Source organism: Schistocerca serialis, chromosome 2 (genome assembly GCF_023864345.2).
Source record: "Schistocerca serialis cubense isolate TAMUIC-IGC-003099 chromosome 2, iqSchSeri2.2, whole genome shotgun sequence".
Classification (NCBI taxonomy): domain Eukaryota; kingdom Metazoa; phylum Arthropoda; class Insecta; order Orthoptera; family Acrididae; genus Schistocerca; species Schistocerca serialis.
The window spans coordinates 501,654,566-501,798,744 of NC_064639.1; the positions used below are offsets into that span (position 1 = coordinate 501,654,566).

The following is a 144,179-nucleotide window of genomic DNA, read 5'->3' on the forward strand; positions in this document are numbered from 1 at the left end:
AGAGATTGGGCAGTAGTTGTTGACATCAGACGTATCCCCTTTTTTATGCAGTGGTTTAACAATGGCATACTTCAGTCTATCTGGGAAAATACTCTGCTTCAGAGAGCTATAACATATCTGGCTAAGAATCCCACTTATTTCTTGGGAACAAGCTTTTATTATTCTGCTGGAAATGCCATCAATTCTATGTGAGCTTTTATTCTTGAGAGAGTTTATTATCTTCCTAATTTCAGAAGGAGAGGTGGGTGGAATTTCAGTTGTATCAAATGGCATGGGTAAGGCCTCTTCCATTAACTGTCTTGCTTCTTCTAATGAACATTTAGATCCTATTTTCTCTACAACATTTAAAAAATGATTATTCAGAATGTTTTCGACTTCCGACCTGTTGTTTATCAAGTTTCCATTTGCTTTGATGGTGATGCCGTCATCCTGTACTCTTGGTTGCCCTGTCTCCCTTGTAATAATATTCCAAATTGTTTTGATTTTGTTATCAGAGGTATTAATCTCAGACATGATGCACATGCTTCTGGACTTTTTAATAACCTTTCTTAATGTAGCACAGTAGTTTTCATAATATTTGGCTGTTTCAGGGTCATTACTCTTTCTTGTTGTTAGATACAGTTCCCTTTTGTGGTTACAAGATATTTTTATTCCTTTAGTAAGCATGGTTTCTTATAATTACGTTTAACTACTTTCTTGGGGAAACAGTTTCCAAATTCTCTTACAAGTGTATCATGAAATAAGTTATATTTTAAATTAGCATCGGGTTCCTTGTACACCTCATCCCAGTCTAACTGCTGAAGATTTTCTCTGAAATTTCTAATTGTTGAGTCATTAATTGAATGCACAACTTTGGAGGGTAGTTTTGAATTACTGAATGGAGCTATGTAATATACTGTAACTAGCTGAGCATCATGATCAGAAAGCCCATTCTCAACAGGACAAGAATATATGTTTTTAAACCTATCTTGGTCTATAAAAGTGCTGCTGTCCTTTACTACCCGAGTAGGAAAGTTAATGACAGATTTCAAATTGAAAGAACCGAGCAAGCCTTCCAGGTCATTCTTCCTATTACACTCTTTCAGTGAATCAACATTGAAGTCCCCACAAATAATAATTTGCTTTCCCCTATCTGACAGATAGCACAACAAGGCATCCAAGTTTTCCAGGAATAAATGAAAGTTTCCTGAAGGGGACCTATATACTGTTACAATTATAAAAGAGCCCTCCTTCAGTTTATTTTGACATATATGGCAACTCCTCCTCCCACCTTATTCTCTCTATTCATATGTGCAGCTAGTTTATAACCACTGATATATATCTTTTCCATATCAGACACAATGTGATACTCAGACAGGCATAGTATATCTATTACATTATCAGATTCAATGTCATCTAAGCAAACCAGGAGCTCATCTACTTTATTCTTCAATCCCGGAATATTTTGGTGAAAAATGGTAACATTATTTTTTACTTTACTTTTGTGAGAATCTACTTTTTTTCTTTAATCCACCAATATTTTGGTTAAATATGATAACATTATTATTTACTTTCCTGTTGTGAGAATTTCGTGAGTTTTGGACCTCTTTAGCACCTGCCTGCCTGAACTTTTCATTGGACACTGATATTAGTCTAAAAAAGAGATACATCCATGAGTACTAGTGTCCCCCCTTATGGATTTCGTTAACAACCCTGCCAGTTTACCCTTCCCTTTCCTATTGAGATGTAGGCCATGCCTTGTGAAATCCCCCCATCAATAGCCCCGACAGGAACCAATCCAATGTCTGACAGAGTGGCCGCCCTACGCAACTGATCCAACTCCATATTTACCCTCCTGACAGAGCGGTTCAACTGGGGCTGATCATGCCGCACAAAAGCAGGCACCAGCCCAACATTCGTATGGGTCATTGCTGAGGCTATTTTCACCAGGTCACTCTCAATACTGTAGCCCTGATCCCTATCAATACTGTTTCCCACTCCACCCACTATTATCACATGATGCTGCTTTGTGAATCCCTTGCACAAGGAACCTATATCCTCCACCACCTGGCTAAGACTTGCACTTGGCTTGAAAAAAATTGTGACCTGGTACCTGTCACTTAATTTTTTGTGCAAAAACTGGCCCACACCTCTTCCATGGCTGCTACCTAGCAACAGAACTTTCCTCTTACTTTCTACTTTTTTTGAAACAGTTGGTTTCCTAGTGATATTCTGTTGCACCTGCTTCAGTAGTAGTATTCTTCAAATTGCAAGTGTCACTTACTAACATGCTGTTAACCATCTTACGGATTCCCTTAGCAGCTGTATCTTGATAAAAAAGGACTGCCTCCAGTAGCTTCTTGAACATAGCTAGTAGTAATTTCACACCTACTGGTGACATTTGTGTAGTGTTGGAACCCCACCACATCAGCAACACTTCCGCTCGATCAGCAGGTAGTTGGCCTTCTCGCCCAGCTGTAATTTTGGGCAGTCACGAGCACCTTCCTTAATTATAAAAAAAAAAAAAAAAATCATCCAATTACAGCAGAAACTACCATGCATTTCTCAAAGATGCATAATTCTGCTAGTATGAGGAAAACAAGGTGCACCATACTGTTAGTATATTCCATAATTAAAACTGAGAAATAACATATAAGAGAAGAAAAACTGGTCAATGGTCCTTAACATTTTTACCACACTTCAAATCCAAAATTAACCATTAATTCAGAGCAAAGAGCTAGATAATATTCTACATGCATTTAAAAACCAACCAACAGAATTTTATATACACATATTTGCACCAGTTCACCTGACGTCTTCAATTTATCTCTTCAGTAAGGTCATTTAGAAAGAGAATTAACACCAGTCTTAATAGAAAAGTTACATGGTCTAGTCACATTAATGTAAACACTGCCTATGTAAGATGTCAATGTGCAGTAACCACTAACAGATGATGGGTGGCAGCACAAGCAGTGGAGGGTATATAAAGCACATTGGGGGATGCAGAAAACAGTGCAGTCATTGTCATAATGTGGAAATGGAGTAATTTATCCAACGTCCAAAAAAGCATGATCATTGGCTTTCAAGCCAAGGATGAAGTTTCTCCGAAATGGCAAAGTTTGTAAACTGTTCACGTGCCGTGGTGGTTAACGTATACCAGTATGGAAAAATGGCATTATCCAAAGTTGCTGCTGAGGCAACTGTGGTGTACCATGAGCCACAGATGACAGGGGTGAACAATGGCTGCAGAGCTGTGTACGGGCAAATATATATGCAACTATAATTGTGTAGGCTTCTGCGGCCATAGTCAGTTGACATAAAAGTTTACTGGGTATGGTACTGTATCATAATGTCTAAAACTACTGCTACTGGGCCCAGAAGGAAGTCCTTCAACTGTGGCTAAAATGTTGGTTTTTCTCGATTAGCAGTAGTTTTAGACATTATGACGTGGTACCATACCCAAAAAACTTTTATGCCAATATGTGCAGCTGTTGAGCAACCAACTGCGCAGATGAACCAAGGAGCTACCAGCAGTGTCTCAATGACCATTCAGTTAACATCGCTGTGTATGGGCCTCTGCAGCAGGTGCCTGTTTCATGGATCCATGCTGACTGCTGTTCGTGGGCAACAAAGGCTGGAATTTGCACACCAGTAATGAAGCTATATGTCCACTGAGTGGTGACAGGTGGCGTTTTCAGATGAATCATGTCTTATGCTCCATAAGATACATGGCCATTGGTGTGTACGGCATGAAATGCCTGAAAGCAAACACCCTGCATGTTATTGTCTGGGGAATGATTTTAAGGGATCCCCTGTGTAATCTCATCATTCTGGAATGCACAGTGAATCAACTCAAGTATGTATCTGCCCTTGGGGTCCATGTCCACTCCTACATGCAGTTTATTTTTCCTCAACACAACGGTATCTACCAGCAGGACAAAGCAATGTGTCACACAGCTCTTAGTGTATGTACATGGTTTGAAGAGCACTAGGATAAGTTTATCATCCTCGTCTGGCCAACAAACTCCCCAACTTTAACCCCAATTGTGAATCTGTGGGACCACCTTGATCAGACTGTGCACACCCTGGGTCCTCAACTGAGAAACATAGTGCAGTTGTCCACAGCACTAGACTCAGAATGATTTCACATACCTGTTGGGACCTTCCAGAACCTCAGTGACTCTCTTCGTGTATGTCTTGTGGTGGTCGCACTGCACAAGGCAGTTATTCAGGATTCTGACAGGTGGACACAGTAAAGTGGCTGGACAGTATACAGTCTTTCACAAACTTACGTAAGCTATTAGGGCTAAGCACAAATTGTGGTTAACCCACTCCACAAAAGAGGGCTTGAGATAATATGATGTCATAATAGTATGTGCAATACCTCTTGAAAATATAAATCCCAGAATAATTTAGACAAAAATGCTGTGACATCATTGCAGACCATATTCTGAAAGTGCCAAAACATGCCAAACAACAATTGCAGCCAATGAATGATCCCTTGTGTGGTAGCACTGTGGTAGCACCGACAAAAATAAACAAAGAAATCTGCACACACAAGTATGAACTGATTCCCATCTTGCGACCTCGGGAGGGGGCCTACATAATCTATGTACAATCTCTCAATGGATGTTGTAACAACTTCTGAAGCTTATAATCCCTGCTGAATATTGCTTGACCTCCTTATCCATTTCATGCCAAATAAAATTCTCCCAAATCTTCATCCAGGTTTTGAATACTACTAGTGACTCATGGCAATACTCAGATATAAACGGTACTAATTTTGAGGGCAAATCTATATTACTACATAATATGCAGACTTTCACAGCTGGTATTTGGATTATAGCTGATATTTGATTTGTGGAAATAAGGCTGATATGCAAGGCATAATTCTGTGCCTAACATTAAGTCTTTCACTGCTGAAAACATTATCAAAGGCTTAAGTGACTCAAAAGCTATTACATATTCAAACAAGGACAGCAAGCTGAACTATTTATATGTAATCATGGAGCAATCAGTTTGTGACATTGTCAGATTGCTGCCTAAGATGCAGAATTGCACTGATATGCACTACAGAGTTTGTAGTGGGGAAGAATTGGCACTATTTGTTTTATTTAGAACTAAGGCCCATAGTTTGTTCAATTTCAATCCTTCTTCTTTTCTGTTGAAATTGTTTTTGTGTTTTTGAATTCCCATAGTTTCTCTATATATCCTAGTGTAGTAATTATTAGATATTTCTAAAACCACAATGTCAGATAAACAACTTTGGTGATTTCCCTGTTCTAGTGCATGACCTGCTACTGCTGATTTATCTGTCTTGTCCTGCTGACAATTGGTCCTGTGCTCCTTAAGGTGGGGATGTTAATGCTTTTCATTTTGTAGTTCCTGTGTACACTCAGCTGCAAGCGCATGAGATTTTATATACTCCTGCTGTGCCAAGCGGCAGCTGCAGGTCCTTTGCAGTGTTCAAATATTCACACAAGTTTCTTGTTTGTTTAAACACTGTACCACCACTGTGTTTTCTGAGTTCTTCACTGATGCAATCTGTGATGATTTTTAAAATTAAAGAAAAACAGGCCCTTTAGTTGGTACTTTTATGTTGGAAGCTCTAGATCTTTTAGGATTTAGTGCCTATTTATCTCTAAAGCCTACAGAAAGCCCACTCATTTATATAGATATCTTCACAAAAATTCCTGTCACCATCCCAAGCAGAAAAGAGGAGTGATCAGCACATTAATGAACCAGGTTAACAGTATCAGTGAACCACAGTACTTGGAGAACAAGGTCAATCATTTCAGAAAAGCTTTCAGAAGAAACAGCTACTCTGACTGTATCTGTTTGAACTATGAATTTCCTTCATAAGGGAAGAGTCATAGATGCAGTTGCTAAAGCTGTCTTAAGGTCCCCATGTCATTCAATAGACTTGCAATTAGGGCAAGGTTAGGTATGAACTTCCGAAAAAATTATTCCAGACAACTTCCTATGGCCTTGTGATTCTTCGGTGGTGGGCAGACATAAATAGCCAGGTGTATTTATGATCATTACAAACACCCTGTAAAGAAACAATCTGTCCTGGAACTGACATTTGCAACTGAGCAAGTTTTACCTTCCAAGGCTAATCATGTCTTTCAACTAGAGCCAGCCCTCCTCAAAGTGCCACATATCCCATAAACAAGTTTACCTAAGATAACCAAGTCACTTAGATAGCAATAAATTAACTTAAAATTTGATATCTGCAAAAATACTAACATACAAGGCAAGACACTGATCTGATCCAGAACCCAACAGAACCCAGTTAAATTTGTACAGATTTCAATCAATAGTGAATGCTATAATGGTTTGGAATCTTCAGACAAAGGAAACTGAGAGCAGGCCTGGTTGAGATCCAGAGTGGTGAAAGATTTAGCCTAACAAAGCAAAGAAAAATAAGGATGTAAATTAGCTAGTGGGAATGAACTGTAAAATTATCTTTTCATTCAATGCACAACAGTCTACAACTAGCCAAAGTCCTCCATACCCTTTTGGAACCAAATATATGGGTAAAGAATATAGACAATGGGAAGGTATAATCAATCCTGAATCAAACAATGGAAAATCCAGTATGGAATAATGCAGTATTATGAGTCGCACCAGCTCCCAAAGTCCCACTGTCCATCCACAGAAAAGCATTCCCCTTGTGACTCGGTACTAACCAGGACTGGAGCAACTGAATCACATTTTGTGCCAGTGTTTCGACTATCTCTCATCATGCCCTGAAATGAGGAATGTCCTACCCACTATCCTTCCCACCCCTCCCACAGTGGTATTCTGCTGCTCCCAAACCAACACAATATCCATCCCTACACAAACCCTGATCCCAACACCTAGCCTCATGGCTCACACAGCTTATATCCTTAGGTGTAAGACCTGTCCCACACACCCTTCCACCATCACCTAATCCAGTCAGGTCATAAGCATCACTGTCCGCCCCCGGTAGCTGAGTGGTCAGCGTGACAGACTGTCAATCCTAAGGGCCCGGGTTCATTCCCGCCTGGATCAGAGATTTTCTCCTCTCAGGGACTGGGTGTTGTGTTGTCCTAATCATCATCATTTCATCCCCATCAATGCACAAGTCGCCGAAGTGGCTTCAAATCGAAAGACTTGCACCAGGCGAGCGGTCTACCCGACGAGAGGCCCTCGTCACACGCCATTATTATTAGAAGCATCACCTATCCCATCAAAGGCAGGGCTACCTGTGAAACCTGTCATGTGATCTACAAGCTAAGCGGCAGCCACTGTGCTGTGTTCTATATGAGTGTGACAACCAACAAGCTGTCTATCCACATGAATGACCCCTGAAAAACTGTGGCCAAGGAACAGGTGGACCACTCAGTTGCTGAGCACGCTGCCTAATACGATGTCCTTCATTTCAATGACTGCTTCACAGCCTGTGCCATCTGGATCATTCCTGTCAACACTATCTTTCCTGAATTTTGCAGGTGGGAACTCTCCCTGCATTATACCCTATGTTCCAGTAGTCCTCCTGGCCTCAGTCCCGCGCGCATGCTGTCCAATTTTGATAGAAGCCTTTTTGGCTGAAAGCTTACTTGTTTGACAGTCTTTTTGTTGTTCCTATCTGCAACTCAGCATCTCTGCTGTATGGTGAGTAGTAATCCATCCTTTTCATAATTCCTTCCTGAAGCAGTTTGTTAAAGACTAACTGGTGTTTCATCCACAGAGGCAAAGCAGTATGATGGTTCACTGACTGGATTATTATCAATGAATGGAATCTTGTACTTGCCTAATTTAGCAGACCCCAGTTCACTGGTAAACATGTCTGGATATGAATTACATACATGACACAGCTGTGTGGCCTGCTCAGAAATTAGATGCCTAAAACAAATTATCAGTCTCTGGTTAACTCATTCTCCACCATGAACCTGCATGGGCAGCTTATGAGGATGATTACAAAATCTGTAAGTTCACCTCACACAAATTCAGAATGAAAATTGTTGTTACCTCCCATTATGAATAAGGCCCCATTATGAATAAGAATCACAGAGGCAGTTAAGCAATTAACTACCTTAACTTTTAACTTCCAGATGGATCTCTTGATCCACCACTTAACAAATTCAGTTTACTAGAGTAGCCCACCCAGCAGCTCCTGAGTTTGGTCCACAATGGGGGAAATCGATAAAGTGACTGATATGGTTGGTACCTGTGGTACCAACATTTGCTAATGAATTATGAACTCCCTATGTCATATAGAGCACAAACCAGTTCCTTATTTACACTAAGACAAATAAATGGCACATGAACAATAGAAGAAGCAAACTATCTAATTACACCTTATGGCTCTAAACACTCCAATCTTTTCCCTATTCCTCATTCCTTGTCAATCAGAATTCTCCCTGTTCCTTGGCTGGAAGTGTGGGAAGTTTCATTTAAAATCAGCAGGGCTCCCACATCTAAAATACCTAAATGTCAATCTGTTGTTCTTATAATAGCCTTTCCTGCCCACCATTGGCACCCTTATTTTTGTTTCGTTTTGCTTTAGGACGCAAAAAAAAAAAAAAAAAAAAAAACTGGAGTTATATGCACCCAAGTCAAAACTATAGAACACAAACACAGAGAGGAGTTAAATGACTATACATCAGTCCCAACTGACAGAATAAAGACAGCTAGAAACAGGCACATGGAAAAAGGAATAAAAAAGACACCATACAGAAATGGAGGCCCAAAATGAAAAATTAAATGGCTTTTGCCGTATTGCTTCAGTGGATAAAAAGTAAAATGCAGTTGACAGCCCGCGCTCATTTGCTAAAATGGTTGATAAATCAGATGGCAAAGCTGGAACGTAAATGGTTAAAAAAAGGGCATTCCAGCAGGAAGTGGCAGACAGTTAAAATTTGGGTGTAATGTGTACAAAGTGGTGGGGAGGGGCCACTTAGCAAATGATGATAGCTAAAAAGGCAGTGTCCAATACACAGCCGAGTTAAAATAATCTCATGGTGGGAGGGCCAAGAGGAGGTCATCCAAGGCATTGGGAGAGGTTTAATAAGCCGAAGCTTATTCCCGTGAAGGGAGGACCATTGGTAATGACAAATCGACACCACCTCCTGACAGACGGCAGTGAAGAGATCATCAGAGAGAATATAGGTACTCGCAGGTTGAGGTACAAGGACTGCAGCCTTGGTAGCAGTGTCAGCAGTCTCATTTCCCAACAGACCAACATGACCAGGAACCCACTGGCTCCACCAAGAGTGAGCAAGTGACAGTCTTCCTGAACCCGCTGTACTAAGTGTTGGGCAGTGTACAGCACACATAGACTTTGAAGGGCACTGAACTGAGTCTGAACAGAGGACATAATTAAAAACGCTGTGTCACCAGATGTACTCTCTGGCCTGATACAAGGCAAAGAGCTTGGCTGTAAATGAGCTTGGCTGTAAATACTGAGGAGTGTGCCAATATCGAAAGACTCGAGTGCCAATGGTGAAGGCACACCTGACCCCATGGTCAGTCAGAGAGCCATCAGTGTATACAAAGGTACTATCACAAAGCTCCATGCGAAGGTCATGAAGCTGAAGGCGATAGACAGAAGCTGGAGTAGTGTCCTTAGGAAGCAAATGAAGGCCAAGGTTAACATGGGCCGCTTCATGAAGCCAAGGTGGTGAAGGGTTCACAGCCACTGGGAAAGTTGCAGGTAGTGTGAAGTTATGCCGCCGTAGCAAGTGCCGAAAGCGGACTCCAGGAGGTAACAGAGAAGAGGGATGAGCCCCATACTGGCGATCAAAGGAATCATCAAAGAAGGAGGCATAGGAGGGGTGGCTATGCATGGCAGACAAACAGCATCCATACCTGCTGAGGAGAAAGTCATGGTGGTAGGACGGTGGTAGTTCAGCAGCTTCAGCATACAGACTTTCAACTGGGCTGGTGTAAAAGGTGCCCTTGGCCAAACAGATGCAACAATGGTGGATAGTGTTGAGACAGTGTAAGAGGGATGGGCATGCAGACACATGAACAAAGCACCCATAGTCAAGTTTCGAATGGACAAAGGACCGGTGCAAATGGAGGAGGGTGGTTCGATCAGCACCCCAAGAAGTACCATTGAGGACATGTAGGACATTGAGGGACCACGTACAGCAGGCTGACAGGTAAGATACATAGGAAGACCAAGTGAGTTTCCTATCAAGCATGAGCCCCAGGAATTTTGTAGGTTCAATGAATGGAAGGGCAACAGTCCTAAGATGTAGAGAAGGTGGGAGAAACCACTTGCGCTGCCAGAAATTCATACAGACAGTTTTGGTTTTGTCAGTGGAAAAGTGAAAGCCATTGTCGAAGCTCCAGGAGTAGAGACGATCAAGACAGCACTGAAGATGCCGCTCAATGAGACAGGTCCATGGAAAATGGCAATAGATGGTAAAATCATCAACAAAAAGGGAGCAGGAGATGCCCGGCTGTAGACAAGCCATTATAGGGTTAATGGCGATAGCAAAGAGGATGACACTCAGGACGGAACCCTGAGGCACACCATTTTCCTGGATAAAGGTGTCCGACAAGGCAGAACCCACACACACCTTGAAAATTCGGACTTGCAAAAATGCCTGAAGAAAACAGGGCAGGCACCCACGGAAGTCCCATGTGTAAAGATTACGAAGGATACCAGTTCTCCAGCAGGTGTCATAGGCCTTCTCCAAATCGAAAAACACAGCCACAGTCTGGGATTTTCACAGAAAACCATTCATGATGTGGGTGGACAAAATAACAAGATGGTCAACCGCAGAACGACGTACTTGAAATCCACACTGTGCAAATGGTGAGATTCGAGCCACCACACCAGCTGTGCACGAATCATATGTTCCATCACCTTGCAAACACAGCTGGTAAGAGAGATGGGGCGGTAGCTAAAAAGAAGGTTTTTGTTCTTACCGGGCTTAGTTATGGGTATGATGGTGGCTTCACACCAGCATCCAGGAAATGTGCCCTCAGCCCAGATGCGGTTGTACATGTTAAGCAGAAAGTGCTTGCCTGCAAGAGAAAGGTGCTACAACATCTGAATGTGGATGGCGTCTGGCCCTGGGGTGGAGGATCAGGATGAACTGAGAGCATAATCAAGCTCCATCATAGTGAAGGCAGCATTGTAGCACTCACAATTCAGAGAATAGAAGGGTATTGCCTGAGCCTCCTCCACTCGTTTACAATGGAGGAAGGCGGGGCGATAGTGGAAAGAGCTCGAAACTTCTGCAAAATGGCGGCCCAAGGCATTGGAGATAGCAATAGGTTCCACAATGACATCATCAGCTACTGTCAGGCCGGAAATTGGGGAATGGATTTTGTTTCCAGAGAGCCATCAGTGGTTGGCCCATACAACAGAGGAAGGTGTAAAACTGTTAAAAGAACTAGTGAATGAAAAGCTCTTTTGCTATTCCAAAGAATGTGACAACACTTTGCATGCATCTGTTTATAATTATTGCAGTTTGCCAGCATAGCATGGCAGTTAAAAATGCGGAGAGCATGTCTCCATGCACGAATTGTATCGCAGCATGCCTCAGTCCACCAAGGGACTGTGATACGATGTGGTAAAGAGGAAGTGCAAGGAATGGAATATTCTGCAGCAGTAAAGATAACATTTGTGAGATATTCCACCTAGTCATCACAACTGGGGAAATCTTTCTCCTTGAAGGTCACCAGGAAGGAGTAAAGCTGCCAGTCAGCCTTAGGAAGCTGCCATTTGGGTGTGCACGCAGATGGGGTAGGAGTCAGCAAACAGATAGCACACAGGAAATGGTCACTCGAGTAGGTGTCAGAAAGAACAGACCACTCAAGCTGAGGGGCAAGATGGGCAGTGAAAAAGGATAGGTCCAAATGGGAAGAGGTGTGCTAGGAGTCGGAAAAGAAAGTGGGTGTTCCAGTGTTAAGGCAGAAGAGGTTAAGTTGGTTAAAAAGGTTAGCCAAGTGGGCACCTCTCTGACAGGCTTTGAGAGAACCCCAAATGGGATGATGCGCATTAAAGTCACCAAGTAGCAAAAATGGGGGAGGTAGCTGCCCAATAAGTAGAAGGAAGTCTGCCCTGGTGACAGCGAATGATGGAGGGACATGAATGGTACAGAGGGAAAAAGTCGGGTGGGGAAGGAAAAGGCAAACTCCAACAGCTTGAAGATTGGTAGTCAGGGAGATGGGTTGACTATGAATGTCATGAGTTGGAATGCCAACCTCAGGGGGAAGGTGAACATGAATCAGTAAGAAATGTGGAAGCTCAAAGCAGTTGTGAGGGCACAATTTCATTTCCTGAAGGCAGAGTACAAGGGGGTGCTGTGATGCAAAAAGCAGTTGTAAATCCTCTTTGTGGGACCGAACATCACAAACATTCCATTGGAGGAGAGTCATGATGAGGAAGAGAAGTAGGGTTGTCACCACAGTGGCTGCCAAGTGACAGCTGGGGAAGAGGTGCTACTACAAGGCACAGAAGCAGGAGGATCCTGCTCCATGGGATACACTGAAGCATCAGCTTGCTTGTTTTGTCTGTCTGTGGAGTCCAATGCCGCAAAACCATTGTTGGTGCACAACGGTGACACGGAGGCTGGCTGGGCTAAGGTATCACATGGTGACACCATCGAATAGGATCTTTGAGGTGGCAAAGGAGAAGACCATTTGCCTGTGGTGGACTTCCTCGAGCCTTTCTGGTTAGGTGAACAATCGGGTGTTGTTTGGCTGGAGGGACAGAGAAAGTCTTCATGGGAGTACTCCTTCTGTCCTTTCCAGCCAACCGGTTGTGTAGGTGGCAGCTTCGCCCCTGGACGTGAGAGTTTGATGGCTTGCTGCACAGCTGGAGGGGCGAATGGCGATGCTACCTTGACACTGGGTGATTTCACAACCTCAGAGATTAATTGGAGGTTGCATGTTGGCGTGGCCATGTCTTTCATGGAGTGAAGGGTAAAAAGGACAGAACTATAGGTATCAAATGAGAGAACACAGGGTTTGTGACTAGCCAGTAACTTGCAAGCAACTGGATAAGGCACCTTTTCCTTTACTGTGATCTCTTGAACAGCCCACTCATCAAGATACACTGGACAATCCTGAGAGGAGGTGGCATGGCCACCATTGCAGTTGATAGAGTGGGGAGAAAGAGGTGGACAGTCACCCTCTTGCACATCCCTACCACACGTGACACATTTGGCTGGGTGTCAACAAGACGTTCCAATGTGACTGAAACAATGACACTGGTAGCAACGCATCGGATTCAGAATGTACAGCCAGGCAGTGATAATTTCACATCCTGCTTTGAACTTGGACAGAAGCAACACTCTGTCAAAGGTGAGGAAGAGAGTGCTGGTGGGCACTGAAGAGGAATCTACCTTTTTCATTACACGATGGATGGCAATGACACGCTGATCAAAGAGGTAATATTGGATTTTGGCCTTGGTTAGACAATTGAGCAGCCTGGTGTTAATTACACCATGGGCAGAATTCAAAGTTCTATGGGCCTCGACACAAACAGGGTAATCGTGGAGAAGTGAGGCAGCAAGCAGTTGTTGTGCTTGAGAATCAGAAGTGGTCTTCATAAGCAAAGTGCCATTCTGCAAACAAGAGCAGGATTTCACAGTCCCGGCAATTGCATCTACACCTTTCTGAATAGTAAACGGATTTACCATGGTGGAGGACTGACCGTCTTCAGTACGTGAGACCACGAGGAACCGTGGTGCAGCAGGAAGGGTCTTTGAATCATTAGCCTCATTATGTTTACGTTTTGTAGACATTGAGTGGGAAGATGATTGACTCATCATGAGGAAATTCCCCATGATTGCCAGTGTCTCCAATGGCGTGCTTCTTCCAACTGTGGGCTCCCTTCACAAGGGGGTGCACCCACCATATGAGATTGTTCACACCTCAGGTCACACCTCCCAAACACCTGACAGATGGACCAATCGGCAATTTGTGAAGGTTACAGCTCAGGCAGTCACCCCACCTGACCTGTACCAGGGGGTTCGTGGGAACCCTTCCTGTTGGCCCGGGGAAGGGAATTATGCATTACTCAGTCACCTGTTATGTGTCAGAAACATGGGCCAGCCTTCAGGAGTGCACAGGGAGGAAGAAGAAAAAAGAGGATCGTCAAATGCTGAAGTGCAGGAATGAGAGGAGAAGGGAAACGAAGAAAGGAAGAGGGAGCAAAAAACAAAGGTGAGACTGTTCACATGTCAGTGATGGAATGCAGAACATTACCAATAACATCCCAGACATGTTCCTCAAGGGAGGGGAAAAAGAATAGCAAGAGGATAGACATGCAGCCCGGAAGGGAAAAAATGCTGCAAAGGCTGGGGCCCTGTGGTAGCTAAGCATGAACCCGCCAATGAGTGGCGAGCCCACTGGGGGCATTGGCATCTTTGAGTCACATATCCTGGTTTCTGATTTTCACTTTACATCCTCATAATGGATGATTCAAGCTACCATAGCATAACTTGTAAGTCCCTGAATGATTGTAGGCTCTTCAGAGACAACAACTGGGCCAGTCCCATTGAAAACATTATTTATAATCTCTGCTTCACCATAGAGTAAGAGAAACTCCTTCAACATGCACCTTGTAATAAATGAAGCCCCACTGAAATTTGTCCCCCCTCCCCCACCCCCTAACAGAAATATGACACCACCTGATTTTTGACCATATTTGAAATTGTTTTCATTTGTGAAGTATTTAATTCGTGATTATGGATGTTTATAAAGTTTTCTAATATGTAACTATGGCAAAACTTTGCCACATACATATTTTTCTGTTAATATATCAATAGTTTCTTATGCTATGATATACTGTGAAAATTCGTTTTCCAATAAATGTCAGTAAAAGTGTATAAAACAGAATATTATCACTTATTCATATTTTGCTGTGTCATTTTAAAGTCATTGCAGACAATTGTATGTATTTATAATGTTACTGATTGACAAATGATATCTGATTAAGATATCAACCTAACATAACACAACTTTCGAAATATTCACTCTAATTTTAAAATACTATTATTATCTGTTGATTTCATGATTTCTGAAAGAATTTACATTTGGGAAACATAAACTTTAAACTGTAAATATTATAAAACTTAAAAATAGAAGCTATCTAGATAGTATTTTGATCTATAGAACTTTCTGGAAGCTTCCAGAACAATCTGCACAGTATGTATTATTCTTGCTTGGTGCCAGTTGCATCAGACTCATTCCATATTGAAGACAGTGAACATGATGTGAAGATCTTTGACTTTTTTTTGTTTGAAAGACAATGGGTCTCTTCCTAACTTCCATGTGTATTCCAAGTTTATATTTGCCATTGATTTTGGGTAGTGTTTATGACTGTGTCTTGATTAATGTTAAATGGATATAAAACATCATAATCTGAAAACAAGAAATTAAGCTCCTCCTGCCATGTCATTTCAGCAACCCAGGACCTAGTGAGTAGTGTTAAGACTATGCTGTTACCACTATCCCTGGACACTGACTTTGCAAGTTAAGTAAATAATTAATAATATGTGTGTGAATATTCTTCTCTTGAATTTTATCTATAGACATTGTGTATGAAGAGGTTTACACTTACAAGCAATTTTATTTAAAATTAACCTTTGTAATATTGAAAATTAAGGGACAATCTTTATGCCGTGACATTCTGCACATAATCCACCAGTGGATATCCAGTTTCTCATACTCTCCAATGATGTTTTTCACTAACACTTGTGCAGTATGTGGGGATACGTAAGGTATAGCTCACTTGATTCAGCTTGTAAGTCATTTTACTGATGTGTGTTTCCCTTTTTAAGTTGTCCTGGATCCACAGGCCTAAAAATCTTGTCTCTGATGTGGAGAATATTACAGAATTATGTAGTTCTGTAACAGGCATAAATTTTGTGGTTCTCTGGTGGAAGTTTAAGAAGGTGGTTTTCTTTGTATTAACAATCAGATTACTTCTGTCAAACCAATCAGCCAGCTCACCTGCACTTTTTGTTGTAGTCTCTTGCAGCTCATCATTTTTTTCTGCTGGTAAGGAGGATACTGGTGTCATCTGCAAAGATGGTACTGGCAGTGGCACTGATGTTCAACGGTAAGTCATTGATGTAAAGAGGGAACAGAGTTGGTCCAAGTATTGGAGCTTGGGGCACACTGTGTACAATATTGCCATAGAGTAGTAAGTTTCAATATGTCCATGATCGTTGTGTGTTACTGCTACTTTTTTGTTCCTGTTTGAGATACATGATCTGAACCAGTTCAGAGAGACATCCCTGATGCCACACGACTGCAGTATGCCAAGTAGAAAAGTGTGGTCTACGACATCAAATGTCTTTGATAAATGTGGGACCAGGAATTGTTTCATCATTCATTTTGCAACAATAAAGAAACAAATTGACAGTACAATACAACAGTAACTATGTAATGAGCACAACACTGCTGCAGGTCCTACACAGCATTGTCATTCCTATTATTACTGTTGGCAGTGGTGGTGGTGGTGGTGGTGGTGGTGGTAGTAGTAGTAGTAGTAGTAGTAGTAGTAGTAATAGCAGCACAAAGAAGTGGCAGCCTGAAGTCTTCCTCCCAATTTTTGTCATTTCAGAAGTAAGGAGACCTGTAATCAAGCAATTTACAAACAGTAAGTATAGTGCACAAATTTAAACTTGGTTGGTTTTAAATGGGGGTGCTGGGTGTTGTTGAAGAAACTGTCACCAAGGAGAGGTGTGTTGTGGAGAAAGCTTGTTTTGTAACAACTGTCTACCTTCAATGTGGATAGTTAGCTTAGTTTTCTGAGAAGGAGTTGAATGTAGCACTTGTGATGCACTAAGAACTGATTCAGTGTCCTAAAAAATGTTGTTAAAAATAAGTGGTACCAGTTGTCTCATTGACTCTTTACTTTGTGGTTTGTCCAAAGAAAATTCTCTTTCAATTTGAAGTTCAGTTAAGTCCTAATAAAAGGGATGTTCAATAAATAATGCAACACTTTTTTTCCCTCACTCAGTTATGGTTGAAAAAGTGCAGAATTTTTTGTGGGACAAGGCAGAATATCAGAATATACCTGCTGCAGCCTCTATAGTTTCATGAAGTTCTAATTGGTGGCAGTACTATATGCAGCCTTCCAAATGATGTCTCTAACAGAGCTGAGTTCCAAGCAGACAGCTGACATTAGTTTCTTCTGGTGGAAAACCAGAGCATCACAGATATTCATAGGCACTCACAAAATGTCTGCAGAGACCTGGCAGTGAACAAAAGAATGGTGAGTCATTCGGCAAGACGTCGGCCATCGTCAGAACAGGGTCATGCAAACCCGTCCGATCTCCCACGTGCCAGCTGGCTGCACACAACTGTCACTCCCACAATGTTTGAACGTGTGGGCACTTTCATTTGAGGTGATTGACAGGTCACAATCAAACACTTCATTGCTCAAATGGATGTCTCTGTTGGTAGTGTTCACACACTCGCCCACCAGTTGGGATACTCAAAGGTGTGTGCCTTCTGTGTTTCTCAAGACGATAAAGAGCAGAGAATGGCCATCTCTCTGGAATTGCTTGTGCTTTATGACACTGATCATGACAATTTTTTGTTGAACATTGTCACAGGTGATGGAACATTGATTCAGTGATTCAGCACTTCGAACTGAAAACAAAGTGGCAATCCATGGAATGGGGTTACACCACCTCTCATCCAAAGAGAAAGTTCAAAGCTGTATCCTCAGCTGGTAAAGTCATGGTGGCGGTCTTCTGGTACTGCGAAGAGGTTATTCTGTTTGATGTCCTCCCTCATGGAGCAACAATCACCTTGGAAGTGTTTTGTGCTACCCTCAGGAAACTGAAGAAACTACTTCAGTATGTTCATCACCACAAAGATGCAAACACACTTCTCCTTCTCTGTGGAAACACAAGGCCTCACACAAGTGAGCAGGACTGTTCTTCCTTATCCACCCTACAGACTGGATTTTGCACCTTCTAACTTCCATCTGTTTGGTCCAGTGAAGGATGGACTCCACGGAAAGCAGTATGTGGATGATGGGGAGGTTATTGATGCAACAAGATGTTGGCTCCAACATCAGAAGAGTGGCATCATGTGAGCATACACACCCACACAGGAAGATGGCACATGGCCATCATGTTGAATGGAGGTAATGTTAAAAAATAGGGTTTTTTAGCCGAAAGAGTGGGGAATAATATGGCTTATTGGAAACCTGAATAAAACCACCCACCTTTCAGAAAAAATGTGTTGCATTACTTACTGAGCACCCCTCATATTAATAGTGCAGGGAGGGGGAGAGGGAAGGGACCAGGGGGAAAGAAAGCTACTAGCTAATCTTTGATTGCACTCAGGGGTTATGGTCTCAGTGAGGTTGGGAACTGCTAGAGTATACAGTGCCCTCCTTGCTGCACTAACATAGTGCATTAACTGATCTGTAAATTTTGGGTATAGCAGATAAGACAACTGTTGCCTCTCATATCACAGTTTTTGCCTTGCTTCTGTAAATCAACTATGTACCACAGCAGATAATGTATTTGTGCTAAGGTGTATGTGTATGGCTTTCTAGTACCCTGTCTACAGCAAAGGAAAAATGGTTTCAAACAATAGAGAATCTGGGATGGAATAGAGACAACACAATACTGTCCAGGACTGGTGCAATTCAACTTTGTTCTCCATCAGTTTTTTGATAACCTCTCATGAGAAATATTGTCTCAACCATCCTCCCCACCCCTCCTATAGTGGTATTCTACCACCCAACTCATCTCCACAATATCATTGTCCATTCATATTCCAATCCTGCTATCAGCACCTTGCCCTGTAGCTCATATCCCCATAATAGACCTAGATGTAAGACCTGTCCCATACATCCTTCCACTCTCACCTACCCCAGTTCGGTCACATGTGATCTACCAACATAGCTGCAACCACTATGTTACATTCTACACAAGAATAACCACAATAAAGTTATCTTTCTGTGTGAATGGCTACTGCCACACTGTGGCCAAGAGACAGCTGCACTACCCAGTTGCTGAGAGTTCCATCCAACATGATATGCTTCACTGGATATCGACTGTGACATGCATCAGTGGTGAGCGAGGAGATGAACATCTATGAGTGAGTCAAAAACCTCAGTGCATTCTGAGGATATACTATTGTGTAGTGCTTCATGACTAAAATATATTTGCAGTTAACATCATTGACTCTGTTATGGGATATTCCCTGTCACCCAGTACAGAATACTTCTATAGTGGTGACCCCATGGCAGCCACGAAATGAGTTGAGCAAGTTTTCATAGGTCCCAGCTTCTCAGTAACTATTTTAAAAACATTACAAATTCAAGAGCAAACATCAAAAAAGAATTGAACAAAAATTACAAACCTATTTTCATCCATGGTGGGACAAATTACATCCAAGGATACAGCGAAGAGGAAATTATTAACAAATCAAAAAATATAATCTGATCAGCCAGAAAAATTTACCCTGCTTCCAGGATAGTGATCAGCGGAATCATAAACAAGAGGTCGGTGAGTGACAGTTATATCCATCAAATCAATTGCAGACTTAATGAGTGTTGTGACAGACTAGGTGCTATATTTATAAGCTCAAATAAGTTTTTTGGCAAGGAATGTCTAGCCAAGCATGAACTGCACATAAACAGACTACGATCGATGACCTTCAGAAAAATGTTTATGGATGTTTGTAAAGTCATTAGAACTAAGGGAAATTAATATTTACTGGAGGGGATGTAAAAGAAAATGCCTGTTAGCTGAAACGAAAACTGATAAAGAGTGTACAAAAATATATGCTTAATACCATTAAAACAAGCAAAAATTCTTATTTGTAACAATATTAGAGAAGTAAAGTTGCTACTTACCATATAGCGGAGCTGCTGAGTCGCAATAGGCAAAAGAAAAAGATTCAAACAATTCTACCTTTCGGCCATTAAGGCCTTTGTCAGCAATAGACACACATACACACATGCATACACACACACATACACACACTCACCCAGAGAAAACTTGCACACGTGTTTACAGTCTCAGACAACTGAAACCACATTGCGAGTAGCAGCACCAGTTGGGAGTGGCAACTGTGTGGGGGTAAAGAGGAGGCTGGGGTGGAGAGGGGGAGGGATAGCATGGTGCAGATGGTGGACAGCGAAGTGCTGCAGTTTACACGGAAGGCAGGAGAGAAGGTGGGAGGGGCGGTGGGGGGGTGGGTGGATGGGGGGGGGGGCGATAAGTAGCAGAAAAGAGAGAATAAAAAAGAAATTAAAAGACTGGATGTGGCAGTGAAATGACAGCTGTGTAGTGCTGGAATGGGAACAGGAAGGGGGCTGGATGAGTGAGGACAGTGACTAACGAAGGATGAGGCCAGGACAGTTATGTGAACATAGGATGTATTGCAGGGAAAGTTCCCACCTGTGCAGTTCAGAAAAGCTGCTGATGGTGGGAAGGATCCATATGGCACAGTCTGTGAAGCAGTCACTGATATGAGGAATATCATGTTTGGCAGTGTGTTCAGCAACAGGATAGCCCACTTGTTTTTTGGCCACAGTTTGTCGGTGGCCATTCATGTGGACAGACAGTTTGTTGGTTGTCATGCCTACATAGAATGCAGCACAGTGGTTGCAGCTTAGCTTGTAAATCACATGACTGGTTTCACAGGTAGCCCTGCCTTTGATGGGATAGCTGATGTTAGTGACCAGACTGGAGTAGGCGGTGCTAAGAGGATGTACAGGACAAGTCTTGCATCTAGGTCTATTACAGAGGTATGAGCCATGAGGTAAGGGATTGGGAGCAGGGGCTGAGTAAGGATGGACGGGTAGATATGTAGGTTCGCTGATGGTGGAATACCACTGGAGGAGGGGTGGGAAGCATATTGGGTAGGAAAATTCTCATTTCAGGGCTTGATTGAGAGGTAATCGAAACCCCTTGCGGAGAATGTAATTCAGTTGCTCCAGTTCCATATGGTACTGAGTTACGAGGGGAATGCTCCTCTGTGGCCGGGCTGTGGGGCTTTGGGAGGTGGTGGGAGATTAATCTTCGGGCAAGGAATGTCTAGCCAAGGATGGACTGCATCTAAACAGACTAGGATCAATGACCTTCAGCAAAATGTTTATGGATGTTTGAAAAGTCATTAGAACTAAGGGAAACTAATATTTACTGGAGGGGATGTAAAAGAAATATGACTGTTAGCTAAAAAGAAAACTGATAAAGAGTGTACAAAAATATATGCTTAATTCCATTAAAACAAGCAAAAATTCTTATTTGTAACAATATTAGAGAAGTAAAGTTGCTACTCACCACATAGCGGAGCTTCTGAGTTGCAATAGGCATAACAAAAAGATTCACACAATTATAGCTTTCAGCCATTAAGACCTTTATCAGCAATAGACACACATACACACATGCACTCACACACACACACACACTGACACAAATGAAACTTGCACACACATCTACAGTCTCAGACAACTGAAACCACACTGCAAGCAGCAGCACCAGTGCATGATGGGTGTGGCGACTGGGTGGGCATAAGGAGGAGGCTGGGGCAAGGAGGAGGAGGGATAGTATGGTGGGGTTGGTGGACCACCTCCCAAAGTCTCATAGTCCAGCCACAGAGGAGCATTCCCCTCGTAACTCAGTACCATACGGGACTGAAGCAACTGAGTTACATTCCCTGTAAGGGGTTTTGATTACTTCTCATCATGCTCTGAAATGAGAATTGTCCTGCCCACTATCCTTCCCTTCCCTCCTACAGCGGTATTCCGCCGTCCACCAAATCTACATAATATACTTGTCCATCCTTACTCAAACCCTGCTCCCAATCCCTTACCTCATGGCTCATACCCCTGTAATAGACCTAGATGCAAGACCTGTCCCATACATCTTCCTACCACCACATACTCCCTTCCTGGCTACTAACATCACCTATCCCATCAAAGGCAGATTTACCTGTGAAACCAGTCATGTGATTGACAAGCTAAGCTGCAACCACTGTGCTGCATTCTATGTAGGCATGACAGCCAACAAGCTATCTGACCACATGAATGGCCACCGACAAAATGTGGCCAAAAAACAAGTGGACCACCCTGTTGCTGAACACGTTGCCACACATGATATTCCTCATCTCAATGACTGCTTCACAGCCTGTGCCATATGGATCCTTCCCACCAACACCAGCTTTTCTGAACTGCACAGGTGGGAACTTTCCCTGCAATACATCCTATGTTCCCATAACCCCTCTGGCCTCAACCTTCATTAGTCACTGTCCTCACCCATCCAGCCCCCTCCCTGTTCCCATTCCAGCACTACACAGCCATCATTTCACCACCACACCCAGTCTTTTAATTTCTTTTTATTTCTCTCTTTTCCACTACTTACCCACTCACCCACTCACCCACTCACCTTCTCTCCTGCCCTCCGTCTAAACTGCAGCACTTCACTGTCTGCCACCCCCACCATACTATCCCTCCCCCTCCTCACCCCAGCCTCCTCCTTACCCTCACACAGTCACCACTCTCTTCATGCACTGGCGCTGCTGCTCACAGTGTGGTTTCAGTTGTCTGAAACTGTAGATGTATTTGCAAGTTTCGTTTGGGTGTGTGTGTGTGTGTGTGTGTGTGTGTGCATGCCCCTGTGTGTATGTGTGTCTATTGCTGACAAAGGCCTTAATGGCCAAAAGGTAGAATTGTGTGAATCCTTTTGTTATGCCTATCGTGACTCAGCAGCTGCTCTATATGGTGAGTAGCAACTTTCCTTCTCTAATTTTGTTACATTCCATCCTGGAATATACATCTTCCAGCAGCCTAAGCTACAAACTCGATGAGTTACAAATTCTTCTCACAGAATGTAAAAACATAAAAAAGTATTTGTTTAAATAGATGATGGCTTAAATCTAATACTACAAATATTTTAAATAAAATTGAAAATTTCAATGTTGCAAGCAGCTATTGCTAGGAGAAAAAATCTCACAGAGGTTGCTGCATACTTCTGGACTGTTCTATAAGCTATGAAGTGAAAACAGATTTTAATTGTTTAAATGAAGATTGCATATTCGAAAGTTTTTGCATAGAGCTTAAAGACCTTAATATGTTAATCCTTTCAATTTATAGAATTACTGAAAGGGCTTTAGTCACACCATTCCTCTCTAAATTCCAGTGCTTGCTAGATAAACTAAAGAAAGAAAAGAAGAAAAAAATTGTAATAGCAGCAGATTTTAATATAAACACTGCAAATAACAGTAAAGAATCAACAAAATTTATTGATTCAATTAAAAAGTCTGGTTTTAAACTAAATTTTTCGGAGTTCACCAGAGAAAATATCCACTCAGCAACATGCATCGACAACATTGTAAGAAATGACTACTTTGATAATGTACATAAATTCTGTCTACACTTAGGACTTTCTGATCACTCAGTCTTGTTTGTCTCACTGCCAAAAACTGATAAACATAATATAAGAAAAACTTATATCAAAGAAGTTTCAATAAAACAAATACTGAAATATTCTATGAGGAACTAAATAAAGTTAAGTGTTGTTTCAGAGATGGTGATTCAACAAAAGAAAACTTTAGTACATTCTTAAACAGTTTTCTTGAAGTTTTCAATGAAACTCTCCCACCAAGATCGTATTGCAACGAAATATCAAGTAAGATAAGATGGATCACACCAGGAATAAAAATATCCAGTGAGAGGAAAAGGAAGCTACACAATTAGCTGAAGTCCAACAAATATCCTGATTTTGTAAAATATGTTAGAAACTATAAAACTATTTTTTAAAAAGTTGTGAAAGTTTCGAAATAAATGGCAAATAACAAATAGGGCAGAAAAATAAAACAAGGGCAGTATGGTCTGTAGTTAAGTCTGAATTAGGTTTCCGAAATCACAAAGAAGACATTTCAAAAATCAAACTTAAGGAAAAGTACTTCATAAATGTAGCAAAATCTGATTTAGACATAGCAAATTATTTGCAGAAAGTAAATAGTTTTGGGTTAAAAGGCAATACCAGTGAATGTCTTAAAAAAATTCAACACAGTCTCAACAAAATTTGTTGAAAATGTCATACTCTCCTTAAAAGACAGAAACTCTGCTGGCTCAGATGGGATACCCACCAAAATAATTAAAACAGTTTACAACATAATAGCTCATCCTCTCTCTATAAATGAATCCTTTGAAGAAGGTTACTTCCCTGATCTGTTGAAATATGCAAAAGTAAAAGCATTGTTTAAAAAAGATTCAAAAGATGATATGGGCCAATATCATCCCATCTCTATACTCCCTGTCATATCAAAAATAAGAGAAAAAATTGCTGCTTTACAAAGCTTCATCACACAGAATGATATCATTTCTCTTAACTAGTTTGGCTTCCAACAAGGCAAAAACACAGTAGATGCGATAAATGAGTTTATTGAAAAAATTACTTCATCTCTAGCTAGGAAAACTGAGGTTGCAGGAATATTCTGTGATCTTACAAAAGCATTCAACTCTGTAAACCATGTCCTGATGCTTTTCAAACTCAACAGGTATGGAATAAGGGATATTGCCTTGAAATGGTTTGCATCATATCTGTTGGAGAGGAAACAAAGGGTAGTAATCACATCAAATGGAGCAGATTACTTCTCAGAGTGGAAAACTGTCACACACGGTGTTCTTCAAGGCTCAATCCTTGGACCCATCTTATTTCTCTCTGTGTAAATGACTTGCCTCTCAATATAAATACTCATTTAACTTTGTTTGCAGACAGTACTTCTGCCCTAATTGAAAATGAAAATTCTGACAATATACCACAGTGTGTCATGAATACGTTAAGTAACCTGGAAACATGGTTCAGTCTAAATGGCTTAAGGCCAAAAATTTCAGAAACCCATATGATGAGTTTTAAAACCAAACAGTCAAAAACTGAAGAAATATGTATCATTCACAACAATCAAAAAATGGAAGAACTTGACTCAGTCAGGTTCCTGGGAATAAACTTAGACAGAGCTTTGAGTTGGAATTCTCATATAGAATATCTAGCAAATAAATTAAACAGCCTTGCATTTGCAATGGAAATTTTAGCCTGTACTACTGATTTGGCCACCAGGAAAACAGCATATTATAGCTACTTTGACTCGGTTGTTAGATACGGCATAATTTTTTGGGAATCTCGGGAAACGTTACACGAATTTTAAAGTTGCAAAAAAGAATCATTCACAACATGTGCTCTGCACAGCCAAGGGCATCATGTCAACCATTATTTAAAGACCTAAAAATATTAACTGTTCCCCCTGTATACGTCTTTGAGGTTGTTCCTATGCAGTAGAGCTGATCTATTAAAAAAAATCATTTTGAACACTCATATGAAACAAGACATAAAGAAAATTTTATGCTCACCTCTCATTGCTTAAAACTGCATGCTCAGACTCCTCAGTATATAGCCATGAAAATTCACAACACAATAAAAGGGTGTGACATAATGAATATGATGATAAATATTTTAAAAAGGAAGTTACATGATTTTCTAATTGAACAATGCTACTACTCTGTGGAAGATTTCATGAAGGACAAAGTGATACTTTGAGCTGGATCCCTAAAATGGAATAATTTATGATAGTTATAGTAGATGTAAATAAAGGGTTATTACAAATGATTGAAGCGATTTCACAGCTCTACAATAACTTTATTATTTGAGATATTTTCACAATGCTTTGCACACACATACAAAAACTCAAAAAGTTTTTTTAGGCATTCACAAATGTTTGATGTGTGCTCCTTTAGTGATTCAGCAGACATCAAGCCGATAATCAAGTTCCTCCCACACTCGGCGCAGCATGTCCCCATCAATGAGTTCGAAAGCATCGTTGATGCGAGCTCGCAGTTCTGGCACGTTTCTTGGTAGAGGAGGTTTAAAGACTGAATCTTTCACATAACCCCACAGAAATAAATCTCATGAGGTTAAGTTGGGAGAGCGTGAAGGCCATGACATGAATTGCTGATCATGATCTCCACCACGACCGATCCATCGGTTTTCCAATCTCCTGTTTAAGAAATACCGAACATCATGATGGGTGGAGCACCATCCTGTTGAAAGATGAAGTCGGCGCTGTCGGTCTCCAGTTGTGGCATGAGCCAATTTTCCAGCATGTCCAGATACACGTGTCCTGTAACGTTTTTTTCGCAGAAGAAAAAGGGGCCGTAAACTTTAAACCGTGAGATTGCACAAAACATGTTAACTTTTGGTGAATTGCGAATTTGCTGCACGAATGCGTGAGGATTCTCTACCGCACAGATTCGCACATTGTGTCTGTTCACTTCACTATTAAGAAAAAATGTTGCTTCATCACTGAAAACAAGTTTCGCACTGAATGCATCCTCTTCCATGAGCTGTTGCAACCGCGCCGAAAATTCAAAGCGTTTGACTTTGTCATCGAGTGTCAGGGCTTGTAGCAATTGTAAATGGTAAGGCTTCTGCTTTAGCCTTTCCCGTAAGATTTTCCAAACCGTCGGCTGTGGTACGTTTAGCTCCCTGCTTGCTTTATTCATCGACTTCCGCGGGCTACGCGTGAAACTTGCCCGCACGCGTTCAACCGTTTCTTCGCTCACTGCAGGCCGACCCGTTGATTTCCCCTTACAGAGGCATCCAGAAGCTTTAAACTGCACATACCATCGCCGAATTGAGTTAGCAGTTGGTGGATCTTTGTTGAACTTCGTCCTGAAGTGTCGTTGCACTGTTATGACTGACTGATGTGAGTGCATTTCAAGCACGACATACGCTTTCTCGTCTCCTGTCGCCATTTTGCCTCACTGCGCTCTCGAGCGCTCTGGCGGCAGAAACCTGAAGTGCGGCTTCAGCCGAACAAAACTTTATGAGTTTATCTACATATCTGTAGTGTGTCGTGACCATATGTCAATGAATGGAGCTACAGTGAATTTATGAAATCGCTTCAATCATTTGTAATAGCCCTGTACAGTAAGTTGGACAAATTTTAAGTAAGTAAATTCTCCACAAAGTATTATTGTAAGTGTGACAAAATTTTAAATAAGTAAGCGAATTGTAACCTCAACATGTCTCCTGTACATCAGATGTATGTTTTGAAATTATGTATGTTATGAGATGAATAAACCACATTTCACAACCATATTATTGCAGGGCATCTTTTGTTGTGAATGCAGCTCAACCATCTTCACAGAACAATGTACCTGAAATTAATGTGAGTGAAGCATACCAAAAGAGCAATCATTGTATGTATCATCAACCTGTCATAAAACATAAGTGTACCATGGCTATGAGTGATATGTTACCAACCAACAGAACTTCTACTACACCATGACGAAGGCAGGCAACAGACAACTTGTTGCTGGACTTTGAACAGGAACCCACCACAGTGACCCAGCTTGGGTTACCTCTGACCTAGTCTGAATGTTAACCTCATGCTGAATGCTGCCCTTTGAAAGCTATGGATCATTAAACTTCCACAACTACAGTTGGCAATGATACCACACGAAATTGAAACCCTGGAAAAATAGTTGGTACTTGTGGACAGAATGTTCATATACTACAACAGTGGCACCATATAAATTACAAAGACATAATACCACTGCAGCATGTTACGACTTTGTTGCCTGCCTCTTACTCCAGAATGGCCTGAACAGAGCTAATGATGGCCGCCAGTGACATCACTATCTCAAATCTGGACACCAACTGGCAGGCTGTGCACAGCACCATTACTGCAGTGGCTAACATTACGCCAACTACAGCTGTTGCCTCGGTCACCAACCAGCTGGTACCATGCCCAGTTCAGAGCTTCTGCATGCAACTGCCATTCTCCCTGCCGGTTCCCAAACATCAAACGTGGGCCACTGTAAACATATTGTCTCATGCAGACACATCAGTTCTCCAACAGTTATTACTGATGACTTAAGCACATGCCCCTTGATCGCACTCCTGGGAGGCTGATGTACACCTTTGACCTCGATTCATGGAAGCATATTTTGGTGGCCCGTGGATCTGCCATTAGTGTAATACTGTTGGAGAGCACATTGACATTCAACGAAACATCATCATTACAACTTCAAAAAGCTAATAACTGAAAGATCATGGTGCATGGATCTGTCACATGCACCTTACAACTGTCACCTCATCACAAACACACATGGACTTTCTGCGTCACCAACGTCATGGAACTGGTAAAGGGAGTCGACTTCCATCTCTCTTCAGACATACAACATGCTTCACTCCTGCATTGCTGTACAGGCTTGTGCATCCAAGGGCCATTTTCCCCAACAACCTCATTCCTGCATGACATCACATTGCCCATCTGGCCAGCAGGACAACAATTTTGCATATGTCAATACACTCAGAGTGAGTTACAATGGCAGAAAAACTGCTGCTGGCACATCAAGATTATGACAACTATCGCACAGCTGCCAACACACTCCACACCGAGAACATGGTTCTCGTGCAGTGCAAGAAGAACACACCTGCTGCAGCTCACTTTACCACTTCAAAGTCATCTAACACAATGAGCATGAGCAACTGCGTGCAGCCTTGCCCCCACTGACTGACCTTCATCTCTGCACAACAACCCTAAGTGCATGGTGTAACACAAATGTTGAAACACATAGGTTAGTACACCACACACTGACTCAACATGCAGTAACTCAACACAGGCCTCACGATACTCTCTACTACCCTTGTACGAAGGGGCAAGCTTTTGCGATACATAATGGCATGGCGCATTGTATCTTAACAACCCCCCAGGCCACCAGCATGTCACAAGGCACACTGACTGACCCCAACTAACTTACATGCTATTAAAGTGGTGATTGACGAACTGTTACAGGCAGGAATTGTTCGCTCATTCAACAGCCCATGTGCATCATCAATCAAATTTAACACCAAAAAAAAGATGGAACCTTGACGCTCTGTGGTGACTACAGAGTATTAAACACCTATACAGTTTACGACAGCTACCTGGTACGCAATATACAAGATTTCACACATTTGCTAGCATGTGTCACTGCTGGGGGGCAAAAAAGAAAAAAAAAGGCTTACCTCCAAATCCCCACACACAAAGATGCTATCGCAAAAAATACTATTATCACACCATTTGGTCTCTTTGAGTATCTTTTCATGTCATACAGGTTGAAGAACGCAGGTCAGGTGTGTCAACATTTCAATGCAGGGGTATTTTCTCAGTTCAATTTCTGCTATGCCTGTTTTTATGACATCCACTTTTTGCGGGGGAGGGGAAGGAGGCTACCATGGAAACCACAACTGACAGTTTGAACAAGTTCTCATTGCCCAAAACGATGGAGGTGTGGTGATCAACAAGGACAAATTTCAGTTGTGGAAAGCATAAGTTATCTGCTTGGGCAAATAGTTTGCGCAGAAACTTTGAACTTTTATCACCTGCCACAAGTCATGCCTTTACAAGAACCCCTCACTGATATGCTAGCAGGGTCTAACAAGCAAGTACAAAGGAAGATTGCTTTCAGACTTGCTATGAACTGCTTTGCACACAGAGTCATGCTGGACCACCCAATTCCAGATGTTTAGCTCACAGTTACCACAGGCATCAGTGACATTGTGATTGGCACCAATCTACAACAACTCTGATTGTTATTGTGGAAACTTACATCTCCTCACGTCTCATGGTTATCCTTTGAATAAGAACTCCTTGCTGGCTGCAAAGTGGTGAGATACTTCTGTGAAGATATTGAAGGGCATCACATTACAGCATTTACAGATTGTGAACCTAGACCCAAGACACTACCGACAACTGGACCATATCACATAGCTATGGATATGATACCTACACAGAGTTGATAACATCATCCCTGAATACTTATCATGAGACAATGTCATTTCCTTCCTGTTCAGTTATGAGAAACTAGCCACTGATGAGCGCAATGACACTAGCGTCATGGAGTTAATAAGCAACCAGGATTGAAATGTTAATCCTTAACAGGATTTGGCTGTTAGTGCCGCAATAATGTGCCATATGATTTTTGACCAACTCCACTGCCTCCCTCACCCAAGCAGGACTGCCAGACTTGAGTGCAAGCATGTGTATCGTGCAAATGCAATAAAGTCAGAAGACATGCACAACCACATTTGGGTCAGCTTGAAATTCCAAAAGCCCGCTTTTATCGTGTACACATCGATCTTATCAGCTTTCTACCAGTGTCAGAGAGATTCAAGTATTTACGGTCAATGATAGACACAGCTTCTCTGTGGTTGGAAGCAATCCGCCTCAAGGACATAACAGTGGAGTCCACCACCCATGGCGGAGTCCACTGCCTGCACATTTATAGAAACATGGGCAGTGCTTTTCAGCATGCCAGATATGATAACTAGCAATCAAGGCCGTCAGTTTTCATTGGTGTTCTTCAGTCCCCTGCGTAACCTATGTGGAATCCAACATAACCACATCACAGCGTATCACCCCCTGTGTAACAGGTTAGTTGAACGGTGGCACAGATTCTCAAAGCTGCCCTTATGTGCCATGGGGAATTGTTGACCAACACGTGGTACTACCCATCATTATAACTGCCTTCAAGGAGGACCTACAAGAATCCCTCACCCAAAATGCTATACAGGAAATCATTGATGCTTCCTGCTGATTTTATTCTACTGATTGAAGAACCCAAGCGTATGGATCTCCCTCCACTAGTTCAACTAGTGAAAGGCCATATTAGACATATTCACATGCCACCTCCTGCTCAGCACTCAGTGCCCAAGGTCATCATATATAAAGCACTCCCCAATTGTGAGCACATCATACTATGGGATGATGTGGGCTGATCGACACTATAGCCACTGTACAAAGAATCCTTCAAAGCTCTTAAGAGGGAAAACATGCATTTGATATTCTGTTTAATGACAAACCAGTGACCAACTGCCTGCATGGGTTCTCTAGGAAATCATCACCTCAAATGTCATACACAGCACTGATGATGACAGCCCATCACCCAGCACACACATTGCCAACCTTGACACAGCCTTCCCTGTCATCATCGTACTCAATCTCATTGATTTCAACCATGATGACACCACTTTCAAATTGCTTGATAATAATCTGTACCTCACAGGCCACAAGGCAGATTCTCCAACAGCTAATGTTGCATGCATCCAATGCCTCAAAACACGCATACAGCCACCCACTGACATCAACTACACCTCCATATCATCACACCTTTCAACAGATGGTGTCATCACTGTCATCTGCCCAAGGGTCTTACCATGATTGCTACATACACCCTCGCCTCAGGTAGGGGCAGATACCGCTGCAGAAGCAACCACACTGCTTCTACTTCCTTCCCCCACAGACGCCCACCAGAGTCCCAGTTTGTGAGTGGCAGGTGCCTTCTGCACTACCTGCTCCCCTAGCAGCTATACAGCACCAGCACCACACGAAGCTATCGTACAGTCCTTCATGAATAAAATACACTGGTTGGTATAATAAAACTGGAGGTGTTGTGAGTGCTGCAGTGCAGGCTATATACATTGATGCTGAAACATCATAAGTATGTTCATTAACCAATGCACTCATGGCGCATGGAGAAAAAAATAATAGTTCCATTTTCTGCCACCAGGTGAAGATGTGGCACTGTAAGCAAGCAGAATGTGAAATGTTTCCAATTTTGACATTAGTATGCTCTTTGTCTCTTGGTGGCATATGTTGATTTCTTTTGTGAAGTGGATTTTGGTGTAAAGGGTTCAGAAGGTTAAAGATTTGCGTATGAAATGGAATGCACTGTTGGTAAAGTTGTTTCATCGGAACAGCAGCAATGGCTAAAGAATATGATCAAGAAATTTGCAGCAAGGAGAAGGAGGCAGCCCATCTCCAAGGCAATTGTTGATGAAGTAGCTGTAGCTATAGTTGGACCGCGCAACATGTGCCTCAAATTTTGCAGCCAGTGCTCGACCTGTGTCTCAGAATTTTGTCTCTCCCTTGGTCAAGAGTTTCAAAAGACTTTGTGTTGTATTTTACACTGGTATCCCTACAATATTCAGAATGTGCACCAAATGAGGCCCCAGGATCAGCTACAATGCCATGACATTGCCCTTCATTTTTTGGTACTCATGCAAATGGATGACATGTGGTCAAGGAATATTCTTTGGATGTATGAGGCACATTTCACTCTGCACAGTGTCATGAATGCGCAGATCTGTCGTACATAACAACATATTTCCTTCACCTCTCTTCCGTCCCCTTCAACCCTTCCGCCTGAAGAAGAAGCCACTGGCTCCAAAAGCTTGCCTAATTAAAACTTATGTTATGTGTGTATTCTGCCACCAATTGGTGAACCGTCATATATGCCACATGTTGTGCAGGAACATCCACTGCACTCAACTTTGTGACTGTGTGGTGTGGTTTCACAAGCTCCTTCACTCTCAGTCCATTATTCTTCAAGGAGATTCATGGGCCTGTTAGGTGTACAATGACATACACTATGTGATCAAAAGTATCTGGACACCCCCAAAAACTTATGTTTTTCATATTAGGTGCATTGTACTGCCACCTACTGCCAGGTACCTACACCCTCACCTCAGGTAGGGGCAGATACTGCTGCACAGGCAACCACACTGCTTCTACTATCTACTATCTGCTTCTATTATCACAAACATTAACCTCAGTAGTCATTAGACACCACAAGAGCGCAGAATGGGGTGCTCCGCAGAACTCGTGGACTTCAAACGTGGCCAGGTGACACTCGTGGTCAGGTGATTGGGTGTCACGTCTGCACACGAGATTTCCACACTCCTAAACATCTCTGGGTCCACTGTTTCCAGTGTGATAGTGAAGTGAGAACGTGAAGGGACATACACAGCACAAAAGCGTACAGGCCACATACAGCACAAAAGCGTACAGGCCGACCTCGGCTGTTGACTGACCAAGAATGTTGGCAGTTGAAGAGGGTCATATGTGTAAAAGGCAGACATCTATCCAGACCATCACACAGGAATTCCAAACTACATCAGGATCCATTGCCAGTACTATGACAGTTAGGCAGGAGGTGAGAAACTTGGATTTCACGGTCGAGCAGCTGCTCATAAGCCACACATCACACCAGTAAATGGCAAACAATGCCTTGCTTGGTGTAAGATGCGTGAACATTGGACGATTGAACAGTGGAAAAATGTTGTGTGGAGTAACGAATCATGGTACACAATGTGGCGATCCGATGGCAGGGTGTGGGTATGGTGAATGCCCAGTGAACGTCATCTGCCAGCGTGTATAGTGTCAACAGTAAATTTTGGAGGCGGTGATGTAATGGTGTGATCGAGTTTTTCATTGAGGGGGCTTGCACCCCTTGTTGTTTTGCATGGCACTACCACAGCACAGACCTACATTGATGTTTTAAGCACCTTCTTGCTTCCCACTGTTGAAGATAAATTCTGGGATGGTGCTTGCGTCTTTCAACACAATCGAGCACCTGCTCATAATGCACAGCCTGTGGCAGAGTCATTACATGACAAAAACATACCTGTATGGACTGGCCTACACAGAGTCCTGACCTGAGTCCTGTAGAACACCTTTGGGATGTTTTGGAACACTGACTTCGTGCCAGGCCTCACCGACCAACATCAATATCTCTCCTCAGTGCAGCACTCTGTGAAGAATGGGCTGCCATTCTCCAAGAAACCTTCCAGCACCTGCTTGAATGTATGCCTGCGAGAGTGGAAGCTGTCATCAAGGCTATGGTGGGCCAACACGATACTGAATTCCAACATTACCATTGGAGGGCACCATGAACCTGTAAGTCATTTTCAGCCTGGTGTTCCGATACTTTTGATCACACAGTGTATGCACGTTATAAGGACCTCCTTGTCAACCACGTGATTCCAGCTTTGCAAGAGAATGACTATTTTCATGCAAGCTGGAGTGACACCACTTGCCAGGTGAAAGGTTTGCTTTGAGGAACCTTCAGCAATGAGCACATAATCTCTAGGCAATTTCAAGATGTGTGTGACCTTCCAAGTCCTCTGACCTAAATCCATGTGACTTCTCATTGTGGAGATATCTTATAGATCATATCTATTCACACAATCCACTATTCAGTCCTTCAAATGCCTTATTTGCACATAGGAGGCTTCACTTACTTCAAAAAATGAAACAGATGTTATTTCAGTGGATGTCGATTCTATAGTGGTGATGGCCACAATGTTCTGATGGTATAATATGCACAACTTCCTTCAAATATGCACTTGGTCAGCTGTACTTCCAAGAGAACTGCATTTTAAGCTTGTATTTCAACTTATGCTCTCTCAAGTCATTCACTTCAGGTACCTCTCCGTCAACCCTCCTTAAATAACGGACTTTTGACCAGTATGTGTGTTCTAAAAATTATATAGATTTAATTTGACTGCTGATTAATAATAGTTACATAATGTAAAATAACCATGCTCTGCTACCATTGTTTAATGGAGTGACAGGCAAATGGAAGGAATGGGTTGATTACAAGAGTTATTCCCCAGAATATTTATTAAAAAGCATCTTCAGTAATTACCAGGCATCATGACCAATTTAAAAACACAATGACATCAGGGGATCACCGGCCAGTTTTCTTTATATTCCAAATGACAGCTACATATCACAAACGACAATTAACATGGTTTTCGCCAACTTATACACTTCCTTCATCAACTCTATCCTAATAAGAAAGCTCCCTCCAAAAGTTCCTCACAAGTACCTTGTAGTTATTTCATATCTCCTGCTGACGTAACTATGTAGTGTCAGACCACTCCACATTCAGTCGCAATTCCAACTTGATCAACAGGGAAGTTGGTCCTCTCGCTCCACTGCAATTATGAGCCATCCCAGCCTGTTTATGTCATGTTGCCTCACTCCAGCCCCTGAGACCCCACAACTGCACGGGGCCTGTTGCTTTCTGTCAAGGAGACACAACTCATCTATATGGTTTGGCAGTGCCCTCAATGGAGCCACCAGGAAATTCAAATGCAATGCTGGCACCAATGAAACAGTGCCATATCCATCATGATTTCCTTAAATCAGCTACGGCAAACACTAGGATGGTTTCTTTCAATAGGTTTATTATGTTTCTATTAACCTAATTTTTGAGTGGTATTAAAACGCAAAAGTATCTTCCTTTCTCCAAGGAAGGAAGATTAGGGTTTAATGAATTGCCGAGAACAAGATCATTAGAGATGGGACAAAAGATTGGATTAGGCAAGGATGGGGAAGGAAACTGGTCATGCCCTTTCACAGGAACCATTCTGGCATTTGTCTTAAGCAATTTACAGATACCAAGGAAAACCTAAATCTGGATGGCCAGACAGAGATATGGACCATCATCCAGTGCACAAACCACTGCACCACCTCTCAATTCCTTTCTCCAACCCATTTTCCTAGTCTCTTGAGTGTTATCTGTGGATGGTGAGATGTATCGATGATACCGTAGGTAAAGAAAAATTTAAGAAATCATTTGCCTCTAGTGAGCTGGATTTTCAAGAGTAGAATCATATCTTCTGAACACAAAATTGAAGAGAGTCCAGATGAGGTAGCAGATGATGGTTCACTCTAACCTCTTTCCTTTGTAACTTGTAAGTGCTATACTACAATAGATACATGTATTTGTGGGATTCTTTCCTGGTTGGAAGAATGTAGTCATTATTAGTCCCCACCATAGGATGAACAGAACAATTATTGTGTAATTAATATTTTACCCAGTCCAAGCAGTCGAGGTGTGCCAGACAAAAGTTTAATCTTCTTCTCCCACATAAATTGCAGTTTATTAAAGCTTTTCTTGTGGGTCCTTATTACCCATTTGTTGTTCACACAGTCTAATTGTAAATCTGAGCACTGATGACTTACCACTGACAGCCTGGCATGTAATTATTAAGGCAGCTGATAGGTTCATGAGGCTAGGCAGACAACAAAGTCAAAGAATTCAGGGTTGAATCCAAAATTGGTCCTAAAACTTTCTCTGCCACACATTTATTTTTTCACATATGGCAGTGGTATGCATATGAAAAATTGCCAACTTGCACCGGGGTTTGGAGTCTACATTAAATTGTAAATCTCTTATATGTGGCTGAGTACGTCAGTTCAAAGGCCGGAAGGAAGGCAAGAGCTTACTACTTCCAACAGGACCATACTCAGTTAAGCTTTACAGAGTTCAAAGCAATCTTCAAATTGAGGATTGAGGACAGCTTTAGCTTTACCTGATAGGGTATGTTTTTCAGTTTGTTTATAAAAAGCAAAAAGAAGTTATTTCATTATCACTAAAAACACAGAATTTTCAGAGAACTTTTTTGTGATTCATTTATCATGAAAATGGTATTAATTCCTCCTCTGCAGTTCTTAGAACTCTGCATTTATACTGCTTTCCTTAAGACCATACTCAGTTGCTTGTGCATTGAGTAGCACTGACTCAAATTCACTGTTTTCTGAATACTGACTCTTGTCTCTTTCTCTCTTGTTTTAGATCTGGAAATTAACGTATTTTATGAAGTTTTCTTGTGTGCTTGGCACCTTCATGAAGACCCTTCTTTAAAATAGTCAGCTGCATCAAGAAAGGTAAATCATCTCAATAATAACTCTGATGAAATATTATGAGAAAGATATTTATAGCATTGAGTATGAGGCAATTGAACAAGTTTCTATTTTTGCAGGATAAGAGTATCCAGAATAACCACTACAGATAAGCATTGATGATGTGATGTAAATTGACAGCATTGTTCCAGTGTAATTTACAGCTGTGTTGCAGTAGATGATCTGCAGTAAATTCCAATAAATGTACACAAATCTGAAAAATACCTAAGAGAAAAGAACAGAGAGGAACACTAAGTACAAAGCCAAACATCATCAGTTACAGTTAGTTGTTAATGTAGCGTAGAGAATTAGTTTGTAACAGCTGCATCTGTGTGTAATGTACACAATGTAAATCATTGAAAAGTCCCACTACTGGTGAATTTCATTGCCTCATCATCATCATTCAAGGCAGAGTACAAACTCAGCTAAATAAGTGTGGAAGAGATTCAATGATAAATCTGTTGCAGGAGCTCTGCTAGTAATTGCTTAAAATTTTTTTGGTACAGCCACAAAAAAGCTGGGCAAAAGTGGACAATTGTATACTGTCTTTGTTTGGGTTATGGGTGCTAGGAGACACTCAAAAGAGAGTTTTAAGAGATGTGACATCTAGAAGAGATCATCAAGGAAGTGTCCGGGTGCTATGAGGGCTTGGACGCAAGGTTTTTAGGATAGTGTAGGCCTTATCTAATATGGGTAAACAAAAGCCAGAGTAGGAAGCCAGTAGACTGGACAGCTTTTTAAAATAGTTTATGTACTACTCCCCAAATCACATTTTAATATATACAGTACGCCTTGGGGATCTCCATCTACACTCTCCGAGACCCAAGTTATCAAGTAGTTATATAAAAGCTGTCTTCTAACACACTTCATGCAACAATAGAGTTATTCTCAGGTAATGGCCTCGCAGTTTGCTCCCCTTCCCTTGGCGGTACTGCTCTTTGAGAAGCGCTCTTTGATTTGCATTAAAGTGACAACTTTTCCACTTGAATCCATTTAACAGGTAGAGTGATCCTCGAAAGGAAGCTGCAAGGATGGATGTTCGACAAAATAAATTTGTCATTCTACAGCCAACTGGCTTGTTCTGAACACCACAGCAGCATCTGGGACAGGGTGAATTGCATTACAAGTGTGATCCACCATGTCACTGATATATCCATCCCAATGCCATCAGGATACAAATAGGCACCCAGTCCCATGGTGAAATGACAAACATCAGTCCACTATAAGGGGCAGGTAGGTGTTGCCTCTGTGACAGCTTAAGTGTCAGTTGGCCAACTGCTGAAAACCTCACAGACTTTCGAGTTACAAAGGAAAAATCTCTTCTGAGAAGTGGATTCACAAAAAGCTTGCTAGTTGCAACCAAATACATTATAGCACCTAGGATCAAAACAAAACAAAAATTCTATCAGTATTTTAAAAATAATCTGGATGATTGGGGACTTTCCTAACCAGTAAAGGGAGGCAATCCTGGTCTCCCTCCAGAATCCAGGGAAGGGCTCTACAGTGCCGAGTAGTAATCCTAGTGTTGCTCTAACTGGCTGCATAGGAAAGACCTTTGAGCACAAGGTCAGTCAGTCTCACTTGGATGTTAGTATACAGGTAGCTACTCAGAACCTTCCATTGTAGGTTTAGGAGGTAGCACTTGAGTCTTCACAACTTAACTCTGCTGGAGGTGTCGCATTAAAAGGATTTCCTATGCAGACAGCATCTTGTAGTAATAAAAATTTATTTTTATAAGGCATGCCGAACTATTTGGAGGCAATACATACTAAGGCAGCTTGGACACACCTTCCCATCTCCCTACAGTCCTTTCTGTCAAGATGTTCCTTTTTGGGTACTGAGTACGTGATACTCCAGGCATCAATACAAACAAGAGAATAATACTCCACCCATAGATAACAAACAGGATCCCTCAGGAATCGAGTCATAAGTGTTAAATGCTCATTGAACGTATTGTGCTCAGTACCACGCCATCCATCATTAATTACATTTACTTGCTAGTGTAGTTCATGGAGAACTTTGCTGTTTTCTGTTCCTCTTGCAGCCTTGCAATGACTATTATTAGTTGCAACTAGGGATAATGCATTTACAGGAGCAGGTGGAGAGTGCTGGCATTAAATTCTCCTCATACAAACAGTGTGCATCTGCTTTTACTGTTCACACAAGCCTTTTTCATATGTACACTTCTACTTAAAATGTGTAACACACTTCTCAGTTAAATAACACAGGCCTCACTTCCAATTACAGAAGCTGACTTGGTTGCTACATCTAAGGGATTTAATGAGCAAAGATCCTATGACACTATCTATCCTTTAGTAACCCAATAATAATCTTGGTTAGCAAAAAAGGTGTGTTTGTCCAAAGTAGATTAATTTGTTTGTACACAACTGATGGCAGTTTATGGAGAGCAAGACCAAAACAACTAAAAACCAAAAACATTATCCTTCACGAGACGAGCAGTTTAGCATTGGCAACTCCTCAGTGTGTATTATGTGACGAGGTTCTTGTATGATCCTCTGTCAGCTGCATTCCATCTGACTAAAAAAAAATCTGCATTTTCCAGTTGTCCTCGCATTACAAAGTGACTTAGGAGTCACATGAATAATGCATGATTTGCATCATATAATCAAAGTGTCAGCCCTTACCCAGTGATGGAACAGCCTGCCTCTCTGATTCATTCCGAGACCAAGAATTATTATTATTGCTCTTTATTATTCTTATTTCTCTTTATTATTCTTATTCACCCAAGGATTGTCTAACAATCAATAATATTGTTATTAAATCAAAAGTTCAAAATGTACAACACAGAGACTACATAAAAAGCTTTATCAGGACAAGACAGGTGGTTTATGAGGATAGGGTAGGCAGTTGCCCATGGCCTTGATTGAGGAACCATCATGGCATTTGCCTTAGTGACTTAGGAAAACCAAGAAAAACAGAAATCAGGATGGGCAGACAGAACAACTCCATCCTTCTGAATATGTGGAATACATGGTCAGTGTCTTAAAAGCTGCACTGTCCCATTCCTTGGTACATTTTGTACAACATTCCTCGATTTAAACACATTTTCTTAGGTATCTCTTAATATAAAAACACAGTTCTGTTCTTCATCAAATAACACACACACACACACACACACACACACACACACACACACACACACACGTGCAGATGATGCTGCAGTGTCCCTTGTACCAACTACAGTCTGTTCAGAAAGCAGAGTCCATGTTCGCACACATTCAACTATGATCCTCAGTTCCATAGAAAAACTTAGACAGTATCCCCCTATGATGAGTGAGATGTTTAACACAGGAAAATGACAAAACATTACTACCATACATTTTACATCCTGACATATGGTTTCCTTGTGACAGCAGTAACAGTGATCATGTATGGAAATGTGACAGGGTGTTGTAGTTATCCCCCTTCATTATTAACCACTACTCTGAATCCTGTAAGTAATTTTTATGAAGAATGGTTTTGCTGATTTTTGAACAGTTATATTTCAGTAATCTTTTTCATTTCCCTTGGAAATTTATTATATAATTTTATCCCCCCCCCCAAAAAAAAATCCTGTTTTGTATTTGTTGTTTATTTTTCTGTGGTAAATTTAAGTTCAAACCATCTCTGGTTCCATGATTATGAATAGATCTAGCAGTGGAATAATGTTTTCCCTGGTATGTACCACATATCGGTAGATGTACTCATTTGCTGCAGTAAGGATGCCCAATTTTTTAAAAGCTCTTAACAGTAAACTTTACTACTACTTACAGCTATTGTTCTTACAGGCCTTTTCTGCAGTTTAAAAACTGTGTCCATGTTTTGTGCCTTCAGTCCCCAGAAAATAAACCCACAGCTAAGAACTGAGGGTACACACACATCATAGGTCACCACAACTGGCTGTTACAAACTGATACTGAAACCCTAAGAGCATAACATGGTGATTACATTATTTCTCCCAGTATCTTTGGGAGATCATTTCAGGATATCTGACAATGCTCATTCTAAAAACTTTGTGCTTGCTATACAGTCTATAGATTTATCATCTGATTAATGAGACAGAGTTGTTTCCCCACTTTTTGCAGAAGTGTTTACTGTTTATTTTCTTTGTGTTCAACATTAATTTATTACGTACTGCCAAATCATAAAAATCCTTGATGGTTTCATTTGTTTCACCAGTGACTATGATGCTGCTGTCACCTGCAAAAAGAACTTTTTCTCTCTATGCTTTATACTGTCTGGTAAGTAATTGATATATTAAGTACAGGATTGGACCCAATGCACTACCACGAGGAATATTATTGATTACCTTTTTCTTGTCTGATCATTCTTTTTCTTGTCTGATCATTCTTTTTCTAAAAATTTATCATCAGCAGAGGTCTGAACTATGTCCATCTTTTGCACGCTGTTTTCCAGGTAAGACTGGACTCACTCTTTCACCATTTCTCTCATACCTAGTGCTTCTAGCTAGCTTAGTACTTAATTGTCAACTGTGTCAAAAGCCTTGGCCAAGTCTAAAAAGCTGCGTGTAACGCAGTCATTCTTGTCAAGAGCTTCAAGTAGCACTTTTGTGAACTCTAAGACCAATACTGTATTCATCCCAATTTTGAAACCAAACTGTGGTTCATTAAAAAAGGCTGTATCTATTCATGTAATTCATTAGCCTCTGTTTCAATTATTTTTGAGAATGAAGACAGTGAAAATAGCCTTTAGTTTTCAATGCTTTCAGCATTACCTTCCTCCAGTAGGGCACAACTGGTGCATGGTTTAGGTACCCTAGAAAAATACCTGATCTAAGGATACATTTATTATATCTGTTAATGAGGCTTGTGTACTATATGTGCACACCTTCAGAACAAAGACAGGAACCTCTTCTATGTCTGCTGACTTATTTTTTTTATTTTTGTATTGTTTTCCTGACTGAACTCTGTTGTGGGAAACAACAATGGGCTTGCTAAATTTTCAGTTTACTCGAGCACACAAAACATGGCACTCTAAACATTTTTCAGTTCATCATTTTATAACCGTAACTCATTCATATGCCTGCAGACACTCACCGGTCTAACAAAGTGGCACCCTTAGTTGGACTACATTATAATGGCTCAGGAGACTGTAAGTGTAGTCAGGAGGGCCACCTACCTACCTCACCTAGGTGATCGGCAATAGATTGCATCATCAGAGGGCCCCGAGTGGACTGCAGGCCTCTTTCACAGTGGCGGCATCAAACAGAGTCCAACAATCAAACTCCACATTAGACTCAACCAACACATTTATTGACAGCATTATATCAGAGTTCCACGCAGCCAGCTCTTATAAGCAGCTCTGGCTGAATGGAAAGTTGGTGGCATGGCTGCAGTTGTCTACAGGTTAAGTTCTCTGAGCTGGAGCCAACCCAGTGGGCAATCTAGAGCTATTATCCTCATGTTCCTGGAAGAACAGATTATTTATCAGCTATGTGTTAGCCCCATTTGTGATGTGGTCAGCTTTCCTCAGCAGCACTGGAATGGTAGCTAGGGGTGAAGCCATTTCAGATGACTGATAAGGGTGCAACTTGGCCTAATTTTGCAGTGTGTATTCATAAATAGTATGAGGTGTAAGGTTCTTCCCCACAAAGCCCCCTTTGTTGATTATCTTCTCCTTGTCAGTGACCCATTTTCATCATTAATATTATTTAATGATTGGTGGGTGAAGTTCATTAAGCACAATAGGTTGAGGTATCACTATTCATTTATTATACCCTTTGTCAAAAGTTGTTATTGGATCATAGCATTAAAATCACACCATGAGATTTAAAAAGAAAAAAGTTCAACTTCCATAAATGACTCAATCTTGGATAACATCCCCTGTGTGCAAATTACTGTTCAACATTCTTCAGACATGTCATCAGAAAATCCAATATGCTTCTTGGGTTTCTCTGACAAGGAATTCAGGACTGATCACATCTATACTCCTCATGGGTGCAGGCTTGAAAACTAGCCACTGTAAACCTCAGTCTTTTGCCCAGAGACATTTAACCGTGCATCGTGGCACCTGCCAGAGTGCATATTTGCCATTGTATCAATTGAGATGTAGCAGTTCCCCTTATCCTCAGAGCCATTTACCTAATAAATTAACTGTATATAACAATGAAGTGCATGTGACCTTGGGGTAATTCTACAAAATTCCTCATATGCTCTTATCCCTTTCATACACTGCAAGCCATCCAGTGTTTGTGTCTAACAGAAAAATCAATCCGTTCCATCGAGGACACTTTCCCTCTGCTACAATAGCCAGAAGAGGGGGTAATATTCTGCTCATACTAAGGTACATGGAAATCAGAGGAAACAAATTAGCCAATACAGCAGCCAATATCCGTGGTATCTCAATGTTTCATCCCCCAGTGTGTAATGTCCTTCCCGGTGAAGCACAAAGCCATGTGCCATTGGGAGGAAAAGTGTCTGGAAAGAAGAGAGAACAAAATGAGATCATTGAAAGCTACTTCCAGTCTATGACAAAGTTCCTTGCATCCAAAGTGGTGATGCAAGATGCTCCTAACACATCTCTGGATTGAGCAGAGTCCTTTACGGTATGGATTTCATCTCTGGTGAGGGAATCCACAGACTTGTGTATGCCTCAGTATAGTGCACTCAATTTGCACATGAGAGGGTACTCTACAATCTCATTCCCTATTTTAGGCAACAGCACATAAAATGTCAACAACACTTACCAAAAAGTTTGTTTATCTTTCAATTTTTCACACTATGTATTTTAAAGAAACTTAAAGCTTGATCCTAAAGTTGGTTCATTGAACAAACCATTTTCACTTGTAACATCTTCAGATTTCTTTTCACATTTTTTGTGCACTTCATCATATCATTTTCTTTTTTTTATTTTATAACAGTTCCTGATTACTTTTAGCACACTGACCATACATTACCTATCATTGGAAGCTGATAATCATGCCACTGAGCACCCCTGAAACCAAACAATGCTTTACTGACTTATCTAACAATTTGTGAGATTTTTCTTTTGCTTTGTGATGTGTTACATTCACGATTTTGCTCTGCTCTCTGTGATACAAAGTCTGTTCCGGAGGGAAAAAAAGAATATATTACTGCACTACCCCAACAATCAACTTTCTCTATCCAAATTATGCCCTCACGTGTCAATGTTTCACAAAAGCAGTTCACTCACCAACTAGCAGAAGCACTGAGCCATTAACAGAAAAATACAAAAGAGAACAAAAACTTTACTTGGCTAGCTTTCTCAAGAAAACCCAAAGATTTTCCCAGCCACAGGCACTAATCAACCCCACCTGTGCTGTACAATTAAAATAAAGTCCCTTTAATTCCCTTCCAGTCACACCTCTTGCAACTCCTCATAGATTTTCCTGTTAAGTCACTTCTTTTGCTTGGTTGTCTATTGCTGGTGGATCCACCAGTTCTTGAGAGAATGGGAGCAGTTTGATGACATCTCAGTGATGCGTCTCACATCCGTGTGGTATCTAGGTGCTTTAGCTGTTTCGAGACAATACCACATGATGTGAAGGCAGTGAAATCTAGCCAACACTACCACTGCAACACTTTTTTCCTGTTCTACCTTATCAGCATTGTACCATGGTTTAAACCTATCTTAACAAACCAAGTGATACATGTTAACTATTTTCCTTGGGCATCACATTCCAGGCTTAGCCATAACCCTAAATCCTACATTATGCCCATCTCTAATTACTGATATACATGTTTAGGCTTGCCACAAGTTTCCCCAAGTGAAATTCCCTTATTTCCAGACAAGTTTTAGCACTTTTCCTCCGACAAATTTGGAGATCTCAAGGGTAACTTAAAATCTTAATGTGACAATCATTCTTTGCAGCTATGGTACAAGAAACAATAGTGCAAATAAGGAAATATCTAAAGAAACTCGCAAGCAGATAGAGTTTCCTGATGTGAGCAAAAAATCTTAAGTACTAACACCAACATCTTTTGTAATGAACTGTTCTTCAGATTCAGAAATCAAGCCAGATGGTATGGATGTTTCATTAAGACCACTGATGTTATTTTATTTCAATAAAACAAAACACATTTGGTGACAAAAATATGCATTTCCTTGGAGTTGCAAGACTGATTTGAAATACCTTTACTGATTTCAGAAAAAGCCTCAGAAAGAAAGTAGTCCTCTTGAAAGGAGTGTAAAAGGCAGGGAAGAATTGGGTAAACCAACACTGTAGGTGGCTGCCAATAAAATGTCGGTTCTAGTACGTTTGCTATTGTCGGTTATTACCCATTGTGTTATAGCTATTATTTTACAGGTACTGCATGATTTTTCTTTCGAGAAATATATGCGTATGTAGTGTACAAACTGCCAGCGACTGAAACAATTTACTTCTTCTTATCATCTATACTTTCTAACATATAAACTACTTTTGCAGTACCAAAATGTACCAGAACAAATAAAGTGTCTATAAAACGCCACATTGTACAACATAGTTGCAGTGAGACATTTGCAATTCCTGAACTCTATCGTCCATGGTCTCTGGCCTGTTGAGGAGTACCACAGTCCTATGTCCATGGATAAACCATGAAAATTCGCTCCATCACATCACACACAAACAGACATGGCCTGTGGGCAGATTGGTGAGACTGGATCCAACGGGCAGGGTCTGCACATTGACGGGAACCAAATGGCTTCAGATCAGCAGGCTCCATCCATTACAGATACCCGCAGAAAGGCCTCCGGTTTTGGCCCATCGTGGAAATCCACTTGTGTGGCCAACTATTCACAAGCCACAGACAGCATGTTGACGAAATGAGACCACAGTGATCAATCCATGCAACAGATAACTTGTTCAAATACTCTGAGAATCAATAATAATGAGGATAGATAGAAGCAACTCACCATAAAGATGACTGCTGAGCCACACACAGGCATCTAGAAAAGACAATCACACTCTTCAGCCATAGCTTTTGTCAGAAAACAGGAGCGCACATACATTCACACAAGCTCAAGCACACATGACCGCCATCTCCAGCCGCAGCATCTACAGTCTCTCAGAATCAGATCCAAACAAACCACTCCTCATGCCTCCCTGCCTCTCTTCGGTAGCTAATAGGCTAGTGGCAAGAAGTGGTGGCACTTACTGCAAGCTGAGGGTAATGGTAGGGTTGGGAGAAGCAGTAGGATTGAGGGAGTAGGAAAGTGGCACACATACTCAGCTGCACCCAGCCTGTGACGATGCATGACACCTCAGTAAACAAACCATTTCATCTACTGAGACAAAAATGAGATTTTTCCAATCTTTTTTCAAATTTCCCTGTTGTGTTTGAAATTCCCTAATTTCTGGAACTTGTGGCAACCCTGATATCATCCTTTCTTATCCTGGAACATTTGCTTTATACAATTCCTTAATTACAGCAAAACTCCTTACTCCTCTTCTGACTTATCCTTATGAAATTACTGAACTTGTCGGGGTACCCGAGGTTTTCCATACCTGAGCCAGACACACACTATGCACTGGCTGGTATGTAACAGGATGTGACTCAGTGCATGGGGTGGACTATCCAGGTAAATTACACTTGTTGCATATTACTGTAGTTAACAGCTCAGCCCTCACTTCCTCACCGAACACTACAGCGGTATCTAACCCCGACATGATGGTAAGAAGCTGGGAGGAGGTCAAACCAAAGAATGTACAGAATCCCAGGAGTGAAAGTAAAAATCTTTTGCTGCACCTGTTTACTCACTGTTAGCAATCTTCTGTCATCACCATTTTATGTATCTTCTTGGTCATCATCGAACCACCGCTGTTTCAAACCATCTCGATACTTATACCAAATATAACTGGCGCCTTTGTTGGGTGCCAAAATAGAGCAGACCATGATAGCTGCAGGGAAACTTGAGTGAAATATGATCAGTTCTTGCTTGCCACAAAGGATTCAAGTCTTACTCTGGGCATGGTAAGGTGCACAGATGATTTGGGAGACAGGTGTGGCGTGTGGGAAAGCTGCAGACAAATCAGTGCTGGACATATACATCATTCTTTATCCTGTCATTCAACTTTATTCCTCCATGAACATGAACAAGTCTTTAATTATTCTATCCTGCTACTACATTAATCAAGTGCATTTTCTTCTTTATATAATATTCTGGTACTATAGGGCACCAGCAGTGTAACTGCCAGAAGTGCAAGGATGCAAGCAGCTTGCTTGGAGGAACGTTGACAGAGGGCACTGACTCAGTGGCAATGGCACAGACACCGCACCTGATCCAATTGCAGCACCAAGCATGCAGCAGGTGACATCACCCGGCATAGCAGAAGGTCACAGTGCTGCCCAGAATCTGACTCCAAACCGCTATCGACAGCCAGCAATCCTGGGGAGGCAGCAGATGGAGTGGTGTTGGTTACCTGGGCTAGGCAGATAGGCAGAAGTCCCTCAGTCACAGCAGAGTTATCACAATACGCAGACACACACAGACTATGCACCACTCACTGCCCAGCTGGCCAAAAAATGATTAGCTGGTACATCCATGGTTAAATACTACTTCCATGCACTGAAACTTGCAGAAGTGTGACAATGTGTCACACCAAATCATCTAGAGTGAAGACAATGATCGTCTGTCGTAACTGGCATTGAGTTGAACTGCAGTTCTTCCTGGTTACCGGCCTGGTTTCATCACACGGACAGCAGTGACATCGAAGTCATAGACATCCACTCAGCTCAATGGTTGCTGACCAGTGCCTGCCTGACTCAAGTATGTGGCCTTGTTGCAGTTCTGGGCTCTGACTTCTGTGTCATGTTCACCTGGTACTGGAAGATTGTACAAGATGCACATAGCTCCACATACATTTGGAAATAACTCTGAAATTTTAAGCTCAAGCATCTTATTCAAGAGGTCTAATGGTTCCAAAGTAATGTATTCAAAGATTTAAGTATGAATTTTTTTCAAATATTTAATGTGACATAATTATGCTATTCTATGACAAATAACTTGCATTACTCAGCAACCTGATTATCAGTCATCTTCGATTTTTTCATAAAAACCCAAATGTTTTACTGAAATCTTTCATATCAGGTTTTCAAATTAGACACTAGATTGTCAATGATGATATAAAAACATTTATCTTGAATAAATCATCTCTATTCATATCCATTTACTTATGGTTTCACAATGAAATGATTTCTTCTGAGTGAGCACCTCCAGAAATTTATGATCAATATTAATTGCACTGGCAATAGCTTTGGGTTCAGGGAGAATGGTGCCTCAGTTTTTTCGAAGATATCCAAAGTCATTTAATGAGGTTTCAAAGTGCCTTACCTCAACACCAACAACAGTATTTCAAGCTTATGGTCCTTTGCTTGTTTAGTCAACTGGTACCCATAACTTTTGCCAAATTGATGCCATAATTAAATAATTGAAACATCTTACATAATATGTGTACCACAGAACATGTTTCAACTGACAAATATAACTAACTGAGAAAGTCAACAGCAAAGACAGTCTTATCCAAGTGAGCTGCAACTGGTCTCACACCATCAACTGGCGTGCTCCAACAGCTATCAGACATGGAATACAAAGAACTTCCAAGACACTTTCAGAATTTTCCATCACTGTGGATTGAAATTGAACAGGTTGTAAAGAAGTAGAATTGTTGCAAAAGACCATCAGCTGCATGTACTCTACATAAGGCTATGACAAATACATACAGAAAATTTTGCAAGTGGTTTCTACTGAAGAAAATGTGTATAAGCTCCTTTATAAGATCCTCTCATATTACTCCCATTACCATAACTCAGTCCACAAAATTCATTGATAAGAACTGATTGAATGTTTCATAAGCACTGATTTAATTAAATATACAACTCCTGTTTTCTGATTGCAATCTATGAATTCCAAAAACTGTTCACTTATTTCATATTTATCAATGTCTTTAATGAAATAAAGCTATTGCAGGATGGATGTTGTTTGTTCAACATGAATTGAATCACGAGTTGCACCAGCAATAATTGAATAATACTTTGTATTTTCTATCTTTTCCAAGGTGCACTCCTTACATCATGGGCACAACTAGAAATGAATTCATTGCAAGTATCACTTGACAGATAATGCACTTCTTGTAAACACTTTCTAGCTTCTTGTCTGTCCCTCACCTCACTAATGGGTTTTGCAAGCATGATGACTCAAATGCTCCAATGATCTGAGGCGTTTTCCATTATTTCCATCTCCAATCTGTGAGATGAACCTCTAAAGGCCAAGCTTCTTTCACCAAAAAAGTCACATGAAGTAACATGAGAGCTTCCATTAAGTTGACTGTTCTATGGATGAACAAAATATAACCTCCACTTACAAGCAATCAGCATGGTCTCTGTATCTCTTTCGTGTCATTTCATTTCTCCATTTTTATGATTTTTCCTGGACAACTATGTGCAGAAGTATATTTTATTTTGTGCTTACTCTTGAATGCAAAATATATTTTGTGTAAAATCACCTCGTGATGGACTCAGCAATACCTTATCTTTGAATGTTGTTGGCAGTCCTACCAAATTATACTAACGTTTCACAGCTGTTGCTATCTACATTGTTGTTGTTGTTTTTATATGTAATTAATTACATGAGAGAAAATTTATTTTACAACAGCAGTCCTGATATTTGCCAACTGAGCATCCTTGACCATATGGAATCTTGAGACACTTACATCATCCCCCCCCCCCTCCCCCCACGGGCCTTGGGCCCCAAAGATTTTGCTCCCTCCTGCTCCCCCCACCTCTACCCCTCCAGTATGGGCTACCTGTTCTCACAGTCGCACTGTTCTGGTCGGTAATAAATCAATGCCATTCCAGAGCAAAGTAAATATTTATGCCCCAAGATGGTACGCATACTACCCGAGTTCAATTCTCCTCCTACAGTGCCAGTATTTCGTAAGTCATTTTCTTGTCTTCTTATGGAAACTATTGTAAAGCTAATGCTGTAAAACAGGCTAACTTTCTGAAGCATAACTACTTTTCATCAATTTCCTATTTTATTCACTCCATATGGCCACTTGGCAGGATCCAAACTGCAGGATGAAAAAATGGTTGAATAATTATAGTCAATCGACTATAATTGACAGAGATATGCACGCTTACTGTGCAGCTTTCAAATCACTTCATAGCAACAGTCCAAATAACTATCCACTCATTCATCTATATGTCATGCAGGCTTCCGGTCTTCTTCTTTTAGTGTTCAACCCTGAGGTTGGTTTGCAGCAGAGCGCCATTCCTCTCTTCTGTCTGCCTTCCTCTTCACTTCCACGTATGTGTTAAACGCAACATCACTCATGATCAGTTACATGTATGATGTCCTTGGTTGTCTCCCCCAATTCCTTCCCTCAATAGCTCCTTCTGCTATTGTTCCAATGATGTTGTTGTGTCGTACAATGTGCACCACAAGTTTCTCTCTTCTTGTTTGGATGTACCTCCACAGAGATTTGGTTTCCTGTACTCTTCTAAGCACCTCTTCATTTGTTACTTTGTCTCTCCAGCTGATGATGATCATCATCCTCCTCCTCCTCCTCCTCCTTCTATAACACCACATCTCCAGGGCCTCTAGCCGTCTTCTCTCTTCTCTTCCAATTGTCCAAGTTTCACATCCGTATAGGGCCACACTCGAAACAACCTTTCATGATAAGTTTCCTTATTTGCAGATTGATGTTGTTGCTGGTGAGTAAGTTCCTTCTCCGATTAAATGCAATTTTGGCTTTTTGTATTCCGGTCGCAATTTCTTTCTGGCTTCTACCATCTCTTCTGATTTTGCTTCCCAGGTAAGTAAATTCCTCCATCACTTCCAGCTCCTCTCTTCCAATCAGCAGGCTTCAGGTAGATTTAAAAATTACATTACAAGAATAAAAATAGGAAGGAAAACAGACATATTAGCATTGCGAGTGTTTTTTTAAATTAATCCCCAATTTGCTTGAATTGTCAGATGTTTTATTTAATGCTTATTAATGTTCTTAACTTGTGTATGAGTCTGAGACCAAGCTGTGTTTGCTCTTATACTTAGCAACAAAAGGAAGTACCAGAAGTTTAAGTGTACCAATATCAAATACATATTTAGCCTACTACAAGCAAAAAGCTTTATGTTAGGAAATAGTTTCACATTTCATTCATACACACCAGTTTCTAAAGCATGAGATCGAAAAGCAGTATTACGAAATTTTTATATAAATTTGGAATCTGTCTCATTCTTCCATAATTTGTGTGATGTTCCCATTTCTTCTCCTTCCTTGTTCTAACAAAGAATCTTGTCATCACCAATTCTGTAGCTATTCCTGCCATTGTCAAAATTTGTTCGCCGATTAACTTCACTAACCCTGCCACAATCACCAGTTTAGTTATCCCGTTTCTCTGGTTAGGCGTTGTTACATGTTCGTACAATGCGTTTTCCGCACTACTTAGAGAATAGAACTTAAGCGGCTGCTAGCCGGGGACTGTACAACTGGCCCTTACTAGTGTAGCAATCTGGCCAATAAATTTATGTCAAAATTTCATTTTCTTGGATACACCTAGATTCCCCTGACAGACACATCACATACACTATGCATACATTCAAAAACCAACAAGGATGCATTTCAAAATCATATAAATAATCGATAGACCAATGTGCACTGGATACTATGTGCTTTGTGAATTTTTGTTTTCCTCTCTCTCTCTCTCTCTTTCTCTCTCTCTCTCAAGAATATCTCCCCCCCCCCCCCCCCCCCGCCCCGCCACGCCCCTCCTGAAATACCCAGGTCAGATACCTCAGTTTGTCTCAACAACAAATCCCATAATGGAACAGATGTAAAAGACAGCAGACTTAGAATTTAGAGACACCTGAACAATGGTCTACATGAAGTTCATGAACCGACACCACAAATCTGTTTCACATAAATTCTCAGCAAGCACACAGTTATTGAGTGCTGGCTTCTTTAGCAGGGCACAAGGTACTAACAGCAGTGATTTATGTCTTTCAAAATTAACTTGCGTGTGAGACCAGGTAGAGTATAGCTGGATTCCAGAGTTTCTGGGATGTTGTGTGCGTAACAAATTACCTGTGCAGGTATTATTATTATATGTACTTTACGGTATGATATCACAAGAGATATTTCACAATATGACCTGTCTTAGCAGACGATGCTGTTGCAAAACTTACCAATCATCACTAACTCAAACCACCTAAATGGTATGACAAATGGCATTAAAAAACGAAGAGTCTGGGTGAAACTCATATGCACCACTAGGCAATGCAGTCCTGGGTACACAACCTTCAATAAAAAATGAAAGGATTGAATGCATGTGAGTGTGATTTACAAATCAAGAAAGCTTCTGAAATGTCTAAAGTAGGTACCTGGAATTAACAGCACAAAAAACTTTATTTCTCTAACAATTTGTAATCCAACCTAATTTAACAGTTAAATTTTTTCTCAAAAGTAATATCTTGTAGGATTTGTCATGCTGTGCATTAGACCATATTTTATGATGTACATACTCGTATAAAAAGGCACAATAAAATTTAAGAGCAAATTGTAGATCACAGCATACTACAATCAGCTACAAATGAAGCAACATATTCAAAACATGGTTTTGAGTGGTAATATACCACTCAAATAACATCTTAGACATGAGTTAATTAAACTTGTCCAACTTGTCACTGTTTTGTCCATTGTGGTTAATATCACAGACAATTTGTTACAGTCCAACATTTAATGTCTTCATTCGAAATACATGACTGTCATAGGAACATGGGTGGCATTATTCCAGTAAGAGTATGTCTTCTGGCTGAAACAATTAGGTCATATTATGTTGACGTCTCATTTCTTTCCGAAACGCTTCCAGCTTTGGCTCCAGTAAAACTTCAACATGTCGACGAGAAGACTCAACAACTTTTACTGTTTCAGGTAAACGGGCAGAGTTTGCTGCTTGTTCCAAATCATCTAATTGGCCAGTATCAAAGTTGAGAGCATGGTCCTGCGCAAAGCGCACCAGCTCCTTGACATCTCTCATTAAGTCTCGCCTACGGTAGCCAGCACCCCTCAAACGAGACAGCCACCTAAAACAATATTACACATGTATGTATTAGTATGTGATGCTGCTGTAGGAATTTGTGAAACAATAATTAGTTAGTAGAAAGCATACATTTAGCTGACAGAAGATTTAATTAAGAACACAGAAAACAGGAAATGACGTCTCAGCAAAGAGTGAATGACACTGGAGACAAAAAATGAGAACAAACACTAAATTAGTCAGCTTCCATATTAAGCTAATATCTTCTTTTAAAAAATAGAACAACAATATTAACTGCAAAGTTGTCAAGCAGTATAGCTTCTGAAAATGTAATGTGGGTTAAAGAGAAAGTGTGTCCTGGAGTAGTGATGAACAAGAAACATGATGCATTATAAAAAGGAAAGGAAGGAGACACACACACACACACACACACACACACACACACACACACACACACACCAGCAAGCACATCTCACACGCACTTGACCATAGTCTCTAGCAGCTTGGAACATGCAACACTTTTCTCTCTTCCCCTCTCCCTCCAATCTGTCATTCTATCTGCTGAACACACCCAGGATCTCGTCCCACATTCCTCCAGCTGAAACACTATTCTAGGTTTTGCACCCAGATATGTGTGTGAATGGCACCTCCGCTTTTCCTCCCTCTGTCCCTGGCAGGTCCCAATGCCTTACTACGGATGTAGCCATTATTGCAATTGGTCAGCAGTCCCCTTACTTGATTCTTGATAAATTCTCTAATGACACAGCCCAGAAGTTACATGTCTGTGTCAGAACCTTAGTACAGTCATAATTCATTTAGTATAATTTCACCAGGTAAGTTTCCATGATTGCCAATTTGTTATGCTGCTGCAATCCGGTGTGCTGCTGGTGTTCTCCGCAGCACAATCTTTGACAGCATGCAGTGTCTGACCTATTTGTTTTGCCGCATTAGCAGGGTATCTGACTGACTTTTGATATCTGTAGATCAGGGTAGTCTTCAACATTACCAAGCAACGCCCATGTTTTAGCTGGTGGGTGCAAGATTGTCTTCACTTTGTTTATAGAGAATTCTATTATGAGTTACCTCTAAGGTAATGGTCTACTGACACATGGTCAGCATGGATTCAGAAAATATCATTCTTGTGAAACACATCTAGCTCTTTATTCACAAGAAGTAGTGAGTGCTAGTGACAGGGATCAAACTGATTCCATAATTCTAGATTTTATGAGTTTTGACAATATTCCTCACAAGAGACTTCTAATCATATTATGTATCTATGGGTATTGCTTCAGTTGTGCACTGGATTCACGATGTCCTGTCAGGAAGGTTACAGTATGTAGTAATCGACAGAAAATCATCTAGAGAGAAGAGATGATATCTGGCATTCCCCAAGGAAGTATTACAGGCACTATACTGTATATAATCTTCATGAATGATTTAGGAGACCATCTGAGGTGCCCTCAGATTGTTTGGAGATGATGCTGTCATTTACCATCTACTTAAGTCATCAGAAGAGCAAAAACAATTGCAAACTGATTGAGACAATATCTGTATGGTGTGAAAAGTGGCAACTGTTTCTGAATAAGGAGAAGTATGAGGTCATCGACATGAATACAGAAAGAAGACCATTGAATTTTGGTTACACAATAAACCATGCAAATTTAAATCCTGTCAATTCAACCAAATACCTAGGAATTACAAATACAAAAATTAAATTGGAACAATCACATAGATAATATTGTAGGGAAGGCAAACCAAAGACTTTACTTTACTGGCAGAACACTTAGAAGATGCAGCAACAGGTCTTCTAAAAAGACTGCCTACACTATGCTTGTTTGGCCTCTGGTAGAGTACTGCTGTGAGGTGTGGGGTCCTTACCAGATAGGACCGATGGAGGACATCAAAGGAGGCCAAAGAAGTGTAACTCTTCTTGTGTTGTCGTGAAATAGGGGAGAATGTCACAGATATGGTAAGCAAGTTGTTTTTCATGCAGCAAGATCTTTTCCTGAGGTTTCAATCACCATCTTTCTCCATTGAATGTAAAAATATTTAACTATTGCCAACCTACATGGGGAGAAATGATCGTCGTACTAAAATAAGAGAAATCGGAGCTCGTACAGAAAGATTTAAGTCTTCATTTATCCCATGCGGTGTTCGAGAATGGAATAGCAGAGAGATAGTCTGAAGGTGGCTTGCAGAACCCTCTGCCAAGCGCTTAAGTGTGAATTACAGAGTAGTGTAGACATAGATTTGTCCTATCTTCCCGGATAATGCACCAACAGTTGTACAGGGGGTGTACGATGTAAGTTTCTCCGAATTTGCCATTCCTTGTAGCTGTTTTACAATGTCATTCTAGGTGTTCAAGTCCTCAATTGAGACTTTCATTGTCAGAGAGGACATGAGCCCTATGTAACGAGGTTCTGAGTACACCATTCCTTTGCTCTGAGTGGTGGCAACTGTTTGCATATCAGTATACGAGGTCTGTTCAAAAAACTCCAGAACATTCATAATTTCATTTCAATGGTGTGTTGGAGCGAGTGAAATGCAGTTGGCAATACTGCACATGCCTGTGTTTAATATGTAATTACCGGCAGTTTCATTGTTGTATGTCTGTTAGTTATTGTTCAGTGCTGTACTGAGTAGAATGTTGTATCACACAGCTACTGAAGTTCAAGATGGCAGAGGAGCAATATGTCTGGATTAAATTTCGTGTGAAACTCAAAAAAACCTTTACAGAAACACACCAAATGATGCAAGAAGCCTACAGTGACGAGTGCTTAAGCCTTACTCTGTGTTATGAATGGTTAACCACGTTTAAAAAAGGCCAGATGGAAGTTAAGATAAGATGATCCTTGTTGAGGACATCCTTCCACGTCTACCGACGACACTCATGTCAGAAACATCAATGAAATTTTGCATCCCAGTCCAAGACTGACTGTCAGAGGGACTGTGCAAGAATGTAATATTTCAGCTGGACCATGCCTTGAAATCCTGACACAGCATCTTGGAATGCATATTATCACTGACAAGTTCATCCCACAATTCACAAGTCAAGACCAGAAAGTCCTTCTCGCCTCGAAATCTGTGAAGAGTTTCTGGACTGTGCAAATGAGAATGAGATGTTCCTTAAAAGAATCATAACTGATGATGAGACATGGATTTACGATTATGATGCTGGGACCAAGATTCGATCTTCACAATGGGTTGGGAAGGGTTCTCAAAGACAAAAAAAAGCTTATCAGGTCATGTCAATGTGAAAGCCATGATAGTTTTCTTTGACTTTGAAGGATTAGTTTGTCAGGAATTCATGCCACAGGGGCAAATTGTTAATTGATGGTACTATTAGGATGTGTTGCAAGAAAATGTGAGAAGGAAACAGCATGAAATGTGGGCGAGACACTTCATGGCTGTTGCATCATGATAATGTACTCGCACATTCATCCCTGTTGGTACGTGACTACTGCACAAAAAATGAAATCATTGTGCAGTCTCATCCTCCATACTCTCCAGACCTCACTGCTGAGACTTTTTTTTAATTTCCAAAGTTGAAAACTCCACTGAAAAGAAAAAGACTTGCAACTTTAGATGAGATAAAAGAAAATTCGCAGGTGATGTTTTGTGAAATCTAGCCAGAGGTGTACCAAGACTGCTTTCAGAAGTGTTACTGGCATTGGAGCAGTGTATCAACTTTGGAGGAGAGTATTTCGAAGGAGATCATGTACAATAAGTAAAAGGTAAGCACAGAAAAATTTTGTGGACTAAGTACTGAAACATTCTGAAGAGACCTCGTAGGTAGGCATGTACCTTCTTCCAGTGCACACTGTGACCCAATATGCTGTTCACTCTGCTTTTTACCATGACATCCCGAAAGGGGAGCACTCCACCCAATTTGCTCTTCCATAGTAAAACAGATGTTCTCATGTATGGAATTGAGATTTATGTCATTCAGTTTGCATTATCCACGTGCCCATATGACAAAGGTGCCATCTACATACTGAAATAAATTGGCAATTGAAATAAATGGGCTGCATACTGAGCGTCCTCCTCTAAATGTTCATGTATACAGTATGTTGGTGAAAGTGAACTCCCCAAGGCTGTTCATTATTCCTGCCCAATGTAGTGACGATCGAAAATAAAGTATGTTGATATCTAGATACTCCTTTACCACTTGTTATTGATTATTTGCTGTAATAATGATGAAGACAAGAAATGCAGTTCCCAAAAATATTAAGCAATATCTCGAGGATGACAGCAGTGAAGTAATTGCTGGTTGGTTGATTTGGGAAGGGGACCAAATAGTGAGGTCATCAGTCCCATCAGATTAGGGAAGGATTCGGAAGGAAGTCAGCCATGCCCTTTCAAAGGAGCCAGGAGTAATTTAGGGAACTCACAGAAAATCTATATCAGGATGGCTGCACATGTCTTCCCGAAAGAGTCCAGTGTGTTAACCATGAACCACCTCACTTGGTGCAAAGTAATAATGCCATGAAAAACTCTCCTATACAGTAGGAATGAGTTGTGTAGTTAGCTAGGCTCTCTCTCTCTCTCTCTCTCTCTCTCTCTCTCTCTCTCTCTCTCTCTCTCTGTGTGTGTGTGTGTGTGTGTGTGTGTGTGTGTGTGTGTGTGTGTGTGTGTGTGTGTGTGTGTGTGTGTGTGTGTGTAGCTGTTCCTCTTCCAGTTTCAAAAACACACATTCTCCAAGTGACAAAAATTTCAGTAGGAAAAGAAATGATTCAATCAAAAGTTTCATCATGAACTGTGGCAGAATGATTATTGTCTCATTGTATTGCAGTTCATTCTTGATAACGAACAGATATCTACAGCATTACCTCTCCGTGCTTTTTGGAAAATTCCAAGGTGTATTTTTCCACTTTTTCATGCTAATTTTTTTTCAGATATTATGAAACACCGTCTCTGCTGAGATCATCAAAATTGAGACTAATCACATTTTGTCTAAACCATTTACTGTAGTTCCATAGAGAAATTCTAAGCCATTCTTTAACTTTACTACCACTTAGGGGGCATATTATGGGCCATATAACCAAAAGTTTTTTTTTATTTATTTTTTTATTCCTTGATTAATGTGGATAAATTTGTTGCAGTGAAGTTCAAAGTTGTGTACATGGTACGAAGTACACATTGTAACACCCTAATTTCTTTAAAATTGTCAATGCCAATCTAGGAATCTACCAATAAGAAAGACAGCTCTTTAACAACAGTTTCATAAGAGGTGATTTCTACATTATGCTGTGATTAGTTTCCTGTGCTTTTAATTTTCATAAATTCTTTAGTACAAATGTTGATGGTGTTGGGACAGCAACCAGCCACAAATTTACTTTCAGTTCCTTTATCCAAAGGGTACCGTTACCGGTTTAGAATCTTAGTGATTCATCTTCAGACGGTTTACACGATTTCCTTATGAGACGTGGTGTGTTTTTTTTACAGATTACTTGTCATGAAATGTCGGTTAGGAGTGTTTGTTTTCATAACATTCATCCAACAGATGTGAATACATACCCACTGCATTCTTATTGTTGCACATGTAAATTTTTCTCACTGAACACTTTAGATTTGTCACTGAGAAGATTTCTACCACGCACCACACGTTTTGATGCATACAATGTATCTTCTCAGTGACAAATCTTAAGTGTCCAGTGAGAAAAATTTGTGTGTGCAACAATAAGAATGCAGCGGGAGTGTATTCACATCTGTTGGGCGAATGTTATGAAAACAAACACTCCAAACCGACATTTCACAACAATTAAACTGTAAAAAAAAAAAAAAACCACTTGTCATAAGGAAAGCGTGTAAACCGTGTGAAGATGAATCACAACGATTCGAAACTGGTAATGGTACCCTTTGAATAAAGGCACTGAAAGTAAATTTGTGGCTGGTTGCTGTTCCAACACCATCAACATTTGTCATCAAATGACAGCCACGGTTGCCATCATGTCGTTATATGACAAAATTGCAGAATTCTTTAGTAATTCACTTGCAGCATATCCCGAGGCGTAATATACCCTAATGTCAGTATCGTCAATCATATTTTAGCATGAGGATTATTTGTAATTTTAAAACTAGTAAGATTTCTCAATAAATTTGCATCATAATTGTAACATTTTTGTAACCATTACCTACTCATGACACTGTGTATATGGTTCTTTGTATGCTTCGAAAATTATGAAATATCAAAATTGGTAGGGCAATTGTGGTGTCACCGCCAGACACCACACTTGCTAGGTGGTAGCCTTTAAATCGGCTGCGGTCCATTAGTATACATCGGACCCGCGTGTCGCCACTGTCAGGATTGCAGACCGAGCGCCACCACACGGCAGGTCTAGAGAGACGTACTAGCACTCGCCCCAGTTGTACAGCCGACGTTCATAGCAGTGGTTCACTGACAAATACGCTCTCATTTGCCGAGACGATAGTTAGCATAGCCTTCAGCTACATTTGCTACAACCTAGCAAGGCGCCGTATTCAATTGATAATTAATATTATGAAGCATGTATCATCAAGAGAGATGTTCTACAATTGTGGATTAAAGTTAAGTATTATATCAACTACGTACTTTATTTGCAATTCTCAAGATATTGTCCTGTTCCAGACCACACGCCAGTCAGCGTGTAATTAAACGTGTGCATTTTGGCCTCCTCTAGAAAAACAGTGTTGGCTCTTCTGCCAACACTACAGCAATTTTCATCTAATAAAAAGTGTGGATGAGACAAGTGAAGTTTCAAACTCATTATCCGTCATTTAATTGCTGTGATGTAAGGCATACATAACTTTTAATGCAATTAAAATGCATGTTTTACTGTCCCATAATGGTATAGTAAAAGAAATGTGTCATTTTCTAAAAAAGATGTCATGCGATTTCAATGCAAGTATGTTATGGGAAAAAATTATATGTGCAAATAGTCAGCAACCTAATTATAATCTTCAAATTATTTTTTTGTAACTTGTCCCATTCTCTCAAAAGCTTAACAGACGAATTCAATGACACTCTGGAGAAGTTTAATTATTCCTTACTTTTAATGCATAAAATTACTATTTTAATAAACTTAAAAAAAAGAACTTTCATAAAAGAGAGCAATTCAAATTTTTTATCTTAAATAATGTTGATATTTATTAGATCATGTAATTAATCAATTTTTGAAAATATAATAGGATATATTTAAAAAATCTACTCACCAAATGGCAGCAAAAGGAAATGCAAATAAAACTTATGGAAATATACAAGCTTTTGGAGCCAGTGGCTCCTCCTCCTGGCAGAAGAGTTGAAGGCAAAGGAAGAGCAATGAAGGTAAAAGCCTGGCAACATTTAGGAGATGGGGAGATTTATAGAACAGTCGCTCAGAACCTTTTGTCAGGTGAGACTTTCTGAACAGGATGAGAAGATTTGACTGGGATTTGTACCACATAAGATTTGAAAACCATATGAGATTTGAAAACCAGATAGCTTAAAAGTGGAAGATAGGGTCATAAACAACACACAGATTAATAAATAAATTAATAAATAAATAAAAATAAAAATAAAACCATGCAAGAGTTAATAAGAGCAGAAAGATAAGTGTATTGTATATGTCGCAAAGAAAATACACAGGTCAGAAAACTGAAAATGAGTAAAGAAAAGGAATAGATACTGAAAATGAATGCTGAGACCAAAGAAATTAATGTAAATTTAAGCCATGTGGATAGTGCAGGGTGAACCCAAGCACCTGTTTTAACACCAGTTCCCACTTGTGGTATTCTGGGGAACTGGTGTCAGGAGGCGGAATCCCAATGAAATGAGTGGTGAAACAGGCAATGGAGTCATGACCATCAAATTTTAGAGCATGTTCTGCAACAGAATATTGTGTGTTGCCAGTATACACCCTCAGTCTATGCCCATTTGTCCTAATGGATAACTTGGTGGTAGCCATATCAATGTAGAAGACCAAACAATGCTTACATAACAGCACGGTAAGTTTATTGGAATGCCAGTGCTGATGGAGTTTAACTCAAATGGAAGATATGGCATGTGGTTTTGGATGGAAAAATAATGGAATTTTTTTTTATGACGAGGCCGAAAATAAAGAAAACATATTGTAGTAACATATTGTTAAACAGTTTGCGTTTATGTGTGAGAATTTTTCATAATTATCCATGCAATACCTGACACTGTGTGAAAGCCTTGTACCCTTACACAGTAATTTATAAGAGCATGCTATTGCCAGAAATGCTTTTGAATTTAACTTTGTCTCGGGAATAATTAAAACTATGATTCCTGATTGCACTCCAAATAATGAAGTCAACTTTCTAATGTGTGATGAAAGGGATGATATTCATGTGGGTTGCTTTGTTGTTGCTGCAAACATTTAAATTTAAAGCTGACAATACTGCTTGGGTACCAAAGTGATACTGACCAACAACAAAGATTTTCATCCCCTGGTTTGGAGATCAATGTTGTTTCATAGGCTGATGTATTTTTTGCTAAATCTAAAATTTGTTTATTTGTTCGTGTTAGAAACCTATGTTTCCAAAATAAAACAGATTAAAATTAAACTGACTTCTGTTTTGTACTAGTATTGTTCCATCACTATGAATATTCCATTCCATCATGTGTCACAATTTTAATATTAAAATACCAGGTGGGAGTGAAAAATTATTAATGCACACTGGATGAGCACAAAACATTTCAGATTCTAATTGGATGTAGTTTCTGAAAATTTTCAGACTATGTTACCACACATTTCTTGTATCTTCTCCGAGTCCCATTCCATGATAGATCTATTTTTATTTATTTACAGAACACTAAATAAAATTTCTGTAATTTTATTGTACTGACATTGTAGTTAAGCCTATACCATTTAAGACCACAGAGAAAGAGTTGCTGTTTCAATATAAATTTAATGTTGGAATGTGAAACAAGTTACAATGGTATGCAGATATGTCCCTCAACTAATACATGATATTGTTCACTGTCTTAAAAGGAACAAATGTTATGGATTCATGGCTATATTGTGTTTCTATGTAAATTTTACCATGAGTGAAAGCAAAGGCTCCATAAAAACAAGTGATCATATTTTCAGTTACGTATACTGACCTACTCTAGACTCTCCGTAAACCGGCCCTCAGTAGTCTGGCCTCTCAGTAATCCGGCACACATCCGAAAATACATGCACAATGAATTATCATGCGCAGAATGCTTTGTATACTGTATTTGAAATTTTAGCTTTCTTTCAAGTTCGGAATCATGTCTTCTAAAAGGAAACATGTTAGGCTAGACCTAAAGCAGAAACTCAGAATTTTAGAAAAGTTAAATCAAGGTTCTTCGCAGAAAGCCATTGCTGCTGAGTTCATTGTTGGACAAGCAAATATTTATGACACAAAAAAAAGATGTTATTCAACAGTACTCAACACAAATGGATAGTGAGTTGGGAAAACGGAAGGTTATGCGAAAGAGTGAGAATGTAGAACTGGAGGCAGCAGTTTATAGATGGTTCATACCACAGCGCAGTAAAGCAATTCCAGTCAGTGGCCTGACTAAGGGAAAAAGCAGCTACATTTGACAAACAACACAGTGGTAGTAACTTATTTGCAGCGAGCAAAGGTTGGCTATCAAACTGGAAAAAACAACATGGTGTCCAGCAGCTGACATTCTAATTACATTTTTGCAATGTGTATCTGACATTCCCTCTTTTATGGGTCTATGGAATGAATAATTAATCTAATCTAATCTAACCTAATCTAATGGATTTTTGGTACCTGGTCTCAGTTCCAAGTCTAACATAAGGCAGAAACCTTCAGGTAGACCTGTTATAATCTCTAATTGCAGTTCACAACAAAGAAGTGCCATTGAATCAAAGAGTTTAAGAAGTAACAAACTTTGCTTATTTCATCAATATATATAATGGGTCTACGGAACAAACTGGACCAGTTGTCTGTCTGCATTTATGACAGTGATGCAACAAACAATGCCCATATTTTATGTTTTACTGAACATCATATGAAGGAAAGGATTGAAATGCTGCAACTAGACAAGTACACCTTAGCAACTTTTTATATTAGAAGTAAAATGGACAAAGGAGGAGTGATAATGTAATATAGTGTACAAATCTATAGATTTAAAAAAATATTGTGTTGACCAGCATTTTGAGGCTTGTTGCATTGAAGTCCTTGTCAATGCACTGCCTATTTATGTTATTGCAGTCTACAGAGCTCCCTCAAGAAAGGTCAGTGTATTCCTCAAGCAAGTAGAATCACTTTTAACTTACTTGTATTCAAAAACCAAAGAAATAACAATGGTTTGTGATTTTAATGTATATTTTCTTACCTGTAACAATGATAGAACAGAGTTTGAGAATGTAATGAATGCTTTCAATCTGAGAACAGTTGTTGACTTTCCCACTAGGGTAACAAAGAACTGTACAAGTCTGATTGACAATATTTTTGTAGATAATAATAGAATTGAAAATATATTTGTATCAAAAATCTTAAATGGTCTCTCTGACCACGATGGGCAGCTGTTGGAAATACACTATGCAAGCCCTGCTAACAAGAGCAGTTCTATCAGTAGACCATACAGATTAATCAACAGTGAGAATCTGGAAACCTTCAGTAGGCATTTGGAGCAGTTACGTTGGGAGGCAGTACATGAGGTTAAGAATGTAAATGATAAATTCAACATTTTCCTAAATGAATTTGTTACCCTTTTTGAAGCTGTATTTCCTAAGAGAATTTCAAAAAGCACAAACCGGAATGATTGTAGGAGACAGTGGCTCACTGAGGGAATAAAAACTTCATGTAGAAAAAAGAGAATGCTTTATGTTTCACTAAGAAATTCTGATAAACCTCAGGATAGGGAACACTACAGATTGTAATCTGTAATATTATTAAAAATCCAAGAGTATGTTTATCAAATCTGAAATTAACAGATCCAATAATAAAATAAAAACAATCCGGATGGTGGTAAAAAGGGAGACAGGAAAAGTTTCAGAGAATACAGGCAGTATCCAAGTCTGTCACAATGGAAGCATGGTAGATGAAGGGGAAATAGATGCCACTATCTTCAGCAATCATTTTTGGACAGCAGCAGATCAAACTGGATGATCATTTTCTGACAGCAGCAGATCAAACTGGATGTAAAGGGTCTATGGATGAACCCATGAACCTTCTACAAAAAGAAGCGCAGAGAAAAATTAGCCTGATGTATGTACCCTACATCACAGCAGATGAGATTGAGAAGGTGATATGCCAAATGAAAAACAAAAATTCCACTGGTGTGGACAATATATCTCTCAAAGTACCGAAACAATGCCACAAACATATTCTTAAAGTTCTGTATCACATATTTAATGAAGCTCTAAATCAAGGTACTGTCCCTAACAGACTAAAATTTGCAGTTGTTAAATCACTCATCAAAAAGAGTGATAAAGCAGAGGTTTCTAACTACCGCCCAATTTCATTGTTAACAAGTCTTTCAAAAATCCTTGAGAAACTTATGTACAATAGAATCATGGATCACCTTAACAAATATAACATCCTTAATAAAAATCAGTTTGGATTTCAAAAGGGTGTTTCAATTGAACAAGCCATTTTCTCATTTGTCAACAAACTCCTTGAATCAATAAACAAGAAAATGCCACCAGTTGGAATCTTTTGTGATCTGTCAAAAGCATTTGACTGTGTAGACCACAAGATTCTACTAATAAAGGCTGAGCATTATGGCTTAAAAGATAAAGTAGGGAAGTGACTTGAATCATATCTAGATGACAAAAATCAGAAGGTAGTATTAAATAATTGTGCAAAGGTGCCTGCCAGCTCTGATTGGGGTACATTAAAATGTGGAGTGCCACAGGGCTCGGTGCTTCGTCCCTTACTTTTCTTAATCTTTGTAAATGACCTCCCGTGGTGTGTTACCCAAGAAGCACATATCACCCTATTTGCAGATGACACAACCATTATGATTGACAAGGTACCCAACTGCAGTCTAGAGAACACTGCAACCACTATATTCCATGAAGTTCTAGATTGGTTCACTGCAAATGGCCTGTCCCTCAATGTTAATAAGACTCATTTCATTCAGTTTCAAACAGTAAACAAAAAATTCGAAAATATTGAAATAAAATGTGGAGACAAAGAAATAGTGAAAATTGCATCTTCCAAATTTCTGGGTTTACATATTGATAACAATCTAAACTGGTCTGTCTACATCACTGACCCATGTAAAAGACTGAATTCAGCAGCGTTTGCCATTCACTCAATTGCATCTGTTTGTGACATGGAAACAATCAAAACTGCGTATGTTGGTTATTTCCATTCACTTATGACATATGGCATCATATTCTGGGGAAATAAACCACACGCAAATAGTCTTTGTTGCACAGAAGAGAATTATCAGCATTATGAGTAGAGTGCATCCTAGATCTTCTTGCAGAAATTTATTCAAACGGCTGGGGATCCTCACCATGCCTTGTTCAAATGGCTCTGAGCACTATGGGACTCAACATCTGTCGTCATCAGTCCCCTAGAACTTAGAACTACTTAAACCTAACTAACCTAAGGACATCACACACATTCATGCCCGAGGCAGGATTCGAACCTGCGACCGTAGCGGTCACACAGCTTCAGACTGAAGCGCCTAGAACCACACGGCCACACCGGCCGGCTCACCATGCCTTGTCAATACATCTTGTCACTAATGTGCTTCGTGCACAAAAATTATGCAATTTACAAAATGAATAGTGTGTACCATGATCACAATACAAGAAGAAAACATGATCTTAACATAGATTTAAAAGATCTCAGCATGGTACCGAAAGGAGTTCATTATTCAAGTATAAAAGTGTTCAATAAACTTCCTGTCCATATCAAATCAGTCATTGGGGATCATACTAAATTCAAAACAGAGCTAATACTTTATTTTTGGATAATTCTTTCTATTCTTTACAGGAATTCTTTGATAATGTGTAATACTTCTTGAATGTGTGTTTAATTTCAAGTGTTTGTAATAGAACTGATTATGTAGGTTAGCATATCACTTGTTAGAAGAATATTTTTAGATGAATTACTTTAAATTTGTTTATGTAATCATCTATGTCATTACTGTACTATTATCTGTGTTATCTGAATGTATGTGTGTAATTATTTGACATGCGGATGTCGTTTTTCATGTATCTGCTTATATATGTTAATTGGTTGCCTCATGATCATCTACATGTGGCTGTTTCTGTAATAATCTGACACGTTCTACATCCTAGCGATACATTCACATCAAGGATCCATGGAACTCAAAAAAAAATAAATAAATAAAAACAGTCACCAGGGAAAGTCGCTCAGTTAACAATAAAGATGCCGATGAGTTTGTAAGCAGGATACGAAAGATAATGGAGGTAGAAGATTTAAATGCTGATATCTTGTACAGTGCTGATGAATAAAGACTCTTTTACAAGATGCTTCCTTCAAAAACATTAGCTGCCAACAATGGCAATGACATGCTGTGATGCAAATGGGAGTCATAAACTACCGCTTATAGTGATTAGAAAATCCCAACGTCAGCGTTGTTTTCAACACACTGATGTAAATACTCTATCAACACAGTATTGCACTCGGTAGAAAGCATGGGTGGACAGGCGAATATTCTCTCGGGGTTCCATGAAACGTCTGTACCAGCAGTGAGAAAAGAGCTAAGAAGAAAAAGCTTCCACTGTAAGCTATCCTTGTAATTGACAATGTTCCCAGTCATCCTTCAGATGTTTCTCTAAAGCCCAATGGTATACAAGCACTCATTCTCCCATCCAATGTGACAGCCTTAATTCAGTTCATGGACCAGGGAATTTTGGAATCAATTAAACATCATTAAATCAATTAAACATCATTATTGACATTCACTTATCTCCTTGCAGAATGAAAGTGAAAACAACCCAATCGAGACTATGCTGAAGGCATCGAAAGCTATTAACATACGTGATGATGTTTTCCAAGCAGCCGAAGCATGGGATAAGGTGGAGAGCACTACCATAATGAAGAGCTGGAGAAAATTGTGGGTATCCATTGATGCTGAGTTGGATCCAGTAGTGAGTGACAGCAATAAGCCAGTCAATTCGGAATTGTCAATTACTTTGTACACTGACATGTTCCACAACCTTCCCAGGAGGAGAAGAAATTGATGAAGATGTTACTAAGTGGCTGAATGAGGAAAACTGTAATACGGACCAAACTTTAACAGATGAAGAAATAATCAAAAGCGTGCAAGAAAGTAGTGATGAAGAATAGGACACAGGAGGACACAGCATGAAGATTTCTCACATTGCTGGTGCTGAAGCTGCCGACGTCTTCCTGGAGTACATTCTGCAATAACCAGATACATGCAATACCAATGTAATGCTTGTAAAGCGGTTGCGTGATATAGCATGCCATCATCATTGTGAAAGTTAAAAATTAGGGACATGTTCCATTGTGAGCGATATGACTGGGTAATTATGTGCAGTATATTGTACACCCAAGGACTAAGTTTTCTTTGAAAATTAATGTATTTTTGGATTTAATAAAGTATATCCTCTATATTTTAAAACTGTATCCTTTGTTTAATAAAGTAGAGTACACCATGTCCCCTACATTTTCAAAATAAATAAAAAATAAATGAATAAAATAAATTTCAGATACTCAATAATCCTCCGGCACTTCTGCTAATCCGGCACCCATGTGCCAGGAATGGCCAGATTAGCAAGAGTCTAGTGTAAGTGCATGACGTCCAGCCCAGCCCATCCATCCTATCTTCAGAGAGAATGTTACATATTCTGGATAGTTCTTTCTTTTCTTCCAAAATAAAGTTCAGTCATCAGTTGAACAATTAGGAAATTTATTTTGATTTGCCATTTCGAGAGATTAACCTGTCATCTTCAGAAGCCTACAAAATTTGTGATATTTTAAACCATTATAACTTGGCCATACACTTTTATGTTTTTCAAACTCTTATTTTACTTTCATTTTGTGCACTTCTCAGTATATGCAAAATTTCTATATTAAGGAAAGATGGAGGAAGTGTGCGTTTCTCGATTTTGAAATGTTCTGCAAAAGCTGACATATATACTTTTAAATAGGACAGGCAGAAGAAATATTTAAGACAAGCTTTCAGGAATACTTGCTCAACAAAGAGAGTGAAAATTCATGGAAGTCAACTTTCGCATAATGTCTCAAAATCGAGAAAAACACTTTTCCTTCCCCACTTCTGCCTTATATGGAAATTTTGGATATAGTTGTCAACGGCTACAAAATGAATTCCTTAGAAGAGTTGAAAAGTAGACACTATTTCAATTGTATTGCCCCTCCTACAAAATGGTGACAATGAGATCATTTCTTCTCAATATTAATGTCAGCAATACATTCTGTGGATTATGTGCCATATTTCTGCAATGTATTATACATAATTTCCTTTATCTACACCTTAGTTAAACTCTTTAACAACTTGATATGTACATAAACTCTGAGTTAACAAGACTGTTAGTGGTGTTTAGACTCTAAGGAAAAAGACAGTCATTCAAGGTGCGAATTGATATGTCATGTAAGCTCCAACAGCTTAGGCACAATAACATTGAACAGAAAGGTATAATGTAATAAGACATAAAAAATCTATGCACCAAGTGGGGGTAAGAAAATGTGTGTAAGTGAAGCTTTTGCAACAAGGTGTTGCTCCTTCTGGCAGAAAGGTTTGAAGGGGAAGGAAGATGGATGAAGGAACAGGACTGGCAAGGTTTAGGAAATGTAGATAGTTACAGAAATGCTGCCCAGAACACTGTGTCAGGGAAAACTTACCAGATGGTATGAGAAGGAAAGACTGACTGTTTGGGACACATTGTATGAGATTTGAAAACCTGAGAGCTTAAAGGTGGAAGACTGGATATAAGTAAGACAGAAATTACTGAGATAACACTGGAACGAGTTAATAAGAGTGGAAAGCTAAATGCATTATACATTGTAGACAGATGATGAGGAAGAGCACAGAGAAAAACTGATGGGTCAGAAAATAAAAGGTACAGAAAACAAAAAGGGAGCAAACAAAGGAATATTACTGAAGCAAAATGCTGAGACCAAAGAAATTAAGGCCAGGTTGGGGGAGAAGTGAGGATATGCTCTAACACCAGTGCTGATTCTGAGAAACGGAGGGGGGGGGGGGGGGGGGGAATTTTCCAAACTGGTGAAACAGACAATGAGGTCACATAACAGTCATGTTGAACAGCACACACTGCAACAGGATATTGTGTGTTGCCAGGATACATTCTCTGTCTATGCCCATTCATTCTATTTGATACCTTGGTGATAGTTATATCATCATAGAAGGCCAAACAGTGTTTATGTAACAACTGGTTCTCAGCATGTATCATTTCAAAATTGGGAATGCTGTTTTGTCTTTTACATTGGTAAGACTACCACTAAGTTATCAGTTAGGATGAATGGGTGCAGACAGAGGGTGTATACTGGCAACACACAATATACTGTTGCAGAGCATACTATAAAATATGACAGTTGTTACCTTGTTGCCTGTTTCAACACATGTGCAGTTTCACAGAACTAAGCGGACATGGGGAGGGGGTAATTGGTGTTTGGTGTTACAACCTGTTCTTCGTTCTTGCCACCCACCTGGCATTACTTTACGTTAATTTCTATGGTCTCAACATTTCTTTTCAGCAACTATTCCTTTTTTCGATCCCTTTTTGTTTTCTATATCTTATTTTATGACCATCTATTTCCCCCTTTCCCATCTCCTAACATACCCCACCCAAACTATCATTTACAGTGCACTTAGCTTTCTATTCGTATTAAGACTTGCACAATATTTTCTCAGTAATCCCCATCTTGCATAGTGCTGTATCTTTCACCTTCAAGCTCTCGGGTTTTCAAATCTCTTACAGCGCAGTCCCCAATAATCAGTCGTTCCTTATCCCATTCAGCAAGTACTTAACTTTTACCCACGTTTCCTCCTGCCGCCACTTGGTGAGTAGATTTTCTATCCATTGAATTATATTTTCAAAAATTCAATATTTTTTACTTCAAGACAGTAGGTATTCTGCTTTCAATATGACCTTACACACATTTTCATCTCTATACAAAAGTGTCCACATACTATGTTACCGAGCGAGGTGGCGCAGTGGTTAGACACTGGACTCGCATTCGGGGGGATGACGGTTCAATCCCGCGTCCGGCCATCCTGATTTAGGTTTTCCGTGATTTCCCTAAATCGCTCCAGGCAAATGCCGGGATGGTTCCTCTGAAAGGGCATGGCCGACTTCCTTCCCCATCCTTCCCTAATCCGATGAGACCGATGACCACGCTGTCTGGTCTCCTTCCCCAAACCAACCAACCAACCAACATACTATGTTAATACCTTTAGAACATTAAAAATATGCATGTGATATATTTCTGATAATGTACTTGGAAAGAAACTTACATTGGCCTTGTTTAACACTGATGACAACATATATTGGAAACATGAAATTTTACTGCCACACAGAAAAATTCACGTCAATGGAAAAACAAGCTTTAAAATGATATGCTGTTGTTATTCTTCTTCATGTGTCACCTCACACAGTTTCTATTTTATGTGTATGATTAGCATTCCACCAAAAACTCATATACAGCAGGCTGGTGCATGACCAGCAAATGTATGTTACATGTGTGGCTGCTTATAATGGATTGTGATCAGAATGCTACTATGGACTATCAAATTATTTCAAAGATTTTCCCCACTTTGATTTATAGAGTACACCTTTCAGATTCATTTTATGTACTTTATTTTGAAACTGACCTGCTCACGCCACGTGTGGCATGTAATGGTTGTAGTCTAGGCAGTCGGCACACGTAAGACCCACATATGGCAACTGGATTCTATTTAACCCTTTCACTACCCAAAATGTGTAACTCATCTAGGCCAAACATACTGTTCAGGTTCCTGATGCGTTCACTAGCTTTTGCAAAGCACATTTCATATGATCCTTACATGTTAACACAGCAGAGATTAATTGTTGCTTACTTTTTAGCTGAGGTACCACAATTAATCCACAGTTTTCAGTTGATTGTTATGACATTTCACATTACAAAAGGGTGAGTAAAAAATTATTTACAAAATAAAATGAACAATGAGCAATGCCGACATGCCCTGGAACCCAGCAGAATGCCACCTCTTTCCCCAGTTTTTTTAGTTGGAGGAGGGCGTCCTGGATGGTCTGGACCATTTTATCTGCAGGATACAAACGTTGCAATGAGTGAAGGTCACTTAGTGAGTTGGAACAGACAAGAAAGTTAGGATGGGAAGAACGTCTCATCTGCTTCAGTGCCCGCAAGATCGCAGACAATTCTGCACCAAAGACAGTAAATGCTTGAGTCAGTCTGACCTCGAAGAAACGATCCAGAAAAACAACAGAGCAACCAACAGAATCCGCATTTCGACCCGTCCGTAACAACAGCTACATAGTCATGTTGCTCAGATAAAATGGCAGAAAATGTTGCTTAAAATGACAGTGGCAGAAGTGCAATCTCTTGTACTGCACCAAATCTAAAATCGCTCTGGGCCACTCCAGTAACTGGGGAGGCAGGTGATTAAAACCCTGGATTTGGGGCTGTACGGGCTCCTCACTGAAGGACTCCAAGACACACTGCACACAGATCCCAAACAGCATCGTGGGTCGGGGATGGTGGGAAAAAAGATGGCCCCCAAGGGGGATGAGCAACAATACGGTGAGCGGGTGAGGTTGGAGCTGCAAGAAACTTACAAGTCTGGCACACCAGCAGGAGCAGCCACCGGGTGGTAAGTGGCAGTTCCCCAGCCTCAGCACAGAAGCTGAGTATGAGACTGGTCCGATAAGCACCTGTGGCCAGTCGAATCCCTGCATGGTGGACAGCGTCAAGGATCCACAAATAAGAGGGCCTCACTGACCCATACACCGTGCACCAGTAGTCCAGCCGCGAATGCACAAAAGCCCTGTCTGCTCCCCAAGACCTGTGGCTGAGGCACTTGACGATGTTCAATGCCTTCAGGGTTCTGGCTTTCAAGTCTCATAGATGTGGCAACCAGGACAATCTGGGGTCAAAAATGAGGCCCAGAAACCATACTGTATCGCTAAAATGTAGGATAGTGCCCCCTCTATGCAAGGCACACAGATTAAAAGGACAACGAGAACGATTAAAATGAACACACACACACTTATCGGCAGAAAACTGAAAACCCGTCTTTGCAGCCCACTCCTCTAATGACCGCACTGTAAGTTGCGACTGACAGTTCACCATTGCAACACTGGAGGAGGAATGGAAAACAGCAAAGTCATCCACAAATAAGGAGCACTGTACAGGACTCCTTACTGTAGATGTTATACTGTTGATGGCTATGGCAAAGAGGGTAACACTTAAAACACTGCCCTGGGGGACAACATTCTCCTGCTCAAATCGATACAACATTCTCCTGATCAAATCAATCAGACAATGTGTCACCAACTCAGGTCCAAAAAAAACACTGAGACAAGAAAGACCAAATCAAAATGGGGAGGTGACCACAAAATCCCCATTGATGCAGTTGTGCGAAAATACAGTGTCTCCAAGTAGTATCGTTTGCCTTACTGATATCAAAGAATATGCTGATACACTGATGCTGATGGAGAAAAGCCTGCTGAATAGCCGCCTCTAGGAGGGTCAGGTTGTCAACCGTGGACCAAAATTTTTGGAATCCACACAGAGAGCAGCTACTGAGTTGCCTGGTCTCTAACAGCCATACCACACGACAGTTAACCATCCGTTCCAGGGTCTTTCTGACACAGCTCATCAAGGTGATACTCCGATAACTTCTGGAACATGTGCGGTCCTTTCCTGATTTGCGGAGAGGAATGAGAATTGCCTCCCTCCATGAATTGGGGAAGACGCATGTCTGCCATATTAGATTAAAACATTCGAGGAGGATTTCCTTTGACACCACTGGCAGATGTCTGAGCATGCAGTACCAGATGAGGTCGTGACCAGGTGCTGTGTCAGAAGTCTCATTCAGTGCAGATTCGAGCTCCCACATGGAGAAAGGGGAGTTCTAGGTCTCAGAACTGTTTGACTCTCGATAGTCACACGGTAGTGACGAAACAATGGATCCTGGCTCGCAGTGGCAGTAGTAGGTGCAAAATACTGGGCCATCGTCTGAGCAATGTTTCTAGGTGTTGTTTGAAGGCACCCCTGGTTCAGCACTGCAGCTATCAGTAAACGGCTGTGCTTACTGGAAATCCTCCACATGGTTTCCCATACTTTAGAGCAACAAGTGGAACAACTGATGGAGTTCAGGAACTCATGCCATGACCGCCTTTTTAATGACACGGTGAGATTGTCCGTTGTGAGATTGTCCGTTGTGAGATTGTCCGTTGTGAGATTGTCCGTTGTGAGATTGTCCGCTGTCGGGCGACATTTAAACCATCCAAGAGCCATACGCCTGTCCCGGATAGCCAAACGGCACCCTTCTGTCCACCAAGGGACAGGTCACATCTGAAGACGGCCGAAAGGCTCTTGTACAGTTAGATCAGCAGCGTGATGGATCACATACAGTGTGTTAACTGTGATCCTTGAGTTTCTCCCGGCGTATTTGATAGTCAAAATATCCACGGGTGTGCTGCCGGTCTACAGTGTCCAACGGGCACAATATTTCGGCGATCATACATGTCGCCATCATCAGGTGAACTGACGGACTGAGCTCCTGTGAACGTCCCGGCACGGAGATCCGTACGCTATGGCTGCTCAGAGGGAACTGGGTTCGGTCGCGGCGGCGGCTGATTTAAATACCCTCCGCCCGCGGCGCGCTCCCTCCGCCGTCCGCGCCCCGCGCCACGGTCGCGCGGTGGAACAGATTGCGACGGCGTCTGAGATGACGTCGGAGTGATGGCTCTGTCCGCCGTGGTCGTCACAACTATACGTTTGCTCGATTTACTCTTGATTAACCCGATCGCTGGTTCCCAAGCCTTGCTAAGATTATAGCCACAGTCACGGTTTATGAGGTCGTCATTGGTGCGAATTTCGATGGCCTCTCTAACAACGCTGTCCCAATATCTCGACGTCTGTACCAGAATCCTCGTGCGGTCATATTCCATGGCGTGATTTTCCGACAAACAATGTTCAGCGACCGCCGACTTGCTCGGATACATCAGACGAGTGTGCCTCTGGTGTTCACGGCATCGATCCTCGACGGTACGCATCGTCTGACCAATATACGACTTGCCACATTGACACGGAATCTGGTACACGCCGGCCTTCCTCAAACCGAGGTCATCTTTGGCGCTCCCCACCAGTGCACGAGTTTTATTTGGAGGACAAAACACAGTCCCGACCCGGTGTTTCTTCAGAATGCGAGCGATTTTCCCCGAGAGTGCGCCTGTGTATGGAATAAATGCAGTGCCTACCTCCTCCCTCGTGACTTCATTCATCTCAAGAGGTTGTGCTGCAGTGGTTGGGCGGAGAGCACGTTGAATCTGCCACTCTGAGTACCCATTTTTTCGAAATACAGTTCTCAGATGTTCCAATTTCTTAGCGTCACCCTCCCCAAATTGTTACCCCAAGGTCCGGTACCGCCTAGACTATATGGACTCCCGAAGGTTCACCCCTCATCACATCCGTAATTCCGTCGATTTTGTTAAACGCCTTGACAGCTTCAGGTTGGATGAGTCAGATATCATGGTGAGTTTTGACGTCGTTTCCTTGTTTACGAGGGTACCCCTATGAGAGTCACTAGAATTGATTAGTCAGAAGTTTGACGAGAAGACCACTGAACTTTTTAGGCATGTCTTGACTTCCACGTATTTTCTTTTTAATGGAGAATATTACGAACAAACGGAGGGAGTCGCCATGGGTAGCCCACTTTCACCGGTGGTAGCGAATTTGTACATGGAGAACTTCGAGGAGGAAGCCCTGTCGTCATCCGTATGGAAACCTACTTGCTTTTTCCGTTACGTGGACGACACGTTCGTCATCTGGCCACATGGTATGGATAAACTCCTTGACTTCCTTACACATCTAAACTCCATACACCCCAACATCAAATTCACTATGGAGACTGAAACGGAGGGTAAATTACCTTTCCTTGACGTCTTGGTCAAGAGAAGGGCTGACGGCACCCTAGGTCATGGGGTGTATCGGAAGACTACGCACACTGATCTGTATTTGCACGCAGACAGCTGCCACCACCCTTCACAGAGGAATGGGGTACTTAAAACTCTAGTACATAGGGCGCGCACTATCTCTGACGCAGAGAGTCTACCCCAGGAATTGGAACATCTGAGAACTGTATTTCGAAAAAATGGGTACTCAGAGTGGCAGATTCAACGTGCTCTCCGCCCAACCACTGCAGCACAACCTCTTGAGATGAATGAAGTCACGAGGGAGGAGGTAGGCACTGCATTTATTCCATACACAGGCGCACTCTCGGGGAAAATCGCTCGCATTCTGAAGAAACACCGGGTCGGGACTGTGTTTTGTCCTCCAAATAAAACTCGTGCACTGGTGGGGAGCGCCAAAGATGACCTCGGTTTGAGGAAGGCCGGCGTGTACCAGATTCCGTGTCAATGTGGCAAGTTGTATATTGGTCAGACGATGCGTACCGTCAAGGATCGATGCCGTGAACACCAGAGGCACACTCGTCTGATGTATCCGAGCAAGTCGGCGGTCGCTGAACATTGTTTGTCGGAAAATCACGCCATGGAATATGACCGCACGAGGATTCTGGTACAGACGTCGAGATATTGGGACAGCGTTGTTAGAGAGGCCATCGAAATTCGCACCAATGACGACCTCATAAACTGTGACTGTGGCTATAATCTTAGCAAGGCTTGGGAACCAGCGATCGGGTTAATCAAGAGTAAATCGAGCAAACGTATAGTTGTAACGACCACAGCGGACAGAGCCATCACTCCGACGTCATCTCAGACGCCGTCGCAATCTGTTCCACCGCGCGACCGTGGCGCGGGGCGCGGACGGCGGAGGGAGCGCGCCGCGGGCGGAGGGTATTTAAATCAGCCGCCGCCGCGACCGAACCCAGTTCCCTCTGAGCAGCCATAGCGTACGGATCTCCGTGCCGGCACGTTCACAGGAGCTCAGTCCGTCAGTTCACCTGATGATGGCGACATGTATGATCGCCGAAATATTGTGCCCGTTGGACACTGTAGACCGGCAGCACACCCGTGGATATTTTGAGTGTGTTAACTGTACGACAGCAGAGTTGTGAGGGGAGTGCGGGGAGAGGAGGAAGCAAGCATTGGCTGGCGAAGGGAGAGGAGCCGTTGGAGGGGGGGGGGGGGGGGGGGGGGACAAGGCACGCCTACCAGATGCAGTGCTGGCACTACAAATTGCGCGTCAAGCTTACACGAAAGCAAGCAGACGAAAGGCTTGTAAGTAAAACTCACTTTAAATGTTGTTCGCAAACTAAACTGAAATCATCGTGTACATTAAAATCTATATATATAAAAATGAATGTATGTATGTTTGTCTACTATGCGCTCACAAACCATTCATCCGATTGCAATGAAACTTTGGTGAGTTGGTCTCCGAACGCCCGAAAACAGTAATGGACACTGATTCAACAGTTATGTCACTGTTGTATGCGTAGCGCAATTGATTAGGTAAAGGCTTGTCACGCAGTGGACCCGCATTCGATTTCAATTATTCACAACTGTTTTTTCATTTTCTTTCATTCCCCGCAATGTTAAACTATTAATTATAAAATTTAAATATACTTAAACAGGTCATATTGTACAACATAACTGTTAATCTCTATATATAAAAATGAATGTATGTATGTCTGCCCTCTGTGCATTCCGAAACCATTCATCCGATTGCGATGAAATTTTGGTGATTCCTTCAAAGTGATCGCGAATAAAATATCTGAAATGGAAACTCACCTTTTCTTGCCAGGCCTTTGTGGTGATACGCCAGGATGATTCTTGGAAAACTGTTTGAATCTTCCAATGCTACGCATGCTTTGTCCTGTGTATGTAGCAGCTCTCACTGAAGATTTGTAAATGGGGTGAAGCAATTTTTTTTGCTCCCTTTCCCTTTCGTAGCATTCAATCACACGCAGTATAATTTTGCGATCATCAGTACATAAGACTGGTTTCCTTTTAACCGTAGGCCTACCGGTAGGGGTTGTTGGCGACTCCCGAGATGGGCCAGCAACTGCCTCTTCACTCATTTTGATTATGTTTAGCACAACTGCACAATTAAAACACGCATAACAGTACAGCGCAAAACAATAACGAAGCAGACGACAATGGCTACCATGTACAACACAGTCAGCTACGTAATGTTGGCAGCTGTCGAAACTGCGTGCCTACCGAAGCCTCCCGATGTTTACCGACTTCTGCCGATTCAGGACTAGGGAGAGGTCTGCCATCTAAAAGTTTACACACTGTACATGATGTGACCATCCATTCCTGGACACTGACACATTGTTCAAACACATGTGCACCCTTAATCAAAAAAATGGTTCAAATGGCTCTGAGCACTATGGGACTTAACTTCTGAGGTCATCAGTCCCCTAGAACTTAGAACTACTTAAACCTAACTAACCTAAGGACATCACACACATCCATGCCCGAGGCAGGATTCGAACCTGCGACCGTTGCAGTAGCGGGGTTCCAGATTGTAGCACCTAGAATCTTTCAGCCACTCCGGCCGGCGCGCCCTGAATCCATTCATGTTCCACTGTATAATGGGAGCCATCTATCGGGGGGGGGGGGGGGGGTAGAACTTTCATCTTGACCGTTTGACAGGGGTGGGGAACCCACAATGGGTAGAGGCTCAGTTTTGGAGCAAGATGGTTGCCCCGATCTAACATCAAGATCCATAGCCTCTAAAGGAAAATCGACAGAGACATCAGAGAGGTCAATGTTTATATCATCAGGCTGTTTTCTGCCCAATTCCACCAGTGGTTGACATTTTGCCTTGCATTTTTCCCTGGGTAGACTGGGAAGAATCCTGGAGATACTAAAAGGTATCAGATAGATTATATAATGGTAAGACAGATATTTAGGAACCAGATTTTAAATTGTAAGACATTTCCAGGGGCAGATGTGGACTCTGACCACAATCTATTGGTTATGACCTGTAGATTAAAACTGAAGAAACTGCAAAAAGGTGGGAATTTAAGGAGATGGGACCTGGATAAACTGAAAGAACCAGAGGTTGTACAGAGTTTCAGGGAGAGCATAAGGGAACAATTGACAGGAATGGGGGAAAGAAATACAGTAGAAGAAGAATGGGTAGCTTTGAGGGATGAAGTAGAGAAGGCAGCAGAGGAACAAGTAGGTAAAAAGACGAGGGCTAGTAGAAATCCTTGGGTAACACAAGAAATATTGAATTTAATTGATGGAAGGAGAAAATATAAAAATGCAATAAATGAAGCAGGCAAAAAGGAATGCAAACGTCTCAAAAATGAGATTGACAGGAAGTGCAAAATGGCTAAGCAGGGATGGCTAGAGGACAAATGTAAGGATGTAGAGGCTTATCTCACTAGGGGTAAGATACATACTGCCTACAGGAAAATTAAAGAGACCTTTGGAGACAAGAGAACCACTTGTATGAACATCAAGAGCTCAGATGGAAACCCGGTTCTAAGCAAAGAAGGGAAAGCAGAAAGGTGGAAGGAGTACATAGAGGATCTATACAAGGGTGATGTACTTGAGGACAATATTATGGAAATGGAAGAGGATGTAGATGAAGATGAAATGGGAGATACGATACTGCGTGAAGAGTTTGACAGAGCACTGAAAGACCTGAGTCAAAACAAGGCCCCCGGAGTAGACAACATTCCATTGGAACTACTGACGGCCTTGGGAGAGCCAGTCCTGACAAAACTCTACCATCTGGTGAGCAAGATGTATGAAACAGGCGAAATACCCTCAGACTTCAAGAAGAATATAATAATTCCAATCCCAAAGAAAGCAGGTGTTGACAGATGTGAAAATTACTGAACAATCAGTTTAATAAGCCACAGCTGCAAAATACTAACATGAATTCTTTACAGACGAATGGAAAAACTAGTAGAAGCTGACCTCGGGGAAGATCAGTTTGGATTTCGTAAAAATACTGGAACACGTGAGGCAATACTGACCTTACGACTTATCTTAGAAGAAAGATTAAGGAAAGGCAAACCTACATTTCTAGCATTTGTAGACTTAGAGAAAGCTTTTGACAATGTTGACTGGAATACTCTCTTTCAAATTCTAAAGGTGGCAGGGGTAAAATACAGGGAGCGAAAGGCTATTTACAATTTGTACAGAAACCAGATAGCAGTTATAAGAGTCGAGGGGCATGAAAGGGAAGCAGTGGTTGGGAAGGGAGTAAGACAGGGTTGTAGCCTCTCCCCGATGTTATCCAATCTGTATATTGAGCAAGCAGTAAAGGAAACAAAAGAAAAATTCGGAGTAGGTATTAAAATCCATGGAGAAGAAATAAAAACTTTGAGGTTCGCCGATGACATTGTAATTCTGTCAGAGACAGCAAAGGACTTGGAAGAGCAGTTGAATGGAATGGACAGTGTCTTGAAAGGAGTATATAAGATGAACATCAACAAAAGCAAAACGACGATAATGGAATGTAGTCGAATTAAATCGGGTGATGCTGATGGAAATTAGATTAGAAAATGATACACTTAAAGTAGTAAAGGAGTTTTGCTATTTGGGGAGCAAAATAACTGATGATGGTCGAAGTAGATAGGATATAAAATGTAGACTGGCAATGGTAAGGAAAGCTTTTCTGAAGGAGAGAAATTTCTTAACATCGAGTATTCATTTAAGTGTTAGGAAGTCGTTTCTGAAAGTATTTGTATGGAGTGTAGCCATGTATGGAAGTGAAACATGGACGATAAATAGTTTGGACAAGAAGAGAATAGAAGCTTTCGAAATGTGGTGCTACAGAAGAACGCTGAAGATTAGATGGGTAGATCACATAACTAATGAGGAAGTATTGAATAGGATTGGGGAGAAGAGAAGTTTGTGGCGCAACTTGACCAGAAGAAGGGATCGGTTGGTAGGACATGTTCCGAGGCATCAAGGGATCCCCAATTTAGTATTGGAGGGCAGCGTGGAGGGTAAAAATCGTAGAGGGAGGCCAATAGATGAATACACTAAGCAGATTCAGAAGGATGTAGGTTGCAGTAGGTACTGGGACATGAAGAACCTTGCACAGGATACAGTAGCATGGAGAGCTGCATCAAACCAGTCTCAGGACTGAAGACCACAACAACAACAACAACAACAACAACAACAACAGACTTTGCAGCCACAATTGTGGTTGCGGGTGTGACAACATTGGACAGTGTACCAGACGGAACCTTTGGATGGGCAGGGAGCTCTACAATGTCAGTAACCACAGCTTTCTCTGAAGTTCTCGGGGGAGGGACAGGCGTACAAATGACTGCAGCAGCGCAAGTACATGGACACATGCAGGTATTAGTGCCGACACTAGCAGCCTCCGTTTGTGTAGCAGCGTCAGCTTTCCATGTGGGCTGTTTAACAACTGAAGTGAAGGAGGTAGCAAAACACGGGGGCAGCTTGGCTTTTAGAGCTTTTTTGCCCCTGTATACGGGGTGCACTTAATTGTTTTAAGCTCCTGTGTCTTCCATTCTTCCAGATACACGCTGCAGTTCCGACTCCAGATAGGGTGAGGTCCAGAGCAATTCACAAACTTCAATGGAGACAGACAATGCACACATTTACGGGCAGCCTGACCACACTTGCCACAAGTAGCTTCTCCACGACATCCCAAGAGTAGTATGCCCAAAGTGCTGGCATTTGAAACACTGCATTGGGTTAGGTACACAAGGCTGCACACTTAAGCGAAGGAAACCTGCCTTAGAATGCTCAGGGAGTTTCAAGCTATTAAACATCAGGATAAAGGAGTCAACTTAACAGGAACCCCATCCACCCTCTTCATGATATTTTGCACATCAACTATTCCTGTTGTAGCCCACTCACCTTTCACTTCCTCTTTAAGGATGTCCACCAGATCCCTGCACGTCACAACAAGGTGGTGTGTAGCTCAGTTTACATGGTATATTCCGGAGGGAGTGTGGATTCTGGAGATTCTTAGCTTGTTGGGAACTATCGGTTTCCACCAACAGCATCCCATTATGCAATCACTTAACAGATTTCAAACTGCCAGCAATGCCCTTGAGCCCTTTTTGAATATACAATGGGGAAACTTTCCCGAAGCTGCCCTCTTTCCTTTTAATGATTAAAAACACACCGTCTGTTCTGTTAGTAGTCATGATACTCTCAGATTTCGCTCCTGAGTCAGGAAGGCTGGCTACAGGAGCCCTCTTGTTGGATTGGGTGTTGGAACCTACCAGCGGCCCACCCTTTCTGCTGCGAGGATGCAAACAAGATTTTGGAGGATCCATCTCAGTCCCACAAGCAGCTATGGAACTAGAAGTCACCTAGACAGAGCCCCGCATGCCTAGGTAAGCCTTTTACAACTGAGGTGCGGCAGGTTCCCCAAACGTTGCCTGCTAATGACTGTTCCACCTCAACAGCCATGCATCTCACCAGCACGCAGCACACCTTGAGATAGAGGTTTTTTTTATAGACTTTTATTCCATCCTCGCAATCCGGGCGGTGAAGCCAAGGTCCCCATTTCCTGAGACAACATTCCACCGCTGCGCTGTACATTGGTCGCTGAAGCATGCCCAGAGCTTACAGTGACAGGGGACTGGCCGCGCTTAAAGAGTCCCGCAGTTCAGGAACCCCGGTGTCGCCAAGCCTGTACCCAGCTGAATGTTGAGCCCCTGCAGGTGGTAGCAGAAGTGATTCCACAGAACTACCTTTCATAATCCTTGTCATTCATTTGCTGTACAATCACAGAACATATTCTGAGCTCAAATGAAATGAGGTACTTCACACAGAATAACTTCCTCCATGCCAACCAGATCTGTACAACCCGACTCACTTTTTTCAGATAACATACTGAAAGTCGTGAATCAAGGCAGCCAGGTAGATGCAGTATTGTTTAATTTCTGGAAAGCACTTAATTCACAAGAGGGACATGCAATATATCACACTCTGACATAGTGTAAACTTTGCCTGGTAAAAGAAGGACAAAAATAAAGGGACACTTACTTTGTCTTAAGTGCCAATACTCAATAGTTTCCCAGAAAATGACATTTTTTTATGGTACTTCATCAGCAAATCCATCATTAAACTAAATAAGTCTGTGGTATAGTGGCTAATAGCACAGTTCCAAATTTTTTTGTTCTGTGCTTAAATCCAATCTTAAGCTGTTTTGGTTGCCACTGAAGTATGTGACTTCCAATGACAGCAGTATTTTTTGTGACATCAAGAAATACAATAGAATTAATGAGAAAAGAAATAAGCATTTCATTAAAAACAGATTTTATCATCACAAATCTTAACTTTATATGAAAAACATATAAATTCTAGTATTTCACTTTTTGCTTTTTCTACTTCAAGAGAACCAGTACATTCCTATATGCCATGAAGACATTCAAAGTATAGAAAGTCAGAGCACCACAAGCAATGTGGGGTGGCACGTATGCCACAGTCACATATTTTAGTGTGAATATCATTAGGGAATACAACCTCATAAACATTGCTAAATACCTCATGATCTGATGATAATTTCACAGCAAACCAAGCACATCAAAGCATTTTCTTGACAGCTGCAGCCTGCAATTGATTGCAGATCCAGGCCTGTGTTTTATTAATTGCATCACTCCTACTCGCAATTTCCATTTGCTGCGTGATGAAAATAGTGTACTTCTGTAATGGGCAAATTCATTTCTTCATATGTCAGCAAAAGTACACATCATACGATTGAAACAGCACACACCTTGATGGAATTACTTTTAACACATCAACATTCTGATTTCATCAAAAACCAAGCCATTGGGTAAGGGATAGCTTCACCCATCAAACGAGACAATAATGCACAGAAATGGTTCAATTTTTACATAAGATCACAAAATTACATACAAGGGCTGATAGTAGGTTAGCTTTCCAGATTTTGTGGCTGTTGTGTACTCATTAGGGTCCTGTTCCACTGACTGGTTTAGGCCTTGTTGGACTCTAGGACCAAATTTGCTACAGACTTCTTTAGGACAAACAAAATCTGCTAGTAGCATTTAGTAACAGTGTATATATATAGAGGGAAACATTCCACGTGGGAAAAATATATCTAAAAACAAAATGATGAGACTTACCAAACAAAAGCGCTGGCAGGTCGATAGACACACAAACATACACACAAAATTCTAGCTTTCGCAACCAACGGTTGCTTCGTCAGGAAAGAGGGAAGGAGAGGGAAAGACGAAAGGATGTGGGTTTTAAGGGAGAGGGTAAGGAGTCATTCCAATCCCGGGAGTGGAAAGACTTACCTTAGGGGGAAAAAAGGACAGGTATACACTCGCGCGCGCACACACACACATATCCATCCGCACATACGCAGACACAAGCAGACATTTGTAAAGGCAAAGAGTTTGGGCAGAGATGTCAGTGGAGGCGGAAGTAAAGAGGCAAAGATGTTGTTGAAAGACAGGTGAAGTATGAGCGGCGGAAACTTGAAATTAGCAGAGGTTGAGGCCTGGCGGATAGCGAGAAGAGAGGATATATTGAAGGACAAGTTCCCATCTCCGGAGTTCTGACAGGTTGGTGTTAGTGGGAAGTATCCAGATAACCCGGCTGGTGTAACACTGTGCCAAGATGTGCTGGCCATGCACCAAGGCATGTTTAGCCACAGGGTGATCCTCATTACCAACAAACACTGTCTTCCTGTGTCCATTCATGCGAATGGACAGTTTGTTGCTGGTCATTCCCACATAGAAAGCTTCACAGTGTAGGCACGTTAGTTGGTAAATCACATAGGTGCTTTCACACGTGGCTCTGCTTTTGATCGTGTACACCTTCCGGGTTACAGGACTGGAGTAGGTGGTGGCGGGAGGGTGCATGGGACAGGTTTTGCACCGGAGGGGGGGGGGGGGGGGGGGGGGGCGGTTACAAGGGTAGGAGCCAGAGGGTAGGGAAGGTGGTTTGGGGATTTCATAGGGATGAACTAAGAGGTTACGAAGGTTAGGTGGACAGCGGAAAGACACTCTTGGTGGAGTTGGGTTGTTTTGGGGAAAGAGACCAGACAGCGAGGTCATCGGTCTTATCGGATTAAGGAAGGATAGGGAAAGAAGTCGGCCGTGCCCTTTCTGAGGAACCATCCCGGCATTTGCCTGGAGTGATTTAGGGAAATCACGGAAAACCTAAATCAGGATGACCGGACGCGGGATTGAACCACCGTCCTGCCAAATGCGAGTCCAGTGTCTAACCACTGCGCCACCTCGCTCGGTACACTCTTGGTGGAGTGGGGAGGATTTCATGAAGGATGGATCTCATTTCAGGGCAGGATTTGAGAAAGTCTTATCCCTGCTGGAGAGCCACATTCAGAGTCTGCTCCAGTCCCGGAAAGTATCCTGTCACAAGTGGGGCACTTTTGTGGTTCTTCTGTGGGAGGTTCTGGGTTTGAGGGGATGAGGAAGTGGCTCTGGTTATTTGCTTCTGTACCATGTCGGGAGGGTAGTTGCGGGATGCAAAAGCTGTTTTCAGGTTGTTGATGTAATGGTTCAGGGATTCCGGACTGGAGCAGATTCGTTTGCCACGAAGACCTAGGCTGTAGGGAAGGGACCGTTTGATGTGGAATGGGTGGCAGCTGTCATAATGGAAGTACTGTTGCTTGTTGGTGGGTTTGATGTGGACAGACGTGTGAAGCTGGCCATTGGACAGATGGAGGTCAACGTCAAGGAAAGTGGCATGGGATTTGGAGTAGGACCAGGTGAATCTGATGGAACCAAAGGAGTTGAGGTTGGAGAGGAAATTCTGGAGTTCTTCTTCATTGTGAGTCCAGATCATGAAGATGTCATCAATAAATCTGTACCAAACTTTGGGTTGGCAGGCCTGGGTAACCAAGAAGGCTTCCTCTAAGCGACCCATGAATAGGTTGGCGTACGAGGGGGCCCATCCTGGTACCCATGGCTGTTCCCTTTAATTGTTGGTATGTCTGGCCTTCAAAAGTGAAGAAGTTGTGGGTCAGGATGAAGCTGGCTAAGGTAATGAGGAAAGAGGTTTTAGGTACGGTGGCAGGTGATCAGCGTGAAAGGAAGTGCTCCATCGCAGCGAGACCCTGGACGTGCGGAATATTTGTGTATAAAGAAGTGGCATCAATGGTTACAAGGATGGTTTCCGGGGGTAACAGACTGGGTAAGGATTCCAGGTGTTCGAGAAAGTGGTTGGTGTCTTAGATGAAGGATGGGAGACTGCATGTAATTGGTTGAAAGTGTTGATCTACGTAGGCAGAAATACGTTCTGTGTGGGCTTGGTAACCAGCTACAATGGGACGGCCGGGATGATTGGGTTTGTGAATTTTAGGAAGAAGGTAGAAGGTAGGGGTGTGGGGTGTCGGTGAGATCAGGAGGCTGATGGAGTCAGGTGAAAGGTTTTGTAGGGGGCCTAAGGTTCTGAGGATTCCTTGAAGCTCGGCCTGGACATCAGGAATGGGATTACCTTGGCAAACTTTGTATGTGGTGTTGTCTGAAAGCTAACGCAGTCCCTCAGCCACATACTCCCGACGATCAAGCACCACGGTCGTGGAACCCTTGTCTGCCGGAAGAATGACGATGGAACGGTCAGCCTTCAGATCACGGATAGCTTCAGCAGTGGTGATGTTGGGAGTAGGATTAAGGTTTTTTAATGAGGATTGAGAGGCAAGGCTGGAAGTCAGAAATTCCTGGAAGGTTTGGAGAGGGTGATTTTGAGGAAGAGGAGGTGGGTCCCACTGTGACGGAGGACGGAACTGTTCCAGGCAGGGTTCAATTTGGTAGTGTCTTTTGTCAGAATTGGACAAAGGTTTGTGACCTTATGCAAAAATTGGACTGTTTCTGCGTGCAACTGAGTCATAGGGAGTGCAATGTTATCCCTCCTTCTACAATGGTCTGGTTGTTGATGAATTTTGAATATCGACACTTTCATTAAACGTAATTTCGTCAAAATATATGCCATGTTGTCAACCCTATAACGTATATTTTGACTGACAGGTGAAGAATTACATTTGTCCATTACATTCCCATGAGACAGGAAACAGAAATCACAAATAGATGTAATGAAACTAATAAAACATACACATGGATCTGTAATCAATTGCAGGCACCAGCTTTCAAATAAATGCTTTGATATGCTTGGTTGGCATGAAATTATCGCCAGATCGCAAAGTATTTAGAACACTAAAGAAATTACTTTCCTAAAGATATTCACATTAATGAATGTAACTATGGTATATATGTATTTGCATGAAGCTGGTGGTGCTTTGATATTTTTTTTTTTTTTTTTTTTTGCATCGGAAGTTTTTATGATAGTTATAACCCTGGGTAATACAATGATTCTCTCTAAGCATATAAGTAAAAATAAAAGCAAAGACTGATATACAAAAATTTATATGCCTCAGTAAAACAATGGTATTGCATCACAGAGACTAAAATGGCTATGGAAAAGGACTTTGTTACAATAATGTGAAACATGCAGGGTGTGGATACTAAGATGAGAGAAGTATCCAATATGATGTATCAGGCAGCGTAACTTGCTGTGACAGTGCGAGAGAGAGAGAGAGAGAGAGAGAGAGAGAGAGAGAGAGAGAGAGAGAGAGAGAGACAAAGTTATTGTTTATTACTCTGGCGGTCAGCTCTCACATAATTATTCTTAGGATATAGAGCTTTTGTTCTTCTTAAGAGTAATTTTTACTAGAAGAGAGCCATTCTTGTGATGTAAAAATGGATGCCATTGCGAGTTTTTGATTCACATTGTAAAATATGTGTGTATATGGAAGGAAATCAGTTAATAGAACAATAAAATATTGTTCATTTCAAGAAGTTACGTGTTATTCTACACCCGGAGTATACTTCTATTGTGATTTAATAATAAATACCAGCTTGAGAACAGTTCCGACGGGAGCGTTCAGTACTAGTGAAATAGTTCGATGTTTTCTTCAGAAAAGAAGTCATTTCATGGATCATTCAAGTCCACAATAGTACCTGGACATTTCTCAGAACTGAAAGCAATCTGATTGCTATGCAACAGAGCCCCGAAGAATATTTCTCCGTGCTTTGGTTACCACTTTCAGCTCAACACAGTATCTGCAGCATCTGGAGCAGATTTCTACAACAGCGGAAGCACGTAATCGCTATCAGTTTCACACATCGCCCTGTGTACGCTGTATGTATTTACCCACAACAGTGAACATACAGTCACTCACACACATAGAAAGACAATACAAGGTGGTGTGGGAAACATTTCAGTATAAAGGTCCTGTAGAGCTAAACAGTAATTAGCCTAGTAGTAGTAGTAGTAGTAGTAGTAGTAGTAGTAGTAGTAATAGTAGCAGTAGTAGTAGTAAACAAAATTTATTATTATTATTATTATTATTATTATTATTATTATTATTATTCCCCCCCCCCCCCTCTCCAAGGGAGAAAGTAGATGTGTGTATCTTCAGAAAAAAAAGCGAAATGAAAATATAGCAGTTCACATTCATTTTTACAGCGGTGTCGAAAAAGGACAAGACAGGAACTTCAATAGCTGCCCACACGAAGCATAGAAGAGATATCAACTGCTGGTAGGAAATCAGGAAACTGGTGAGAGGATAATGACAGCAGAAATCTCAAAATATGGCCATGAAGTTATTGTGGGGTCTTATGAACTTACGAACGATGGTAACAGCAAAGTCAAAGATGAGTTTTATGAAAAATTGGCAAGTGTGCTAGAGTGCACACGTGCCTGGAAAGAAATTATTTTAATGCGGAATTTTAATGGAAAAGTAGGCGTGGCCACTGATTGTGAAGTAGTGGGAAGATATGGTGATGACACAGTAAATGGCAATAGGAAAAGGTTAGGCAGTACGTGTGACATATTGTCCTTGCAAATTTTGAATTGTTTCTTTCCTCATAAGCAGATCCAAAAGTGTACCAGGGAGAGCCCTTCCAGAAACACCAGATCAATAGCAAAGTGTATTATTCAAAATAAACATTCCAACATAAGAACAAATACTGTTAGGGCCTACAGGGGTGTGGAATGTGACTCAGACCACTTCCTGTTAGCTGCAAAGATGACAGTAACATCTGTGGGCCAAAGACAAATTAAAGAGGCAAATATTCCAACAAGGATAGTGGATACTGTGAAATACAATTCAGCGAGCTTGAAACAAGATTTGGTACAATCTCTTTGTAAATTATGGTTGTCAAACCAATTGAGGCACTTATTCTAAGTATGTATACCAAGGAATTACAAAATGCATATATGAAGCAGCATCTGTAACACAGGGGCATCAAGGAGAAAAAAAGGAAGCAGCCCACACAATGGTGGACTCAATGCAATGATGAAAAAGTAAACCTAAAAAAGATGTTAAATAGTAATTGGATGAGAACACAGGACAAACATGATAGAGCCTTATATGTCAGAATGAATAGAGAAGTAGAAAAGGACATCTGCAAAAGGAAATATGAAATGTGAGAGGACAAATGCGAGGAAGCTGATCAATGTGTTGAGGGGACAAAATTGGTGGTAGCATGGAAAATGGTTGCAGGGCTCAGAAAAGAAGTAAAAGAAAGAGCAAACCTGTCATTTATCAGTCTGATAATGTGGGAGAAGCATTTTAAAGGCTTGCTAACAGAAGAAAGGAAGGAGTACAAAGAAATAATGTGAGAGATACAGGAAAACCACGACAGTGAGGATGTATAGAAGATAGCTACAAAAGAGGTACAGAATGTGGCTACACGAATGAAATAAGGGAAAATCTGCAGGTCCTGGAAAAGTACCATTAGAATTAATGACAAATGATCCATGCATTCTGTATGAACATCTAAGCAAGTTATTCGATAAATGTACGTGGTATGGGGAGGAAATTCCAGCAGAGTGGAATTTACTGTATCTAAGACCCACAGATAAAGAAGCAAGGAAGTGTGTAGCAGTTATCATGGCATACGTGTCAAGTTCAATTAGCACTTTTAAAATCAAGATTGTAGTAATCTGTAAATGAAGTGGAAGAACAAAGTGGCTTTAGAAGAAACAGGTCACGTGTAAATAATATCTTGACCCTATAACATTTCATGGAGGAGCAACTGGAACGAAATCTAAGTGATCATTTGGTCTTCACAGACCTTGAGAAAGCTGTATGACACAGTTTCGCTAAAGCTATTGTTCAAGGTGCTGCCAGCAGAGGAAATGCCAAAAATATATTTAAGAGAGGTCAAACATCTCCAAGTCAGCAAAATGTGTCAAAGTGTAGAAAGAAATTTCTAGAGAGGCTTTGAGAATAAAGGACTGCAGTAAGGATGCTATCTCCCTTCCACACTCTTAAAATGAATGTGCAGAAGACACTGGATCCATGGTGCAGAACGGGCATGGGCATGGGAACTGGATTGGGGATCCAGTGTATGTACATGCTTTTTATGCTGATGATCACATCGTTGCAGCAAATGATGAAGAGGATATATCTCGCACGCTTAGGAAGTTGATGGAAGAGTAAAAAATGTGGGTTTGAAAATTAATTTTGAGAAGACAGAATATCAATGTTTATGGAGAACAGGAAAGTAACTTTGACACTGATGGACATCTTAGTGTGTAAAGAGTACCTGGATAGTACCTGACCACGTGATGCAAGTGCGACAAAGAGATTCAACAACGAATCTTTGAGGGAACGACAGCCATCCACACATTAAATCCTGTACTTTGGTCCCCAAAAATAATTTTAAGGGTTAAAATGCATTTGTATAAATCCATTGTGGAATCAATAAAAAGCTATGGGAGTGAGTGCTGGGAACTCACAGAAAGGAATAAAAAGAGACTGGAGCTTTAGAAATGGACCACTTGAGAACAGCATGTAGAATTTTGTGACTTAACCACATAAGAAATGAGGAAATAAGAGAAAGGAGACAGACTAATTACAGTATTGTGGACAGAACAGAAGAAAGACAGCTAAGATGGTTTGGGTGTGTCAAAAGGATGGTCAAGACAGATGGCCCAAGGGAGTATTTTCATGCAGATATCCTGGAAGGAGAAGAAAAGGAAGACCACATAAAGTGGTATCCAAAAAGCAGCAGAGACAAGAGGAATATAAGAGGTTGAGGAAGAATGGGAAGACTGAGGCATTTGGTGGCGGAAATGTGGGATGCAGCGACAGCTGTAGGACTCTGCACAAAGAAGACTGTAAAATTTAATTTTAATAACATGTGAAATGATTATTTCTTTTGCAAATAATTCCACTGTATTTCTCAATGTCCCAAAAAGATTGATGAGACTGGTGTCACAAACTTCCACAACAACAACAACAACAACAAAAAGAAAAAATAATGACATAATATTGGAATTGAATAAGGAACACAAAAATTCAAAACCCTACTCTTAGCTACTATGCTACTAACTCGCTTGGCATAACAGAATGCATGTGAACTGATACGTTAGCACTAAAACTTTGAGTGTCATTTTCTCAATAACTATTGCATGTTGGCACTTAAGACAAAATGTGTGTCCTTTTATTTTCTTCCTTCTTTCACAAAGAAAAGTTTACACTGTGTTGGAGTGACCACTTCCACATCCTAATTGTAAGTACACATCGGAGCTTACTATCTAAAGTACAACTGTAAGTAGTTCCAAGCAAAATTTGTGACTTGATTGTGGATTTTTTTGGGAGGGAGTACACAGCAAGGTACCTTGTATGGTGAGTCACTGACAGACGTAGAAGTAACTTTTGATGTGTCCTAGATAAATGTGTTGGAACCCTTGCTGTTCATGTTTTATATTAACAACCTTGCAAACAACATTAACATTTACAGATGAAGCAGTTGTCTATAATGAAGTACTGTCTGAAAGAAGCTATGCAAATATTCAGCCAGATATTGATAAGATCTGATAGTAGTGCAAGTATTAGTAGCTTGCTTTATACATTGGGGTAACACTTCTTAGGGAAATGAAATGGAACAATCACCTCTAGTCCTAGTCATAGATAAAGAGCAGGTGTCAAACTGTAGTTTATTGACAGAATACTAGGAAAATGCAAGAAGAATACCAAAATGTGTGGGAGCCATACCAAACAGAAGGAACATGTGATATTGAATATGTACAAAGAAGTGCAGCATGAATGGTTCCAGGTTTGTTCTACCCATGGAAGAGTATCACAAAGATACTGAAAGAAATGAACTGGCAGGCATTTGACACAAACTATCCTGTGAAAACCTACTTAGGAAGCGTCTAGAACCAACTTCAAATGATAACTCTAGCTATGTAGTACAGTCACCTACCTATTGCTCCCTTAATGATCACAAAGACAAGATTAGACTAATTACAGGACGCACAGTTGTATTTAAGCAAAAGTTCTTCCCACGATCCACACATGAATGGAACACAAGAATGTCCCAATAACTTGCACAATGGGACTTGCCCTCTACTACGCACTTAACAATGGTTTGCAGGGTGTAGACGTAGATGCAGACAAACTCACTACTCCAATAGTTATGACTGACTTGTTTCTTCCAATTACGAGTTTATTTTAAAATAGAGGGTTCAAGAGCCGGAAAGCTGAATTATAACAAACACAGTGCACATTCAGTTGTCATAAGCCTGCTGGGAAACAATCAGAGCAGTTCGATCATTTCAAGGCAGTTGTTTACTCTGTTTCCATCGGACGGTGATTTTATTTCATCAAAATATTTACTTGAGGTTTAAGTTTTAAACTTCCCTGTACCAATTTTTGTTATATGTGAAGCCAAGTTTTATTCTACTTGCTTTCATGACCATACATGAGACTTTGAGTTGACATCACTTAATACGCCAAACTGAACAATTATACGGGTTACATATAAACTCTTCCTTTGTTAGCATTATCTGTCAACATTCTATGCCGTACCACATCATTGTGTAATAACCTCTAATACACGAAAATCCTTGTACTTAAGTAATAGACTGGTCAATCAAGAAACGGAAGGAGAACTTTTGCCACAATTACTTCTACTGTTAACACGGATTAATGTCACTATGAGATCAACTAATAAGAAAAAAGAACCTCACAACAAAACTAGTACTCACCCATTAGAAAAGTTATCAGACTTTGCAACAACATCAGTACACATTTCCCAAAACGCCAGCTCATCTAAAGCAGAGTCTAATGAACAATCTTCAAAAAACTGCCGCAAACGTTCCCGTGTATCTTCTGTTGCCAATGGATTGCGGATTAGTGTTCTGGGTGATACATTGCCCTTGCAGACAACACCTCTGCATGATGCCATGGAATATATTTGTCAAACACCTTCATCTGTAACATTTTACACATTCAATCAAAGGAGAACAAGAAATAACATTCCACTGTAACTGAGGATGGAGAGAGAGAGAGAGAGAGAGAGAGAGAGAGAGAGAGAGAGAGAGAGAGAGAGAGAGAGAGAGAGAGAGAGAGAGAGAGCATAACAAACAAATGAGAATTTTATAAACTGTGATGCCCGCACAAGAGCAGGAAAATGGCTCATTCATAAAAAGAAAAATCTAAAACCACTGACTGTGAAAAGATTATGAATTGTTAGTATCCATAAGGAGCTATTTGCTGGAGAAAGGTCTGCTTTAGGCTTCTCTAAGCACTAGAGGTGGTGATGTAAAATGCACGGACACTTATAAGTTGGGGCAAGGGCCCAATATAAATATCTGGGCAAATAGATTTATGCATTTTAAAGATTAATTGATAAGTGGCACATAGTAAAAAAAATTTAACCGATGTTTTGTACTGGAAAAGGTGTTTTGAAACATTGCTTCTGTAGTAGTTGGTAAAAAGCTGTTTCAAGTTATTAGGGGAAATAAATTATACTATACATGTAACCATAAGTTTTTAATGAGGTCAATTCTTGGAGTAGTACATAGTAAAAAGAAAGAAAACAAAACTCAAATTTAAAAGTAATTCTTGACCTAAAGATAGTTTATACTAAGTAGGTAACCTGTAAGTAGTATTTTTACTTATACTATGCTACCACAAAAAAATAAGAGTAAAGTTGTTCCATAATGATTTTAATTAGAGACGAGTCATGTGCCAATTCCAATTCCATCAACCCAAGAACTGTCGATTCTCTAGGGATCTATTAGTATCAAAACAGAATGATTCCAGGATACCGAGCATTGATTCTTTATTATTAAATCTTTTATATGTAAGTGTCCTCATTTTATCTCCACAGTAGTACAGTCGTACGAAAGTAGATAGAAAAAGTAGGAAAATGGAAAACTATAGTCTCAAATGTCACTACATCTAACAGTAAAGCTTTCTATTTTACTGAAAAAAGTTTCACTTTTAAGTATACATTTATTATCAAGAAACACACACCAGCTGTTGAATACATTCAGTAATAATTTTGCTATCAATAACCATTCTTCAGTAATATTCAGCAATTTGACACACATTATAAAGTGTGTTACATTGCAAAGTGATATCGCAAGTATATATAAACAGAGTGTGAGTGTGTGTGTACGTGCGCTTTAGTTTGTATGTTATGCATTCTAGGAGTAAAAACTTTAAAAAGTCCTTTTTTATAAATTTCCAGATTTTGGGCATTTAAAGCTGCTTTGAGCAAATTCCCAGGCAAATGCCCATTTATACATGTTCTGGTCACTGGGAATTTGCCTGACACATCACTAACTAGAAGTGGTTTTTATCCAGCAGTGGATGACAAATGGCTGAATATCTTGTACAAACACATATGTATCCTTTGTTGTTCTGTGAAAACAATGTTCACCACACTGTCAAGTACCCAAAACCATTATGTATCAATCACAAGAGCTGCAAGTGCCTCAGTCATCTCTGAATTTTAGCCGAAGGATCAGAGGTTTTTTTTCAGTTTTGAGAGGGTTTTCAGATAATGACTGAACTGATCAAAGTGAGGCTTATTAGCAGATGGTACCAAAAAAAAAAAAAAAAAAAAAGAAAAAAAAGAAAAAAAAGTCTTCATTAGTGAGCATGGTAAAAATTTAATAGTAAAAGGTACTAAAAGCCACATCTCTCCAAAATATTGTGGACATAGCATATGAGTACTACTATACAGAACATTTAAATTGCTGTAGCATAAGGATCAATGGTGGCTGCATAGAAACAATGAATTTTGTTTGGAGTGCACTATCTCATCATCTGCACTTTTTAGCTCTGAATCAGTTGAAGGTTTAGGGCTTTGCGACAGTAGTGATTTGTGTATAGTCCGGCCAAACTTTTATACCAATCAGTATAGTGTGTATCAACACTGTAAAAGCAATTACTGACTGGTGTGTTTAGATTGGTGATATGTGATTTTAGCAACAGGCCTATGTAATGCTGAGGAAATTGGATTATGAAATGAGATACAAAAACAGGGGGAAGGAGCAGCAAACCACAATGACTTCCCTCTCAACTGAGCTATATACCAGCCATAAGCTGTAATTTATCTGCAGTTCTTAGAACATTAGTAATTTATATGGAACAATTTTCATATAATTAATACACTTTGAGACATTAAGTATTTTAAAATTTGTTGCTTATAAAACTCAATAAAATTCAGTTGGAATGCTCAGTTAAAATGCAAAATTCCCTTAGACTTTGAAATTCCCTGACTATTCCATGTAAAATGTAATTCCCTGAGAATTCCAGGTTTTTCAGAAGAATCATCACCTTGCAAAATGTTGACATCTATTATTTATTTAAGTGCTTGGCAGTCTTTTCTTAGGGGATTTGGAATGTAGCCTTGTACAGAAGGGAGACATTGATAATTGTTATTTGATATGAGAAAACAATAAATGCTTTTAAAATTTAGTGTCATAGTCAATCTGTAAATTTGATAAGAGAGAGAGAGGGGGGGGGGGGGGGGGGCGCGGAGATACGATGATATGGTGGGGGGGGGGGGGGGGGGGAGAGATATACAATGATGACATGGTGTGCGCAAAATATGCCCACAAACAATTTCAAATTGTAGCCTTTACGATACATTTGTAACTACTTTACCAAATTAAATATACCGGTACTGAATGATCATGTGAAAAACGAAAGTGCCAGTACAGTACCTACTGTACCAGTGTGACTGAGTGTGAAATTATTTAATGCCAATTATTTTACGTTTTTATTGCAAAATTAATATACTGGTATTGCATTCTCGTTTTACATGTACTGATTTCAACAGCAGTTTGTGTACGTTGTACTCTCCCAATGATTTCAGCAGCAGTTTGTGTACGTTGTACTCTCCCAACTATTGTTAACACCAAACGTGTTGTTCAAACACCAAACTTACTAAGGATAATAGTTTCTTACGCCCAACTGCTACAACGTCGCTCTCGATTGAAATACCGGCACGGTACATTATGCATTCTAATGTTCGTCAACGATATTCACAGCACTATCTTATTCAGATAACTTGCATTAAAGTTTCAACTGATTGGCTGCGATTAAACCAATTTGTTCATAACACGCTAATTTTTGTTGTGTAAATTAGCAAATATAATTATCTACCAGTCTGATGAGTGGTAACATCAACAGTAGATACATATTTAGCACGAGATTAGTTTTTAATTGACACAAATTATTGTTACCGTCAAATCGTAATACACTTTCCCACTGCTGTCATTCAGCCCACAAACGTAACAATCGATAACACCACAAAACATTAAAGTCTGGCGTCTACCGCGAATCAATGCGTTCCGTTCTAAATTCTAATGTAACTTCTGATTAAAAGTCGTGCTTGTTAGCGTCAGTGGCGTTACTTCAGTACGTCTTGCGATTTATGTATAATTAAAATACCGTGTTAACTGAAGTCCATGATGTCGCAGCATACGCGTAGACAGCGATTGTTGCATTAAACTGTCAGTATATCAGCCATCGCACTGACAAATGTAAAAAGTGGCATGCACTGACCTGCCACCACACGTTAAAAAAATCAACGCAGGCCAAGGCCGTCGTAATTCACCAAGCTGGTGTATCGTGAGAATCTGCGAGCGTGAGAGGAGCCGAACACAGTGAGCCTGGTCCTTGCCGGCAAGCGTGTGCAGGTCGTTATCACAGAGTTAGCACTACGCTGATGGGCAAAGTTCGGAAAGTGACGGAAGCCAACAGACTACGCATTGAGCACTAAAACTATTACAAACCTCACAGCCTAGCAAGAGTTCCTAACAACCCTTGTAATTACGTACCTCTTGAGGGCAGCACCAGCGAGTCGCGTTTGTGCGTGCAGCAGCTTTGGAATAACTGCGTGCCAACAGTTTGATCGATATGCAGTGGCAGCTCTCGCGGTGCCTGGACGACGTCTGTTTTGAGCGCGATTTTCGAAATGTCGGTGGCAAACATTAAAAATTTCCAAGTTGTATCAGAATTACAGTCGTCAGTCGAGCGTGTTATTACGTAAATTTTTATACAAATTGTTTTTTGTGATTAGCACCAGAGTTTTTCGCGCAACTGAGTTTTATTTGGAAAAATATGTTGGAGCCAGAATAGCATCTGTGCCTAAATCTGCCCGACAATACAGTAGCGTGCAGAAGACATGTTTCGATGACTTTCAACAAAAGAAAAAAAAACCACTTTATTATTTATTCAAGTTATCAATTTAAGATATTTATTTTCACAGCAAATTATGACCCATTGGGTGTTCTAAGGGTAACAGATTGTACAAATTGCAAATTCTAGATAAGTATGATAATCCGAACCTTCACGAGAAAAACCAATTAAAACATTAAAAAGTGACATAGGCCTACCGGTATCTGAAACTCACTGAAATCTTGGTTTGAAGTATTGTTTTAAACCTTTATGATACCACCGCTTTAGCTGCATCGACCCTGCTAGGAAGACAACTGATATGGGATGTCAAACGAAATTGCACCGAACGAACTAAAGACTTCTAAAAATGAACCGTGGAAACAATCACAGCAAACATCGTTATATGAGCATTTTATATTTAAATACACTATTAACCCGTGGTTAAATATAGAAGAATGAAAAGTCAGACATGTTTGTAGAGTGCTCGCAAAGCTTAACGAAATTAATTAATCCAACAGTAATACTCAGTTACTATTCTGTAATGAAACACAGTAATGGGTGATGTAGGCCGACTGCAGGGATAGCAAGCAAGGTAAAGCAAAATGTATTTTTCATCAGCCGGCCGGGGTGGCCAAGCGGTTCTAGGCGCTACAGTCTGGAACCGCGCGACCGCTGCGGTTGCAGGTTCGAATCCTGCCTCGGGCATGGATGTGTGTGACGTCCTGAGGTTAGTTAGGTTTAAGTAGTTCTAAGTTCTAGGGGACTGATGACCTCAGAAGTTAAGTCCCATAGTGCTCAGAGCCATTTGAACCATTTTTTTATTTTTCATTCATCAATATAAATTATTGTAAAACAGCTACAAGTCATTAAACTGATGAAATTGTTAAACTAGTGTATTATTTGCTGCCAATAACATTAAATGTCTGCAGCATTAACTGGTATAAGAAGTAACTGATAGTGTGAAATTGCTCTACGGTAAAAAATAATTTTATATAGCAAGGACTGAAACTGTAGTGGCTCTGTTAGTAAGACAAAAACAGTAAGGGCTCATTTACATTGGAGACCAAGCAGCGTTTTATTCTGTAGCTGAAAAATTCTGCGATTGTGCTTCTCTGATCAGATAATTCAATGATACATCACTGAATATCATTATTTTATTATTAGATATACACATGGTACACAGAACCTCTATAAAAACTGGATTACATATTTATTTTGTCGATTTACTGCGAGAGCAGAATTAATTACGCTTGAAATAGTCGTCAAACTTTTTTCTGTAGGGTGCAATAGCATGAAAAAACTTGTAGCTGGCAATCACTGCTACTTCTCTTAAACGTGCGATGCAGCCATCTGATGACATGACTGGTCGAAAGCCATACAGCAATAAAGACTAAATTGATTTAAATGTTTCCTCCACTTGTTGACACCGACTATCTCACAATATAGCCAGTAACCACGATCACCCCATTTCATTTATTGGAAAATAGTTTTAATGTTTGTTTACCTGTCTCTTGGTTGATGTAAAGCAGCTGACAACTAAAATTGTGTTCTTCGCAAACAGTACAAGTTATGAATGGTTCTATTGCTAGTGGCAAATGATACTGAAAGCACTAAAGTAGGGACATGCGTGTATCTATCGTTAGCACAACTGACTGACTGAAGAGCACACTGGAGAGGAAAACAATAACGGATGAAGTGGAGAATCACGGGAGGAGCACGCCGTGTAGCCACACAAACATGACGAATGACATCTCACACCCGAGGCTCGGAGCGTACTACTTCCTGCGCGTCTGTGCATCTGCTTCTTAACAGTGTGGCAGCCCTCGGCTATTTCCGTCGCGCTATTTCGGATACCGTCGGCGGCGCCCTTGCGCTTACGTCTGCCTGGCGTTCTTAGCAGATGCTGGAAGAGGGGAAATCCTGTTCCGTTGTAATGGTAAATGCCAACGCACGTTGTTGTTGTCTTGCCGCTGCGAAACACTGTAACGCTCTCAACTTCAAAGTAGGCTTGTATATACTATCAATGTTTGCAAACCATTATATAAATGTGATACCGGTATATTTAGATTTGTCCACGAACTAAACTCCATCTAACTCTCAACTCTTGAAAAGGAATGGTCAGCATCGAACGTCCCAACGACGTTTCGGCGGGGCTGAGGAAGAAAATAGACCTAGCTTTTTCAGAGGAACGACCTGCATCATTTACTTCAATGAAGAAACAAGACATCTTAATCTCCATTGCTGGACTGGAATTTGTAACCCGTTCGCTCCGAATGTGAATCCATTACCTTAAACCAATGAGCGATCCCACTCAGTTTCGCCACTTGAGGCGACACCCATTGTGTGTACATAAAATGTTTTTGTAATGCATGCCTTGTGAACAACTGATCGGTCATAAAACCAATTTTCCGCACCAAAACAGAGTTGCACCATCAGTGTCTGCCGGCCACAGTTTCAAGGAACATTAGGGATCGTCTCAGTGAAGAGGAGGTACGGTCATAAAGGTGTGTGATTTGGGGCACAATACTTATACACTTGGTGGTTTTATTTGAGGTATGAGGACAGAAAACTACTCCCACATCCAAACACTCTTGCGTATCAAGTTTTCTTTCCCCTCTTTTTTTTTTTTTTTTTTTTAGGCTTAAGGAGTATTTAGCCACTAGAAGAAAATGTTTCTTACAAAAAAAGTTCCAAGTACAGTTAAAACGGTATGCAGCGCGAAAGGTACAATTATTTCATTTGAACTGACTTAGTCTTAACTCCAAAGCACCTCTTTAGCCGAGGTAGCTATAGGAATGAAATAACAGGCTTTCGGTTATATCGTTATTATTTTTCAACACTAGTTAACCAGATAGTCAAAACCGCTGAAAATAACTGGTTGCTGCAACAACCGATTTTCGGTTTTTCATTCCCATTATATCCTGTAATGAACGTAGAAATCGAACAAAAGTTGAAAAATTTCGACTCTGTCAGTTTCAAGATGCAGAGAACCGAAGTATTAAATGAAATAGGCAAATAAAAGAAAACAGTCCGGTCTCCATTCGCTGCTTTTCTCGAAAAGTGATAACTTGTTGCCTACTACAAACAGTCACCAGTATTCTCCTATTGATTCAAATTTTTTGAAACTCTACTCAAAAATGATGTTGTATCGTGGGTCATACCACTATTCCGACATTGCAAACAGTGTTAAAGGGTGAAAACTGAGTTTGGAGAGCTCTAGTTTTCGTGTCAATTTGTCCGTTTGAAAGGCCTAAAAGAGATAAAGGTATGTTGGCGTAGAGACAGGTAGCTGATCAGCTGCTTTCTATTTTTGTCGTAAACTATGAATGAACTGTTAAGTTTTACGTTTTCTCCTTATATTATGTCGCAAACGTGTTGTGGCTCCTCCCGTTTCCAATCTTTTAAAGCAAATGGAGCATTGTACTTCAATGATACCACACTTCCGTATAATATTTCCAGGCTAGGGATGGTGCTATTCTGTAAACCAAGTGGTTTCCGATGACGACAGTCATAAACTACCATATACACCAGGCGACACAAGCCTTACACACTGCATGTACAAGCATAGCATCTAACAGGTCATGCCACATGGTAACCAGCACGGTATTGTCTCAGCAATGCTGTACCAATTCTTTTTCCATGTGTTTGTTGCTAGTTAATGTCGACACCGTTATTAAATTATCACTGTTCGCTTTTCGGCCGACCGTTGTGGCCGAGCTGTTCTAGGCGCTTCAGTCCGGAACCGCGCTGCTGCTACTGTCGCAGGTTCGAATCCTGCCTGGGGCATGGATGTGTGTGCTATCCTTAGGTTAGTTAGGTTTAAGTAGTTCTAAGTCTAGGGCACTCATGATTTCAGATGTTAAGTCCCATAGTGCTCAGAGCCATTTAATCCATTTTTTGATCGTTTTTCCCTACTTTCTATAATGACGCAACATTTCAAACCAATACACATTTTACGAATAAAAATTACTCGTTCTTTAAAGAAGTTTGCTTAAAAACCAAGTATTTTAGCACTGCTGCTATGGTTAATTGATATTTCGTTATTTTTTACACCTCTTATAACCGAGACCAAACAAATACGGAAAAATACTAGTTATTCAGAACTAAAATACCGATATCTGTTTTAACCGGTCGGTTTTCCCCACGTCTAGGTCATTGACGCATGCCTGTACAGTGATGCTCTTCTCGAAGGTAAGCCGGTTCGAATCCTCTAAGGAGGAAAATTTTCGCTGCCAGTATTTTCTCTGTAACTCTACGATTTGGGCTAGTCGTCTTGTACTGCTACAGGGCTGCTCTACCATCACAGTGCGAACGTGCCTCTACTCTCGAAGTGCCGTCAGTGGGGTCAGGAAGAACAATGGGCGGAAGCTACTGCACTGCAGGTCTCAACGCTTGAGGGAGCAACCAATCTTTCTCCCTGGTGCGGTGAGCCTTCTAAGGAGGTTCTCCCTTCTACCCCCTCCCCACACCAGCGCCAGCCACACACACACACACACACACACACACACACACACAATGGAAAAGTTGGGGAGCCATCGTGTTCCCGCGCACGCTTCAAGTCTGAAAAGCAAGAGGGTTCGTTGGCGATATAAAAAACACGTCCGCACAATGCCTTGTTTCTGTTCAACTTTGCGTATGCACTTAACGTTCCCCACAGCGCATGCACCCATACCTGTTTGTGCATGCGTAATTTGTTCGAATCGGAATTGGAGAGCGTGTGTCATCGTTGCCCTTTAGTGGGAATCTCTTGCGCTATTCGCCAGACGACAGGCAGCTCGTGGCTATATGTTTTTAGTTGTGTACACCGTGGTGGCTATGTTTTCAGTTGATTTAGGTGCCATTGATGTTCGTTGACTCCAAAGAAAGCGCGCTGTTATTTGCAGATGATTACAAACGGAGAGAAGTAATATGCTATTTCGCTTCTAAATGTTAAACATACAAAAATTTTTGATTCAATGCTGTGAGAAGCAAATATGGGCTTGACCTGTCAGAAATTAAGAATAAGAGAGAAAGTCTCCGGCCATATTACTATAAAGAATAATATGCGTCTCGAAGTAGAGAAACAGAGGAAAAACAACCTACAAGTTCATGAAAAATGGATGTGAAAACAATAGACGAATATTCTAGATTTGGCGACTAAGCAGTGCAGCAGCTAAGGAGATCGATATCTGAGCTATTGAGGAAGATGGGACAGTAGGAGCTTCTCAAAAAACTACTGAAAATACAATTGAAGCACATCGAAGACACAAAAAATACAAATTTCCAAAGCACAGCCTCCGTTGTAATGGATTCCGAGAAGGAAATGTATAATCTTTTTCAGTGTAGTTTTGTAAACATCAAAAAACAATAAACAAATATACAATGACGATCAACTAACCTTCACAACACCACTAAGAATATCCCCTAAGTATTATCCAGTTTCAGGTATAATCACAGAGGTGCTTTGTTCTGAATTTCAAGATAAATGGATCAAACTGGTACATGAGTCACCGGCTGCCAGATAACGAAATGTTATTGCTAGCCTTATCACTACTGACATCGCACTCCTTGCCCAAAAATAAAAGTTCTAAGTTTCCCAAGCAGAAAATGAAAATATTGCTGTGAAGTTCTCTTGAATTTGAAAACTAAACGTCACCGTCTCTTTCTTTTTCTCGCTTATAGCACCTCTGTTATTCAGCTGCTGTTTAACCCAAAGCTAACTTTGTGCTTTCTTTTTCTGTAGCATTTCATCACACACACTGCTGAGCTAAGAAGTGGATGCATGGGAGACTGCTTGAAAGACGAGGTGTCTTGTGGGCACGAAGAAACGCTTGAGAGCAGTATGTTTCCTTTTCCTTTTACAGTGACTTTTGCGCATGTGCTTTTTTCCATTGCATCTCCACTTGCGTAAGAGTAAAGTGGCGAGTCTACATTTACATCAACATCATTAACCAGCGAACTACCGTGAAGAGCGTGGCAGAGAGTATTTTCCATCGTACCAGTTATGAGGACTTCTTCCCGATCAATTCACGTGTGGAGCGCGGGAAGAATGACTGCTTGAACGCCTCTGCGCGCAGTGTAACCAGCCTAATCGTGATCTTTAGGGGAGCGATATTCAGGGGGTTGTATATTACTAGATTTATCACTCAATGTTGGTTCGTGAAACTAAAGTAGGCTTTTGCGGGATAGTTATCGTCAATCTTGAAACGTCTGTCAGTTTATTTCTATCAGCACCTCCGTGACGATTTCCCATGGGTCAAACAAGCCTGTAACCATTCGTGCTGCCCCTCTTTGTATTCTTTTAGTATCTCCTGTTAGTCATATTTGGTACGGGTTTCACACACATGAGAAATATTCCAATATAGACTAACGAGTGTTTGGTAAGCGATCTTCTGTGTAGACTGATCGCATTCCCCTAGCTTCCTACCAATGAAATGTAGTCTGTCACCTGCTTATCCTACGAGTGAGCTTGTGTTATCGTTACGCTTCACATCGCTACAAATTATAACATCCAGGTATTGTAAATGAGCGTTTGATGTCATTGGCTGGGAGGCCCCTTGCGGGGCAGGTCCGGCCGCCTTGGTGCAGGTCTTATTACATTCGACGCCACATTGGGCGACCTGCGCCCCGGATGGAGATGAAATGACGATGAACACAACACAACACCCAGTCCCTGAGCGAAGATAATCTCCAACCCAGCCGGGAATCGAACCCGGGCCCATAGGACGGCAATCCGTCACGCTGACGACGGACATCGGGGCGGACATCCAGGTATTTGTTACAGGTGACTGATTCCAACTGTGACTCATCTTACAGTCACAGGATACAATTTTTTTTTCTGTGAAGTGTAAAACTTAACATCACTGAACCTTTAAAGTAGGTTGCCAGTCTTTGCACCGATATGAAATCTTGGTAAGATCTGACTGAATACTTGTTCAGCTTCTTTTAGGCAATACTTCATTATACACTCTTAAGACAAAAAAAGACGCACCACGCAGAAATAGTCCGAATGGGACGGAAATAGGTAGATGTGCTGTATATGTACACACAAAGGAATGATTATAGTTTCAGAACAACTGCATGATTTATTCAAGAGAAAGTGCATCACAAATTGAGCTTTTTTTTTTTAGGTGTCAGCCCCTCCACGCTCACACAAGCACGGTGACCAACTCAAAAGGTGTCACCTCTGCATTGTTAGTATTTAGAATCTAGGAGATCGTAGGAGGTAGGAACTGCGATGTTATCCGTACGTCTGGTTAGGGTTACCCATTAATACGGGCGCATCTGGGTGATAGAAGCGGTCGAAAAAGCTCGAGAGAATCAAGCTTGAAAGAAGAGCGGTTGAAGGGCAAACGGAAAAAAGTGCCAAGGCAAGTGCCAAGGAAAAAAAACTTCTGCGACAGTGTCAGGTTGAGTAGTAAGGGCAGTAGCGGTTTCTTGCTATCTGCGACGGATCGTGCAAGGTAAGGTTATGTTAGCGGTTGGGTATCATGCATCAATACCATAGAAGCAATACCAGATTGTCATGGAATGATCAGTCCTGACGAGGATGTGAGCGCTGCTGCTGCTGGCACGACGATGTCTCCTGGTGAAACGTCCCCTTTGAACAATTATACATGACTGTGCTTAAACTGACACACAATATTTTTTTAGCGCAACGCAATCTGACTTTCAAAAATCCCTACAAAAGAATGGCCCTGACTAACATTAACCTATACTTTTCACAAATCACTTACCTCACAAAAATCTTGGTTGCTCGAACTACTGCAATACAGCAAGCGCCACTACTGCCAGCTACATAAAAGATTCAAACTACTGAAGGCACTAACTACTAATAGGCATAGTTAGCAAATGAAAGATTTTGATAGAGAACAAACAATGTATTTACCTCAATAGTGTTCAAAAGTCATAATGTATATAGCAGTTCATGACACCCAGTCTTACAAATCTCAAAACTCCGCCATCTCTCTCCCCACATCCACCACTGCCGGCGCCTCACCTCCAACCCAACTGCACAGCGCTACGCGCTGTTAACATCCAACTGCCCAACACTAGAATGGCAGACAACAATGCAAACTAGCCACAGACTGCACACAGCACAGCCAGTGATTTTCATACAGAGCGCTACGTAACGTTGCCAATAAGAAAACATAAACAGCCTACTTACACTGGGCCACCTGCTGCTGCTGTAACATAGCCGTGTCGTTGTAGGTTTGTCAGTTCGATGGTCCTGAAGGAACTGGCAGTGTGATATGTGTTGGGCGTTTGTTTGTGAGTCGTGTATGGCTTCCCTGCGATTACCAGTTCTCATGGCAGAGGCTCAGCTAGCAAGCCTGTCAGTGGCTGATGTGCAGGGGCTTGCCTCATTGTGTCATTTGCGTAGTTACGAAGTTACCATAGATGGTTAATCCCTAAGCAGTGTCTTTGGGCGCTTGTGTTTACATCTATGGTTGTGATCGTAGTTTCCCAGGTGTAGGATGTGAGGATTGTTCGAGTGACTTGATTTCTTGTACAGTCTTGTCGCGAGTTTTTTGAATACTTCCTGGAGGGTCTCCAGTCGGTATTCTCGGTGAAGGTCCGCTGTCCGTGTGTATCGGGGAGCATTGCTTATGATACGTAATACCTTGTTCTGTATTTTCTGGATGTGGTCCAGGTCTGTGGACGCTGCGTATCCCCAGACAGGAGCTGCGTATGTCATCAGCGGTCTAATCAGTGTCATGTATAATGTCCTAGACACCCTCCTGTTCAGTATACTATTCCTATTGAGCATAGGATAGAGTTGTTTGAGTCTCGCGTTTGCCCTGTTGGTCATGTATTGTATGTGGTCCCCCCATATAAGCTTCCAGTCGATCCAAACACCGGTGTATCTGACTTACGCTGTGAAGAGTATTAGGCTTGCATGTAGTGTTATTGGTCTACAATTTTGGTGTTTGCGCAGTAATTTCGGCCTGCGAGTGAACAGAACTGCCTCGCACTTGTCGACGTTTACTTTAATGCGCCACAAATTGAGCAAGTGAGTAACACGTTGTTCCACCTCTGGCCCTTATGCAAGATGTTATTTGGCTTCTCATTCATTGATAGAATTGTCGAATGTCCTCCTCAGGGATATGGTGATACATTCTCTCCAATTGGCACATTAGATCGTCAAAATTCCAAGATGGTTGGCGGGCACTGACCATAATGCTCCAAACGTTATCGACTGGGGAGAGGTCCAGCGATCTTTCTGGCTAATGCAGGGTTTAGTAAGCACGAAGAAGAGCAGCAGAGACTCTCGCCGTGCTCGAGCGTGCTGATATTTACGCCCATTCTTTCTTTCACTGGTGCCTTGTACCGCGCTGACGCAGGGTCGGCAACGTTAGGCACGGATTTGGCTAGGTTGCCGCCATCCCGTACCCCCCGGGACGGAATTAGTGTACCCCTGCTGTCTGCGGCGAGTGGAATAGTGCGAGCGTGTTCAGATGTCTGCGAGTCGTGTAACTGAGGCGGAACGTGGGGACCAGCCCGGTATTCACCTAGCGGGATGTGGAAAACCGCCTAAAACCACATCCAGGCTGGCCGGCACACCAGCCCTCGTCGTTAAGCCGCCGAGCGGATTCGATCCGTGGTCGGCGCGCCTACCCGAGTCCAGGATGCAGCGCGTTAGCGCGCTCGGCTACCCTGGTGGGTTCTGAAATTTACGCCCATATGGAAATGAAAAGAAATGGCACCCCATACCATCACTTATGGTCGTCGGGCGGTATGGAGGGCGACAGCCAGGCTGTATGCCACCGCTGTCCGGGGCGTCTCCAGACACGTCTTCGACGTGTAATCTCATCGACTGGAGGACTGGAGTAGAACTGTCTTCAGTCCGCTTCGAACAGAGCCTAAATGACCAGTGAAGACGTGTCTGAACTGTCCTCCGCCAACGGCCCTACAGCCGGGAGTGATGGTGCGGGCTGCCAATTCTTTTCATAGCAGGACTCCTTTGGTTGTCATCAGCAGCACCCTTACACCACAGTGGTTCATCGACGATATTCTACGTCCCGTTAAGTTACGCTTCATGCAGACCATCCTGAACTTACATTTCAAAAAGATAACACCTGCCTGCACACGGCGAGAGTTTCTTCGTGCCTGCCAATCCCGACCTTGGCCAGTAAAGCAGCCAGATCTCTCCCCAGTCGAAAATGTTCGCAGCATTATGGGCAGAGCCCTACAACCAGCTCCGGAGTAAGGTGATCTAAAGCGCCACTTGGACACAATTTGGCACGATATGCCTCAGGAGGACCTCCAGCAACTCTGTCAATCAATGCCACCCCGAATAACTGGTTGCATAAATACCAGAGTTGAACCAACACGTTGTTGACTTGCTCAATACGTTAAAGCTCTTTCTCCTAAATAAATCACTCTTTTTTTTGAAATTGTATTCATTTGTCTGACTGTACATGTAAATTATATCTACGTATTTCCACCCCATTCGGATAACTGCGTCGTTGTGCGCTTTTTTTTTTCTTTTTTTTTTAGGAGCAGCCAGATGAAAACGAAGCGGATGGGAAAAGTAAGTAAACTACTTATTATTTCAAAAATAAGAAAAATAATAGCCATAACTGTTCCATAGCTCTTAATGCATTTATCTATCTGTGAGACAAGACAGTCAATGCCTTCGTGGAAAAATGGTTGCAATTCCCTACGGAACCATGACTGTACCCAGGCCTGCTCCTCTTCGTGAGAAGAAAGTCAACGGTCACGAAAGTCGTTCTTCAGGGCTCCAAAAATACGGAAATCGTGTGGGGAGAGATGGGGGCTGTATGAAGGATGTGTAAGTGCTTCCCTGCGAAACTTCTGCAGCGTAGTCGAACAATCTTGGCAAAATGTGGGCCTGCAAACTTTCAACAGCAGACGCTGTTGTGCAGCGCATCTTGCTGTGACAGGAGAGTTAAGCATGGATATGTTCGCGTATGTTTCGACAGCTAAGAAGGTGTGCCGTCCGTGGTAGGCTGGACTGTGAAATCGCTGAGCGAGTGTCAAAGCGTCGTGAGCAGGCGGCGGCAAGTTCCAGTTTCAGTGACTGGCGGACACTGAGGCTATGAGAAATACTGCAGCTGCATGAGGGGGGGAGGGTAGTGAACCCACGCTCCGGCCTCGTGGTCTGGGAAAAACCCAGGCGTTTGGCGAAAAATACTGAAGAGGTAACTGGTATGGCTAAGCTCAATAACCAGTACAGACACTAAAGAAACCTAAATTCAATAAAAACTGGTCCAGAATAGGTACAGAAAAGCCAGTAACACCGTTACAAAGAGAAAAATAAGATGAGTGCGTAGGTGAAAATGCACCCTCTATCAAGCAGGTAGTTTTTAAGTTATTCGTTGATAAAGATTTTACATCTAAAATAAACTTTGAAAATTAATATCTCCATAAAGTCTTTTGTGATTTTCATAAACTAATGTCCACAGACAGGTCTCATGGAGTTGTATCAGAACATAATAGTTGAGTTTTTGTAAACATTGTGTGCGAGTGGTGTTCAATAAGTAATGCAACACATTTTTTTTCTGAAAGCAGGTTGGTCTTATTCAGGATTTCAATACACTATATCATTCCCAACTCTTCTAGCTACAAACCCCCTTTTTTCGACATAATTTCCATTCTGTGTGACGTCCTTGGACCAAACAGATGGAAGGTGCAAGCTCTGCGTTGTAGTGCGGATGAGGAGGAATGGTCCAATGAAGTTTCGTGAGCTCCTGTCGGGTGTGAAGACTTAATGTGACACCTTTCGTTGTCATGGAGAAGGAGAAGTTCGTTTGCCTTTTTTGTGGCGACGAAAACGTTAGAGTCGATTGTTGCACCATGAGGGAACACATCAAACAGAATAACCCTTAGGAGTCCCAGTGGGCCATCACCATGACTTCACTGGCTAAGGGTGCAGCTTTGAAATTTTTCTTTGGAGGAGAGGTTGTGTGGTGCCACTCCATGGATTGCCGTTTTGTATCCGGTTCAAAGAGATGAACCTATGTTTCATTGCTCTTGACAATGTTAGGCGAAAATTGCCACAATCGGCCTCATACCTGCAAGCAATTCGGCACAGATGGTCCTTTGTTGCTCTTTATGATCTTCTCTTAAGTGGCGTGGAACCCAGCGGATGTCAGCACTACCAACAGAAACGTGCAGCTGAGCAGCGATGTGTTTGTCTGCGATCCGTCAATCATCTCGAATAAGAGTGTCCACACGTTCCAACATTACAGGAGTCACAGCTGTATGCGGCCGGCCAGCGCGCGGGAGATCGAACTGATTTGCGCGACCTTGCGATGATGACAGACAACTCGCCCAACGACTTACTGTGCTTTTGTTAATTTTCAGATCTCCGTAGACAATCTGCAAGTGCCTGTGGATATCTGGGATACTCTCATTTTCCGCCAAAAGAAACTCAGTGGCGGCGCTCTGTGTGGAACGCACTTCCGTTACAGACACCATTTTGAAGGTTATGTACAGTGCCGCCACCTATCGGAACTTAATGCAACTATATGGGCTGAAGCAGAAATATTTCTCGATGTCCCACAACAAATTTCGCATTTTTTCAACCGAGATTGGCAGGAGGAGAAAAGTTTTGCTTTACTTATTGAACACCCATCGTATTATAAACTACAGGCCTGAATCTGTATACTGTACATAAAAATATACATTTTCCGCAAAATGACTAATAAAACAATGAAAGTAGTGACAGCATAGCAAAGCAGACTTAGATATGACTAGCGGCAATGCGAATGCTTAAATTTCTTTGCTTGGTGTAGGCAATCATTTTTAGTAAATTGTTCGTACATATCATATAGGACAAGGACTAGGTTTAATTAAGTTTTGATTTCAGTAGCCTTTGTGACTAAATAATCAACACAATCAAAGCACATAACAATATAAATTGAAAGACTACATTGCTTGTACATATGATAGCAGCAGTTGTTAAATGAGACTACATGGTCAACATAGTCCAATTAAATTATAGCATAAAGTGATATAACACGTAATTAAAAATATTTGATGAATGATTATGATGTTTCAGAAATTCAGAGACAGAGTAGAAGACGTGTTCAAGCAAGAACTGTTTCACCTTTACACTAAGTCTATTTAGTGGCGCTATGCATTTTAATTTAGGTGGCATATGATTATATAACTACAGTACAGTATGGTACACTCTTCTTTTGCGTAAGTTTTTATTTACTGTTTTTACATGTAGGTTAAGCCTCTGTCTAGATTCACATGTGTGTAAATCATGGCTACGTTTGAAGATGTTTCCTTTTTTTAATATGCTCCTTTACATATGTATAAAAGAAGAAGCAGTATTTTCAAACGTTTAAAAAGAGGTCTACAGGAAACCCTGTATTTACCTTTCTTTATAAACCTGAAAATCTTTTCCGGTATTTTAATATTTTTTTAATGTTGAATTCCCCCAAAAGTTATTCTGTATTGCAGTATTGACTGTATATTACCATAGTACATTGTCATGACAAATGAGCAGCTTGTATTTTGAGTGAGAATCCTAGTGGCACATGTAAGCATATTCAGTTTTTCATTTAGATTGCTAAGGTGCATCTCTCACTTCAGATCTTCCTAAAACTTTTTATGACTCACATTTGAGACATTTTTCCTTAAACTGTGAGAACAGGCTTTGCAGGATGGAGGTTTTGTGTGGTGTGAAGTTAACTTCCATAATTTTTTCCAGAATTTATAGAAGACTATTGTTACTGAACCACTGTGCTAAACTACGCATAACTGATTTTGCAGTTCCTGTAGATTCTCCTCACTGTGTGATTTAGTGATAATATTAGTACCATCTGCAAAGAGTACTGAGGTTCCATCATGTTTTTTGCAACCAAGTCATTTCCATACAGGAGCGATAGGACAGGTCCCAGAAGGGACCGTTGCGGTACACCATACTTGATTTTTTTTGTTAATTGCTGCAAAAACTAGATTTTTTACGTTTCACTCTCTTTGTGTTTTATTTCCGTAACCTTTTGACAATTGTTGAGGTATGATTGGATCCACCTTTCAGACTGGCCTCAAACTGCATAACTACTTAGCTTATGCAAGAGAATGCCATCAGCAGTAACATCAAAGCGTTTGCTAAGATCAGTAAATACTCCAAACCATGTTGCTTATCACACACTGAAGTTAATATTTCCTTTAAAAAGGCAGAAATTGCTGACAGGAGTACCTTCTCTGTTCTGAACCCATATTGTGAGTCATTTATCAGCCTTTCTTTGTTTAACAGTGCTCTTAATCTTCTAAGAAACGTTTCTCCATAATGTCGCTGAAGCTTAGCAAAAAAAACTCGCCTATAATTGTCAGTTTCACATTTTGCACCTTAGTTATGCAGAGCACTTACAGAATAATTTTTAGGTAATACCGTTATAATTTTAGATAGTTCCTCAGGTGTTGGTTGATACATGGACAACGTATTTGCATGTATTTTTAGACGTGACTGTACTCTCTTGTTGCCTGACTGCTTGTCATTATGTGCATTTATCAACTGCTGTGCTATGTTTGAGAAATAATGGTTAAAAGCACTAGCCACTTGTCTGAGGTCCGGCAGCCATTTTCATCTTTGTCAGATGTTTGCCGGAGCCAGAGCTGTGAACACATGTGTTTGAGCGACGGAAGGATCGCGTTTCGGTATCGTCTGCAAAAATTTGTAAGTGCTACTAAATTCAGGGACTGGTGTTTCTTGCGAGTGTCGGCAGCGAATACTTAAAAATACAGGGTGTATCAAAAAGAATCATCCGATTTAAAAAAAAAAAACTGTTACATTATTTGAGCTATGTGCGTGAACAACGTACTGTCGGAAAGAGCAAACTCTCGAGTTGTACATGGTTCCCCCTAGGCAGCAGCAGTGTGCGCCCACTTCATTTCTCGCAAAAATGGTGTCGGGGCAACAGAAAGCGTTTTGTGTTCTACGTTTTACGCAGTGCGGGTCAGTAATAACTGTTCAGCGTGACGTTCGTACTAGGTATGGTGTGGAGCATCCTACAGAACAGAGCATTACACGATGGCATGAACAATTTCGAGGAACAGGTTATTCGTGTACAAGCAAATCACCGGGCCACCGCCTGTGTCTGACAGGCGTCGAACGCATCCGCCCAAGTTTCACAAGGAGACCGCGGCTCGACAGCTCAACATGCCCCCGATGTCCGTCTGGCCTGTGTTGCGTCGACGTTTACACATGAAACCATACAAAATTCAGGTATTGGAAGGTCTTCGTGAAGGAGACAAACAACAACGTGTGGAGTTCTGTAATTTCGTTCTTGGCAAGATGGAGGATGACAGTTTTACTTTACACTTAGTGCTTAGTGACGAGGCAGCATTCCATTTAAATGGAAAGGTAAACCGTCACAATGTGAGAATATGGGGTACGGAACGACCACATGAAGTTGTACAACATGAGAGGGACTCTCCAAAACTTAATGTGTTTGGTGCATTTTCACAGGAAATTGTGTATGGTCCATTTTTCTTTGCCAAGAACACTGTTACAGGAAGCACATATCTCGATATGCGTGAGAACATTTTTTTCCCACAATTGGAGACTGATTCCGACGACTTCATTTACTAACGGTATGGGGCACCGCCACCCTGGCGTCTGTAACTGAGGGAATTTTTAAATCAAAGGATTACTGAACGATGGATCGGTCGCACTGGACCAAATGGTTCAGCCTTATATTACTGGCCTCCAAGGTCACCGGACCTAACTGCATTTGATTATTTCTTGTGGAGGTTTATAAAAGAGTCTGCTCATGTGCCTTTATTGACAACAACAATAACTGAACTGAGACATCACATAACAGCAGCTGTTGAAGCTACTCAAGACATGCTCGCTGCAGTGTGGGAAAAATTTGAATGCGGCATTGATATATGCTGTGCATCTCAGGGGGAGCATATTGAACACCTATGAAAAGGTACGAAAAAAACGTTTTGAGTTTCCCGTTCACCAAAAAACAAAATTCATTGTATTTGTTTGTTAGTTTGAGAAATATAGACGTGCCAAATAGGATGATTCTTTTTGATACACCCTATATTTCAGGGCATGAGCTAGCACGTAATTCAGAAAATTCACGTTAGGTGAACAAGACAGAACTCTTGAAACCTCTCTGCTATTATTTTTGCGTGATTTGAACTTATGGTTTTCATTGATTCACCAATGTGTACCTGTAATTTAAAACACACGTTCAATGAATGTTGAACTGTTTCCGAGATTTTACCGGGATGTACGCGTTGACTCGCGCGAGCTGCTGCTCTGGTTTGCTTTAAAACGCTCGCACAATCGATACTTTGATTCAGTGGTGAAAAGTTCTTAATAAACTCAGTTTTATTTGAGTCAAAAGTAATGTGAGATGCGATTACTTACTTTTTCACCATGTAATTCTAGCTGCAAATTTAATTACTGAATATTTGTGACGAATTATTCAGGATAATTGCTACAAATGCATTTTGTTGGCCCCTAGACAGTAGCGTAGCCAAATCGTAATAACCATCCAGCAACAGTGTTTTTGGCTATTTCAACATGTGTGTGTGTGTGGGGAGGGGGGGGGGGGGCTCAAAAACAAAATAGTTTTGGTAGCGTTTTATATTTATTTAATACCAGTCACACCAAAAGGTGCATTGGTTTGATGGATATTATGACATATTTCACTTTACATTCTGATCACAAAGACTGTGAACGTCTGGGGCCCTGTATCAAGTACTGCATAGAGAGCTTTCACTGTTAGACTCAGTGCCGTGAGAAAAGACAGCTGCTTGTCACTACATAAGGAGCATGTACCACGCCATCTCTTAAGTTATGCAGGAAGGGGAGAGTCGGGCAAAGCGGCCGGGTTACGGTGTTCCTGTTTTTAAGCTGAGTCGCAGTAGATGGAACTGCGAAGAAATGAGTGATTATAATCTGCATCTATTGAAGCATAATATCGAATAGTTTAATTATCTCACGATCAAATTAAGTATTTTAAAAATTCGTTTTTCACAAAGTGGAAAAGCGGCCGTTTTGCCCGACATGGGTAGGAAAGGTGGTCATTAGATTTTGAAATCAAAAATAATGGAGTAAAAACTGTTTTAACGAAGAACTAAATATATGTTAATGTAAAGCTTTATTCGAATTAAATTATTTACACTTTTCACAAATATATATCGCACTACGTTCCCCAACTACTTTACAGAGTTAGTGGGCCCAATAAATCCACTGTTCTTCTGACCTTGAATGTGAGAAAATTCTTCACAGTATGTGCAATCTCTGTTTTCATCGTTGTCGTTAAAAAGAGGTTCCCTGCTCTTCACACTTTTATTTTTACTGCCTTCACGGCTGCTTCCCGAATTTCTTTCTTTTTATTTTCTTTATTTGCCGCTTCTAGATCTCTGTTGTAAGGAGTTGCTGTACCTTCGCCGCGGAACCCTTCTTTCGGCCGTTGCTTTTACATTTTCCCCTACAGAAAGTGGCCAGAAGCCACCACGGAGATGGACACTTCGCCCGCGTTGACGCCATTACACAAAAGCTGATTACCCTCTCATAGTGTGACCGAAGTTTCAGAATCTAAGTACGCTTATGCAGGCACGATAGGACACTTCAATAAAATTTCGTTAAAAAGACGTAAGTCACATTCTCTCTCCACAATAAATACACGAACTGCCCACTTACCTTAAACCAGACAACTAAAATCCACAAAAATCATTATAACTCCGAGGAGCGACATAGCAAGCATGTTAGATTTCACTGGGTTACTGGGCCCTCCATGGAGAATAGGCTGAAGCAGTTCCCTTGCCTTTCCAACACCTTATGGCTCGCAGGACCCCAGTGGCCACTTTGCGCGCCATGGCCACTTCGCCCTACTCTCCCTCTTTCACGATGTCTAATGACTACTGTGGTCGCTGATATGGATACTTGGCAGTTAGTGGCACCACCGTGCACGTAATATGAAAAACTTGTTCTTTTGTGGGTGTCCGGATACTTTTGATCATATAGTCTATCAGTTTTCAGCTTCTTTATTTCCCTTTTACTGCAAATGAGCCTCAAATTATCGTGTTCGAGATACAGCGGTTGGACAAGTATGTGGAAAGATAGTGATAAATGCATGTTTGAAGATAAATGCAGACGATAGCCAAGCCTGCTGATTGTGCTGTTGTATTTGATCATGAACGGCACCTGCGCAATGTCCTCACTACGTTACAACTCTCAGTCGTGGTGAGAACGGTGTTCTGTGTAGTTATGAGTGCATTATGTCGGAGGTAAGTGAATCCGAACACGGGCGAATTGTTGATGCTCGAATGGAGGGTGCGTCCTTGACCAAGGTAGGAGAAGTGTTCGATATTTCCAGAAGCACCGCACCGAAGATTTACACCTCATACAGGGGAAGCGAAAAAACATCATCCGCTAAGTCACAACGCAGACGAAAACGTGTGTTGAGTGATCGTCACACACGGTCATTGCACGAAAGATAAAAGAGCGAGAGGACAATGACGAAAAATACATTACTGTCCATTAAAAGTGCTATACCACGAAGATGACGTGCTTCAGACGCGAAATTTAACCGACAGGAAGAAGATGCTGTGATATGCAAATGATTAACTGTTCAGAGCATACACACAAGGTTGGCGCCGGTGGCGACACCTACAACGTGCTGACATCATGAAAGTTCCCAACCGATTTCTCATACACAAACAGCAGTTGATCGGCGTTGCCTGGTGAAACGTTGTTGTGATGCCTCGTGTAACGAGGAGAAATGCGTACCATCACGTTTTCGAGTTTGATAAAGGTCGGATTGTAGCCTATCGCGATTGCGGTTTACCGTATCGCGACATTGTTGCTCTCGTTGGTCGAGATCCAATGTCTGTTAGCAGAATATGGAATCGGTGGGTTCAGGAGGGTAATACGGAACGCCGTGCTGGATCCCATCGGCCTCGTATCACCAGCAGTCGAGATGACAGGTATCTTATCCGCATGGCTGTAACGGATCGTGCAGCCACGTCTCGGTCCGTAAGTCAACAGATGGGGACGTTTGCAAGATAACAACCATCTGCACGAACAGTTCGACGACGTTTGCAGCAGCGTGGACTATCAGCTCCGAGACCAAGGCTGTTGTTACCCTTGACGCTGCATCACAGACAGGAGCGCCTGCGATGGTGTACTCAACGACGAACCTGGGTGCACGAATGGCAATACGTCATTTTTTCGCATGAATCCAGGTTCTGTTTACAGCATCATGATGGTCGCATCCGTGTTTGGCGACATCGCGGTGAACGCATATTGGAAGGGTGTACTCGTCATTGCCATACTGGCGTATCATCCGGCGTGGTGGTATGGTGTGCCATTGGTTACACGTCTCGGTCACCTCTTGTTCGCACTGGCGGCACTTTGAACAGTGGACATTACATTTCAGATGTGTTACGACGTGTGTCTCTACCCTTCATTCGATCCCTGCGAAACCCTACATTTCAGCAGGATAATGCACGACCGCATGTTGCAGGTCCTGTACGGGCCTTTCTGGATACAGAAAATGTTTGACTGCTCCCCTGGCCAGCACATTCTCCAGATCTCTCACCAACTGAAAACGTCTGGTCAATGGTGGCCGAGCAACTGGGTCGTCACAATACGCCAGTCACTACTCTTGATGAACTGTGGTATCGTGTTGAAGCTGCATGGGCAGCTGTACCTGTACACGCCATCCAAGCTCTGTTTGACTCAATGCCCAGGCGTATCAAGGCCGTTATTACCGCCAGAGGTGGTTGTTCTGGGTACTGATTTCTCAGGATCTATGCACCCAAACTGCGTGAAAATGTAATCACATGTCAGTTCTAGTATGTTTGTCCAATGAATGCCAGTTTGTCATCTGCATTGCTTCTTTGTGTAGCAATTCTAATGGCCAGTAGTGTAAAAGGGCGACACGATAATAACGAAAAATAAAAGAATGACAGGTGCAAAAGTCACTGCAGTACTGAGTGTCGCACGCGTGAACACTGTGGGCAACAAAACAACACGAAGGGAGCTCCCTATGCAGTGAATTGCAGGACGAACTGGAATTACAAACCCACTCACCAGTGATGTAAATGCCCGCAACAGGAAAACATAGTGCCGAAGCCATAAAATCTGGACCTGGAACATTGGAAGAAAGTCATTTGTTTGGACGAGCCCTGTTTCAAACTGTTTCCAACTTCTGGCCGAATTTACGTCCCAAGAGTGAAACATGGTGAGATTTCAGTGATGATCTGAACAACAAAATCGTGGTATTCTATGGGCTCCATGGATATTCTGTATGGTTGCATAAGTGCCAAGTATTACGTGATCATTTTGAATGTGCAGGTCCATCCGATGGTACAATGTTTGTCCCCCAGTGGTGATGGTGTCCCAAGAGACAGGGCCCCTGTTCACTCTGCTTGCACCGTCCAGGGCTGGTTTTTGGAGCACGAGTATGATTTATCTCATCTCCCTTGACACAACAGTCACCAGATCTCACTATTATTTTGTGATTTACTTTGGAAAGACAGGTACGTGGTCGCTATCCATCTCCATCAATGATACCTCAACTTGCCACTATTTTGCAGGAAGAATGGTTTAAGACTCCCTTGAAAATCATGCAGCACATTAATTATCCATTCCGAACGCCTGGAGACTGTTTTCCTACACCATATATTTCTATAACAATGAGTGAGATCACCAACGAGTACGATCTTTTTACAGTTGTCAACACCTTTCAGCCACACTGAGACAGATTCCGATTCATTTATTTCACGACTATTACTGGTCCTGAGAACCGAAACACGCCCTTCGGCTTTCGCTGCCACTGCGCCGCACCACGGAAGTTGTTGTTTGATAACTGGCAGCTATATAAGTAATGAATCTGGAAAGACGGCGTCAGTCGTCGAGCAGCCGCACGTGCAGCAGCGTCGAGATAGATTAGTTATGCCGCGTTATCTCAGAAGTAGGCGTTCGCGTCTTACAGTTTTTAAAGCAATAGACAACATTTCTGTTACTACCAAGGATTTCGTAGGCGCCCAAGTCATCTAGCATGGTCCATCGGTGTTTTGCGGAGGAGTTTTGAACTTCACTCTCGCTAAAAGGGATAAGAATGAACACGGTAACGGCTGGGTCACCGTTGCTCTTGTACGTGGACCAAAAGTTGATAAACTAAAAGGGCTAGATAATTTCAATTCACGTGATGTCATCGCTTATCGGACATTTCAGATTTATGACGTTTACAACAGAGATAAGAGTTCATCGTATTCCATGTCGACTATGCCTTTGGTTCTCACGACCAGGAATCGTCGTAAAATACATGAATCGGAATCTGTCTCAGTGTGGGTGAAAGGTGTTGACAACTGTAAAAAGATCGTACTCGTTGGTGATCTCACTCATTATTACAGAAATTAAATAAAATTCCCTTCCTTATCCCTAATCCTTATCTACTAAAAAAAACTACACATTGATCTTGCCAAAAGCCAAAAAGCGATTCTTCTTGGTGTTGTAGCTCTCTGAGGCACCCTGTGATGCTAAATGCTCATTAATATTTGTTCATATGGGCGAAAATCTCGTCTCGTTTGATCTTTCCACGCTTTTGTCCATCCTCTGTAACACCGACACTTAACGAGTTAAAATGAGAATCGTTTGAAGAAGGGCGATGCGTGTCGATTCCAGGCGAGTTTATGTTTTTAAACGAAGGTGGATGTTGTATGAGCATTTACGTGAAGCGTAAAATACTTTTATAAAATATCAGTATTAAGAATTTTTGTTTGCAGTGAAAACTGGATTGTTGAATGTAGTGTATTATTAGGAATAAGAAGACGTGCATTTTTCATAAAAATGACAATTTCATGTGTTAATTAGCATGTATTTGATTCATTTTACACTTAAGTGACTTAGGTATTCAAGCTGAACGAAAAAAACGAAAAAAATAAGGACCGAAACGAGACACTGTTTTTATATTACAGCAGTGACTTTTTTTTATTTTCAAGAACTGATGCGTTCGCACTGGCCAATGTGGGAAGTATATCCATCTCGTATTTCCAAAAATTTGATGTTCTCCTTTTGATTAGCACTTCACCAAACATAAACGAACGGACAGATAGGGAGGTTCTGCTTATTGACGAAAGTGAGAGCATTTGGCAATGACGTCTCTGATAAGCGATTGTCTAGAAGACTGGTGTACAGAGGCACCTGTGTGCAAATTCATATCCTTGTTAACATCCTTGCATCTCCAGGGCACCTTCCACTGCAGTCCACGGAGTTAACCGCAGCCAAAGGCACCGTCGACTGACGATGGTTTGCTGAGGGGCAAATAATGTTGGTGCCCCGCAGACACATTTTAAACGCGGTTTACTTTTAACCGTGATCACGGGACCTAGGTTATGTTGCTTTTTCACCGAGGTTGGTGCACTCGGCCACTGGTCTGTCTAAGGATCACGATTGATATATGTATTTCTGTGTATGATATTTATATATTTGAAATGTGCCTGGTTCACTGTGCCCGCTTCCTGATCACCAATCCTGACTTAATGATTCTTTGTGAAGTCTGTATTGGTATACTTCAACATCTCTTAAATTGGTAGCAAGAGTGTTGTCTTTCAACGTATTCTGCGTTGACGCCAGGAATGGTCTGAGAGTAAGTTGATGTGGTAGGTCACGTTCCCCTGCAGTACTTTTAATTTTGGTGAATGGCAACCGAATGTCGGCTGGTGACAGTGGTGAACATGCCCAACATCTGTTATGTGTGATTTCTGATCAAAATGGTTCAAATGGCTCTGAGCACTATGGGACTTGACATCTGAAGTCATCAGTCCCCTAGATTTAGAACTACTTAAACCTAACTAACCTAAGGACATCACACACATCCATGCCCGAGGCAGGAGTCGAACCTGCGACCGTAGCAGCAGCGCGATTCCGGACTGAAGCGCCTAGAACCGCTCGGCCACAGCGGCCGGCTGTGTTATTTCTGTGAGCTGTTTACAAAATAAATACTGAGCTACGAAGGCAAATTCTGATTTATCCATATATACACTGCATAGAGTTACATGGTCCCGCCCCTGGTAGCTGAGTGGTTGCCGGCACGGTAGCTCAGCGTGTTCGGTCAGAGGGTTAGCTGCCCTCTGTAATAAAAAAACTGAGTTAATCGATCAATAACGAACTTAAACGGATGTCTTATGACGTCCGCCCAGAGCAGATGCAACGAACAAAAGCGAACAAAATGAGATAAAAATTTAAAAAAAAAGTGGTCAGCGCGACAGAATGTCAATGCTAAGGGCCCGGGTTCGATTCCCGGCTGGGACGGAGATTTTCTCCGCTCAGGGACTGGGTGTTGTGTTGTCCTAATGATCATAATTTCATCCCCACCGACGCGCAAGTAACCGAAGTGGCGTCAAATCGAAAGACTTGCACCCGGCGAACGGTCTACCCAACGAGAGGCCCTAGTCACACGACATTTACATTTACTTAGTTACATGGTGCGCTGTTTTATATGCTTGTAAACAGCCTCGCTTGGTGATTGTCACGTAGGTCGTATATTGCCATCTGTTACCAGTAATCAAGGTCTTTCGCACTTTCCAGAGCGTCAGATATAAGTTTACGGACATATATAAGAGTGTGTGTCCATTCTTCGCCTTTAAGATGGCTTGAACTCTGCTGGTGACATTTTAGATGTGCTGTTTGAATATTTGTGGAGGAATGGCAGCCCATTCTTCCTCAAGAGCCGAAACTACAGAAGATAGTGATGTTGGACGCTGGGGTGTACGTTTTAACTCGTCCAAAAGGTAGGTGTTCCATTGGGCTCATGTCGACACTCTGGCCATGCCCGTCCAGTTCAAGAATGTTATTGTCCACAAACCACTGCGTCACAGCTACTGCTATATGACAGGGTACTTTGTCGAGCTGATACAAACAATCATCGTCTCCAAACAGTTCCTGCCGCTTGTAGCGTTATATGAAGCACAATAACCTGCTACTCCCGCGCCTTAATACGACCTTCACTGCCGACACTACTCATGATGCCAGGTAACGTTCTCCAGCCATTCGCCAAACCCAGACTATTCCACTGGATTGCCACAGGGTATAACGTGATTCATCACTCGGAATTACTTGTTTCCAGTCGTCGAGTGTTTACTGACGTCGCACATCACACCACAAGTGGTGCATAGCACTGACTACAAAAATATGTGGCTTATGAAGATCTTTTCGACATTTGTACCCGATTCTTTTTAACTCCCTACGCACGATCATTACTTTACATTCTCTGTCCGGTAGTAAATGAGGGCTGCCTGGTGTTGGTTTGGATGTGGTTTCCATTTCACAGTCACATCTCCAACAGCCGACGTAGGTAGCTTAAGAAGGGTTGAAATGTCCCTCACGGGTTTGTTCCTCAGGTAACGTCCAGCCGACTTTCGAAGTCACTGGGCTCTCCTGATCGACGTCGACCCATTTCTTACTGGTTCTCTGCTGACAACGCAATACTCTTCCCTCTTTTATACTGATGGGCCCGCGTCTGTTGAGACCTAGGTGTTAATTCCGCGTTACACAGGAGGTGTCCCGCTACTTTTGATCAGATACTGTGCTCTCTTTCGTTGCTTCGTTGGTGGCATAACGTGGGTAAGCTCAGTCCCACAACCCGCGCAATCAGAACGGTTGGCTCCCCTCGTAACTCAGCAGTGAAAACTCCAGCTAAACTAATTCTTGAGAACATCAGTATTACTAGCGGTCGAAAAAACAAGGCTAAAGTCACAGGGTACGCCGATCCCCGGCAACAACCCCCCTTTCCCCCTCCCTCTTTCTGTAACTGAATTTCTAATGTCGTAGCGCTATTATTCTTTACTTATTCTATACGCTCCTCCTCTCTGGTAATTTTCTCTGATAACCTGTTAAGGACAACACTTCACGTTAGCTCACATACACCGTTATCTTATTCTGATTGTCTCTTCGTCAACAATAATTCTTTAATAGATGCACTGCATCATTACGTACTCCGGTTTTCTGATCCCTGCATTACTGTAACTGACGCTTCTTTTAATGTTTCTAGGTGGTTATCACGGTACAAAAGTGAAGCGGCTTTATTTGCAGTGGACGTTAAAGGAATATCAGTTACTTAACTTCGATAGATTTGTTAATTCACGCACAGTCGCATGTTATTTTCGTTAAGTGTAAATCTCGTGTTTAAAATCTAAGTCGTCGTTGTAGATGAATGGTGTTGTTGTGGACGGATGTGAGAGATGGTGAAGAGTGAAACCTAGTGCGGGCTCTGGTGTAACCCGAGCGCGAGCAGCTTGCTGCCACGGAATGGTGTGACGTTTTGTCTGCTGCGCGAACCCTACTTATTTCCCACTTATCGGTACAGGAACTGCGACGTTACGACTGCGATAACGCCGAGAACGACTGCACGCAGCGCGGCATTCACTGGTGCCTCTGTAAACTAAGCAGAGCGGCGCCACTCAAGTTCTGCAGAGCGCAGCCCACATTGTGCTCTCTAAGACAGAAAAAGAGAACGTTGCACCACGAAGGAATTACCCGAATCGAACGAGAGACGGTAGATGTGATGTATATATACAGGCAAGCAAAGGATTACAATTTCAGAAAAATTGGATTCTTCATTCAAGAGAAAGAGCATCACATGCTAAGGAAATCAGTAACGCGATGACCCACCTCTGGTCCTTGTGCAAGCAGTTATTCGGCTTGGCACTGACTGATAGAGTCTTTGGATGCCCTCCTGAGGGATACCGAGCCAAATTCTGTCCAATTGGCGCGTTAGATCGGAATCCCGAACTGGCTGGAGGGACCTGCCATAACGCTCCAAACGTTCTCATTTGAGGAGAAATCAGGCGACCTTGCTGACCAAGGTAGGGCTTGGCAGCACGAAGACAAGCAGTAGGAACTCTTGTTGCCGTTTGCGGTCGAGCTTTATCTTGCTGAAATGTAATCCCAGGGTGGTTTGCCATAAAGGGCAAGAGAACGGAACGTAGAATATCGTCGACATATTGCTGTGCTGTAAGGGTACCAAAGGTGAGCAAAGGGGTCCTGCTATGAAATGAAATGGCTCCCGAGAGCACCAGTCCTTGTTGCTGGCAATTTGGTATCCCACCACTGCAAACAGGATTGTTGGTGCGCAGTACAGAGATCGATGGTAGTCGGCGCAAGGGGCGCCGTGAGCTCAGCCCCCTTTCTGTCAGCCGCCTATTAATGGCCTCTGTGGTCGCCACAGCACCAATTGCACATGGAATCGACGATAGTGATGAATCCGGGGCTGTGAGTGTCTGTCTAACTATTGCTCGGTCCTCACGTACTGTAGTCTCTCTAAACAAGTCTGTGTTTGCAATGCGAATGATGTCAGACATCGGAGATATAAATATAAAAAAACTGACATATTTTGCTTATTTTCACTCCATTATGTCATAAGGTATCATATTCTGCGGTAACTCCACAAACAGAGAAAAATTTTTAGAGTTCAGAAGCGTATAATAAGAGTAATGAGTAGTGTAAATCCAAGAACATCATGTCGAAACCTATTCAAAGAATAGAACCACAGCTTCTCAGTATATTTATTCCTTAATGAAGTTTGTTGTAAATAATACATCTCTTTTTCCAACTAACTGCTTAGTACACAGTATCAATACTAGGAATAAGAACAATATACATAAAGATTTAAAATCACTTACTCCTGCCCAGAAAGGAGTCCAGTATTCAGCAGCGCATATTTTTCAATAAGTCACCAGCAACCATTAAGAGTTTAGTTTCAGACAAGGCACCATTTAAACATAATTTAAAAGAATTTTTGGTGGCCAACTTCTTCTATTCCATCCATGAGTTTCTCAACAAGTGTAGTAGACCATTTTAATGAACATTTATTATACTTTAATTTTTGACAATACTTGGTTGTAACAGCCAAGTAACTACCTACTGTGTGAATGATGGATGTATGGAAAGCAGATGTAAGTCTTAAGTCTGTAAATAGTGGTAGTTTAATTTTAAATCTTGTACATAATCTGACTGTTCTTAACTGAGGATTACTGAAATGAATAATTTACTTTAATTTTTGACAATACTTGGTTGTAATAGCCAAGACACTAGCAAATGTCTGAATGATGGATTTAATGGAAGCAGATGTAAGTATTAAACCTGTAAATATTAGAAGTTTAAATTTAATTCATGTACATAATTTTACTGTTTATTGACTGAGGATCATTAAAATTAATGAGACTCAAGTTTTTCTAATTACATTTTTGTAATGTGTTCATCTCACATGTTCCACACCCAGGAGGATTCCCTCTTTTATGGGTCTATGGAATGAATAATTAATCTAATCTGATCTAATCTAGGTCGACCGCGTCGTTCTTGATGCTGTATTCGGCCACGATTCACGCATTCCTGCCGACATCGTAGAACAGTGGCATCGCTCCTATTCAAATGTCAAGCGATTCGCTGATTACTCTAACAGACTTCTTTGAGCCCAGCTACGCGTCTTCCATCAAATGCTGGCATCTGCACATACTGTTCAAGCTCCTGTCTGCAAGACGTAGTTGCTGTCCAACTGTGAACGCGGTATGAAATTCGCCAAGACCTTGTGCCCTGGTATCGACTATCCTTGCCAGCTGCGCGGTAAAATTGTGCTGCAGCATCACACATTCATCCATTGGCCGTGAAAGATTACAATTTTGCTTTTTCCGTCGATATCTTATGAACATCAGTTTGTGACCGATTTGTACAAGTCCTTCGAGGAGCTGTTTCTTTTTTTTAATGAGAGTATGTGCTTATATCTTTATGAGAAACGTTGATGGGATGCAGAATTGGAAAACCTCTTTAGAGACTTCGTAACCTTTAGGGTGCAGATTATACACCCTGTAGACCAGTGGTTCCAATTACTTCCTGAGGGGTGAAATGAAATTTTCTGGGGGATAAAAACAAAACGATTCAGTTCTGTTTCAGTCACGAAACTATAAACTATTTTCGAAAGAGCATTACTACTATCACAGTTTTGTAAGACTCTAGTTCTGATTTCGTAACTTATTAATAATTACTTTTTCTCAATTAGTAGCATTAATGCGGTGGAGGTTACAGGTTCCTCACACAGTCCACCCACTACAAACATATATTTTGCTTTTTCCCGTACATCGATGAAGATAAAAGTGAGACACAAACCTGACAAATGCTAAATATCTCAAAAAACATCTTCTCCAAGTTGTACGTAATATCTACAGTAGTCCAGAAACTGTTTCATTATTCGCTTCGAAAGAGGTAAATCAATTAATTGACAGCACAACACAGCAGTAACTACATAAGGCATACTATGGTGCTGTACACAGTATTATTATTATTATTATGGTTATTATTACTATAAGTGGTTTTGGCAAGACACAAAGCATAAAGAGTCCGAAGTCTTCCAATTTCTGCCAGTTCAGAAATAAGGAGTGCAGCAATCAAGTGATTTCCGAACAGAAGTATAGTGCACACATTTTAACTTGGTTGATTATAAATGTGGCTGCAGTGCGCAGGTCAAGCAAGTGCCGCAATGGAAAGGAGTAATGCAGGAGAAGCATGTTTTGTAACTTTTAAGTGTCCACCCTCACCTGTCTTGGTCTTTCCTCGTTTCAATTCATTAAAATATGTGCATATTTTTGTTCCACAGCAAAATTTTTTAATAGCTATTTCAGCTGGTAGGAGTAGCAGACACTTTGATCATATTGCATTAGGAGGTCTTACACATCTGCATTGACAAAAATATTTCAGTAGTATCTTTAAAATCCAAGAAGTCAGTCGTACGCATTACAATTATATAGAAAGGATTCATAGTTTTAGCTGTCACAACAATCGTGAGTAAATATTTCGGAAGGAAGACACTGACGTACATCGGTGGCAACGCAGAGCGGCGCGATTCAACAAGGAATGTTTAGCCAGCGCGGGAGCGTTACGCAGATGCTCGACAAAATCCATTGGCAGACGTTACAAGAGGGGCGTTGTGCGTCACGGAGAGATTTACTATGGAAATTTCGAGAGAGCACTTTTCGGGAAGAGTCGAACAACGTATTACTTCGCCCCCACATACGTCTCGCGTAATGACCACTAGGAGAAAATTCGGGAAATTAGAGCCATTACAGAGGCTTGCCGATAATCATTCTTCACATGCGCCATTCACTAGTGGAACAGGGTTGGAGAGCTCAGTTAGTGGTACAAAAAGTAACCCCCACCCACACCATTAGGTGGCTTGCGGAGAATGATGTAAATGAAAGATACACCTTCTGATAATGAATGTTGGAAATGTTTTCTTCACGATTTAACAATTGGGACAAGTCTAGGGACATGCAACAAAGTACCGAGAACAGAAGAGCACTGAAAACGAGTTTTTGGAAAAAAAATGGCTCTTAGAATATTTTCCATTCATATTCTTCAATTAATGGCTGTCCGTGAGATCATTTTCTGTCATCATTTTCTGTGTTCGCGCTGCGAGGTAACTGAGTGCTTTGCTCTATACCAAAACGTGGCAGCCACGTGACCAACTCAGAGCTACGGCGAGGTTCACGGTTCGCTTTGCCGAGTAATGAGCAGTAATTCTGGTGAGGTCTCTAGAACATACGAGCTATTCCTGTGGCACCCGCTTTCTGACGTTCCGTTTTTCTCGCAAGTCACTGACGTCAAGCTGCCTCTTGTAACAATTCGTCCAACATGTTGCACTACCCATCAAAATATTCATTTTTGTTTTGTTTGTTAATTCCATTTCATTTGGCATCCAGAGCTGGCACACTACTTAGCCATCGAGATCACATGTTTACACAGATTACATAATTGTACAAAGAAATTACAAAAATGTATAACTACAGAGTGAAAATCTCAAGCTTTTACCACAAAAAGTTTAACAAATAGACTGATAAGTAAACTAGACATACTTATGTAATCAATTCGCAATACTTCTTAAATTTAACAATAACTGATACCGATAAATGAAAATATGAATCCTAGAGATTTTTCCCTATACTCTTAAGAAAATTGATAATCACTTTATACAGACGAATGTCTTTAGAAATCAAAAGAGAAGACACTGATTGAGGGTGAAGGTAACTCAAAATCATCAAAGGCCTCAGAAATTTCGATCGTTCATTGTCAAATTTGGAATACGAAAACAAAGTATGGTCTACGACAGCTTCTGACTCGGAATCACACACACATGCAGAGCAATCCCAAATGTTGATTCTATGCAGTGCATAGTAAACGAGGCAGGGTTAAAACGGAATCGAATGATGGTGGAAATCGTAGATTGGTCCAAATGCATTCTCATAAGCCACGGCGTTGTAATGTAGCATAATATCCACCTTTCGTTTTTTGGGACACATTCCACATATCTTGCCACTGCTGTTTTCCATGGCTATTGACTTCACGTAAGTAGTCTGTATACGGTAATTTCACATCGAGAACAGTTCCTGCAGATGCAGCTTGCTTCGCAAAGCCGTCAACTTCCTCATTATAGCGGATACCAGCGTGGGAATGCACCCACAGCAGAATGATTCCCTGTTAACAGCGAATGTATTGCAGTACCACATCCAAAATATAACGGTTGGTAATTTTATTCCATCCTCGGCGTTGAATGCTTTTAAGAACGCTTTGGGAGTTGGACACGATTAATATCTTCAATAAGGAAGTAGAAGATACAAATTTAATTGCTCCCAAAACTGCCACAGACTCCGCCATAAAAGTTGGAGCACCTTCAGACAGTTTGCATGCTTTACTAATTTGGATCTGAAGGCATAAAAAAGCATATCCTGTATACTCCTCCTGTGGAATTTTGGATCCATCAATACATAGATAGATATAACCAGGCCACTGAGCTTCAGTGAGGCAATTAAATGTGGAATTTTCGTTCACACTCAGCGAGGTTGTCATATTATAATAATAGACTGGAATACGGTAACCGAGAGTGTCAAGATCATAAAATCAAATATGAAGAACATCGCATAGAACGTGTGACGGCATACCAAGAGTCAAAGCTTACGCAGGCGGCAGGAATTTTAGATCTTCTGTCAGAGGCATTCCGTAGTTGGTAAATGCGGTCTCTACTTTTGTAGACAAGACATTTCACAAAGGCCATTCCTTGAATGAAAAATTTATCTCACAGCATCTGACGTCTGATGGTTAAAGGCCTTTCTCCTGCCTCCACCAAAAGAGCATTTGCAGGCGTCGAACATATGGCACCAAGGCAGGTACGAATGCCTTCGAACTGAAGAGTAAATCTTAGGCGCATTGTGATACAGCATACAACCATAGTCCAGTCCACATTGAATAATCCGTCGATACTTCATGAATAGAATACTTTGATGTGCTCCTTACCATACACGAGTGAGAGAGCGAATTACGTTTAATCCCTCCTCGCATTTATCAACAATAGGTTGTAAGTTAGGCGCACAGCTGAGCCGAGAGTCAAATACCATACCGAGGAATCGAGCGTGAGACTTTATCTTTCCACATGTGGTGTGACAAACAATGCAAGCAGTGTTCGGTTTATAAAAAGTTTCGATCACTGATTTCTCAGACGAGATCTCCAAGCCATTGTTAGAAAGCCATTCGTCGATGTCTTCTATAGATGTGAGTAACTCTGTTTTAGCCTGAATATATGAGTCTGCACTTGAATAAACACAATCATCGTCTGCATATTGTAAATTTTTTGTCGGGAGAGTGATCGTTCTTTCTGAATCATAAGTATACGTCGTATGCAAGACGGGGCTTAAAATTGCACCCTGGGGCAGGGCCTGAGAGACAAGAAACGGATCGATCACGATTCCCTTAAGGGGAGCCGGAGGTGCCTATGCTGCCCATGTTAAAATCACTAAGTTTGAGGAACATTTATGAATAAACTACCAAATAGAAAAATTTGAATTTTTTTTACATATAGAGTGGTTTAGTATTGCAGTTATGACAGAGGGATTTTGGAGTACCTTTTCTAGTTTCCTTCCAATTATTTTTTTTTTATTAATGACCCAAATTTTTTTACAAATAATTGCTTTATAATTAAACTGAAATGAAACTACTGAACATATTGCCAAATGGCTGTGTTACAATGTAAGTTTGACCACTAGGAGTGCTGTATAAAAATTTCATCTCTCTAGCTTGAGTGGATTTTGAGAAAATGTTCCTTATACTCCAAAAATTCTAATTTACGGGAAATGGCTATCAAAATTTCTCAATACATTCCTGCACTATAGGATGGATTATCAGGGTCTTCTTCTTCATCCTCCAAAAGCTTCCTCTTCTGGCTTCTTTTCTGGCCTGTTGTTCCATCATACTTCATATGCATTTCTCTTCTTTCTGCTCCTCTTATCCTTTCTCTGTCAATATTTCTTAGTGCTCCTCAGTGTTAACCCCAGCTGTAAATCCTAATGCCTTCAGAACTTCACACTTCACACTGTTCCCTTGGTTGTAGGTTGCTATTGCATCATAAATGCCAAAGCGCAGTGTTTTTATGCTTACAAACACCCTTTTAGGAATCACTTTCCAAATCAAATTGTTTACGCTCTTATTAGGATTCTGCGTCTTTCCGTGTAGACATTTGTGTAACAATTCTGGCTGTGCTAAGTCATGAAAAATTGGTTTTATTGCATTTATCACAGCTGCTGGCAAACCATGTTTGTGATCATAATCCTTTTTTGCATTATATTTGCACCAGGAATCTTTTGGGCACAGGCTGTGTTGAGGCTATTCATTGGAAGAGGCAGTATGAAGGAACAATGCGCACACTGCTTTTCGCATGTCACTAACATTACTCAAGATTTTAAACATGGCTGCAACAGCAACTGTTGAAATTCTTCACGATAAAGGATGACAGCTGTAGGCGAAGTACTCGTGTTAAACTGTTTGTATTGACCCGGTGCCCATAGTCATGTTGTACAAATGGAGAAGATGTCTAATTGTTGACGACGCCCTTGTCACAATTGTTTTATTAATCTCCTTTGCATGATGTAATTTTAGATTTTTTACTTCTGATTAAGGTATATTTATATGTACCGAAACCTTCGTCAAGAATTTTAATAAATTTTTAGCCTGCAACTGTTTTTGGCTGTCATCCTTTATCCTGACTAACATTACTAGTATTTTGCCTTATAGCATACCCATAGTATCTCTATAGACGTTCAATCACCTCATCAGTAGCCGGCCGGTGTGGCCGTGCGGTTAAAGGCGCTTCAGTCTGGAACCGCGTGACCGCTACGGTCGCAGGTTCGAATCCTGCCTCGGGCATGGATGTGTGTGATGTCCTTAGGTTAGTTAGGTTTAATTAGTTCTAAGTTCTAGGCGACTGATGACCTCAGAAGTTAAGTCGCATAATGCTCAGAGCCATTTGAACCATTTGAACCTCATCAGTAAGCCTGCCTCTCCCTCCTATTGTCTTTCCATCAAGGGGTTCAAAGCGTTATATCTGTTGCGGAACTTCTACAGAAGGGTGCAGACATCATAATTGGAGCTCCATCGTTGACTATTACTAGGTTATTTTCTTCGATAACATCCATTAAAGTCCTGGCATTCCTGTCAGTCACGTCTCCTCCCAATGTAACATGATGGGAATTCAGTTCACCACTTGTTATGAATGGAGGGGAAGCTGGTTTATTGCCAGTCTCAAGTCGACTTCCACGATTCTATATTGGGGAGCTTTATACACGCAGACTACTGTAAGGGTTTTTTGAGCAGCTTGTATTTGCACAGCAACTGATTCGACTTCATTGTTTATTGCATTGAGCGGGAATGCTTTATGCGACAGCACATTATTACTAATATAGTGACGCTGCCTTTCCCATCGATACGGTCATCCCTTGTTACGAAATAATTTTTAAGGCGAAGAGTCTGCAAAGACTTGAACAATGTTTCGCATAACAGGACTACACCAGGCTGACTGATTATCTCTCTGTAAGCTTTTTCTGTTAGAATTAGTTGAGGTTGCGTTCCACTGAAATACTTTTACAGGTTTCGTAATTTAGACTGGGAGAGAATCAAAGAAACCTATTGCGAGAAACTTGATATTGTTACCGTTCATAGTACTGTTTCGTGGATTATTTTGAACGACAATGTACTGAGACCAGTCATGTACAGTCTTAGACATAAAAACTGGCCGCCGGCCGGCCGCCACAGAGACGTCCGAGTCGTTCACTTAAGGTTGGCAATAAAACTGACCGCCCCTGACAACTCTAAGTCCGGCCATCTGCACAATCTGGCAACGCTGTAAGATGAGGAAGCGACAGGAGGAAGTGTTAACTACTTCTGCGATGCTGTCGTGCTGTGTGAGGCCGTGGTCTAGTGGTAGTCGCCTTGCATCCTAAATGTATAGTTGCGGGTTCGCATCCGACTGTATTTTTTTTACCACATTTCGGCTCTCGTCTAAAGTTACGAGTCCGAATGAACATCTAACATAATTCACTTCACATTCTACCCACCAGTAATAACAAATACTTCCAGAAACATTCCGCAGGACAGCTGCTGGCTGTGGCGCGATCAGAACAACTTACGCTCGGCGTTTCCTCGCGATGCAGCGGCTACCGGCCACCGGCAGACGCCACCCGCCGCCTGAAATCGGGCGCCGCCCAGGTGAACGCGGCGTGACGCTGTCAGTGTGTATATCAACTGTCATTTTCGAATTTGAAGTTCTAGTTATCATCTTGCAGTTAAGCATTGTAAAATCATGAACTCGGTTAAGTGTTGTAAAATTGGGTTGACAGTGGAAAAAGGTGTAACATCGGCAACACAATACTTACTTTTGGTATAACAGAGGGGTAAATGCAGAGGAGGCAGCTCGAAAGATTTGAGCTATGTGTAGCGCGAGTACTTTTGGGAAAAATACGCCAAGAAAAGATATTCTTGTTTTAACAAAGGTCGTTCTGGCGTGAATGATTTTCCGCATGAAGGAAGTCTCGACTACTGATGGATTACCATTTAACCATGATGCGACATTTGCATTAAACATGCAAGGTTCAGAAGTCTGGTGTAGGAGTACTGCATGCTCTAATTCTAAACAACAAAAATCAACAGAGTGACTATAGTTGCAGTTTGCCTGAATGTCATCAGGTCGCTGATTGAGCATTCCTATGCAATACTGTTGCTGGTGACGAGTTATGATACCTTTACCGTTAATTTCCTAAGAATAAATGAGAGACTGAAACTCGAGCACAGAGTAGTGTGAACATAATATTTTCCATCTGACAGGTCCAAAAGTTTGTTTTGTACTACAATTTCTTCCCCAAGGCTGCGTCCATCGCAGCTGCAATTTGTTGCCAACAACTGAGACATCTTTCGGTCGCAGCGTAGGAAAATCGACCGACAAAACTACATCAGGTGTAATACTGCATGATAACGCACTCTGTTAATTTGAGATATAAAACTATCCGGGAGATTGATAGCGAAGTCATCTCTCAGGCATTTGTTCCTCAGATCGCATACTCGTAAAATTTTACCTTTCCCGCTTCTGATAGATCAACCACCAAGGCAACTCATTTCTAGACGAAACTGCTCTTGAAACTACTCTGGTTTAATGACATCGTTAGAACCAGTAGGTTTCTACAGGTGTAGAATTTGTAAACTACTTTAGCATTGTCAGATTGTTTTAGATATTGTGGAAGAATATACTGTTGCTGGTTTATTTCTTTCTGATATTTACTATTGTATTCAATAAACTAATGGAAAATGCAATTAAAATATTCACTGTACTAATACAAAGTAAATTCAACTTACTATAGAAACATTACGACGACAGTCTATCTTAATAAAGCATGAAGTGTCTGTAAGACGATTGTGCCTATTTTAACACAAATTAGTTGGATATTACCGACTTCTGACTTCGAGAAGGTCTGTATTTACGTCATTTCCTGTATCATACTCAAGTATTGTGAAAGTGTGGCAGTTCATAGATAAAATTATGTATTCACAACAACGAAAAATACGTCGGCAGAAAACAAAAGTGGCATTATGAATTTTGCAGTACCATAAGGTTTTCGCTCTGACACTATGGTGTACTGAAAGTAGTAAGACGAATTTTGCTCGAGCGTTGTCCTGCGATTCCCTTATTGAGTTTCTATCAGCCTGCTTGTAGTTCTGCCACAAGAGAATTAAAAACCTGGATTTCAGCAGGCCTGGAAAGGAGAACGAAAGCAGCTTGCAGCCGGTAGGCTGGCACATTACCTCAGAGCTAACGACGAGGTGCAGAACATGTCGGCTTACTTATTGGCCAAATAGACGCTACGTCACATTAAACCGCAACATAAGAGACGAGAGAAGTTGTATATCCCCTGTGGAACGACTTTCGTGGACTCAAAAGCATTAACTGATATCCTTATATTACATGTCAAGAGAAAATCCTCACATTGTTCAATTGAAATGACACGATAATATCTAGTGAATTTAGCAGAATAGTTCTGTGCCATCAAGGAAGTAACTAGTCGGTCACACAGTGACAAACATATTCTGCGTTGTTGCCGAGTTTCCGTTATACTACCAGGAAGGATACCAGCTGATGTGTTCTGTGAGCGACTGTGATCTCAGAAGTGAGTATAACTTCGTCTCAAAGGTGTGGCTGCCAAGGGCCTGAATATCCTCATTATATGTCAGTGAGTCTTATTTGGCTTTCTGTAACTAGGTTTAGAGGCTACAGTGTAATCACTTGTAATACATCGATGCACTGAGTGCAAGCGTAAGGTCATTAATTAATAACTGCCACAATTCGTCGTGTTTCACTATCTTATCCGGACCGAAACCTTGAAAGTGTATTCACCAGACGCTATTCACAATTTTGGAGCTTCTCCAGTCTCTGGAAGACAGGCATCACCTGGCTTCTTATTGTCAGTTTCTTTGACGGATATTCTGCCGTTGCTCGAAACGTGAAGACTTAAAGTGAATTGGAATATTCCACATGGCGAAAATCTGATGTTTCTATTGTTCCAGCTCCAACATTCAAAAACAGTTACAACAAGCGGCAGAAAAGCGCCTGTGAACAAACAGTTAATAATGCAGTCATAAATAGTGGAATCTCACAAACTCCCTCTGTCCTATGATAATTGTGGAAAACTACTTTTTTCATCTGCATAGTACCTCAGTATGAACTCAAAGGATTCGTAGCATTCATATTCTTAGTTTCGTTGTGATCGTATTCAATGACAGTAGACGAGGAGCAAAATCATCTGACTTGAAATATACTTTTCCAGAGGGATTCGAATCTTTGGCTACAGTTGCAGTAGCACATCCAGTGAGGTATCAAGAATGCGAGCATCCACTCATTGCTGTAGTATAGGCTGGAACAGAAAGAAGCAGGTTCCCCACAAAGTAAACTATGAGAGACATTGTAATCAACGCATGAAGTAACCATCGCTCAAATGTAAATTTTACAATTCGCTCTCATTTATTAAACATGATTTGTTCAGAAAATTACAACTGTATCTAGTGAAATGAGTAGGTTAATGCATCTCCAGTCCATCACTATCACCGAGTTGCCAAACATTTTCCGAATAGCAATTAAGATAGAAATGTGTGTGTGTGTGTGTGTGTGTGTGTGTGTGTGTGAGTGAGTGGTCTGTTCTTTCGGACATGTCAGATGAAAATTTGTGCCTGATAAGGTTCGAACTCGAATTCGTGGTGTCTTTCCTTTCAGACATGTCCGAAAGAACAGACACCACACACATATGCATATACAGGGTGTTTCAGGAGGAATAGTAGATATTTTAGCAGGTGGCACAATAGACGAATTGCGTAAGCAATGCAATATAAATGTGTTCACATTTTATTGAGTACAGAGGTACAGCTGTTAGTTCGTAACCCCAACAAATTCAAAGCAAAGACAAATAAGGACGTTCAAAGTTGATTTTCAAAAATTCCCCCACCAACTTCAATGCACTTTTGACTTCTCTTGATAACACCACTTGTAGCTCTTCTGAGGTCGTCTTTGCGTTCTTTTATGAAGGTTGCGCTATTCACAATCCGAACGCACGAATCGGCTCTTGGATTTACTTTTTCTTCGTAGACTTCGCCTTTTAACCATTCCCACAGCCGAAAATCCAGATTAGATTTGGGAACCTTGGGGCCAAGTAAAGTGCCGGTCGGGGTGGCTGAGCGGTTCTAGGCGCTACAGTCTGGAACCGCGCGACCGCTACGGTCGTAGGTTCGAATCCTGCCTCGGGCATGGATGTGTGTGACGCCCTTAGGTTAGTTAGTTTTAAGTAGTTCTAAGTCCTAGGAGACTGATGACCTCAGAAGTTAAGTCCCATTGCGCTCAGAGCCATTTGAACCATTCTGAACCAAGAAAAGGGCCCATATATACTGATCCATCTTCCGGGAAATGTTAAGTTTGGTTTATAGGGTGTATGTCACCCGACGACTAGAAAGTGCTGAAGCTCGGTCATGATGGAGGAACATACGCTTTCTTGTAGCCAAAGGAACCTTATCCGATAATGCTGGAAGCTCATTTTCAAGAAAGTGTAGAAAATGGGATCCTGTAAGGACCTACAAATGAAACGAAAATGCATTGAACCCAGCTGTATGTGCTCAATAAAAATTGGACACAAGTAATATGGCATTTTTTCTGCAGTTTGTCTATACTACCACCTCCTACAACATTCAGTATTCCTCCTGAAACATCCTGCGTATTTATTCAGGTCTCGACCGATCATCGAAACTTTTCAGTGCTAGACGCACGTCATCGTCCAAACACTCGCGGGAATACAGTGTGGCTGAGAGCGAGTGGAATAATGGACGGAAGAGTACAGCGTATGTAGTATGCGGCAAACATGGAAATTTGAGTCTGACGAGGAGCGTGTGTAGATAGGTCCTGCAGGCAAGTTGGCCGTTGTGTCCTGCTAGCCCAATAGTCAGCGCGTCTGCCTCGTAAGCAGGAGGTCCTGGTTCAAACTCTGGTGGGGCACAAATTCACAATCCGCTGTTAGCAGAGGTGTGGCAAGTTCGTCGTGCCTGTGTCCCGCCTGTTTGCGTACTGCGCGCGAGAGTGTTTCCTGTTTAGCTTCAACTGCAGTGAGTGTCACGCGTCCGTGTCTCGGTAGTGCCATGGCGCACTCGTACCGCAAGTCTACAATTAAAATCACATTTCAAGCGGACTACGCAAGACCTCGAGCACTTGACATTGAACGTTTCATCCGGGAAAAACTTCATGTTGCACCTCAAGACATCGTTGGGATCCACTTTTCTATAACACAAATTGTCGTATACATAAAACTGTTCAATGAAGAGGCGTGCACTGCTGTGTGCCGACACACTCATGGACTTAAATTTAAGCATCCTGATGGCCACATAGGAACTGTAACGATCGACCACACTGGATTAGGCCTTCGCACTCTGAGGGTCTTCGAGCTGCCATTCGAAGTCCCGCCAGAATTTGTGATGACAGCTTTCAAACCGTACGGCAACGTGCTAAGCCACCTGGTGAAAAATGGCAAACGTTTGAGATATACCCCGTCTTAAACGGAGTGCGACAAATTAAGATTGCACTGACGAAGCATGTGCCATCCTATTTAGTAATTGGCGGCTGCAGAGCCATTGTCACGTACGACGGACAACCGCGTACTTGCGCCGGCTGTGGCCAGGAAGGACATGTCCGATCGGCCTGTATTCTACGCCGACTGACTCAGACACCGGTTGATGAAGTTCCATCCCCGGCGACACCTACTTCACTCCCCATCACGTATGCAATGGCTGCAACCGCAACAGCTGTTCCTGCCCAGGATCGAAACACCATATTGCAGTCAATGGTCGATGACATTGTGGCGGACAGCATATCCCCCTCCACGACGTCATCGGCAGAACTACCTCAAGACGGTGATCAATTGTGCCACCGAGACGAGCCTCAAGAGAAGATGGAAATCGAACCAGAAATTACTTCTGCCTTCCTACCAATGGAGACCGCGTCAGACGATTGCTGCCCGCACTCTGACACAAACCACATGTACGAAAACAGCGAGCCCCTCGAAAACGCAAGAAACGGCACCATACGCCATCCGATGATTGCCTGCTTCGGATGTGTGGCGCCGGCCGGAGTGGCCGAGCGGTTAAAGGCGCTACAGTCTGGGACCGCACGACCGCTACGGTCGCAGATTCGAATCCTGCCTCGGGCATGGATGTGTGTGGTGTCCTTAGGTTAGTTAGGTTTAAGTAGTTCTAAGTTCTAGGGGACTTATGACCACAGCAGTTGAGTCCCATAGTGCTCAGAGCCATTTGAACCATTTGAATCGGATGTGTGACCCGGACGCAGATCCGGCGTCGGACGACACTCAGGACTCTACCACCACAACTCACCCTTCCCGTCACGATGCTAAGGCGAATACAGTTCCTGAGCCTCGGACTGACAACACCACTTCTGCTTCTGAACATGCGCGCGAGCGCTCTACTGACAGCACTAATCAACAGTTACCAGTTGCTGCATCTGATTCTTGGGCGGATGATGTCGAGGATGAGCCACAGCACCAGGAGGATGCCGAAGGCAGAGATGCTCCATCGGCTGTACCCAGCACCGACCTACCACAGTGACTACGGCTGTATCGTCAGCCTCTGTGGGGCCGCCCCTGCCGCCCACACCTGGCCTCCTAAACAACCCAGTTGCCGATCTGGCTGACCAAACGTACCGTCTAGCGACGATTAACATCAACAACATACGCGCCCGACATAAACTAGCGATGCTACAGAATCTACTCAACGCAGCAGACATCGACATTGCGCTCCTTCAAGAGGTGTATGTCACAGACTTCAAGGGACCCTATGGCTACAAGACTTGGGTCTCACATGCGTCTGCCAATGGCAGTGGTGTGGCGATCCTCCTCCGCGAAGGTATATCCGCAGAAGACGTCGAGTATCTCCATGAAGCCAGAGGCATGGCTCTTACTATCCAAGGAGCCAAACTTATTAACATCTATGCACCATCAGGATCTGGTCGGCGTCGCGAACGATCCACCTTTTTCGCTCATACAATCACGCCCCTCTTTATGGGCCGTCACGACGCCTTGATATTCGGAGGGGACTTCAACTGTAGCCAAGCACCTAAGGATCAGTTACTACATCATTCTCCCTGCACAGAACTTTCGACAGTTATAAATAATCTTCAATTGGTGAACTCGTTGGAACATGTTTGTCGCGATCGGCCCGGATATACGCACTACACCAGCCATTCCTCCAGTCGCATCGACAGGATTTATACCTCGCGCTCCATAGCTGTGGGGACGAGAGCTGCCGAAGTTTGGCCCACAGCGTTTTCTGACCACGAGGGCTACATTTGTGCCATCACCCTCGGCCGCCAGAAGGTATAGCGCAGCCGTGGTCCTTGGAAGTTGAACGTCTCCCACCTAGCCTCTCAACACAGAACACGTGGGATTCCTGTAGCCGCCGACGTCGCACCTACCGGTCTACACTGTCGTAGTGGTTACTCTGCTCCAAACCAGCCCTCCGGATGACCTTGATAGGTTACGGACGAGATGTAGCAGCATGGAAGAGACATGCCATGGACTTTTACTACAGCATCTTAAGGGAATGTACAACATTGCCGTACTCACCTGCAAGGCAGGTGACGGTGAACCGTGCCAAGGCACAGATCATCAGATTAACACGTTGCCAACTTGAGGGTGCGATCGTCAGAGTGCGCACTCAAGACAGAGTGGCCCAGGAGGAACCGTCGATGTACCACATCACTGCAAAACGACGGCGCCGACGCAGGACACTGATCCAAGCTATCACGACGGAAGCCGGACGACGCCTTGATACCCAGCGTGATATAGGAAACGCCCTTCATGCTCACTGCACTACGCTGTACTCGGAACACAGACATCCCCCAGAGGTGATCGTCGAAGTTTCTCAACTCACCTATGGCACGATCTCTCCGACAGCGGCAGCGGATTTGACTGCAGATGTAACGGAAGAGGAAATCATTGAAGCAATACAGGCGGGGGCTACTCATAAGTCCCCGAGACCAGATGGCCTTGCTCTGGAATTTTATCGGACATATCAACAATTACTGGCACCAGCATGGACTGATATTTGCCGCGATCTTATGTCTCCCACGACGCAGATCCCTGGGGCGTTCCTAGAAGGACTGATTGTGCCCATACACAAACCACGAGGCGAATCCAGGATCAGTGATTATCGCCCCTTGACTTACTCAACAGTGACATGAAGATTTTCACCCGCCTTCTGGCGGCACGCCTATAGCGATCGGTACAATGTGTTGTGTCGCAGGACCAGGTATCGTTTGGAGGTGACCATAATATTCCCACTGCACGGTGCCGATACCGAGATATGATCGCGCTAGCCAAAGCTCGCCAACTGCCAGGAGTTTTGGCCTCACTCGACTTTAGCCAGGCCTTTGACAGAGCCGATAACACATTTTTGATGGAGGTACTGCGACACATGGGGTATCCGGACATCATAGTTGAGGTACCGATGCGTCTCCAACGCGGTGCGACGTCCAAGGTGTCATATAACGGCCCTCTCACGCCGCCAATACAGATCCAGCGATCGATGCGATAAGGCTCCCCTCATTCGGCGATATTGTACGCCCTCGTCCTGGAACCACTCCTCTGCGGCCTCCGACAACGCCAGACTGGGATGTCCCTTGGTGGACACACTTTTTGCTGCACTGCCTATGCAGATGATATGGTACTCCTTCTTCGCAGTAATGATGTTCGTACAGCACTGGTGTGGGTGACGACCTACGGTGCGGCATCGGGGAGCAATCTCAGTCTCCACAGATCGCACGCCCTGTCTATAGGCAGGTCTATCCGACGAGAGCGTCGCAACGCTATGAATCAGTGACACAATCCGCTGTCTTGGCATTGGTTTCACATCTGATATGAAGCGTTCCACAGCCCTTAACTACAGGCGTTTGTTGAATCAGATGAGGACAGGAATAAGTGAGCACCGTCTTAGACATCTAGACCTCCTGCAACGGACGCGATATGCTAACAGACGTTTGGCGTCCCGTATCCCCCATTTTTCACAGATACTCCCGATACCAACTACTCACCGCATGTTGGCGGTTTTGGGATCCATTGTTAATGCGAGCTTGTTACTTAAGATTCGTTACGAGTCCCTAACCCTCCCGAGAAGCAGAGGCGGTTTAGGCCTTCGCCATGTTCAGAACATAGCGAAGGTCCTCTTCGTCAGCTGTCACCTGCAATTGTGGCGACGAAGCCCGACGTGCCTCACAAGTCTGTCACTGGAGGCCTTACGACCAACCTCACTCGCACCCCTGTGATGAAATCGGACATCCCAGCATTTTTCTTCTACATTAGGCAATTCTTCCTTGAATTAAGCTACGTCCATAACGCACTACTACCCACACACTTGACGATGACGAGGGCGATATATGCTGCCATGCAACTGAACGGGACGCCGAATGTGAGTGAAACCAAATACCCCACTACAAAGTGGCGTGCTGTGTGGCAGGCAGTGAATGCCACCACCCTTGATACTGACGTGTAATCTGCATGGTACGTAACTGTTAATGGAAAACAGTTATGCCAGTCCCGCCCACATCACACCCACCTCGCCGACTCACCCTTGTGTGCCACATGCCAAGTGATTGACACGGATGAACATCGTTCTGAATGAGGGTCGGCAAAGGAAGTTTGGTATTTGGTGCGTCAGATACTGGCTTTTCTCACACGCACGACTCCCGACAGGATAACTACCCGATCACTTCTTTTCCTCGATGAGATGCATCTCCCAAGAGCAAAAACGAACTCTGTGACGTGGATTAGCGGCCTCGCTGTTCACTACCTATTCGGTAATGGCAAAAAAAACAGTACCCAATTTTTGGTATTACCTCAACGAACGACACTGCGCGATCGTCAGGAACCCTAAATACAGGGAATTTTTTCTAATTTTCTATGGAGCGCATTCCATAAGCCACCTCGCAGCTGGATTATCGATGACATGAGAAGATAACCATTCGCACCTCTTTTCAGTTTCTTTTTTATGAGATTGAACAAACAACAGAAACAACACAGCAACGAGACGACAGTCATCGAAAATTATGTCGTAACGGGACGACTTTCTACTATCTTGGTTAAGTACCCGAAGAGGAATGGCTTTCCTTTATCCATTTGTATAAAAATAAACAAATAAATAAAAAAACTACAAAAAAAACCTTCCAAAATCATTTTTCCTTTTTTCGTTTTTGTTTTCTAGAAGTCAAAAAAGAAAAGTAGTCAGCGCGTCTGCCTCGTAAGCAGGCGGTCCAGGTTCGAACCCTGGTGGGGCACAAATTTTAATCTGCTGCCGCTGCTGCGTTTCAACACCCTATGACAGTGTGGACGTCCGTCCCTCGATATTTAAGATGCAATTGTTTTTAGTGGCAATACGAAAGATTTGCGAAAATTTGTCTTGCCATCAATGTAACAGGACTTCAACACCATCTGTTCCTTAGTCATTGCTTTGTGATGGCACTAACCTATGTCATACGCAAACGAATCAGATTGTAGAGCATATTTAGTCAAATAACGGATGGTCAGTATACAAGTATTTACGAACAGTAGAAGCAGAATTGCAGCGAGCTGATCTCTTAACCAAGTGCAACGTAGAGTACCTGTGTAGTGCGTCATTTCAGCTGCATAGCTGACGGTAATATTTGTCAAGCAATTCACTGCAGAATTAATGTAATACCCGCACGATGATCTCTGTAGTCATACTGTATCATTAGCAGCTCGTGAATGAAGTACTATTTTAGTTAAATCAGGTTACTGAAGCTGATGCCAAATAAAGAGAAGCGACGACTCCACCACGCTATCTTTACTTAGGCAGTCAGCGCTAGATTGTGTGCCCCACCATTAACATTACTGTAAGCAGACTGACAGAATAACATCATCACATCCACCGACGACCTGTACTATTATCATCACACAGTTGTTACTCGCAGTGATTACAAGTTGCTGATGTTTGTTAATAATAGCGGGAAGTGCCTGATGAATGTGGCAGACAGAGAGAATCCTAAATAACAGTAAGAGGTTACCCTGCGGAGGAAAGAGCCCACGTATTGTGTCGAGTTCTGTCAAATTGATATTAATGTAGTTCCCGATGGTTTCTCACTACCGTGTTCTTTTGGCTATCCGAATACTCACATGGGAATTATCGAAGTGCAGTTCCTAGAACACTCAACTACCTTAATAACACCTCATTTTGGATTGGTTCAAATGGTTCAAATTGCTCTGAGCACTATGGGACTTAACAGCTATGGTCATCAGTCCCCTAGAACTTAGAACTACTTAAACCTAACTAACCTAAGGACAGCACACAACACCCAGTCATCATTTTGGATTGAATATGACTCGGAAAGCGACGTTAATTTGACATTTCCGACCATCTCCGAACGACTTACTGAATGAACTCTGAAGTGCACACACAATTGTGTTGCCTGCCACACGAACTCTGTAAAGTGATGTGGCAGCTGGCAGTCATTGCTGAATACAGACACGTGCAAATACTGTATTTTCACTGCTCTATGGGAACTCGTCTTTGTTGCATTTTTCCGTACCGTAATTAGCACGACAACATAACGCTCATTCTGCTGAAGAACTTGATTTCCACAAGTCCTTAATTAGGAATCTGCGAGCGGTAGTAATGCATGCAAGGAAACAGACCGTTGGACAAAAGAACAGACAGATGCCTACCTTTTATATTTCCGATAGTCCCTACGATAAGGATCTGGTGCCATATTATGCTTCAGGGCCATAAAATGTGTGGTGTCACCGCCAGACACCACACTTGCTAGGTGGTAGCCTTTAAATCGGCCGCGGTCCGTTAGTATACGTCGGACCCGCGTGTCGCCACTGTCAGTGATTGCAGACCGAGCGCCACCACACGGCAGGTCTAGAGAGACTTACTAGCACTCGCCCCAGTTGTACAGCCGACGTTCATAGCAATGGTTCACTGACAATTACGCTCTCATTTGCCGAGACGATAGTTAGCATAGCCTTCAGCTACGTCATTTGCTACGACCTAGCAAGGCGCCATAGCATTTGATAATTAATATTGTGAAGCATGTACAGTAACGAGAGATGTTCTACAATTGTGGATTAAAGTTAAGTATTACATCCACTACGTAATTTATTTGCTACTATACATTCCCTTAAGTGTTCCAGACCTCACGCCAGTCTGCGTGTAATTAAACGCGTGCATTTCGGCTTCCTCTAACAAAACGGTGTTGGCTCTTCCGCCAACACTTCAAAATGTTTATTCTTTCACTTTATACTAAAACAAAAGCTATGATAGGAGATGAGGAAATGACTTATATGCTTCTCAGAAACTTCAATCTTTTGTTTTTATTATCTCACTTCATACTAAAACAAGGGCGTTGATATGAGGGGAGGAAATGAAGTATACGCTTTCAAGACGTAATATTTCCTTGTGTGCCGCTACTGCGTACATGAAAACTCTGCAGTTAATTTTTGCGTCATAGATAAATTTTGGTATCATCTCATATTACTTTGTGAGAAAGTTCCTATTTTTCTGGGATTCAAATAGAGTGAACATTTTGTCACTGGTAAATATTCTGATGACTAATGACATGATATCCGTTGCAATTGCTTCTTCGAGTATATTAGAAAGGAAATGGAAATGCCGTGTGACTAGGGCCTCCCGCCGGGTAGACCGTTCGCCTGATGCAAGTCTTTCGAGTGGACGCCACTTCGGCGACTTGCGTGTCGATGGGGACGAAATGAAGATGATAAGGACAACACAAGACCCAGTCCCTGAGCGAAGAAAATCACCGACCCAGCCGGGAAATCAACCTGGGCCGGTAGGTATGACATTCCGTCGCGCTGACCACTCAGCTACCAGCGGCGGACTGCAGAAGTCAGTCCGGTTGTTCGTCGGTTCTTTTTCCCATTCTTCTGTGATATTGGTTCCTTGAATTTTGGATGTGTCGAATTTTTGAATGAGCGTTTTTTGAGATAAACTCTCTTCGGAGAGAATGTGACATTAACTGGTGTGAGGTAGCGGTGTGAGTCAATGTTCACGCCTTGTCGGGCATGAATATCGAGGATGATTCTGTTGTGGGCGCAGGAGATAGCAACGTGGTCGATCTGGTATTCACCAAGATGCTGGATCGGGGATCGTCATATTTCCTATTTTACTGGTTTTTTCATTTTGAGGTTGAATTGTTGGCAAATGTCTATCATAATATGCCGTTGGTGTTAGTGTTTTAGTGTGCTGAATTTTTACCGATTTTTTCCACGTGGTTTTTTCTGTTCCAAATTCAGCGTTGAAGTCTCCTATTAGGATTTTCACGTCATCTTGGTGAATTTTGTTCATGATTTTTTTACTTTATTCCTGAATTTTTCGATATTTTCGGGGTTCTTCTTATTTTCGGTGTTGGTTGTGGCATGTGCATTGATGAGTGAATATTTTTTATTGGCGCTCTGAATCTAGTCGATTATTGATGGGTGTTATTTCTTTGACAGAGTTGATGATGGATCTGTGTACGAGAAATGCCATGCCGAGTATTGGTGCGCCTTTCGCTACCTTTTCTTGTGCATTGCCCCTGAAGATGCGATGGTTTCCGTAATGCATGGTTTCATTGTCAGTTAGTCACGTTTCTTTTAAGACCAAGGATGATGATTCCTTGTCGGTCGATTTCTTATGGGAGATTATGTAGTTTTCTGTTTGGATCACTGTATTGATATTTAGTGTTACAGTGCATGTTTTCTGCTTGTAGTGAAGTTTACCAGAGGTCTCCTATATTCTCTGCTGTGCTAGCCTGGACTCCCCAGAATCCGAAAGTCCAGCCGAACTCATTGAGCTGACAGACGCTGATCAGGATACCGGTGATTTCCACTCAGACGTGTCTGGGTTTTGGGTTCAACGGGTTGAACAGCCGTTGAGGATTGTGTTAGTATTTGGTCCACCCCACGTATTTGATTTCCTCGGTACCAGCCATATCTGGGAGTCTTTCCCCTATACGCCACCAAGGTAGACACCATGTAGAGGATCAAACATCTAACAACCTCTCATGGGGTTATTACTATTATTATTTTTATTATTATTATGTTGTCATCAGCAAATCCGATATGGTGTAACTATCCATCACTGAAACAGATGTGTTTTGTTCGATTCAATATTTGCGTCACATAAATATAAGTTATAATTAGGTTACATTGCTGCTAGTAGACATATTCCTCATTTTACTTAGACAGTTGCTACCTGTTACTTCATCAAAGGAATTTATGTGTGCAGCATAATTGGTATACAGACGTTCAAATTATCGGATTCCTGTGATT

At 41.7% G+C, this 144,179-nt stretch overlaps 1 protein-coding gene across 6 annotated transcripts; it reads right to left on the reverse strand.

Moving 5' to 3' along the window:
- Window positions 1–51,819: 51,819 nt before the first annotated feature.
- LOC126457453 (uncharacterized) lies at window positions 51,820–97,791 on the reverse strand. 6 transcript variants are annotated; one of them, XM_050093736.1, is made up of 3 exons: window positions 97,513–97,791; window positions 91,577–91,802; window positions 51,820–52,515 (listed from the first exon to the last, which is right to left on the reverse strand). In XM_050093736.1, exons 2-3 carry the CDS (start codon window positions 91,774–91,776, stop codon window positions 52,254–52,256), a joined length of 462 nt encoding a protein of 153 aa, XP_049949693.1. In that variant the 5' UTR covers window positions 91,777–91,802; window positions 97,513–97,791; the 3' UTR covers window positions 51,820–52,253. The 6 variants fall into 6 exon arrangements, with proteins under 6 accessions (XP_049949693.1, XP_049949699.1, XP_049949695.1 ...); XM_050093742.1 differs by lacking the exon at window positions 97,513–97,791 and adding an exon at window positions 95,669–95,785; XM_050093738.1 differs by lacking the exon at window positions 97,513–97,791 and adding an exon at window positions 95,624–95,691.
- Between the last annotated feature and the right edge of the window lie 46,388 nt (window positions 97,792–144,179).

Coding starts and splice junctions, on each gene's coding strand:
- LOC126457453 (XM_050093736.1), bottom strand. CDS start 91,776: ATGGCATCATGCAGAGGTGTTGTCTGCAAGGGCAATGTATCACCCAGA. Junction 52,516..91,576: donor TCTGATAACTTTTCTAATGG/GTGAGTACTAGT, acceptor ATATTGTTTTAG/GTGGCTGTCTCGTTTGAGGG.